At 40.8% G+C, this 144179-nt stretch overlaps 3 protein-coding genes across 53 annotated transcripts in view; all 3 read right to left on the bottom strand.

The window, feature by feature from the left end:
* Positions 1-5878: 5878 nt before the first annotated feature.
* On the bottom strand, positions 5879-29958 carry Znf25 (zinc finger protein 25). The gene is made up of 6 exons (XM_042273937.2): positions 29756-29958; positions 27687-27790; positions 11773-11899; positions 11426-11521; positions 9506-9560; positions 5879-9039 (listed from the first exon to the last, which is right to left on the bottom strand). The coding sequence occupies exons 2-6, from the start codon at positions 27699-27701 to the stop codon at positions 7977-7979; spliced, it is 1356 nt and encodes a 451-aa protein (XP_042129871.1). The 5' UTR covers positions 27702-27790; positions 29756-29958; the 3' UTR covers positions 5879-7976.
* Positions 29959-40697: 10739 nt separating this feature from the next.
* Positions 40698-112985, bottom strand: Ankrd30a (ankyrin repeat domain 30A). Of its 7 annotated transcripts, none has more exons than XM_076567718.1 (34): positions 112519-112985; positions 107323-107437; positions 106992-107165; positions 104061-104167; positions 102211-102272; positions 100324-100357; positions 98178-98250; positions 95459-95519; positions 95212-95363; positions 94531-94732; positions 94200-94261; positions 92142-92235; positions 84311-84409; positions 83716-83744; positions 83522-83594; positions 81487-81557; positions 79082-79236; positions 76054-76203; positions 72989-73022; positions 72565-72706; positions 70306-70519; positions 64657-64840; positions 63662-63799; positions 61525-62481; positions 58645-58797; positions 55948-56018; positions 55172-55265; positions 53322-53434; positions 51942-52071; positions 48150-48440; positions 47345-47559; positions 46009-46237; positions 45290-45335; positions 40698-42309 (listed from the first exon to the last, which is right to left on the bottom strand). In XM_076567718.1, exons 1-34 carry the CDS (start codon positions 112761-112763, stop codon positions 42176-42178), a joined length of 5103 nt encoding a protein of 1700 aa, XP_076423833.1. In that variant the 5' UTR covers positions 112764-112985; the 3' UTR covers positions 40698-42175. The 7 variants fall into 7 exon arrangements, with proteins under 7 accessions (XP_076423833.1, XP_076423832.1, XP_076423831.1 ...); XM_076567717.1 differs by having other exon boundaries at positions 76054-76221; XM_076567716.1 differs by having other exon boundaries at positions 76054-76227.
* Positions 112986-143651: 30666 nt separating this feature from the next.
* The window catches only part of Cacna1c (calcium voltage-gated channel subunit alpha1 C), a 658960-nt gene continuing 658432 nt past the window's right edge, over positions 143652-144179 (bottom strand). For all 45 annotated transcript variants that reach the window (XM_076567723.1, XM_076567725.1, XM_076567727.1 and 42 more), the window contains one exon: positions 143652-144179. This exon is cut by the window's right edge and continues 6212 nt beyond it. The gene's annotated coding sequence lies outside the window, so the exon portion shown is untranslated.

Genomic DNA, 144179 nt, shown 5'->3' on the forward strand with positions numbered 1-144179 from the left:
TTCTCAGTTACAATTATTGTTCTACTTCTCTCCTTACCCTCCCTCCCTTTAGGCTGGTTTGTTCTATGCGCTGTAATTGTACCTTTCCCAGAATCCCAAATAAATGCAGTTAGGTACCTTCTGAATTTGGCTTCTATTACATAGCAAAATTCAATTTTAAAGTAGCTTCTAAGTTTGGCTTCTTTTATATACCAAAGTTGATTTTGGATCCATTCTTGTTGTTATTTGGTGTTTTAGGTCAGGGCTTTTCCCTCTTACACTTTTTATTTTGTAATATGATCCAACAATAGTATGTTATTCTGACTCTCAGTATTTGAATGTTGGACATTGGGAGCTCTTAGATTCTTTAAATATATCCCTATCACTTTTAAAAAGCATCTCCTTACTTTCTGATACCACAATATGTACAGACTCAACCTGAATTTTCGCTACAGAAACCAAGAACCAGCCATTTCTCAAAGACCTATTATTAGAGTCTTTGAGATCTTAGCTCTCTAATTGTGCTCAGTGCTGTGGGGTATAAGTATATTTAAACATCTCAGCAGATAGAGGTAAGAAATATGTGTTTACTAACCCAAGTTAGAAATCTGTGTGTGGGTTACAACCCAGTACTGGGGTTTCATGAGATATTTGGCAGCAGCAAAATGTTTATTGATGTGCAATGACCAAAAGTTCATTCAAGGTCCTCTAGAAACACTTGCCAATCCTCTGTCAATAAAACCTCACCGGTGCCCTTGGTGGTTGGTTGCAACCACCATCGCCAGCAGAGTAGTGATCCATGGGATTGGCAAGAAAGCAGCTCAGTTCAACATGACTAAGTAGTAGGTGTTGGTTCAAACTGTCTTGGTGGGATGAGCTTAATTTTGACTAGCACACATACTTACATCATTTCACTGTTCATGGTTTATCCAGAGAGGAGCCCCTCTTTTTTTTTAGGGGACACTCTCTGAACCATTGTGGAAATTCCCTTCCTAGTCTCTCAGTTGTACCCTTCTACACACATTGGCCCCTGGCAGCAACAAAGCTACTCAGGGAGAGTTGGTTAGAGGTCTGCTCTCTGGTAGCCTCTGTGTGATTAGCATGGTTGCTGACAGATCTTACTAATCTCTCTCTCTCTCTCTCTCTCTCTCTCTCTCTCTCTCTCTCTCTCTCTCTCTCTCTCTCTCAAGAACTTAATAGAATACCATGAAGTAGAACCATGATTATGGGTGGGCTTTGTAGAACATCTACATTGCCTGGTCCAAGAAGTATTAAAGGAATTGGAGCTTTCGATGGTTGAAAGAATTGCACAGCGGTGGTAGTGGCGCACACCTTTAATCCCAGCACCTGGGAGGCAGAGCCAGGCAGATCTCTGTAAGTTTGAGGCCAGTCTGGTCTACAGACCGAGTTCCAGGATAGGCTCCAAAGCTACACAGAGAAACCCTGTCTTTAAAAAAAAGAAAATAAAACAACAACAACAAAGAATTGCAGAGCATCATCTTTGTTGGAACTGTTGAACACTACAAGAAGTAAACTTGACATGTAGGTTAAAAATGCAGGAACCAGTGGAAGAAGCAGATGGATGAGTATAGTTCCTGAGGAAAGTAACCAGGCAAGATGACCCGCTATTTGCTTCAAATTCCATGAACTAAATCCTCTTTTGTTTCTTATTCTCAAAAAAATCACTGGCATGTTTGATGTTTTAGAGATTTTGTTGTATTTTTGAAGACTTGTTAGTATAAGACAACATGTTTTTCCTTTATCATACCTCCCACTTAAGCAGTGGTCAATAAACCTAGACTATAACTATTGCATGCCAATTTTATGTTCCTTTATTATAAAAAGTCTGTGAGTTGGTGTAGTTAGTTATGAGTTTTATGGATAGTTTCTGGGCAGTGAAAATAGAATTCATGAAATCCTCTTATTACTCTTATACCTATGATGAGAGCAAGGCCTGGAACCTAACAATTTACTTTGGACCAGAGAGATATATTATGGCAGTGGAATGCACTTCTCATTAAATGTGACTTTTGGAAGGGTATATAATTCTGATCAGTTGATTGGGAGACAAAGATAGGCTTGCCAGGGTTATATAAGAAAAATATGTATGGTCATTAGGATCCAAGTGGTCAGTAAAGGAAAGAGTGAACTTTGGAATGGTTCCAATAGTGCACATACAAAATGGAGGTTGTGGATGCACTTGCTAGTAGGATAAGGCACCCTGGTACAAAAGGAGGATATAGGCAAGGACAGGGGTGAGAGATGAGGTTCTGGGGTGGTCTTTTGGGATGAGGAAGAGGGATCATGTAGAGGAGAGGTTGAGTGAGAGAAAGAAGGCAATGGTGGGAAGACTGAATGGTCAGGAGTATGAGGCAGGGAAGGCAGAGTTAAGAGATATGGTTCAGAGGGGTGCTTTGAAGCCAAGGATGAGCTATTAGGTGGGCTAAAAGAAGAGGGTGTGTAGGCAGAGTTTTCTTGTTCAACAGCCACTCTCAAATAATCACTCAGAGGCTTAATATTGATTACAAATGCTTGGTCGATAGCCCAGGCTTGTTACTAGCTAGCTCTTTTACTTTAAATTAGCCCATATTTCTTATCTATGCTTTGCCACATGGCTCATGGCTTGTTAACTCATTTTCTACATTTCCTGCTTCCTCAGGGGCTGGCTGGTGTCTCCTGACTCTACCCTTCTTCCTCCCATCATTCTCAGTTTGGCTTTCCTGCCTAACTTTATCCTGTTCAGTCAGCTTGTTTATTAAACCAATTACAGTGACATATATTTACACAGTGTACAGAAGGATTATTCTACAGTATTTTCCCCTTTTGTCTAAAAGGAGGTCTTAACTTTAACATAGTAAACTTATATACAACAAAAACAGCTATCAAGGAAAAATTATAGTTACAAATACAAATTATAGTTACAAATACAAATATCCAGTCTATTTGTATTTGGAAAAATTAGAGAAAATATTGTCTAATCTTATCTTGGAAGGCTAAAGTTTTATACCTAATTTGCTTCTATCATAACTAATGAAAACTATAAGTTTAATTATTTAGTCTTTAACTCCATCAAAGACCCCAGAAAGATGCAATGTTACCTAATGACAGGGATATCAGGTGGCCTGGGCAGTCGCTCACAGTTCCTCTGTAATATTGGGGCATTCAACTCTGGCCTACAGGCCTAGCATATCAAAGACTTTCCTGTGGAGCACAGAATTTTGAGGACTGTCCTACCTTGGCTTGGCAAAGTTTGGCAGTTGCCTTTCTTACATCTTGCTGGTCCAGTTTGAACAGTATATTGTCAGCAATTGAGGCAAGGGCAGTTTCTTTGCTCACTTAGCTAGCTTTTGACATAAAGAAAACAAACTTCATATGGAGTTCCTTTGATGCCCATCATCTTCTCTGAAGTAGATTGGTGCTGCCAGGAGCAGATATGTCTCACTGTCAGGGAAAGCCTTAGATTATAAAATATATTAAATGCCATATTCTATAGGTCTTTGAAGTATTTGAAGACCACTTATCTATCTAAATATATCTGTGTATGACCTTGAAAACATACCTAACATGACTACAAGTTTGACTATTATAGATGACTATTAATCTATTAATCTGTATTTCTTTTTTAAAGATTTATTTATTTATTATGTACACAGAAGAGGACACTAGATCTCATTATAGATGGTTGTGAGCCACCATGTGGGTGCTGGGAATTGAACTCAGGACCTCTGGAAGAGCAGTCAGTACTCTTAACCTCAGAGACATCTCTCTAGCCCCTAATCTGTATACATTTATACATTTTTAAATGAGCTGCATAAACACTAACTTAAACAAGAGTAGAAATATACAGTATAACAAAATTAACTTAACTTTAAATTTGTCCCAATAAGCTAAAATCCATAACAGTGTAAAATATTTAAGATTAATAGTTGTTTTTTGGATTAAAGTATATTCAATAATTCACCCCTTTATCCTATCATTTCTATATCCCCATTTTTCTTTTTAAAACAAGATCCCTGAATCTAATCTCCTTTGTTCAGCTTTTTTCCTGACAATTACCAATAACAACTTGTAACCAACCCTCCTTAAATGAAAATAAATATTTACAACCCATCTTTTGGGAATGTGAGTGTAGTTCTCTAGACTGCTTCCTGTTTTTTGTGGGCACTGTTATCTCTGGGGGATGCTGAGAAAATTTAGGATTATGGTCAAGTCCTAACTGGAGTATCCTGTGAGTCTGTATCATCTCAGCCAGTAGCCTTGAAGCTGTTTTGGGTGCTGAATTTTGAGGAGACTGTAACACGGGCATTTTGAAATGTTGGATCACCTGGGTCATTCATTTTCATTGATGTTTGGTTCCATCACTCTGAAAATACATAAACTTTAAAAAATAACATACATATCTGCATTAATATAAGTGTAGACTGTTCATTGTACACAGTCTGCCAAAGATTGTAGTGGGTAGCTGTTCTGGGTGGGTAAAAGGCCACAGATGACCTACCCATGCCCCACATTGTGCGCCAGATAACGTGAGAAATCCATGGAGTCTATTTAATAAGTAAAGGAATTTATTTGGGAGTTAACTCACTACCATGGGAGATTTATCCTAGGGTCTGAGGAAGCTGAGCTATGTCTCACACTGATTTGTCTGGTCCAAGATCTCAGCATCCAAGGAGGTGAAAAGAGAGCATATGTTCACCCCAGGTCTTAAGGGTCCAGAGCCAATGGTCTTAAACACTGAGCCATCTCTCCAGCCCCTTGCTTGAAAGTTTTTTAGGAGGCAAGTGGTCTTAGTTTTCTATTACTGTGACAAGACACTATGACCATGGCTTTTTCATTTCTTTATAGAAAAAAAGTGTTTAATTAGGTATACAGTTTCAGAGTGTTGAGTCCATAATGGTAGAGCAAAGGCATGGTGGCAGGAACAGCTGATCCACAGACAGGAGGCAGAGAGACACAATCGGAATGGTCCTAGTCTTTGGAAACCTCAAAGCCCACCTCCATTGACACACCTGCCTCCAGCAAGATCTTGCCAATTGTTGAATCTTTTAGATAAAATCTACCCCCAGGTATTATTTTTAATTAAAATTGTTTGAAATTTTGATCCATATATACAACATACCTTTATTATATATACCCCCACTCCCTTCCTCCAACTCGCCCTGCTGCCTCCTAATATGTCTCCCTCCAAACTTTTTTATTATTTTAGACAATAATCTGTTGAATCTAATAAATGCTGTCCATGTGCAGATGGGTGTAGGGACATCCCCTGGGACATGGACAAACTACCAGTGGCTACCCCCTCAAAAGAAAAGTGACTTTTACTTTTAAATTCTGGACATTTTGGGGGTTTATTTTTGCTATATAACTTCAAGACCTAGATATAGGCAGGATGATAATATAACTTGAACAATACTGCTTTTCACTCATGAGGTTACACTTGAGGAAGCTCTTCTTATAAATCAGAATCAACAGTCAGCATAGATGCTAATAAACTCCTGAGTGCCAGATACCCCAGACCATCCCTGTGAAGCAAGAGACTAGTCATCCAACAAAAACATGATTCACAGCTTCCTTCATGTTTCAGTTCTACATACTCAAAACTTAATGGGTTAAATTAATATTTTATTTCCTTGTGCATAAACCGAATAAACCGAGCTATTTCTTCCATGGGCCCTGGCACTGGCTAGAGTCTGTCATTCAGCTGGCTTCATCCAGCCAGTGGTGGGATGAGGAAATCTCATACACACAAATATGTACACATATGCTAATTGTAATAAATTATATAGGTGGCATGTTATCACGAGATAGTTAGAAAATTATAAATGATATAAGAAAAACTTGTCATTGACTTGGAAGAAAATAGATGAATATCATGGGAAATGATCAATTGAAAATTCAATTCAATTTAATTGAGGCAATGTTTATTTCATATATTTATTACACTCCAAGAAATTTGTTTTAATGTAACAATTCAGTAAGTAAAAAAAACACATTTCTTTGGGAAAAATAATTCTAAGCCTAGGCTTTTTCCACATATAAATACAATACACAAAATAAATATACTGCACAGAAATCACCCACCCATATACTGCTGCATCATGTTTGGTAAACAGAACATTTATAAGACTGGGCTCAGGACCAGCTGCAGTGTATGCAGCTCTGAGTAACGGAGACCTATGTGGTAAAGTGCTGGGTCATCAATGTCTTAGGCTCTCTTAGCCATGTGGTCTGCCTCTATTACTTAGCTCTGCTAGCACAATGTGAGAGCTGCCACAGGCACAATATAAGCAAATGGGTTTGGATTAGTGTTCTCAAAGTGCTTTATGTATAGACACTGGAATTTGGTTTCATACAACCTCCATGTGTCACAAAATACTTAATTTTTGCAATAATTGAGTAATATAAAACTAATCTCACCTAACAGGCTACAAAAATGGGCTGTGAATCCGGCAGATGGACTGTGGTTCACCAGCCTCTGGCCTTGCCTACTCAGGATCTGCTCCTGAGCCACCATGGGTAGATACACAACCAAATCAAATCAAGGCACTAACAGCAATAAGGTGGGAGCTAAGTAGTGGCTTGCCAACCTTTTTACTGTGTGATTTAGGAAATACGAATTAATGAGAATAATATCTAATGTTGAGTTTTTATGTTTTACAGACACTGTTCTAAGTGCTTTAAAATATTAACCTATTTTGACCTCAAGGCAATTCTAGGATGCTGCTATCATTGCTCTCACAGTAAGGGAAGCTGAGGCACAGTGAAGCTGCATGGCATGCCCATGCTGGGTCTGGGGCAAGGTAGCAGGAGCCTAGAATCTCACTTTTAGTCACTGGCCATGGTGCCTCTGCTACCCAGAAAAGGGAGGAAAAATCATGAGGTATTTTTCATACAAAATACAAACACAGATACCACTGCTACACAACATCTACAGTAAGATAAGTAAATACTGCTGCTTTAGAGGCTGTTCAGATTGCTACAAATGCATCTCCAACCCAAAGTTCAGCTGATTAGAATATAGCTGAACAAATTACAAAATGATTTAAGTTTCTTCTGAAGGGTTCATTTAGTAACAATGTCTGAACCCATTTGTAAGTGCCAGGAAGTAGATGAAAAGATACACTATGCTTTTAAAGTATACACCAACATATGTTATAGTAACAACACTGTCAATGAAAATCACTGTTGATGTGCAAGTGTCCTCGCACATTACAGCTATTGAGTTTAGGCACAATGACAGATGAGTCCCGCGTGCAAATCACATTCTTACAAATATTTTGTAGATACCCATGTACATACCTACATCCTACACATCAAAAACACTTCTTTGTTTAATGGTGTTTCCTGATTATTTTTGCTCTTTAAATAGCTTGATATATGTGATATTTGATGGTTTCTGGTTTTGTTGTTTGTTTATTTAGGAAGTAAAATCAATCTTGGGACTGGCAACATGACTTAAAGTGTGACTGTTGCCTTCAGTATAAATTCTTATAATTTTTGTTAAAAATATTTCAAATATTGATAATGCTTCCATAGGCATGATTAATGTACTAATATAGCCAACTTTCGGTGATGGATGTGTTCTTGATAAACTTCCATATCTGTTGCAGTCTGTGTACTAAGTCCCCTCAATCTTTTTAAGATGAGTGCCTCTGTGTGAAGAGACTTGTGAGTGCTGGGATACCCACGGGAGGTCCTCACTGTGTCCTCTGGATGAAAGTGCTAGATGCTACTACAGAAACTTCTGGACATTCACTTACTGGATTTCTGCCCCATTTTATCTTTCATGTTTTACAGTTTCTGCCACCTGATATTTATAAAAGTTAGCCATATTGTAAAGTTCTTCCTAATAACATCATATAATTTCCTTCTGTGTATGTGCTGATAATCCTATAAGAAAAAAATAGCTGACAATTTTTTTCTCGATGCTTAGAAGTTTCTCCTTCTGTGTGTATTACATCAGAAGGATGAATTATGGCAGGGATTCTGAAATCATGCTATTTGCTAGTTTTCCCCTTTTTGGCATGTGCCTTCTGATGTGTGGTGAGTTGTGACTTCTGGATGAAATTTACCCCACACTCCTTGCACTCATAGGGTTTCTCCCCTGTATGCTTTCTCTGATGTATGACAAAATGTGACTTCTGAGAGAAGGATTTCCCACATATCTCACAGTCATAGGGCTTCTCCCCTGTGTGAGTCCTTTCATGTAATCTGAGGACTGAGTTCACAGAGAAAGATTTGCCACACTCTGTACATTCATAGGGCTTCTCCCCTGTATGTTTTCTCTCATGTTTGGTGAGGTCTGATTTATAGTAAAAGTTTTTTCCACACTTACTACATTCAAAAGGTTTCTCCCCAGTATGAGTTCGCTGGTGCACAGTGAGGGCTGACTTCTGGTAGAAGCAGTTTCCACATTCCTTACATTTATAGGGTTTCTCTCCTGTGTGAGTTCTCTGGTGTGTTTTGAGGTGTGAATTCCTAGAGAAGAGTTTCCCACATTCCTTACATTTATAGGGTTTCTCCCCTGTGTGTGTTCTCTGATGGACGGTGAGGTGTGACTTTTGAGAAAAGAATTTCCCACATTCCTTACACTCAAAAGGTTTCTCCCCTGTGTGTGTCTTCTGATGCACCAGGAGGTATGCCTTCACATAGAAGAACTTCCCACACTCCTTACACTCAAAAGGTTTCTCCCCTGTGTGTGTTTTCTGATGTTCTGTGAGGTGTGGCTTCTGGTAGAATGATTTCTCACACTGGCTACATTCATAGGGTTTCTCCCCTGCGTGGATTCTCAGATGTCTAGTGAGGGATGACAGGTGGTAGAAAATTTTGTTGCATTCTTTACATGGGTAGGTTTTATCTCTGGTATGAACTTTCTGATGGATTGTGAGGTCTTCATTTTTATAGAAAGATTGCCCGCATTTGTCACATTTGTAGGACTTCTTGGTATGTGTTTCCTGGTGCACGATGAGGGAAGACTTCTGGCAGAAGGACTTTCCACACTCACTACAGTCGTAGCTTTCATGTTGGGTAGTTTTCCGACGTCTGCTGAGCTCTCCTTTCCTAGAGAGAAAGTTCCGAATTCATTAATAGGACTTACAAAGATTTTTGGTGCTGTACATTCTCTGAATAACTTTGATGATGATTTTGATCATCCTGTTTGTCAGGTTCATAGGGCTTTCTCCACTGTGAGCACTGAGCTACACTGTGACTTAATACTGTACCGAATGAGGCTTCTCCTGAAGTCTCAGGGTTTCTTAGTGGCCAGACTGTACTTTTAGTAATGAAGCCTTCCTTACTGCATAGTTCAGAAGAAGGAAAAGATAACTACAAAGTTTGACTCTCTTGATCCTAAATCATGTCCCTCAGGAAGGCATATTTGTTTGGGTCACATTCTTTGGGATTCACTCCAGTGCTAGTTTAACCACATTTCATATTAATTAACAATTTCTCTCCCACTTCCAGCATTTCAAACAAGACTATTCTTCCTCACAGAGCTTCTATCCTACACATTAATTCTTGAACTTGCCTTGCATTTCCAGCCTGGTGTTTGGCTCTGGGGTCAGGAACATTCCGTCTTCTGTCTACAAAGGAATCAGGATTTTAACACCATTATGGTCAAAGGCTGATCTTAGTCTCCAGGCAAGTCTGTCAAGATGAAAGCACTCTCAAGTGAAATTTTCCTCTATACCATTAGTGACAGTTTTCATTGTTATTCTAGAGGGTTTTGAGGGGGGAATCATCTAGATCTGTGGGCATGCGTTGATTATATTAATTGATGTGGGAAGAAGCAGTGTAAAAGTGAGAGACACTGCCTGCTGGGTTCAGGTCTTGAACTGTGTAAGAATAGAGAAATCCAGAAGAGCGAGCCATAGACATGCACACTGCATCCGCTCTCTCCCAACACCGATATTTCCTGGCTATAGTTGCCCACCATTACTTCTTATTCAACTTACTGTTCACTGTCTTTAATAAGATAACAGATTCTTTGATTCTTTGATTCCATGTTCCTAATCAGCAACATATTTTTTTCTGATCCATATTCTTTCTTTTTTGTTTTCATGTTCACCTCCAGGTTTTTAGAGTTAGGCTGTCAGAACGTCAGAGGTGTTTGGGCTTATAATCAGGTTCCTCCAGCACCTGCTGAGTGAGTTTCAGTCTTTATTAGACTTTTTTTTTTTTTAAGATTTACTTATTTTGTGTCCACTGGTGTTTTGCCTGCATGTGTGTCTGTACAAGGGTGTCAGATCTTCTGAAACTGGAGCCCACAGGCAGTTGTGAGCTGCCATGTGGGGCCTGAGAATTGAACTTGGGTCCTTTGGAAGAGCAGCCAGTGCTCTTAACCACTGAGCCATCTCTCCAGCCCCTAGACTTCTGTTTTTGACATAAGAATGTCCTAGTTTCACTTCTGCTTCAGTCGTAAAGTGACACGGCAGAGGCACTTGCAGGGGGACAGGGTTTATTCCATTTACAGTTCAGGGTTGGAGTCCATCACCACAGGGAAGTCAAGGCAGAAACCTGAAGCAGCTAGTGATATCCATAGTCAAAGCAGAGAGTAATTGAATGGAGAAACTAATGGACTCACATACAGATCTTCACACCTACAAACATGGATTACTGTTTAATAGTATTCCTAGCAGATGTCTGAAACCACAGGTAGTCTTCCACTATACATCCTATGGCTTTCCCCTAATTTCCTACAATATACTTTCTTCCTCACTAGTAAAAAGAAGTACTTTAAGGTTTCATTTTGGCATAGCTGAATTTCCAGGATTGCTGCTCTTGTGCTTTGCAACTGTTAATCAGTAAAATAAGAATCATTTGAGCATAAGCAGTATGGTCCTTCCATAATTGATCTGAAACCAAGATGGCTACCAAGTGACTAATGCAAGCAACACACAGTGTGGCTACAGTGGAGAAAAAGATTTTTCATGTTAGTGATGAAGAGCAAGGCTACCCAAGAATTCACCAGGCTGCTCAGAATGGCATGTGGTTTAAGTTTTATGAACTATTGATTTCTGGAATTTTCATGTAATATCTTCAGACTGCAGTTGACCATGAATAACAGAACCACAAATGAAATTGCAAGTGGACTAGCATTATTGTAGCTAGTAGACCACAAACTTGTATTATACTTCATTTGTCTAGAGCAATCTGGATATCAACAATAAAGTGAATTTCTCAGAGTATCAATCTCCTTGTGTTTTGAGGAATATCCCTGTTGCTTAGGCATTTGCTTTCCATATATTGTCTTAATTTTCACCTGAACAAGAGGACCTAGAATTTCCATGGAGAGAAGAGAAATTGGTATGACTTAGGATTCAAACATATGTAGACAGTATCTTTAGTCATTTCTAGAGCTATAGCAAACTTTAGAGAGACTATCGCAAAGGGCATTCTTGACAAGTATTTCAAAGGGTCACATGCAACATGATTTTTTCAAACGCACCAGCACGGTTCCGATTTGGAAGTTCTTTTTCTAATATCCATGGCTCTTTTCCTTGCTTCAACTTGGAGATCACACTGCGCTTAACCACACGATAACCTATTAAAGATAAAGGATATGGCATCGATTCCTTGGAAGTGAGATACAGTTTCAGGAAAACACCTGTGCTTCACAGATTCATTCTTTAAATGAAGAGGTAGGATACACATATTTTTTCAGGAATTCCCAAACCAATTAACTTTGAATCATGAAACAAAGTATCACCTGACTTTACAGAGACCTTACATGTTCCAGCAGACTGGAGAAGAAATGGAACAGACTGGAGATTCAGATGAGGAAAACTGTCTTACCCACAGCAACCAGGTGTCTGTAGTTCTCCAGCATCACATTCTTGTAAAGGGCCTTCTGTGCAGGGGTCAGTAACTTCCATTCTGCCTTGGTGAACTCCACAGTGACATCCCTTAATGTCACGGGTCCCTGAAACAACAATTCCAGTTCAGCCTGAAGTGACCCCAGGAGGAAGGCACAAAGGTGTATAGCAACAGCAGCATGCTTGCTTAGCATTCCTAAGGTCCTGAGTTCAACCCCAGGACAAAAGAGAAAAGAAGAAAAGTCTAGGACATTAAACGGGCTCTGAGTGGTCTGTTATAGTCACTCTGGATAGCTACGATAAAGCAATTACACAATTTTGTCAAGGAATTTCTCTCTTGACAAAAGGCAAAGATATAGATCCTTAATGTCCTTATGTGCAGCAGACACTATGGCAGCAGTATGTTCAAGACACAAGGTGTTCAGATGGTGACAACTATTAGCACTGTGTAATAGCTGTTAGATTTTATAAGGTGATCTAGAAATAAAGAGTTCATAACAATGATACAGAAGTATGAGGAACAACAACTTTAGGGAAATGTAAATGACATAGAATGAGAATGCTGTGGAACTGGGTTAATTAACTTATGAAGAGAACACAAAGAATGTTTGGTGCTTTTCCTTTGTCCCCCCCCCAAAAAAAAAACATATTTTGCACATACATGTAACAGACCTCATGTCATATATGTATTTACATCTATTGCATGAACTTTTCTAGGGGAGACACTAACAAATACCTCCTCACCACAGATAGGACACCAATGACAGACCAAAGTACAACTTTAACAAAGTTCAACTTGGTAAATCAAAGAGTTTACAGCTCTTTTCAAATTTAAGTTAATTTAAGAGAAAAAAATGTGAGTAGCTATTCCTCAATTTTACACCATGTGGACTGCCTTAGACATTTTGGTGATGCTCACCCACTTTGCAGATGCAAATACAGACAACAGGAGCCACTGAGTGTGGAGTGTGCCGTGGAGTTATAGGAGTAGATTAGTGAGCTATAGAGAAAACTAAAACAGACCGAGCACATGGCACACAACAGTGATAAGGGCAATACACACAGTATCGCAGACACAGTGAAACCAAGAAGTATAATACAGCTTTTGTGTTCCTGTGTTTGTGTGTAGAGGTACATGTGAATGTGTGTGCACACATGGAGGCCAGAGGCTGAAACTGTGTCTCTTGCTCTATTATCAGCCCTGTGGTAGTTTGATAAGTGCTGGCATTTGAATATGTGGTCCCCAGTTGGTGGTACTGCTTAGGGAGGACTAGGAGGTGTGGTCTTGTGGGAGAAGGTGTGTCACTGGGGTTAGGCTTCAAGGGTCATGTGCACATGTGTCCATCTTGTTTTTGTTTTACTTGGGGTTTTTGTTTTTGTGAGACAGGGTTTCTCACTTGGGCCTGAGGTTCACTGAACATGGCTCCCAGTGGGTGTTGCTGCTTGGGGAGGTTTCAGTGGTGTGGTACTCTGAAGGATGCACAGCTTCACCGACTTCCATTTCACACTCTGTTTCACACTTGGGTTTGATGATGGGAACTCTCAGCATCCTGCTCCAGCCACCATGCATGCTGCTTGCTTACATGCTTCCCCACCATCATGGACTCTTAATTCCTCTATAGTCATACACCCAAATAAACTCTTTCTTCCATAGGTTGCTTTTGGTCATAGTGCTTTATCACAGGAACAGAAAAGTTACTAATGTACCCAGCTTTTGATGTGGGTGCTGGGGATAAAATTTAACTTCTCATATATGCCTGGCAAGTGCTGTACCGACTAAACTATCTCCCTAGCTCCTAGGAATTTATTTTATTCATGATCAAATCACAATACAAGTTGATTTTATTATGATGAGGTAAGAGAATGTTGCTCAAGTGTTGGTTCAAAATTCTGTTCATCGGTTAGCAAAGTTATACATTCCTAGAAACCCTTCAGAAGGTGGCCCTGGGGTGTATAAGAAAGCCAACTGAGCAAGCCAGGAAGAACAAGGCAGGAAGCTGTGTTCTCCCGCGGCCTCTGCCGTGGTCCCTGTGCTGATGTCCTTCAATGCTGGACTGTGCATGGAAGTGTAAGCCAAACAAACCCTTTCCTCCTCAAGTTTGCTTTGGCCAGTGTCTTTACCACGGCCATAGAAAATAAGCTAAGCCATTGGCTTACAATGTTTATCCACGTGTATGCGAGTGTGAGTGCGGGTGTAGGTCTCGAAGCCAGAAAAGAGACAAAGTGAGGGAGAGAAAGTGTTTAGAAGGGGAGAGACTGGGACACACACCCTGAGAGCAGGAAGGAAGCTGTGGGGATGGGTGGAGTGGTGCATGCTGGGAGGTCATAGGGGACGGGGGAGAACGACGAGTCGTGGGATCAACTGAACAATTTTTGCTTGAAAATGACAAAATGAAACCTAATACTGCATATACTTTTCAAACATTTAAAAACAAGGAACAGAATTCAGTAGAGAAAATCCACATCAGGTTTGAGCAGGCCAAATACAGAGTCTGTAAAGCTGACCGGGTCTGAGCACAGCAACGTTGGCTCAGTACTCTAGTGTCTGTGTAATGCATTACCTGTTCCTACAGACTCAGACAGGAAAGTGACACCATCATCTCAAAAGATCCCAGCACTCGGCAGGCAGAGGTAGGAGGATCTCTGTGTGTTCGAGGCCAGTCTGGTCTACAGAGCGAGATCCAGGACAAGAACCAAAACTACACAGAGAAACCCTGCCTCAAAAAAACAAAAAGAAGAAGAGGAGGAGGAGGAAGAAGAAATAACCTCAACTCATAATTTAAAACCTTATACAAAAATCAACTCAAGATAGAGCTAAACAAAAAAAAGGTAAATCTAGGGCCTAGAGAGATGGCTCCACAGTTAAGGGCACTGGATCCTCTTCCAGAGGTTCTGGGTTCAATTCCCAGCACCCACAGGGCAGCTCACAACAATCTAAAACTTTAGTCCCATGGGATCCAATGCCATCTTCTGGTGTGCAGACATACATGTAGATAAAACACTCTTATACAATAAAATAAATAAATAAATCCTTTAAAAATGCACATCTATACTTTTTCATTTCTTGAATGTAGTTTAGTAACTTAAACATAAATTTATTTAACTAAACTTGGACAGAAATTTGTCTCAGCTAGGTGGGAGATACTCGTTGACATGATGTGGACTCCATCAAAGAGGTGGATGGACTTTCAGTTTTTTTTTAACTTAAGCTTTAATTACTGAAATTACAGGCTTGCATAAAAAGTTGTAGCAATAATTTTTAGAATTTTTGCTATGTTTTGTACATATGTACATGATTAGTATGTTAAAATTTAATTCCTAATGTGATAGCATACTAAGGTCAGGCCATTAGGAACTCATGAGCTATGAGGGCACAGCCCTCATGGGTGTGACTGCGGATCTAATTAAACAGTGAGGGGCAAGCTCTCTCTCTTCTGCTCTCCCCCATGGGAGGACCAGCTGCCAGGAAAGATACAGCATCCCCAGCAGATGTGCCGCACCTTGATTCTGAGATTCTTAGCTACCAAAACAGTGAGGAAGTCGGTTTCTGTTCTGTGTGAGTTAAGCTGTTTCAGGTCTTTTGTTCCAACATCACAAACAGACCTAAGACAATTCGTATGTATGTACCACTCAGTTTGTTTCCCCTGGCGTGATGTTTTTAAAACATGGCAAAATTCCCAAAACTAGAAACATTTAACATGAACTAAATTCCATTTTACCTTAATCCCTCCCTGCCCCCACATCAAAAAGGAGCAGGATTATGACGGCTAAGACAGTTTTGAAAGGAAAAGATTCATGCTATCTGGTTTCAAGTTTTCAGTTTGTCACATCTACCACAGTCTTTCCTTGATTTTCAGTTGTTTAACTTTTACTTAGTTTGGAGATGTTGAAGAGGAACAAGGAACCTTGCGCATGCTATGGAAGCACCGATTAGTGCCACAGCCCCTTCCTTGATGTTGATAACGATTCTGATGAGTACCAGTCAGAACTGCATTAGTTACTCTGCTGTGATTAAAATATCTGAAAAAAGAAACTCAAAGAAGGGAGAGTTTACTGTGGTTCAATGTTTAAGGGTGTGCAGTGTGGTGATATATTGTGTACCCCAATAAAGCCTGCCTGAGGATCAGAGGAGAGACCCAGCCACTAAATTAGACATAGAGGTCAGGCAGTGGTAGAACACACCTATCACTCAGGAGGCAGAGATCTGTCTGGATCTCTGTGAGTTCAAGGCCACACTGGACTACAGGAGAGAAACAGAGCCAGACATGGTGACACACACCTTTAATCCCAGGAAGTAATATGGCAGAGAAAGGTATATAAGGCCTGAGGACCAGGCACTCGCTCTCTTTAGGCTGAGGATTTCATAGAGGTAAGAACTAGTGGCTGGCTGCTCTGCCTCCCTGATCTTTCAGCTTTCACCCTGCCATCTGGCTCTGGGCTTTTTATTATAAGACCCTTTAAGACTCGTGTTACAGCACGGTCTATCATGGCAGCAAGGTCACAGCAGCAGGAGCTTGGGCAGCTGCTCCCACTGTCTGGTGCCCAGACTCAGAGCACAATGAAAGCTCATCTTCACTCTCTTGTTTGCGTGCTGCCCAAGGCCACAGCCCACGGGTGGTACCACGCACAGTTATGGTTGGTCTTCCCACTGGCATGAGCCTGATCTTAAAGTCCTTCACAGACATGAGGAGAGGCACGTTTCCATGGTAGTTATAAATCCCACCAAGTTGACAATATTAAACCTCACAATTTCACCCCCTGTGAACTTGACATTCAAACGTATCATCTTAAATGATATAAATGTATATCACCTTAGAATGCAAAATGCATCCAGTCCCAACAATATTCAAAAGTTCAAAGTCTCCCTCGAGACTCAAGCTAATCCTGTGAGACCTTCCAACACCAAAAAACGAGTACATACTTCCAACATACAGTGGTACAGGGTAAACATTCCTGTCCCAGAATGTGGGGAGGAAGGTATAGCAAGGAAAGAGATGGAAGCAAGACAGAAACCCAGCAGGAAAAACACCGAATCCTTCAGCTCCATGTCCAGGTCGCAGGAGGCATGATGAACTCCGATGGCCCCCGACGGCTTGGGTAGTCCTGCCCTTCCAGCTCTGCTGCCTGAAGCACACATAAACTCTCTCTTGAGTTGGCTCCAACACATATTTAGAGTTTTTCTCAGCAGACTTCCCACAGCCCTAGCATCTCCAGCATCCTGGGGTCTCCATTATAACCTGGGCTTCATCTTCATAGCTTCATGGGCTTAGAGATAACCCCCTCATCACATTCTCACAGCAGAGACACAGTAGCACTGGTGATGCTTACTTTACTCATCTGAGAGTGTCTGCCATTTTTTCCCTTTGTAGCTATTTTTCTTTATCATACACTGTTGCTTGAAAACAAACCAAAGTCTAGTCTAGTCTTCTCAAGAGGGGAGGAAATACGTTCCATCTTCTAGAGGGGACAGTATCCATATATATTATTTGGACTGTTTTATGAAGAAGAATGAGCTCTTCTCATCTGCTTATTCAATAATTTATATTAAAATGACCTCATACACTTATTTTACGCTTTCAATTAAAATCAAACATTATGGTATTTTTTAAATTTTTTTTTATTTCATGTGCATTGGTGTTTTGCCTGTACAGATGTCTGTGTAAGGGTGTTGGATCTTGAGTTACAGATAGTTGTGAGCTGCCATGTTTGGTGCTGGGAATTGAACCTGGGTCTATCTGGAAGAGCAGCTGGTGCTATAAACCTCTGAGCCATTTTTCCAGCCCTGCATTATAGTCTTTTTAGTGCTAAAACTGTTCCAGCTTTTCCAATGAGGAGCTGATTCAGGTTTGCCCCCATAGCCATTTGGTCCAGTTATTCGGTTACATCATTTCCATACTTTCTGACAATACAGGATCATCCAAGCTTATTTAATGTATACCTTGCCTCAGTATTAGAATCAATGAAGTCTCCAAAGAGTTTTAGTTACTTTTATGCAAAAAATGACTCAGAAGCTGGGTGTGGTGGTGGTGCATGCCTTTAATCCCAGCACTCAGGAGACAGAGGCAGGTAGATCCCGGTCTATGTTATACAATGAGACTCTGTCTTTAAAATACCAAACAAAAAACAAAAACAAAAACAAAAATCTTACACAACACAAAAACTACTCTGTATGCATTTCTATAACTATTAATTCAGAAATTTCAGAAGAAATCGACAATGATGGTTGAGGATATGGAGAACTGGATCCCATGCATTGTTAACTGGGCTGTAAAAGGATACAGCCACCATGGAAAGCTGTTGGGCAGTTCCTCAGAAAATTAATTTAGTAATAAACTCAGTTCACCAACTGGAACTTTGGTAGTATCATTACTTAAGCTGTCTTTGGTTCCTTTCCTGGGGTGAGTAGACATTTGCCTGTGTGCCCTCATGTCACACAACAAAATGATATGATTCTATACATAAAAACCCTAAAATACTACCAAAAAACTTTCACAACTGATAAATGCATTCATCAAAGTATCAGAATGCAAAATTAAGACACAAAAATCTTATATACAAATGAGCAGCATAATGAGAAAGAGATCAGGGAAACAATTTCATTCCCAATAGCCTTACAGAAAATATCTCAGAATAAATCTCAATAAGGTAGTAAAGATTTGTATAATAAAAACACTAGCACATTGAAGAAAGGACTTGAAGAAGACACCAGGAGACGGGAAGACATCCCATACTCAGGGATTGACAGGATTAATATTGGGAAAATGGCCACCCTGACAAAAATAACTGACAGATTTGATGCAATCTCAATCAAAATTCCTACACAATTATTCACAAAAAATTAAAGAATAATCCCAAATTTCACTTGGAAACAAACAAACAAAAAAATCCCAGGATGCCAAAACAACCCTGAACAGTAAAAGAACTTTTATAGGTATCATCATTCCTGATTTTAAGTTATACTACAGAGTTAGAGTCACTAAAACAGCATGGCACTGGCATAAAAACAGACATGCTGATCAGTGGAATAGAACTTGAGGACCCAAATATAAGTCCGTACACCTAGCATCACCTAATTTTTGACAAAGAAGCCAAAAATATAGAAAAAAGACAGCATCTTCAACAAATGGTGCTTGTGTAATAGGGAAGAGTGAAACAAGATTCTTATTTCTCACCCTGCACAAAACTCAACTCCAAATGGACCAAGGACCCCATTGTGAGACCTAAATCTTATTAAAGAGAAAGTATGAAATAAGATTCACTTTATAGGCACAGGAAAATATTTTCTCCACAGGACTCTGATAGCACAAACATTAATACTAACAAATGACAAATGGGGCCACGGTAAACTCAAACACTTCTTAAGGCAAAGGACATGCCATGCAAGTAAAGAGGCAGCCAGGGAGTGAGAAAAAGCCTTTACCAGCTATGCATCTGACAGGGGATTAGTGTATACAAAGAACAGCACACACACACACACAACCCCCTAAATACCAAGGAAGCAAAAAACTTGATATTAAAAACAGGGCACAGAATTAAAAAGAATTCTCAAAAGATGAAATACAAATGACTGAAAAATACTTATTTTTTTTTAATGTTCATCATTCTTAGCCATTAGGGAAATACAAATTAAAATGATTTTGAGATTTCATCTTGTCCAAGTCAGAATGGGTAAGATCAAAGAAACAAATGACAATAAATACTGCATGGATATGTGGAAAGGGGGCCACTCATTCACTGCTGGTGGGAGTAAGGACTGATATATCCATTATGGAAATCAGCATGGAGGTGCATCAAAAAGCTGGAACTAGCTCTACCATGTGCTCCAGCTATGCCATTCCTGTGCATACAACCAAAGGATTCTGTCTTACTATAGAGATACTTGCTCATTCATGCTCACTGCTGTTGTATTCACAATAGCCAGCAAATGGAAACAGCCTGGATGTCCATCATATGATGAATGGAAAATGAAAATGTGGCACATATACACAATGGAATATTATTCAGCTGCAAAAAAAGAAAGAAATTTGAAGATAAATAAATAGAGCTGGAAATAATCATTCCAAGTGAGGTAACCTACACCAAAAAGGGCAAATGTCACACACTTTTTTTCTCATAATGTGCAGGTTAGCTTTGACTCCTTAGATATGTGCTCAAATCCTGATAGAAAGCAGAAAACTAGTAAGAGGCTACGCGGTGGTGGGAGAGAAGGGGACAGAACACAAGTGGAATGAAGGAAGAAAGAGGAATAATGGAACAGGAGGAGTCAAGTTGGGGGGTGAACAGGAGGGCAGGATAGAGGACGGCATATGGAGAGAGAGAACATACACTAAATGCCTTTGAAAAGCAATATGTAACTACTACAGACACTTCCTAAAATATATACATATAAATCATATATGAAAGGAGTTTAAATGGAGTCATTCTGTATTAGGTCCAATACCTCTCCCAGATACACTGGGCTATCGAATAATAATCCTGTTACCAGGCTTTTTGTCCACTGTGGTCAGTGGAGTCCCACAGACAACCCAAATATGACAGGCTACTGCCATGACTCCTAGTTCCCCACAGAACTTGATGGCAAGACCCTATTGCTGAAGGTCTCATAATCTTGAGTCATAAGACATGGATAAATCAAGCTGGTAACAACACAGAAACTGCACCCCTACTGGCTAGCTTCCATAGAGCTGGAAGGTTCTATGTACAATGAAAAATCACCAGCCATCTTACTGAGCCCCAGTAATGACTGTCCTGAAAGATATGCCAACTGGTACAGTAGCAGCACAGATACTATGGGGGAACCAACTAGCTTCAGGGCCTGCTTCACAGTAAGAAACTACCCCTAAGTTTTTATCACTGAACCCACAGATTAAGGAATCTCTCAACCCTCATCAGAGAAGCTTCTTTTTGTAGTCCATGATGATTAACACAGACTCATAATAGGAGACTGCAGCATGCTCAGACCTAATTGGACAGGTCTTTCACATCCTTTTCTCCCAAGTCGCAGGGATCAGGGGAGAGACTGTAGTGCCAGAGGCAGTGGATAAAAATTACAATTAAAGGGTGTTTTCCAGATGCACTGGGACAACACATGAATTCACAGTAGTTATGACAGCATGCACAAGACCCGTGCAAACTCACGACAGATGAAATTCCAAAATGGGGAGGGGAGGGGAGTATGAAGCCACACTCCTAGCTGAGGCGCTACCGACAGCTGATAGCTGCTGGGAAAGGAAGAAGAGGTTCTTTTGGCACAGGTGTTTGAGACAGTTTCTTTGTGTAGCCCTGACTGTCCTGGATCTCGCTCTGTAGATCAGGCTGGCTTTGAACTCACAGAGATCCACCTGCCTCTGCTTCCCGAGTGCTGGTATTAAAGGTGTGTGCCACCACTGAAGAACATTTTTTTTTTTAAAAGATGTGGCTCCTTATAGGGAATCAGCTCCAGTGGAAGGTGACATATATCAAAGTATATTGGACTTAATTTTTTTAAATGAGGATACAAAATTGGGTGGGCAGGGAAGTGCAGGTGGATCTGGGAGGAGTTGGGGACTAGGAATGAATCTGATCAAAATATATTGCATCAAATTCTCAAGGAATCTTTAAAAATATTTTTGAAATGTTAAGATACAATAAATTGAAGGCTCTGACAAGCTCTCTGACACACTCAGACTTCTATCTGAAAGTAACTTTAACTCCATTCACCTCGTAAGGAAATCCAGAGACTCAGGGTCACTCTTCGTAACCAAATTACACAGTAACAATCAGCACCAAATGGCAGCAACATTCATGATACATACATCCTAAAAGCCTGTGTTTCTCCATTAAATGGGCATTTAAGGTGACCTATACTATAGCTAGCCAAGATTAAAAAGTATATTAAAATACCCATAGTTTGCTAATGAGTAGAAAATATTACAAAACAATTCCCACTGCAATCCCCTTCCTTTTCTGATGATAAAATAAGACAGTAAGACTTCAACCAACACATCATGAAGATACTTGTACGTCAGTGTTTACTGTAGCACTATTCATAACAGCTATGTTATAAAACTAACCCGTGTCCAACAACAGAAAATGGATAAAGAAAATGTGGCATATACTGCTGTGGCTATCGTTCTGTATAAATAAAATGCTGATTGGCCAGTAGCCAGGCAGGAAGTATAGGTGGGACAAGCAGAGAAGAAAATTCTGGGAAGTGGAAGGTGGAGGAGAGATGCTGCCAGCCGCTGCCAGGAGAAGATGTTAAGATACGGGTAAGCCACAAGCCACGTGGCAACTTAAGGATTAATAGAAATGGATTAATTTAAGATAGAAGAACTAGATAGCAAGAAGCCTGACACAGCCATACAGTGTGTAAGCAATATAAGTTTCTGTGTGTTTACTTGGTTGGGTTTGAGCAGCTGTGGAACTGGTGGGTGAGAGAGATTTGTCCTGACCGTGTGGGCCAGGCAGGACTGGAGAAAACTCCAGCTACAGTATACACACAAAGGAATTTCTGCCCTAAGGCAGAAAGAAGTCACGGTGTTTTGCAGGTAAATAGATGCAGCAGCAGATAATCACATTAACTGAGTCGAGCCATTCTCAGAGTGACAGATATAGGATGCTTTTGCTCATTTTGAGGGTCCTAAATTATATAGATACACAAAGTCACACATGTATATAAGTGACACTGATAGAGACAGAGGGGGTTAATGTAATGGGAGGGAAAAAGGATGCTGGAGATGTGAATAGAAATACGGAGTCATTCTGTAACCCGGGTTCCATTATATGCTTGTATGAAAACTTAAGACAATGCTTGCAGTGTTTCCCAATATGATTGAAGATGTTTATCATTGTTATTGGCTTTTTTTAATTAAAAATTTCCACATAGTACATTTTGATCATATTGTTTCCCCTCTTCTAACTTCTCCTCGATCCTTCTCACCTCCTATCCATCAACTTCATGTTCGCTCTCTCCTCAAATGAAAATCAAAACAAAGCAAAAACAAAACCAATATGACAGAAAAACATACCAAAACAAAAGAAAAAATCATACAAAAACCTTGGCTTGGAATCAGTTTTGTGTTGGTCATGGGGCCTGCCCTGGAGTGCGGACAGTATACCCAGCAGGTATCAAATGCACATAGCTTCTTGGTTAGGGGTGGGACTTTGAGCCCATTTCCTTTCTCTGGGCTGGCACTTTGCTTTTCTTCTTCTTGTTTGAACTAATGTAGTGCAGTCACAGTTTCTGTGAGTTCATACATCAACTCTGTCCCAGAGAGGGAGCTAGAGGTGGCATGGCCTGACTGCTAGGAGCACAGCTAATGGGTGTGTAACGTAACAAGGCCATACTGTGTTCCTGATCATTTTAAGTTTAGGTATAATGTTCCTGTTACATGTCACAAGCAAATGGTATGTGAGAAGCGGGGGCAGGGGGGGGGAGTCAGGTCCAGGTCATGGTGGTCGATTTGATCCAGCGATTGCTTTGATGACTTTACTAACTAGTTCTTTCTCCTGAAGACTGCATCCCTGCCTACTGAGTCTTATCTGTATCAGATCTTAAGAATGAGTCTCTTTGCCATCACGAGACATCAAGCAATAGTTGTCCTCTGCATACACAGAATGTGATGCTTAACCAACAAGGAGAACTATGATCTAAAGTGCCCAGAAAAAGGGCCGCACCCATGTTAAAGATTCCATTGACTGAATGATTACATCTTCTGTAGTTATGGAGTCCTAGGACATCACTAATCCAAAGCCAAATTACCTTGGCCTATCTTAAGCATTCCCAATAGCCATTCATCTCTCACTTTGTGTGTGACCTAACATTTCCCTGGTTAAAACTCCCTTTTGGGCCGGGCGGTGGTGGCGCACGCCTTTAATCCCAGCACTCGGGAGGCAGAGCCAGGCAGATCTCTGTGAGTTCAAGGCCAGCCTGGGCTACCAAGTGAGTTCCAGGAAAGGCGCAAAGCTACACAGAGAAACCCTGTCTCGAAAAACCAAGGGAAAAAAAAAAAAAAAAAACAACCTCCCTTTTGGAACATATAAACAGACCCCCAGCTTCCATCAATCAATGACCAACAATGTCATCAGGTAGCGTTTGAGGCCTACACCAGCCCTGTTTCACTGTCCTCTGCCTTCCTGAGACTTTCACTAATGTATTTTTAGGGGACTTGATTTATAACTTTCTTCTGCTATTACAAAAACTTCATTAAATTGTTACCAACTTGGAACGTGGTGTTTGAGATAACCAGAGTCTGTTCCTGAGCCACAGTCGGTCATATTTTTCTCTAAAATAAACTTTCATTCCTTCTGACTTGAGTGCTGTGGTTTTGCAATGACATTCTTGATTTCCAACTAGTTCCCTCTTATTAAACTCGGGAGTCTCCTTAATTATCACCTTTGAGAACAACATTCTTTAATAAACACATGATCTGCTTTTCACTTCTCTGCTTCCAAATTGCTTGACTACACTGCTGCACACAAATCAGAAATGCTAGTCAAATGCTGATACATTTTTGCATTTATTTTTAAAACCATATTTGTTAATATCATCAGAGACCTGGTCAGAAAATTCCTCAGGTAGTCACATTCAATTCATTAGGAAGGTCATACGTTTTCCCAAATCCTAATTCTCACATTAATTGAATTTTAAAATTAGCACAAAAAGAAACAAAAATACTAACGGTTCTTTTCCTGGAAGTGACAGACTCATTTCATAAAATAAAATAAAAAGTTTGTTTCTGGGCTTGGAGTGGCCCACACCTTTAATCCTAGTACTTCCAGGGCAGAGGCAGGAGGAGCTCTGTGAGTTCTAGTCAAGCTAAAGCCACAGAGTGAGACTCTGTTAATTCTGAATAACCAGTTTTTCTGCCAGTTCTTTCAAATATAAAAGATATTCCAAGATATTTGCGTAAAAATCACACAAGTGCTTGTCCTAGGGCACCAATGGCCACAGTTTAGGCTCAGTAGAAGGATCTTATGTGAACATCCCATTCCATCACACAATACATTACAAAGATGTGCACTTAACAGTCACAGGCTAACATAATTAATAATTTCTAGAGTAGCATTAAGGATGAATGTGGTACTCAACTATGTTCATAGCATTATTCGTAATAGCCAGAACCTGAAAACAACCTAGATGCCCCTCAACTGAAGAATGGATAAAGAAAATGTGGTACATATACATAATGGAATACTACTCAGCAGAGAAAAACAATGATATCATGAGGTTTGCAGGCAAATGGATGGAACTAGAAAATATCCTGAGTGAGGTAACCCAGACTCATAAGGACAAACATGATATTTACTCACTCATAAGTGGGTACTAGATGTAAAGCAAAGGATAACCAGACTGCTATCCACAGCTCCAGGGAGGTTAGCTAGTAAGGAAGACCCTAGAAAGAACACATGGATCACCCAGAAAAGGAGAAATAGATGAGATCTACATGAGTAAACTGGGGGTGAGGTGGGGTAATAGAGGGCAAGAGATGGGGGATGAGAACATAGGGGAACAGAGGTTCGAGCTGGAACAGGGACAGATTGGGAGAGCAAGGAAAGAGATATCATGAGAAATGAAGACATGGGAATAGGGAGAAACAGAGTGCTAGGGAGGTCTCCAGGAATCCACAGGGATGACCCCACCATAGACTACTGGCAATGGTCGAGAGGGTGCCTGAACTGTCCTACTCTGGTGATCGGATGGCTGAATACCCTAATTGTCATGATAGAGCCCTCATCCAGTGACTGATGGAAGCAGATGCAGAGATCCACAGCCAGGTCCCAGGCCGAGCTCCAGGAGTCCAGTCAATGAGAGAGAGGAGGGATTCTATGAGCAAGGGACATCGAGGCCATGATGGGAAAAAGTACAGAGACAACTAGCCAAACTAGTGGAAACACATAACTGTGGACCAATAGCTGAGGAGCCCCCATGGAACTGGACTATGGATAGGAGAGACAGTTGTTTAGCTTAAACTGTATAGGGGGCCCCCAGCCAGTGGGACCGGGATCTGTCCTTGGTGCATGAACTGGCTTTTTGGAGCCTGGGGCCTATGGTGAGACACTTTGCGCAGCCTTGGTACAGGGAGGAGGGGCCTGGACCTTCCTCAACTGAATATACCTGGCTCTGCTGACTCCCTATGGGAGACCTTGCTTTGGAGGAGGTGGGAATGGGAGGTGGGTTGAGGGTGAAGGCTGGGAGGTAGGAGGAGGGAGGACAGGGGAATCTGTGGTTGGTATGTAAAGTGAATCGAAAATCTCTTAATAAACAACAACAACAAAAGGATGAATGTGAATGCAGAGTATGACCAGGAATCAGGAAATGTGAACTACTATTACAAGTGTGTACTCATTATCTCTTAATCATAAAAAAGTAAGTTTTTGCCATTCTTTGCAAAAATCCAATGATAATAAATTTGGTGTCACTGCCACCATTTTTTTTGCAAGCTCTTCACTTTCATGCTACGTTGAAAGTTAAATATAAATCAATCAGCTTATATCTTTAAAGCAGTGGTTCTCAACCTGTGGGTTGTGACCCCTTTGGGGGTATCAAACAATCTTTCACAGGGGTCACCTAAGACCATTGGAAAATACAGATATTTACAATATGATTCACAACAGTAGCAAAATTACAGCTATAACATAGCAACAAAAATAATTTTATGGTTGGGGGTCGCCATAACATGAGGAACTGAATTAAAGGGTCACAGAGTTAGGAAGGTTGAGAACCAGTGCTTGAAAGGATTGTTCTTAGAGGGGCTGGAGAGATGGCTCAGAGATTAAGAGCATTGACTGTTCTTCAAGAGGTCCTGAGTTCAATTCCTAGCAACCACATACATGGTGGCTCACAACCATCTACAATAATATCTGATGCCCTCTTCTAGAATGAAGGCAAACATGCAGACAGAATATTGTATACCTAATAAATAAAATAAAATTAAAAAGAAGAATTGTTCTTAGTTTGGAGCAGAATGCTGACTTACTGTGACACAAATGTTTTATGAAGTGTATCTAAGATGAAATTTCAGCAAGGAAATAAAAAATAACTTCACTCCCTCATGATACATTTAATTTAATATGTATACACTGTACAATAATATGTACCAAAAATGTACAGCAATGCATTTCATATGTCAACATAACTCACAACTCTGCTACTCAACTGGTTCACTCTTTCCTCAGCTGCTCCCTATCATCATTCTCACTGTTTAAAGTCATGTAGGACAGTCATCAATCTATCACAGCTTTCACACCATCAGTACAAAGACAATTTGCTCATTAATACTATGACCTTTGACATTACCGAATCCCTTGAAAGGGTCTGAGGGCAGCTGGGACTCTGCAGACCATACTTTTTTTTTTTGTTTGTTTTGTTTTTTGAGACAGGGTTTCTCTGTGTAGCTTTGAGCCTTTCCTGGAACTCACTTGGTAGCCCAGGCTGGCCTTGAACTCACAGAGATCCGCCTGGCTCTGCCTCCCGAGTGCTGGGATTAAAGGCGTGCGCCACCACCGCCCGGCTTCCAGACCATACTTTAAGAGCAACTGTGTTATTTAACCCTGAAGGTGATTTTAAACCAGTCATACTTTCTAATTTAATACAGAGACTCTCTTTTTTTAGATTTATTTATTTTATTATTTTATGTGTATGAGTGCTTTGCCTACAGGTATGTATGTATGTGCACCAAGTAAATGTCTGGTACCAGTGGAGGTCAGAAGAGGGTATTAATCCTCCAGGACTGAAGTTACAGATGGTTTTGAGACACCACGTGGGTGCTGAGAATCAAACCTGGGTCCTCTGCAAGAGCAACAAGTGCTCTTAGCCACTGACTCAATTCTCCAACCCCAGAGATTCTCTTTCTAGAAACCTCACTGAACATAAGTGTGCACACACAGAGTTGGACAAATTAAGTTACTCACCTTGAACTTGTTCATTTTCTGTTGTGTTTTTAGAAAGGGTTTCTACCCTTTAAAGCTGGGAGAGTGAAGTCATAAGAAACCTTGTCACCACAGCTCCAGGTCTCCTGTGAGAAATTTGCATACAACATTTTAGTACTATCTATGGAGAAGCTTTTTGATCCAATCAATTACTACGATGAAGTAATACTCACCTACCTATTGATAGTTCTAACATAATCTCAATGAGACGTAGACATTTTTCTTTTACTAAATCTAAACATTTCAACTGTCTGTTTGAAAAGCATGTGTCTGCTTACCAACTAACACAAAAGTCAGTAAACACTGAATAACAGATTAATTTCAAAGGGGTATAACATACACAAACTGAGAACTTTATGTGTTTACATTGGAGATAACATTTTTTCTGTCAATACTACAACTCCCCAAAAGTTAGAAAGTCATTTCAAAGCCAGGCGGTGGTGGCACACGCCTTTAATCCCAGCACTCGGGAGAGGCAGGTGGATCTCTGTGAGTTCGAGGCCAGCCTGGTCCACAAAGCGAGTTCCAGGAAAGGTGCAAAGCTACACAGGGAAACCCTGTCACAGAAAACAAAAACAAAAACAAAACAAAAACAAACAAAAAAAACCCCAAAAAACAAAAAAGAAAAAAAAAGAAAAAGAAAAAAAAATCATTTCAAAGCTTTCAAACATGACACATATCTTCTCCCTAAATTACATTGTCTCAAAGCAAAAAGAAACTAAAACACTTTTTCAAGAACCTTACATATGATACATTTTGACTTTGGTTCTGTTGCACAGCCTGCTGCTAACACAGGGACTTGGTTTCAATGCTCTTATCTTTAAAGTGAACGGAACTAGATAACAGTGAATAACCCTTCACCACGCCTTTAGTCAAGTCTTGACAGCAACACAACAAATTGAGATCCCTGTAATTGACTGTCTTCTCAAAACAGCTAAATCTGGGGTAAAATATAATTAAGTCTTCATGAACTTTGGCATCATTCCCAAGTCTAGTTTTGAAACAAGTCTACCCCCAAAAATAGCGATTTGAAGCGAGATGTGGTGATGCACACCTTTAATGCAACACCCCTGCCCCCGCCGCAATGGAAAGGCTGAGGCAGGAGGATAGCAAGATCAAGGCCAGCTTAAGCTACACGGTGAGAACTAGACCAGCTTGTAATACATAGTGAGACTTTTTTTTAAGTTACTGATTAGTTAGACAACAGTTTTAGTACCATATTCCCTAAACATGCATATTGTGTATACAGTTAAAGAAAGCAAATGTTCGAATCCAGCCAGCAGGGTGCTTACAAAATGCCTACTACGTAAGTGTAGGGTAAAAGGCAGTAAGGCCAGATACAAATGAGCCAATCATCAGCATTAGGTAATCGCTTTCACAACAGAGAACATGTATGAACTACGGTTTTCATCTTTTAAAGAAACAAATCTGTCTCTCCTAGTAGACGTGGTGGCACACACCTGTAAACCCAGCATTCAACACCAGGCTCAACAGCTCCAAACTAGTCTGGAGCTACATGACCAGACTGTGCACCCCTCCCCCTCCCCAATTTGTCTCATTTCTATTCCCTTTGAGGATGCTTACGACATTCAGCTTCTCCGTGAAATTTAATACTGAAAGGTATTTTAAAAAGTAATACTATTCTTCCAAATAACTGCTCAACAGTCTAACAAAGGCTGGTTGAGGGAATGTAGGGAGAGCCTTAATTAATCGTTCACACTAAGGGATCCAGAGGAGGCTCAGTAATTTTTAGAAATAGAAGACTTCAGGTATGATCACGTATGCTTCACTGCTATGTTTGCTATGTTCTCAGCCGCAGCGCAGAAAGCAGACGCAGACAGGACTGCCAGGGACAGGCGGCAACCACCGAGTAGAACAATAGCGGATTAGGGCCACCCGCAGGCACTGGGTAAACCAAACAGCCCCTGGGAACGCGACTGCAGGGCCGAGATGAAAGGACCCAGCGCGGGTGATCGGGAAGCATCCGGCGCTGCAGCGTCCCGGGCACTCTGCACGACTGCCCTGCTCGGTGCGCCCAGGGCGAGCCTCACCTCGGTGACAGCGGTGTCAGGGAGTCCCGCGGCCTCCGCTGCAGACGCTCGCTCGGGGGGTGGCTGAGAAGCGGGCGGACGCCGACGTGGCGGGCCGACGAGGGAGCGGCCAGTGGGCGCCACGTCACCCGGGCGGCGGCTCAGACCAGCCTCCTCGCCGCTGCCCTCTCCTCCTCTCCCCTCCCCTCCGCGGCCCGCCCCGCCCCGCGCCCCTCCCCTCCCACCGCCGCCCCGCGGGGTCCAGCGCTCGCCCGCCCGGCCGCCGGCTAGCCCGCCTGCTCGCTCGCCCGCCCGCCCGCTCGCCGCGCCCGTTGCTCTCCGAGGCCCCCAGGCCGGGGGACGCTGCAGTGCTCGGTTACCCCCCCCCCCCAATTTCCCCTAGGCGAAGGACAAAACTTCCGCGGGTGACATGCGCCGAACAGCCTCCGCGGCGAACTACGCTTTCCAGAAGCCTCCGCGACGACTCCATTTTTGATCACGTTATGAAGTTTCGCCTCACTGATGGGTGCTGCACCGCTTCCCTGCGGGCCTGGACTTGAAGGGGATGCTTGAGCTAGCAATGGGCACCCTGGGCGGGAAGACAGAGGCTGACCGAGCTTGGGCAGTGTGTATTAGGGGAGTAGCTTAAGTCCTTGGGACCAAGTGCGATTGTACACCCAAAGATCTCACAGTTTTGTCCTAGGGTTGCTAGCTTTCAAAACTATGTAAATACGAAGCGTGAGAAACTAAAAAAAAAAAAGTTATGTGTGTGTGTGTGTGTGTGTGTGTGTGTGTGTGTGTGTAGTATATATAAATAAAAAGAGCAGACACCAAGTAAATTGCCATACATGTTAATTCCCAAAGAATTGTAAAGCCTTATCCTACTAATACAGATATCATCACCATCTCACTAAGAGTGATATACTGAATATATCAAACAACTTGTGTATGTCCCTGTCGATAACTTCAGTTTGCAATGTACTAACTTCAGAAATACGGAAATATTAAATCTTTCATAAGAAAATTACAATTGATACACATAAAATGTATACATTATATGCATGTATGGTGCCAGAGCTTTTAGGATCAAAGGCTGATCCCCAGCAGCCCTAAGAAGCTCCCCCACGGGTCCTCAAAGGGTCAACTTAAGAAACAGTGGCATTGCCAGGCAGCAGCGTGCCTTTAATCCAAGCACAGAGGCGGATCTCTGAGTATGAGGCCAGCCTGGTTTCCAGAGCAAGTTCCAGGACAGCCAGCACTACACAGAGAAATCCTGTCTCGAAAAGCAAACAAAAAGAGACAATGGTACCATGGGAACAAACAGCCTGTAAGATTCAGGGTATTGTTGACCCAGAAACACAGCTCTCACCTCAAAGGGGATAAGAAACAGTGACTTTGGAACCAAATTCAGTGATTGTGGTCCTGGAATAGAGATTTAGGCTACCCCAAGCTTCATGTTCCAACATGGAAGCAGCTTCATGGAGCTATTTTATTTTATGCATATGGGTGTTTTGCCTGCGTGTATGTTTGTGTACCATCTGTGTGCCATGTATGATGAGGCCAGAAGGGGGGCATCTCCTCCCCTGAACTGGAATTATCAGTTGTAAGCTGTAGTGTGGTGCTGAGAACAGAACCCTGGTCCTCTGGAAGAGCACCCAATATTGTTGGATTGTCTTTTACTTTAGCCCCACATTGGGCACCAAAATGTGGTTGTCTGTGTTTGCTCTTTTGGGGGGCCTGCCACCCAGCTCCAAATAAAACACACACGGAAGCTTATTACTTATGAATGCCCAGCCTTAGCTTGGCTTGTTTCTAGCCAGCTTTTCTTAACTTTAAATTATCCCCATCTATCTTTTGCTGGATTGTTATTTCTGTACACTTTTTCTTTCCTTCTCCTTCTTACTCTGTGTCTGTGTCTGGCCCCTGAAGCCCTCCTCCTTCCTTTCTCATTCCTTCTTCTTTCTCCCAGATTTCTCTTTCTATTTATTCTCTCTGCCTGCCAGCCCTGCCTAGCCTTTCTCCTGCCTTGCTATTGGCCATTCAGCTCTTTATTAAACCATCAGGTGTTTAGACAAAGTAACACAGCTTCACAGAGTTAAACAAATGCAACATAAACAAAAGTAACACATCTTAAAATAAATTTCCCCAACAACCCAGTGCTCTTTACCTCTGATCCATCTCCTAGTCACATCTCAAAGCCTTTATAGTAACAGAAGTCTAAGTCAGGACACTTAAATACGGTAGTGAAAACACTAATAGATTAAAACCGAGTGGGAAAACCTTTGCTATAAGCCTTGGGTACTATCTTGATGACACTCATAGCCTTTTTGTTGGCGGGGACCAGATGTCTGTGAACTCCAAAAGATGTTAGCTTACACACAGAAGAGGGCAATAGAATGGCTCTTAAGAGGGCTAAAGTTGCAGGGCCAAGGTAGCACGTGCCTTTAATGCCAGTTCTATGTAGCAAGTTCCAGGCCTGCCAGGGCTGCGTAGTGAGTCCCTGTTTGTCAGGGGTGTGTGTGTTCTCACTAAAGATGGTCCACAATGACTTGGCACCGGACTTGCAGCATTCCAAGCTCTCCAGAATCACTGAAGTTCTAATTAGCTCTTGTCTCTACGAGTAATAGTGACAAAGCAAAGAAAGGAACTTCATTCAGTGTGGCCACATTGGGAAGAGGCACAAAGAAGGCCAGTGTCCAGCCTTCCCAAGGCCCACCTTCAGAATACCGACATGAGGTTAGGTTTAGACAGAGTAGACGAGGTATGCAAAGCTAAGTAGTCGTGTTCCAAGTGTGGTCCTGCGTGTTGAACCCACATCATCTCTGCTCCTGGCTAGGGTTCCCAGGGGGTCATGTAAGTTGTGAGTACTGTGTGATGTTTTTCTCCTGGTTGGAATCAAGGTCCCAGCCTTTTCCTTTCCCTGGAAAAATTCCAACTCATTAAGGTTTATTCTGTGGATAGTCTGATGGCCTAAGGGAGGGGCACAATAGTCTCTTTAGAACAGCTTCATTTCTGGCAGGATAGTTACACATATACCCAGTGTAGAGTAAGAAAGCTAAAAGTAAAAACAAAAATCTCCGCATTTTAACAAGCAAACACTGACTTCCTGGAGCCTACCCCAAATATGTGGATATCCAGTATGCCAGAACCATTCTTTGAAAAGCCTATCTTGTTGTCGATGTACAATTTTGACATTTGTATTAGTTATTTTTTTGGTTGCTGGGGTAAAACCTTATAACCAAGGTAACTTATGAAAGAAAGTTTATTTTGGCTTATGGTTCCCAAGTGTTAGAGTTCAGACAGGATGAACATCAGTAGAAACATTAACTAAGACAAAGGGATTAAAATGCCATTTATTCTGGAGCCAAAGGTGGCCACCCATGTTGATTGAAAAGTTTAAAAACTTGAAAAATTGACGTCTTTTAAAATAGTCTTTTCTTTTCCTCCTAATGATCATTTTTATTTTAGCATTAAAAAGATTGGTCAATTTGAGTGCCAAGATAAAAGCTTTAGAAAAACCTTTCAGTTTCTCCATAATTCAGGTAAAATGAATTGCCTGACCTTTATGTCTAATACAGTGGCTAGCTTTTTCCTCTGATCTCCAGGCAAGCTTTATTTATTAGAGCACAAATAAAATATCACCACAGGAGGGGAACCATGGAGTGTGAGGAGCCTTTTCATCTTCTAGCATCTTCTTCAGTTTCTTTCCTCAGTACCTTAAAGTCTTTATTAGTGGTTAGGTTTAGTTCAAGTTTTTGTTTGTTTGTTTGTTTGTTATGGCAGTTATGAGGTTTCCTGATCTCCTTTTCAGCTTGTTTGTTGTTTATGTGTAGGAAGGTGTAATGGTTTGAATAGGAATGGCCTCCATAGATTCTGTGTTTGAATGCTTGGCCCATAGGGAGTGGCACTATTAGGAGGTGTATCCTTGTTTGAGGAAGTGTGTTAGTGTGGGGCAGACTTCGAGGTTTCGTATGCTCAAGCTACGCCCAATGTGGCACACAATCTCCTTCTGCTGTCTGAGGATCCAGATATAGAACTCTTAGCTCGTTCTGCAGCACCATGTCTGACCGCATGCCACCATGCTTCCCGACACAATGATAATGGACTAAACCTCTGAAACTGTAAGCCAGGCCCAATTAAATGTTTTCCTGGATAAGAGTTGCAATGGTCATGGTGTCTCTTCACAGCAGTAGAAACCCTAAGACAGAGGCTATTTGAGTTCAGTGTTAGTGTCCTGCCACTTTTTGAAAGGAAGAAAGATCAAAGAGCTAGGAGCCAGAGAAGGAGGACTCTAGGGGCTAGCCATCCAGATACACAGCAAACCCCAGAGTAAAAGTAAGATTTACAGAAGTAAGAGAACCAGAAAAGCCCAGAGGCAAACGGTAGATGGGCTAAGTTAAGTTAAAGAAAGTTGACAAGAAACTAAGCCAAGCTAAGGTCAGGTATTCACAATTAAGAATAAGCCTCCATGTGTGATTTTTTTAGAAGCTGGGTGGCAGCCCCCCCACCCCCAAAAAGAGCAAAAACACTCAACAATTTAATGGTGCCCAATGTGGGGCCCTTAAATTCCATGCAGGTCTTAAGAAAGCTAAATTTTAAAGAAAAAAGGGGATGGTGGTGGAATATGTCTCCTTTAAGAGTTTCAGCCAAACAGTTTCTGCTGGTCACTGAGCTCTTGAGCAGCCAGTACATAAACTAGGAACAAAAAACTAAGTAAGCCGGGCGGTGGTGGCACACGCCTTTAATCCCAGCACTCGGGAGGCAGAGCCAGGCGGATCTCTGTGAGTTCGAGGCCAGCCTGGGCTACCAAGTGAGTCCCAGAAAAGTCGCAAAGCTACACAGAGAAACCCTGTCTCGAAAAACAAAAAAAACAAAAAAAACAAAAACAAAAAAAACCTAAGTAAAAATGCCTGCCACAGTGCAAGCATTGCATTCTAGAGCTCTGGGAAGGTTGAATGCAGTTCCTGGTCAGACCAACCTCCGACTGGCAGCAAGCTTCCTCTTGGCTTTCACAACCTGAGAAGTGGGAGGAGCCAGCTGAGAACCCTGAGAGTGGAGAATCCAGGTGTACCTTATCAGTCTAAGGTTTACTCGCATGGTTAAAAAAGACAGGAGATTCACAATAAAGGATATTCAGACGAAAAACCTCTAAGCAGGTTACAATATGTTTAACAATGTGCGTAGGTTTACAAAAAAAAATGGGGGAGGGGTAGTCACAGAAAAAAATAATTTAAAAATAATAAAATCTTTAAAGAGAAAAATGAAAGGAATATTTAAAAAATCCATGTAAGATGGGAAATACACAGATTCTGTATGCTAATGTGTTGATTTTGAAATTTTTGATTGTTAAAAAGCAAAGGATAGCTACAAAGAGACCTGAAATTAAAAACAGACTGTTAAAATAAATCAACCTATATACTTTAAAAATGCCTTAACTTTTAAAAAGTCAAAAAATTGTTTGTTAAATGGAAATCAAAAATACTTTGGAGTTTTGTTTCCACAGGAGATGAGAGGCTATGGATTCCTTCAGGGTTAATATGGGTCAGGTTTGATCAGGTGAGACCTACTGAAACTTGACAGATGATATCTATCAGCAAAGGTTAATGCTGGTCTTTCTAGACCTTGGTCATTATCTCAAAATTTTCTCTCTGGAACCCTAAAGATACTTCATCCACAGACAACAACAACAACAACAACAAAATATAAAAAAACTACACCCACATTCCCAGAAGTTGGGGGGGGGGCTGTGGGTGGTTTTTGGTTATTTGATGGGTTATGGATATTTATTATCATTTAGGGTAATATAGAATACTAATACATCCGGGCAGTGGTGGCACATGCCTTTAATTCCAGCACTTGGGAGGCAGAGTCAGGCGGATCTCTGTGAGTTTGAGGCTGGCCTGGTCTACAAAGTGAGTTCCAGGAAAGGTGCAAAGCTACACAGAAAAACCCTGTCTCGAAAAACCAAAAAAAAAAAAAAAGAATATTAATACAACTTAAAATTATTTGTTACACTGTATATGTTTCTACTCATCTAAAGGGTTTTTGTATATTGATGCAAATTTAAAGTTATTTTTGTTACCACATATTATATATATGTTTTTACTCTTGGTTAAGGTATTGTACCTATGCAATTTATTTATTAACTTTTCATGACAACGAGACACATCTGCTCCTGGTACACTAATTCCCTTCAGAGAGATGATAGGCATCGAAGAAACTCCTTAAGAAATTTGCTTTCATTGTGGCAAGGTTAGACACTAGGCAAAGAAACTGCTCTTGCCTTTGACTGCTGACAACATGCTATGCAGACTGGACATGCAAGACACAGAAAAATGACTGTTGAACTTTGCCAAAACAAGGCAGGATAGTCTACAAAATTCCTGCTTCACAGAAGAGTCTGCCAAATATTCTACAGAACACAGAGGAAAGCGACTGATAAACATTGCCACAAGGCAGGACAGTTCAAAATTCCTGCTTCATAGAAAAGGTTGCCAGATACTCTAGGCCTATAGGCTTAAGATGGATGCCCCAACGTTGCAGAAAAACTTTGGGTGACTTTCCAGGCAGCCAAATGTCTCTGTTGTTAGACAATATTATATCCTTCTGGGTCTTTGATGGAATTAAAGACTAAATAGTTATAGTTACAATTTTTCTTAATTATGATAAAAATGTTAGATATAAAATTTTGGATTCACTAAGATAGGATAGATAATGCATTATTTTCTTTAAATATGCTAACTACAAATGGATTAAATATTGTAAATTAATTCTTACTTGATAACTGTTCTTGTTGTATGTACTTATACTATGTTAAAATTAAAACCTTTGTTTTTATTTAAACAAATGGGGAAATATAGTAGAATGTTTTAGGTGTCTTATTTTTGTTCATGTTGTATTTGTTTAAGTCTGTGAAGCTGTGTTACTGTGCCTGTCTAAAATACCTGATGGTCTAATAAAGCTCCTGCCAATAACAAGGCAGGAGAAAGGATAGGTAAGGCTGGCAGGCAGAAAGTATATATAGATGAAAAAAACTGGGAGGAAAGATCTAAGAGATAGGAGCCAGAGAAGAAGAAGGATTCTAGGGGCCAGCCACCCTGTGGCTGTGTACAGCAAGCCACAGAGTAAGAATAAAATTTACAAGAGTAAGAGAACTGGAAAAGTCCAGAGACAAAAGGTAGATGGGATAAATTAAGTTAAGGAAAGCAGACAAGAAACTAAGCCAAGCTAAGGCTGGGCATTCATAATTGAGTACAAGCCTCTGTGTGTGATTTATTTGGGAGCTGGATGGCAGGCCCCCTAAGAAAAGAGCAAAAACCTGAAACAAGCCTGGTCTTGAGAGAGAGTTCCAAAGCAGCCAGGGTTACACAGAGAAATTCTGTCCCCAAAACAACAACAAAAATACCACAAACAAACAAAAACAAAACAAAACAACACAAAAAAAACACAAAACAACAACAACAAAAAAAGAATTTGTGTGCCTGTGTACCACATGAATGCAATATCCATGGAAGCCAGAAGAGGATGTTGGATCGCTTGTAGCTAGATTTACAGGCAGCTGTAAGCTGCCTGATTAGGTGCTGAGAGTCAAACCCTTGTCCTCTGGATTTTAAATACTACAGAGCTATCACAATTAAGTTGGTATGATAACAGCATCAAATCAGTCACACTAATCAATGAAACAGAATCAAGGAGCCAAATGTAAGTGCACATACCTACAGCCATCTGATTTTTAATGAAGAGCTGTAAATACACACTGGCAAAAAGACAGCATCTTCAGTACGTGGTGCTGTCACACTGGAGAGCTACAAGTAGAAGAATGAAACTCGATCCTTACTGCTCACACTACACAAAAACCCAAGTGGATTAAGAAACTCAACATAAGCCTGGTCCTCTGAATCTGACAGAGGAGAAAGCAGAGACTATGCTTCAAGTTCCAGGCATAGGAAAGGACTTTCAAGACCGACAATCGACAAATGGGACCACAGGAAACTAAAAGTCATCTGTAAAACCAAGGACACCATCATTGGAGTGAAAAGAAAGTGTAGGGGGTGGAAAGAAGACTCTATTAGCTGTGTATCTGATAGAGGTGTCTAGAATATACAGAACAAAGAGCCCCAAATACTCCAGTGGAACTAAACAGAGAGCTCTCAAAGAAGAGAAATGGCTGGGAAATATCTATACACACATACATTTGGTTTTTCGAGACAGGGTTTCTCTGTGTAACAGCTTTGGCTGTCCTAGAACTATCTCTGTGTACCAGGCTGGCCTTAAACTCCCAGAAATCTGCCTGTCTCTGCCTCCAGAGTGCTGGGATTAAAGGTGTGTACCACCACTGCTCGGCTGAGAAATATTTTTTAAGCCATCTGGGAAATGCAAATTAAAAACTTGGAAATTTCATCTTACAGTCAGAAGGCTAAGACAGAAAAAAAGATGATAAATGCTGGTGTGTACATGGGGAAAGGAACCACGTATTCTCACTGTTGCTGGGAGTGCAAACTGCTATAACCATTATGGAGGTATCAGTAGATCTATCACATGACCCAGCTATACCACTCTTAGACATGCACCCAAAGGCCTCTGTGTCTTACTACAGAGATACTTACTCATCCTTGTTCATTGCTGCTCTATTAACAATAGCCAGGAAACGGAAGCAGCAGAGATGTCCATCAATGGACAATGAAAATGTGGTGCATTTACACAACAGAATGTTATTCAGCTGTTAAAAATGGAATTGTGAAATTTGCAAGTGAAAGGATGAAGTTAGAAACACTCATTTTGAGTGAGGTAACTCAGACAGAGAAAGACAAAATTCTGTGTTTTTTCTCATTAGTGGATGTTACCTTTGAATCTTCTAATATGTGTATCTCATTTGGAATACCCATAGAGGTTAAGAATTTTGTAAGGGGCCAGTGATGGGGAGGGACCTTCAAGGAAGAGATAGAACAGTGTTAGAAAGGGCAATAATGGAATAGGAAGTGTTAAATTAGGGTAGAGGTGTAGCTAGTTTTCCTGCCTGGCCCACAGTCAGGACAAATCTTTGTCACCCGCCAGTCCCACAGCCACTCAGACCCAACCAAGTAAACACAGAGACTTATTTTGCTTACAAACTGTATGGCCGTGGCAGGCTTCTTGCTAACTATTCTTATAGCTTAAATTAATCCATTTCTATAAATCTATACCTTGCCACGTGGCTGGTAGCTTACCGGCATTTTCACATGCTGCTGGTCATGGTGGCGGCTGGCAGTGTCTCCTTATGCCTTCCTGTTCTTTTATTTCTCCTCTCTGTTAGTCCCGCCTATACTTCCTGCCTCGCCACGGGCCAATCAGTGTTTTATTTATTGACCAATCAGAGCAACTTGACATACAGACCATTCCCCAGCACAGCCAAGTGCAGACCATCTCAGACACCTGCACTCAGGCTTGTGGTCCTAATCATCCTCTATGCGGACCTGCTGGGTAAAGCCATGAGGAACCCGAGAATGGGCTCCCACAGGACATACAGAACATCCCACAGCATAGAGGGTAGGAGAACAGGGTAGAGAATGGAATATGGAGAAGGAGAACTAACACTATGGTCTTTTGAAAAAGCCATGTGGAAGTCCACTACCATCTGAGTTACCTGAAATCATGGTAGCAAATAAAATCTCCAGTCCCAGTAAGGGTTACCTCTTTTTGAGCTGTTGGCCAATGGGTCCCATGACCCACTGGGTAAGCATTACAGGCTACTGCCAATACTCTCAGCTGTCCTCCAGAAGTTGACAGTAAGACCCTGTTGCTGAAGATGCCACATATTTGAAGCACTGGAAGTGAGGAAATCAAGTTGGTACTCATATGCAAGCTTCATCTTTGATGGTTAGAAGCTGCTACATCTTCTACCGGAGGAGAATAGTAACTATAATGACTGGCCTGACAAGACATGCCCACTGGGGCAATACTGGCACAAATGTCATGTGAGTAACATTTTGATTGGATCTAAGGCCCACTTCATGGGACAGAACCCATACCTGGCACTGTTAAAGGGGCCCAAACCCTGCAACCAGGTAAGTCATAGAGCCTAGGGGAGAACTCAATCTCTGAACTCTCACCAGAGAAGCTTCTGTTTGCTGTAGACAGCAATTAACACAGAAACCCTCAACTGGTCAGTGTGCAGATAAGTGGATGTGGAATGCTAAGCCCTAAGTGGGGCAGTAATCTTCATGGAAGACGGGGCAGAAAGACTGTAAGAGCCAGAGATGGTGGATAACACCAGAAAGTGTTTTCCCAACACAACAGGGCAGGTGAACACGTGAACTCACCACAACTGTGCCAGCATGCTACAAGACCTTTGTAAGCAGAAGCCAGACAAAAGTCCCAGCATAGAGAGGTGGGCACAAATATCCCATCTTGAATTTTCTGACTATAAAAAGTTATTGAGATAACTGTTAAAGTTGAAATAATATTCACAGATTAAATACTGAACTTCCTGACTCTGATTATTCCACTACAGGTATGTATGATAACTCCTTGTTTTTAAAAGACATGTATTTAGGAATAAATGTGTCATGTTTACAATTCACAAGGGAAAAATGCTCTTTTATACCCCTTTATTTGCATTTATTTTGAAAGAGGAAGAGAAGGGGAAGGATAAAAACAAATGTTTACATTTGGGGAATGAATGGTAATAACTAAGATTTCTTTGTATTATTCTTAAAAAAATTCTATAGTACTCCAACAAAATAGGACATTTACAAGCTCCTGAATGTACGTACAAAGGAATAATACTAAATGGACTCAATAGGGTGTGTGTGTGTGTGTGTGTGTGTGTGTGTGTGTATGTGTGTGTGTGGTGCATTTATACATGTGTATATGTACATAAAAATAACAGAGAGGCCGTGAATCTGAGAGGAACTTGGGAAGGACACAGGAGGAGCTGGAAGGAGAGAGGGAAGGGTAGAAATGATGTAAATATAGCACACATGTATGAAATTCTCAAAAATTTAATTTATTAAAATACAAAAATAATTTAAAATGTTATCAACAACTTCTAACTCATTAAGTAAAATAAAGAACCATTAATCCACATGGATACTAGTAAATGAATATATTTTAAGTTTGACAAGAAACCGGTATTTACAGTCACAAATTACCTCCTCATAAAACATTTATTACAAAAGTAAATATACAGGGGAAAAACAGAGCAGATAATTGCTCTAGTAATCAATATCAAAATCATAATTGTAGAGAAAAATCTAAATTAGAGATCACATCTTGTAATACTCTTGTCAAAAATTACATGATTTAATAATAATGCAACAGAAAATTCAATTCAAGGGCACTCTACTTGAATTCTACCCTGAAGATTTAAGGTCATGAAAATCAAGGAAAGACTGAGCAATGTTCCAAACTGAAGGAGTCTAAGGAATGTAAGTAACTGGAATCCCTGAGTCTGAATGGGACCAGTTTTTGTTAAAGGGCATTGTAGGCAAGAGTCAACTGGAAAACGACCTGAGGCTGATATCCAGGGTGCATTAGTGGTAGCCTTCCGATTACAAAGGTGACACCAGTTACTCAGGCTGTTGTTAATTACAAAAAATACTAATATAGTCCAGGACAGTGGCAGATGGCAGCTAGGCTCTCTGAGATGGTTCAAAGTGGGGAAGGGCACAATTCTTTGAACTTTTGTCTAATTTTAAGACTTCAAAAAAAAAACCAAAAACATCAAAGATGAACAAGCAAATGAATAAACAGAACAGGTGCAAAGTCTTAGGTAACTGCTTTCCTGTAGGATCAACAACTACAAATCAGCGCTTAAAAGATTAGGTTTGATGGTGATACTGTGGCTGTAACAGGTTAAATTGTTAAAAATGGCTGCAGCGGCAGCATACTGAAGTGATGTCTGGCTAAGTCTTCTGGCCCACAGACAGTGATAAAAAAAGAAAAGTATAAATACTCATGAGAAACAGGCTTTTGGGTGTTTTTGTATGTAAAACTTGGTAATAGTGGTTTAATAATACTTATAAAATGTGCTTAAAACCACCAAACCCCCCCAGGTAAACATGTTAATTTTCTAATACATATGACAAAAAAGTTTCCTTCACTTCTGTTTTCAAGTCATACATTTACTAGGAAACAATTACAATATATAAAGTCTAATAAATATATTTTAGACCATATATTAATATATATTATTGGTACAAAAATATTAGGTTTCATTATAAGCTTGTTTTTCTGCGTGGACATGTAGCCCTAGCTGTCCTTGAACCGAGGATATCTACTTGCCTCTGCTTCCCAAGGGCTGGGATTGAAGCCGTGTGCTACCATACCAGTTCACCGCGACATTTAAGACACACACAGTGCATGTCCCTTTATCTTCTCTGGGGCTCTGTTCCTTTGCTCCTCCTCCCAAACAGTCCCTCTTCTATTATCACGCCTTTTCTTCCTTTCCTTCTTTCTTTCAATTCAGCAGATCCTGTATTTTTTCTTTAAATTGTCTATATATTCTTGCGTTTCTTCTAAGATTAGATCTTGACCTGATTTAGTAGCAGATTCAAGGGGAAAAACTCTGCAGAACTCAGATTCAAGTTCAGCCGCAGCTGGAAAGAAAGGAATATACATACATTATATACATACATACATATATACATACATACATACATGCATACATATCAAAGACTTCACAGTTAACTAAGCAAATGTCAGTCGAAGAGATGCAACTGAACTGGTAATGTGTGTGTGTAACTATACTGAACTTGCTCACAGGTGTGTACTTAATTACCATTGTGAATATCAAAGTGTCTGAGTTGACTCTTTTACTCAACAATCATGGACAAAGTTACTGTAACAAGCACAGGAATGACAAGATGAGATGATATGGTCCACTCCTGACAATCATGTACAGATTACATCACAGAGCCATAGTGCTGAGAACAGCATGGCACAGCACTCAGAGAGGCATGTGGACCAGTGCAGCAGAAGGCCACTGAAACCAAGTCGTAATATTTGAGTCCAAAAATATACACTGGAGAGAAGAAAATATCTTTAACAATTGGTGCTGGGAAACTGGATGTCCACACGTAGAAAAATGAAACTAGATCATTCTCTATCACACTGCACAACTCCAAATGGGCAAAAGACTTCAATGTAAACCCTGGAAGCGCTGAAGAAAACGTATCAGTACCCTACGAGATACACACAGGCAGGAAAGGACTTCTGAACAGGATTCAGTTTGCTCAGGAACAGCTGACAAACCGGGCCTCTTCCATACAGCACCGGAAACGATGAAGTGAAGAGGAACCCACGGAACAGAGACAATCTTAGCATAGAGCTGACAGAGGATTAATATTCAAATACCGAAGAGTCAAGAAGACCAATAATCCAATTAAAAATGGGCTATGGATCTGAACAGAGTTCTCAAAAAAGGAACCAAAAATCAGGGAAGTATAAAGGGACCACATGTTGGGGTGGGGAAGGCTGAGAGGAGAACAGCAGGATACAGGTGACAGGAAGTGGGAAATGGAATATTGGGGAGGGGGCTCCAACGGGGAGGAGGAGGAAGGTTAATACAAAAGGAGAGGGACCAATACCAGGTTGTTTGACAAAGTCTTAAGGAAGCATATTACTTTATATTTACCAAAGTGTGTGTGTGTGTGTGTGTGTGTATAAAATCGTAAAGGAAGTTATGCCACTTAGGCTGACAGCGCTTCCCACAAGCACCACATATTAACAAAAACTCCAGTAACAGTTGTGAGAAACCCCCTTTGGAATGGTGGCTCAGCATAGTCATGGTGACCCCTACAACAACAGAGACCCTTGATGTGGTCCTTGGTTATCTCTCGGAGGTTGAGGCAAGCCCACATTGCCAAAGACACTGGAAACTTAGGACAGAGGAATAGATGAATCGAGCTGGATCTGACCGGAAAGCTTCCTACCTGCGGGCTTCTCCTAGTGTCAGAAGGTACTATGTAAGCTGCCAAAGGAGACAGGTGTCAGCATCCCTGCCAAAGGGGACAGCTGTCAGCATCCCTGCCAAAGGAGACAGCTGTCCGCATCCCTGCCAAAGGGGACAGCTGCCAGCATCCCTGCCAAAGGGGACAGCTGTCAGCATCCCTGCCAAAGGAGGAGACAGCTGTCAGCATCCCTGCCAAACGGGACAGCTGTCAGCATTCCTGCCTGGCTGGAAAGCTCAAGAACCACAACAGCTGCACAGGCAAGACCGCTTAACAGTGCAACAGTGGCACTTGTATGGGGAGGCAACCAACAGTGTCTGCTTGAACCTAAAGCCACTCAACTGGAGGGAATTCCTGCCTGGTACTGTGAACCTGGCCAAGAACCTGGGGCTGGACAGGTCACAGGCCTCAGAGGAGAAGCCATGACTGCCATGGTATTAAAGTGCCATAGCTTCCAAGTGCCTTGTAGACTCCTGACTCCTTATGTCCACAGACGTGTGCAGCTCTCATCTGTCACCAGAGAAGCCTCTCTTTGTAGCGCATGGAGGCTATCACAGACCCACAACTGGTCAAAATGTAGAGAATAAGGGGCTATGTGGTGCCTTACCCCCAAACGGAACATCTATATCACAACTCCGACACCTGGCGCTCAGGGAGTATCATGGAAGAGAAGGGAGTAAGGCCTGAGGTCCTGACACCTGCCCTGACATAGTGACTTCTGGACAGGATGACAATGCTGCATCCATAAACTACCAACAATATGGCTACCTCCACAATATCTGCAAAGACTCCATCAGTTGGCATGCTACCAGGATGGAGGGGAAAACCCACACAAAGATCCTGACCTTTTTTTTTCCTGGTCCAACTGACACAATTTATCTGGGAAGAAGGAACTTCAATTGAGAAAATGCCCCTATTACGTTGCCTGCAGGCAAATCTGGTAGGGGCATTTCCTTGATTAATGACCGATGTGGGAGGGCCCCACTCACTGTGGGCGATGCCACCCTTGGGCAAGTGGCTCTGAGTTGTGTAAGAAAGAAGGGTGGTCAGTCAGCAGCCTTCCTCCATGGCTTCTGCTTTGGTTTCTGACCCCAGGTTCCTGACTTGCCTCAGTGACGGAAGTGCGAGATGAAAACAACCTTTTCCTCCCCAAGTTGCTTTTGGTCATGGTCTTTTCACAGCAACAGAAACCCAAGACAGCCCAACCTGAGATGAAGAGCAGTCACTGGCTGCTCAGAGAGGGAGAACCAGTCTTTTCCAAGGATGAGACCTCATTCTAAGTGGTTAGTCCTAAAACCAGGCAAATAAGGCAGCACTAGCTGGGCCTGCAGGATGCCTACATTAGAAGAGGAGGCCATGAACCTGAGAAGTGTGGGGGGACATGGGCGGAGTGAGAGCGGGCAAAGGTGGAAATGATGCCGTGACTTATACAGGAAATTCTCAGACGTAGAAGGAATAAACATTGGCTGCACTAAACCATGAAAGAAATATCTTCACATCTTCAATTCTGTGTAAGACAATGATTAATTAAAAATCTATTCAACAAACAAGAAAAATCATGTCATTTAATATTGATAATTTATTTCAAAAATTAGTCAATCTAAACTTAATAAATTTTGGTACATACCTTCATTAAGTTTTCTATTTATACTTTTTTCCAACTCCTGATGCATCTGAAATGAGTTGAATATTTGTAATGTTTAAGAAAGTAGAACATTTTTAACAGAAATTAATCTTATTCAATGTTACACATTTATTTAATTAATAAGTAGTATCTGCATCAGATTCCTTTTAATCATAAATATCCACATACAGGAATTTGGATGGCACCCATTCTCTTGGCATTTGAATGGGAACTTAGGATGTTGTAGGAAAATTGTCATTAGGTGTGTGGTAACATGTCAAACTATACCTGTAGTCACAAGCATATTTAATTTCCAGAACCTAACTTAAGCACAACTTTATTTTTGGTTTTTTGAGACAGAGTTTCCTTATATAGCTCTGGCTGTCCTAGAACTCACTCTGTAGACCAGGCTGCCTCGAACTCACTGATACCCACCTGTCTCTGCCTCCCTAGTGCTGGGATTAAAGGCGTGCGCCACCACACCTGGCTTAAGCACAACTTTTAAAGAAATGTACTGGCTTAGCTACATTTCCTGAACCAAGTAACAGTGAGCACCTGTTGAAATGAGAACTCTGGGAACTTTAACAATTTTTCTCCTTTAGCATAAATTACTATGACATTAGTATGCACAGGCCAACAAAACATCTCAGTATCGTGTATTAAATTAAAAGTAAGAATTTTATCAGAAACTTGAACCCAAAGGAAAAAAGCTATATACTAACCTCGGTCAGGTAGATTTCCATCCTTTTATTTGATGGCTGTAGGCCTGAGGTAGGAATCACTATGTTTTCTCTTGGAATAAGAGTCCTATTGAATACCAAACTATTATGAAGGCCTCCGAGGCAAGGACACTCTACAATAGGCCGCGTACTAAGAGAGCTTAGCAATGATCTATTCTGCTGTTCCTCCAGGAGCAGTTTAGTGCTGGTCTCCTCCAGCCTCTCGTTAGTCCTGTGAAGACCACAAAAGACAAATACATAGTGTCTCAAGGTCCCAACGAGTCCCGAGTAAGGGCTGCTTAAAAAGCTGCCATGTGAATACATGGAATTTGCAACTCAACAGCGACTCAGCATGGAAAGCCTGTGAGGACTCACTACTGAGTATGACAGGCTTAAAACGACTCTAAAAAGTGCAGGTATGTTTAGAGGGCCTCTTAACTAACAAGTAATTCCAGCAAAGTGGGAGGGAGAGACGCGGTTGTTGAGATGTACTGCTTAACCAGCAACATTGTTGCCTTCTGGAAGGGCTCGGCTTCCGGCTTCCGGCTTCCTGGCTTCCCGGCTTCCTGAGGGTGTCATCAGAAACACTTGTTAAGTGCTAACTGGTAACTGGGGGGACTGGTGGACTGTTTGTCTCACTACAACAGACACGTCACTGTGTAATTAAAACATGTTTCACTCCCTGGAGAGATCTAAGTGGAAACTTCCCTCAAGAGAAGTTTTAAGCATTTGCTCCCATTATTCAGGATAAATTAAACATCTGACACCAAGGACCAATGCAGACAGAGCAAGACTAGGAATGAGGCCCTGGGCTGAGGCTTCTGTCCTACGCTAACACTTCCCAGTATCACATGTAAACTTTACACAATTAGAAATCCTGTTGATTATAATTTGTTTATGGGAACCTCTAACAGAAACACTAACGATGACTAAATACTAAAGAAAATTAAAATACCAAATGCTCAAAGCGCCCAGAGGAGGAATACCAGAGGTACCTGATCCTTGGGACTAAGTTGTCTTGTTTCCAAAACAAAACACAAGCAAGCCTGTTAACAATCCTCTTTAAAGGAATGTGGATGAGCAATTGTATAACAATATAAATGTCTTAACTATAAAGCTTCAAAAATATCTATGTGAAAGCCTGACAGACCATATAAACTAAACAAAATGACAAAAAAGAATATAAACTATCCCAGAGCCACATTTGGAGGGTCACTTACAACATTATTTCCAAACCTGTACTGTCTAGCCAGCCTCCCCAGCCTCTCGGTCTCACTGAAAATGCTGCTGTGGAGATACATCAGGATCATATTGTCTGAGACTCAATGCCGTGCCTTACTTGTTCAGTTTGCTTGACAGTGATTTTCTAATTCGGAATTCTTCTTGGTAGAGTTGCTTATATTTTTCTAGTTCTATTTTATCAAAGTCTTCTTGAGTCTTCTTTCTGGAGAGCTGGGACTCCAGGTCTTTAATCCGGAGCTCCAGCTGACTCCTCACCGAAGCGTTACTGTTCTCTCTCAGCTGCTCCAGGTTTTCCTGAGAGGCTGCCTGTGCCTACAGCAAATCCAGAGACTATACTTCAGGAGAAATTACAACCCAAGCATCAGTCACGTGTTTTCTTTTAAGTCAAATGTGTGAAAACAGATGCTGACGCTGAGATTCAAACACTTTTCAACTACTGGACTTGAAGTACAAAAAACTGAATCTTCTTCATGTTGTTTTTTATTTTGGTCCTGGAAGTCAAATCTAACTGAGCGCTTTACCACTGTGGTGCATCCCAGTTCTGAATAACTTGTATGTTAGCACACAAGAATCTGATAATTCAAAGAACAATAGAATCAGCTCCAAAGTTCAAAGATTGAACTAGACAACTTAAGAATAACTCAAGAGTTTGGTACATTTTATACATCAATTTGTTTTCCTTCTAGCAATCTTATTTTATGCAAACTAGCTTTGAAAGACAAATGACTCTCTAATGAAAGCTCAATGGAGTGAGTTATAATAACGAAGAACACTGGAACACAGGAAGACGACATGTCCTCTTCTAAAACTCTGGGAAACAAACCAGAGCTAACACACACCACGCACACAGCCAGCTCCTATCTGCGTGATGAACTGCGTGCAGCACAGAAACAGAAACTAACCTGCAGGAAGAGGTTGACCTGTTTTAACTTTTCCACCAGGTCTTGCCTCGCTCGCTCCTCCACCTCCCGCCTGTACTGCTGCAGCTCACTCTGCTCCACCAGGTTCTTTTCCATGTGACTTCGGAGGCTGACCACTTCTTGTTCCAGTTTCTTCTTAGTCTTCTCTAGTTTCACACACTTCTTCTGCACAGTTTTCATCAAAAGCAATTCCTGCTGAAGATACTGATTTTTTTTATCCAGATGTAGACATTTTGAAGATATGGATTCCAATTGTGATGTAAGATCATCAATCTGTAGGAATAAAATACTACAGTTTGTAATGAAGAAGGCTGAGAACAGAGCAGCATTAAACCAATACAAATTTTACCTGAGTTCAGTTGTAATTAAATATAACCTGCAATGATTCTTAGAATGAGGCTTCTTCTTTCTTTTTGGTCTTTTGAGACAGGGTTTCTCTGTGCAGTTTTGGCTGTCCTGGAACTCCCTCTCTAGACCAGGGTGGCCTTGAACTCACAGAGATTCATCTGCCTCTGCCTCCCAAGTGCTGGGATTAAAGGCGTGCATCACCACGCCCAGCTCATAATGAGGTTGTTAATTACTCAGAAAATAAAGTCAGAAGTAGTAGCAGTCATAAAACATATTTTTTATGTTCATTATTTTGTTACACACCCGAGCATGCATGTTAGATTTGTTTTTATGGGATTGTCTCCTATCTTTCCTTCTGAAAATGACTCTAAGTCATTTCAGAAAATTGCATGGTGGCACACTCCTTTACTCCGGCACTCACTGGGAGGCAGAGGCAGGCGATCTCTGTGAGCTCAAGGACAACTTAGGACAATCAGGGCTATGTAGAGAAACCATACCTCAAAACACAAACAAAAAAGTCTATAACCATTTCCCCCATCTTCACGAGAGAAATTTTAGGGATACACTGAGTTACAGGGACCTGCAGCTTCAGTGACTCTTGGTGAGGGGCAGTGACATCCTGAAGCATAAAATTATCGACATGGGCAATCCTCTTTTGAACAACAATCAGCAGACCTAAACAAGAATTAGGATTACAACAGAACTGATCATTTAGGGAATCCCTCTGTAGATAGTAGAGCGGACTCTCACTCCTAAAGCTCCAAAGGTCAGCTTCAGCTGGCAGCCATGAGAATGAAGTCCCTTATACTGGTCCCAGCTTCAAGTCATCCAGATGATGCCAAATGGTGGAGAAATGACCTGACTCAATGAGCCTTACCTAAACCAGACTGCAAACCAAATACATGTTGCTTTGAGATGCTAAATTTTGAAGTGGTTTATTATATATCACTGAGTGGAATTGATAATGATACTAAATTGTGGTGGTAATCTAATTGTATTAAAATATTATTTTGATTTGTATTGAAATATTAATTTGATTGTATGTTAATAAATAAAGTTGTCTGGGGGTCAGAGCTATTAGAGCCATAGCAAGAGTGTGGCGGTGGTGGCACACGCCTTTAATCCCATAGATATCTGTGTGTTCAGGGTCAGAGCTATTAGAGCCATAGCAAGAGTGTGGCGGTGGTGGCACACGCCTTTAATCCCATAAGATCTCTGTGTGTTCAGGGATACAGCCAGCATTGGAGACATATGCCTTTAAGACCTAGGGGGCTGTACATTCAGACAGTGACGAGGCAGTCATGTGTTTGGGTTTACAACCAATGAGAAGGCAGAACAACATACTTTAAAAATACGAACGGACAGGAAGTAGGTCTCTTTTCGCGAAGCTGGGACAGCAGGAGAAAGGGTGAGATTTTAGCTCTGAGCTCTGACCTCTCGGCTTTCTCTTTTACATTGTTTCTGTGTTTCTTATTTAATAAGACGGTTGGTTACATCAACACTAAATATCTTTTTAAAAACCCTTAAAGATGCAGGGCACCCTTAGATCAGATAGTAAGGAGCAGCAGGAAGGACCTAGAGAAAGAAACCCAGAGGGCTATAGGGATGGACTCTTAGGGAAGCCTGGTGTTCCTTACAGAGACTGACAAGAAGGACTTCAAGGCCTGTGAAGAAAAATGACACTGTAACCTGGACAACTACTGCTTTACAGCAAGTGATGGAGCCGACAAGAGACACACACGTATACATGGGGGACTTACAGCAAGTGATGGAGCCGACAAGAGATACACATGTATACAAGGGGGATTTAACAAAGAACTAAGATTTACTGAGTTCAAATGCCTTTTCCCAACTGTTGACTTTTCACATGTCAAACTGCCAAATGATGTTAAATTTCTGAGATAAGAAATCCTGACACACATGGTCTAAAAATGGAGCCAAGACCGTGACTATAAAACTATTTGTCAAGACTCTGGAATGATGTAGGGCAGAGCCTCAAATTCTCTTAAAGTGTACCAAGGGCACTATCTCAGAAGAGCTCATCTCAAAGTTCTGTAGAAGTGGTTCTTCTATGGAAGGACTCCTAACAGAATACACAGGAGCTTCACAGTTCTTGGGAGAAACACAGAAATACGAACAGTTTGCAAGCTTAGACAAAGACTAGGACAGTAGAACTGAAAAGCGCCTCTGGCCCTTGGATAACCTAAGAAAAGGACATGGCGGTAAACACAGGCTACTTCACGTGAAAAGAAGAAAACAAACAGCCGGGCAGGTAGAGCAGGGTCAGGACGGGGTCCTGAACAAGTGGCAGCGTGCACCAGAGCCTCCCATTCCCCTCCTCTAAACAAGAGGCTCTTCAGTAATTTAGAGGATGTTGGGTTTATGGATGGAGATATAACTTGTCTCTTTAGTTCTGAAGTCTTCACATTAGGAGGAAATTTGTTTAGTTATTCTAATAGGGGCCACCTACTTGTCACATGCTCACCCGTGCCCAATAGAAACAGTAAGATCTTACATTTCAAGCCTGAGCCTGATGCCATGTTACTGAGTCCCACATGGCACTGAGAAAGAGTAAGTGTTATTTTCAAGTGGGAAAACGAACACTGTGGCCTCAAAGCACAGCCACTGGTTTTAGAACATACCCCCCTCCAATTACAAAAAGGAAGGATCCACGCCATATCTGACTTGCTTCTAATGACCAGAGTGATACAAAAGGAAAGCCACATGCTGCCAGTGTGGGGTTAGAGAAGCTGCCTCACACTGATGCCGCTGTGCTGGGAGAACCCTAGGCCACCAGCAGCTCAGGCAGTGCTGTATAGGTGTGCCAGCTGCCTGCCCCACGTGAGGTTCTAGCCAACAACTAGATAACAATCTCATGTGTGTTCTACCATTCGATAGGGCATTACTCAGCAACAAGAAGACATTATGTTCGGATGCTTGCTACAACCCAGTGTTAAGTCAAAGGAGCCAGAACTCACACTGTGATTCCACTGACATGGAACGCCAGAACAGGGACCTATAGGGACAAAGCAGACTCGGTGGACCCTTAAGGCTGTGCTGAGAAGGGGCCACATGATAGATAAAAGGCATTATTTTAGGGTAGCAAGACATATTCTAAAGTGGTAAAGATTGTACAGTTCTATGAATATAATACGCGATATGCTAACTATATCCCAATAAAGCTGCTACCAACAAATAAGTAAACCAATAAAAGAGACTTGGGATTCATGATTTAGGATCATACAATGATGGATTGTAGCCTGGGTTCAAGATGTAAGATCAACAGTATGACTTTAATAGAAATTAACACAATTTTCATTGACATCAAGTCCATAAAATGAAACAATTAAAAAACTTCAAAGCATCCAGAGAGTTATAGTACTTAAAATTGAGCTATTTTGGGCCCCAAAACTGATTAAAAATTACCTTTTTTATAAGCTTATTAACTGGGATATCCATTTCAAATTGACTGTTTTTTATATCTTGATGGAGATTAAGTTCTCTGTTTTCCTGTTCATTTAATTCTTTTTTGGTCATTTTTAAGCGTTCCTTAAATCTGCAAAAGTGCACAGAATAAGTGAAGCCATAAAGAGTACATTCAATAGTTATTTAAACAGATACTAAATTCTATCATATGAAAGAGATAAATTTGTAAATTGTGATCCTCTCTCATTTATAAACCTAAAATCTAAGCATTCTAATGAAATTAAAATCATAGGTAAACAATATGAAGAAAAATTTATGCTATGTATGGGAGACAGAACTAATATTGTAAGTGTGTACAGAATACCTGTAATTATTTATATCCATTTTAGTACATTAATATAAAATATCTTTATGTATTAACTGTAACCCTGATATCAGTAACCAAGGAGAAGATACATGAATACACTTGTTGCCTGTTAGCCTCTTCTCCAAGGCAAAGCACACAGCAATCAGCACTGTGTAGAGAGTGAATGCTCAACATCCAGTCCCAACAAGTATCAAGGAGATTATCCAAAGCAGGAAAAGGGGAAAGGAAAAAACAGTCTTTGCAGTTTGAATGGAGGGGGAAGCAGCACTTCACAAGAAATGAAAGAGGAAAACAGCACATGAAGTCTCAGAGAGAGAAGAAGAAATCTAGAAGTCTTTGGCAGGAATAGCAACAAAATCCAAAAGACGCAAAACTACATACAAAGCACAGGGCTGCACACGTGTGTCACTCAGAGATGGAACTCTAGTGTACAGTGTATGCAAGGCCCTGGGTTCCCTCCCTAGCACCCCCATCCTTCCACACAGTCAATGCACACAGGACAGTTAAATAAGAAAAATGCATTGATTAGAATCAGAGAGAAAAATCTCAGCAACAAGCAGGAAAGCAGTCCTGCTGGGGGCTGCAAACACTGGAAAATACTCCCCTCTAACTGACTGCTGACGTGGGAATGAAGCAGTAAGTACGGGGCCTGCATGGGTCTGCAGCAGGTCCTCTGAGCAAATATCACAGCTGTCAGCGGAATTTGTTTATGGGAATCCTGAGTGGGGGAAAGACTGGGTCTCGGACTCTTGTGCCTTCTCTTGGGCTCTTGTCCACCTCGATGTGATGGTCTTTGTCTTATATTTTATTAGTATGTTTTGTTGTTATTTCTTAGAGCCTGTTCTCTAACGAGACAAGAAGGGAGTGGATCAAGATGGGAAGGGAAGGTGGGGAGGAGCTGGGAGGAGTAGAGGGCGGGAAACTGTGATCAGGAAATGAATTTGTATTGAGGCTGCAGTGAGACCACAGTTAAACCAGTAAAGAAGGCTGGGACTGAAACAGTAAAACCTTACTCGGTCAGTTCTTTTTCTAACGCACAGTTTTTCTTCTGTTCTTGGTCCAAAGCATATTCCAGAGAGTCTTTCAGCGTAGCAAGTTTCTTCAGTTTTTCTTTATCTTCTTCAGACTTTGAAAATAATTTTTAAAGAAAATAATTATTAAAAATTTTGTGTCTGCTGGGGGCTGTGTGTGTGTGTGTGTGTGTGTGTGTGTGTGTGTGTGTGTGTGTGTGTGTGTGTGTGGTGTGTGGACAGCTCTCAGGAGTTAGTTCTCTCCTTTTATCATACAGATTCCAGGGAGCAAACCAAGGTCAGACTTGGTGGCAAGAGCTTTTATTTGCCTGATCTTTCATGCCAGTGCTTAGGTTTTGTTTGTTTGATGTTGTTTTGCTTTATTTTGCTTTGTTTTAAAGTTTTTCAGAGAAATCAACTGTTAGTCCAGGCTAGCTTAAAACTGACTATGCAGCCCAAGCTGGCCTTAAACTTTTGGCAATCCTCCACCTTCAGTCTCCCAAATGCTGAGATTACATGTCTCTCCCTCCATCAATAATAATAATAATAATAATAATAATAATAATAATAATAATAATAATAATAATGAAAACATAAGATAGGCATAGTGGTGCTCACCTTTAGTCCCAGCACTTGGGAGGCAGAGGCGGGCAGATCTCTGAGTTCAAGACCAGCCTGGTCTACAGAGCGAGATCCAGGACAGCCAGAGCTACATAGTCAGGCCCTGTCTCAAAGAAAAGAAGGAAGGAAGGAAGGAAGGAAGGAAGGAAGGAAGGAAGGAAGGAAGGAAGGGAAGAAGGAAGGAAGGAAGGAAGGAAGGAAGGAAAGGGAGAGAGAAAGAAAAAGAGAGAAAAAAGGAAAGAAAAAACCAACAAAACCACATATAAATTTAAATTTAAATTTGTATTCTGAACACATTCCTTTAAGACTCCTATATAGCAGGGCACCTTTCAACAGTCTCATTTACAGAAAGTTCCTCATCAACATATTATCATGTTAGGAAATATCAAATTAGGAAATAAAATTGTACAGTTTATATGAAATCTAGATAGAAACTACTCTTTAATGTTTCTTTGGCCACAGAAAAGAATAATCAACATAAGATATTTTAGACAATCAGGTAGATGTGCCTTTGGAATGGACCACACAGTGTGGTTTTGGTGGCTGAAGTCAGTAGTGAGAACAACTATATTTGGTGTCCAATGCATCTATCTTGTGATCTTTTCTAGCATTAACTCTGTTTCTGTTTTTGTTTTGTTTTAATTCAAATTGGAAAACAGTTCAGAGGGGGGAAAACACTTGTATTATGATTTGGTATCCATTCTTTTTTTTTAATGGTATCCATTCTTGATTAATACAAATTATAAGCGATTCATTCTCCAAATCTTAGTGAAAGTCTTTGATTACTAAAAAAAATTCAGAAGTCTAGATCAAATAACTTAAATTTCTTATAATTTAAAAATTACTGTAAAGTACTAGTGGGACAATATTGTCCAATGTCCATAGTAACATTACATGTATTAACCAAAAGGCAAAGGTAATTCCCAAGTCCACCAATGGATGGATGTGTAAACAAGATGTGGTATGTATAACACAACAGACTATCACAGTCCTTTTATTAAAGTGTTTAGTACTGACATCATTAATTTACGAACTCAGCCCACTTCTCTAGAGAGAAGGACTTGTGTTGTGAGGACAAACAGTGTGACGAGAACACAACACCGAGACTTTGCACACTGGCCACCATGTTCAGAATTACTACAGAGGGCTGTCCACGGTGTCCCCATAGTACAAATGTAGGGTAGACACCCCCCCCCCCCAGCATCAAAGAATCCAGGAAAAAGACCACTTACCAAATGCACACTTGATAGGTTTTCCTGAAGTTGCTCAATTTCCTCTGATTGCTTTTTTATTGTAATTTTAAACTTGGAGTTTTCAAGTTCAAGCCTAAAATTTTATTTTAAAATAATTATATTTACAAAGCAGTTTAAAAACTATCATATAGTTTCTGAAAATCAACTGAGTCACTACATAAATTCTTAACGGTCTGAAACGCAGATGACTGGGTAACTAATTTCTCTAGCTGCGTTTTATGGGTCAGGAGTCAAAGCTAGATCTTCATGCACAGGCTGCACCCCGAACTGCATCCCTACTCAAAGGTACGCGCTTCAAGAAACTTAGAGGTGAGATTCTGCCCTGGCTTCAGAGAGACTACTATCAGGACTGACAGAGCTGCCACACTGTACTGCTTATCTGCTTTATAAATCCTGGGTCACAGAGCTGCCACACTGTACTGCTTATCTGCTTTATAAATACTGGGTCACAGAGCTGCCACACTGCATTGTTTATCTGCTTTATAAACACTGGGTCACATAGCTGCCACACTGTACTGCTTATCTGCTTTATAAATACTGGGTCACAGAGCTGCCACACTGCATTGTTTATCTGCTTTATAAACACTGGGTCACATAGCTGCCACACTGTACTGCTTATCTGCTTTACAAACACTGGGTCACAGAGCTGCCACACTGTATTGTTTATTTGCTTTATAAACACTGGGTCACAGAGCTGCCACACTGTATTGTTCATTTGCTTTATAAACACTGGGGTCATGCTGTTTAAACTGTACTTTTGTAGGTGGTCTTCCATCTTCTCAGCACGCTGTACAGCCTCTCTGTGTTGATCCTGTGCTTCCTGCAACTGGAATAAAGAATAAAACAAATCTTTACTGGTAAGCTACTCTAAGTCTGCACACCTCATTCCCTGACCTGCAGTGTTCAAGTGCACTTCTCTGCAGTGAGAGCAAATTTAACTGAGTTGCTGCAACAGGGATCTTACACTCTCAAAAACTAAAATATTACCTGGCCCTTTACAGAAAAGTTTACCGACGTCTGCTCTGCGACTGACAGTCCATTTGTAAATCATAATCTGCTGTTGCCTGGCTAGCTCAGCCAGCAAGTCTTCAACTGTACTCCACCAGATGCAAATGGACAACATGGGTAAAACCAAGAAAAGGGGATTCCTGACAGTAAGCGTTTGCACTTCTGCATTCCACCCAATTTTCTGTCAACTGCCATTTTAAAAGTTCTTATGCATATGAGTTATGTATCTATGTATTTATAAATTGCCACAGCTCTGCCAGTTATGATGAACACGGTGTTTTAATGATAGCTGGTTGTCTTATGAAATAATTTCAGTGGAGGTATATTCACACAGAAGCCAGAACATTGTTGCAGGACATGTGATCACACTGTGAACCCCAAGATTGTGTTATTTACTGGAAAACCCTTTTTCTAGTTTGTGGTATGGCTTAGCCATAGCACATACCTTTAACCCAAGAGTTTTCTGCTTGAATACTGTAAACTGTAAGTCAAGAGGCAGAGCAAGCAACAGGAAGCAGAGACAGGACTTTTAGGAAAAAACAGAGTAAGAGGGACTCAGGACAGGAGAGAGAGGCACAGGAGGATAAGGGAGGGACATTGAGTCTGAGGGGTTTTGTTGTTGTTGTCTGAGACATCAGAAGAGAAATGGGGTCTTTCTGGGGACTGTTGGCTGAGGAAGGAAGGTCACCGGGACACTTTCTCTGCCTCTCTGAGCTTTCACCCCAGCATCTGGCTCCCAAGTCTTTATTGGTAAAATTGAATGATTGAAATTTTGATAAAAACAACAGAATGCTTGGGTCCAACGCCTCTTCCCACCAGCTACTAGATGTACAGATTCTGAGCAAATGAACTTTCTGTATCTTAGTTTCTTCAACTTTGAAGTGGAAATAATCCTATTCACATTAATGGACTAATGAAAAGATTAATTAAGGAATATAAATAAAGTACTTGAACTGTACATAGCAGTGAGACTTCAGGTGTGTGCTATGGCAACAATAGAAGAGGTCCTTTATGCAAACTGTGGCTCATTCCTCATGTAACTGAATGTGGCAAGGATGAGGAAAGTGAGGCCCATACTAGATCCCTAGTAATTCCTGCAACTTCCAGAAATTTCACTAGCCACCAGTAACTTTGTCCATGTGGAATGCTTTTTTGTTTTTTGAGACAGGGTTTCTCTGTGTAGTGCTGGCTGTCCTGGAAATCACTCTGTAGACCATGCTGTCCTGGAACTCACAATAGATTCTCCTGCCTCTGCCTCCCAAGTGCTGGGATTAAAGGTGTGTGCCACCAAGTCCAGCTTGGTAGAATACTTTTTAGCTCCTTTGTACTCCATACTACTTCAGCTGGCAAGGGTCATACAGTGCAGTGCAAACAGTGTTGACAATCAGAGGCTGAAAATATGGGGCTCTATTGATAAATTGAGGTTCCTAAATTAATTCACTCCTCCAAAGTATGCTGGGTTGCTTTATCCAGTACTCTAATGGTACATAAAGGTTCTGTAGTATGGAATACCAGAAAAGCTGTAGACAGAGCTTTGCAGTTGGCCTACTTCTATAGATGTATAGATCCCAACTCTGGCTATACAATGGAAAAAGACAAATGCAGTTTTTTTTTTTTCTCATAGTGAGAAAAAAATGTTCCATAGAACATTTCTCCTCTATTATTCTATCTGCTTTCCATTTCATATGCAATTCCTTAAAATATATTTAGAGTAAGAGCTTACTATAGGGGCTAAGTATATGACTCAGTTGGTAAAGTACTTGCCTGGTATGCATGAAGCCCTGGCTCAGAGCCTTAGCAATACGTAAACCAGGCATGGCAGCATTTGTCTATAACTATAGCATTTGGGAGCTGGAAGCAGGAGGATCAAAAGTTCAAAGCCAGCCTCAGTTATGTAACAGTTTGAAGCCATGGTTTGAGACCATGTCTCAAAAAAAAAAAAAAAAAAAAAAAAAAATCATCACCTTAATGCTTCAAAAGAAGTAATTACTGGAATGGTACAAAATACTTAATTTTATTCAAATGACTACTAAGTAAAAACATCTTCAGTTTATTCAAGGATATATGCATATCAGACATCAACCCTTTGAGTTAATTTATATCCCAATAAGATCATCTCTCATACAAATAACAAAAGTAAAAGAAACCGGGCCAGGTGGTGGTGGCGCATGCCTTTAATCCCAGCACTCGGGAGGCAGAGCCAGGCGGATCACTGTTAGTTCGAGGCCAGCCTGGGCTACCAAGTGAGTTCCAGGAAAGGTGCAAAGCTACACAGGGAAACCCTGTCTCAAAAAATCAAAAAAAAAAAAAAAAAAAGAAAAAGAAATAAGTTCATCATAAAGGTAATGAAAAATATAAAAGAAAGCTATTTACTGAAATTATCCTAAACTATATTATTCAATAAGCTGAACACGGGCGGTTGAGACATTAAATTTCATACGTACTTGACTTCTGATCTGACCTAATTTCTTCTTTAAATCTCGTGTCTCATCTTCTAAATTACTGCGGTAACGTGAGGAAACTTCTAGCGAGGCCTCTGACATCGACTGCTTTTTCAGGGTATCAGCCAGTTCCTGTTGAAGCTGCCTCACAACCACCTGGGGCGATAATTGTTACTGATTTTATAACTCACATTACATATATTAGTGCCATTTAGCTCTTCCATATGCTCTGAAGAACATCACTGCATATAGTAGTGTGTTTCAGTAAGGCTGGCGGGGATGAATTCTACATTGTGGAACTTTTTTACATATTTAATTTTAATTTACTCATATTTTAAATTTTCACTTAACTGACATGTAAAAACATAAAATTGTACATATTAGCAAGGTACGACATGATATTTTGATACATGTACACATTAATGCTTAAATCAAGTTAGACACAATTATGTTTCCTAACCCCGATCATTTCTTTATGGTGAAGTCCTTTCTTTTAGCTGTTTGAAATATACAGTATATGTTCAGTAGCTCCATGTTTCCCACTCTTAACTGTAACTGAGCACCCACTGACAGACTGCTTCCCATCTCTCTTCCTCTTCTCACTCCAATCTCCGGGATCCACTATTGTCCACTGGAGCTTTTAAGACATCAGCCCTTTAAGATTCGCTATTGTAAGATCACGAGATCCTTATGTTCCTGTGCCTGGTCTTCAGTTACTGGCCTCTGGTCAAGACTACAGGATTTTGTCCAGCTTTGGGCAGAGCCAATGTGGATGGATTACCCCACTCCCCTGTAGCATCTGAGGCCACCAATGGACGGAGGCCCACACAGCTATACACTGTTGCTAATTCATATCTCAACAGTAGCCATGTGGGATAGTGTTCATGAAGCTAGATCCTTGGCTATTGGGGTTGATGCTAAGTTAGGATGTGTGTGAAACCCACAGCCACTAAGGCCCATGTCACAGGGTGACCCAGGACCAAACAGATATCCATTCCTACATACAAGTCTGTGCCTGTTGCCAGGGCAATATCCACATCCTGCCTTGCTAGGTATCAAGGTGAGACTGTAAGTCTATGTAGCTCAGAGTGGTCTCAGATTTGAAGCATCCTGCTTCTGCTTCCTGATTGTTGGATTTGCAGTTTGCATCATCATGTACATGCACACAGAGACTCAAGATCTCCAACTTTCTCATAATTCAATCTCCTTCTCAAATCCTTCTGATAGATTCCTACTTCAGAATGAAGGCAAGGCCCTAGGTAAGCTGATACCAGCATCCACAGCTCTCTCTCTCCTGCTCACTGCATCTCTACTACACATGAACCTTTACACTCTTGGTTTTTCATTAGTTTGGAAATGCAGATTCAATGTCAAATTAACAACGTACAGGTAACTATGATTATTTCTGTACTGAACAAAGCTGCATCCTTTACAATCATGATTGAGCCCTAAAATGGAAACAGGATCATGCTATTTATTAAAATGTGAAAAACTACAAGTGCTGATATGAAGTACTAACATATTTTTAACTTTGTTAAAGTTCACACATCTGTCCCAACTTAGGACTCAAAAGAAAGCAGATGCTTTTAGAGTTATGGTGCAAAGAATATATAATTTGGGACAAGTATTATCTGATTTAAATACAAGTAACATAGGACAAAATTATACCAACAAGAATATACACAAAGCTACTGAACGGGAAAAAACACTACAAAATACAGTATCTATATTTCAGTTCCTTGATGAAACCCAGAATGAACAATCAACTGCCTACTTTATGGAATCATAACTGCCAACTACTCATTTAGTCATGAAAGTTTCCACTTACCTGCTTCATCATGGTTCTAAAACTTGCCAACATAAAAACAATGAAGTTATTTCAGGGCTGGGGTGTGTAGGTCAGTGGTACAGTGTATGCTTAGCATGCTTAAGGCCTAAGGTTTAGTTTCCAGCAACAAAAATCACAATTTAAAAGGTCACATCCTCCCAATTATTATTTCAACAGCATAAAACCGTATTATTAATATCAGTATATAGCCAGCAAAACTTGTAACTTAATCTCCTACAACTCTAAAGGTGTTTACTCAAAGTAACACATCTGTCAGGTCTAATTTAAAAAAAAAAAGAATTGTCCCTTCTTTTTGGATTTCAAATTCAGTGCTATGTATGTAATTATGACTCTTTCAAAAATTTAAACATAATGGTGGTGTTAGGTAGAGTGTGATCTCAAAGCATGTATACAATGTGTAATAGTCAATTCTGAGAGTAACCAACACACCACATCAAATGAAGATCATCTTTTTTTTTTTTTTTTTTTTTTTTGGTTTTTCGAGACAGGGTTTCTCTGTGTAGCTTTGCGCCTGTCCTGGAACTCACTTGGTAGCCCAGACTGGCCTCGAACTCACAGAGATCCGCCTGGCTCTGCCTCCCGAGTGCTGGGATTAAAGGCGTGCGCCACCACTGCCCAGCAAATGAAGATCATCTTTGGGAAATAAGAGCTAAGTCATACTTGCTGACACAGGTTATGTTTTTAAGGTAATAACAAATATAATCAATAGATTTTTATATTCACCTAGATTCAACACTTAGTATTAATGAACAGTATTTTGAATTTCCCTGTGGGATGTTTTTAAAATATTTATCTTTCTTTGGTTTGGAGAGATGGCTCAGCAGTTAAGAGCTCTTCCAGAGAACTCAGAACTTGTAGCACCCACATGGCAGCCCACAACTATCTATGACTCCCATTCCAGGGGATCTGATGCCCTTACCTGGCCTGTGTGCGCACTAGGCATGCAGATGGAGCACAGACACACACGCAGGCATACACCCACACACATAAGATAGAAATGAAAGGTTAAAATCTACTTCTCTTTTGGTACTCACTTCTCTTTCTGCTTTCTCGTTTTCATACTGACACATTCTCTCTTTTAAGTGACTGCACTCACTCACTAATTCCTTGTTTCTGTCTTCCAGCATCAGCCTGTGCTTCTGGCTCTCAGCTTGGAGTCTGCTTAGCATATCATGAAACTGGTCCTGGATATTCACTATTGTCTTGTCTTTGCAATCAGCTTTGTTGGAAGCATCGTCTAACTGCTGCCGGAGCAGCATGTTCTCACTCTGGAGCTGAGACAGCCTCTCCTCTATGGACTCTTGCTTGCCCATGTATTTATTCACCTTCCCTTGCTCATCTTGATACATATGCTCAACTTCCTTCATCTGGCACTGCGTCTGGTTGAGGTCTCTTTGTACACATTTCAAAGACAAAGTCTTTTCTCTAAGTGCATCTTTTGTATGATGAAACTCAATTTCTAGGTTGTTCAATTTTCTTTCAGTTTTCGAAAGCTGTTGGGAAAGAATCTCATTGTTATCTCTTAGGTTAGACATATCAAAATTCATCTTGTCTTGCAAACGAACCCACTCATCTCTTGCTTTCTGGAAAGCAATTTCTAGGTCTCTTTTTGATGTCTGAATTTCAGCATGGTCATGCACAGCAGAAGCCAGTCTAGATCGGAATGATTCGACCTCTGTTTCCAGTCTTTCTTTATTTTGTTTTTCATTCTCCAGCTTAGAAGTCAGCATTGTGTTCTCAGTTGTAAGACTATTAATCTGTGCATTATACTGGAATACTGTTTTTGTAAATGTTTCTTCATTCAGCTTTATCATCCTTTGAAGCTTATCACTCTGTTCATGTGCAGTCTTAATATCCTCCAGGTACTTCTTCTCCTTTTCCTGGCTGTGGGTTTTTACTGTATCCAGCTCCAGTCTTAACATGGCAATTTCATCCTGCAACATTTGGTTTTTATGCAATAGATCTTTTTCTTTTTTATGACTAACAGAAACCTAAGTAAGGAAAAAACATTTAGCTAGCACAATTTCTTATGGAATTTAAGAACAACATATGAAATTTTGCAATCTAAGAACTGAAATACATATATGCAACTAAAAAAAATCTAATTTCTGAGCTTACAGAAATACAAATTGCCAAAAGTCCATAAATGTAATTGAAGACAATGACTTTATGAAATTTAGAGAGAAATGATTCTTTTTAGAAACTCAGCACTGAGACAGCCTTTCTCTGGATCACAACAGGCTTAAGGCGCAAAGCAAAGATTAGTCAGTTGGTTCACACTTCACATTAGGAGATGGCTTAATGCCAGTGAGTGGACCAGAATACGGCTCCTAGCACCCATGTCAACGCCAGGGCATGTGTAGTCTGCCTGCAGCCCCAGCACACGAGATGCAGAGATGGGAGATCCCGGGGCAAGCTGGCTAGATGTAGTCACGTAGGTCCAGAGAGAGTATCTGCATCGATACGTGACATGTAGAGTGGTCAGAAAGACACTTAACATCAACCTCTGGCCTCTACATGCATGCACATATGTGTACTCCCAAACAGATATGAAACAGAGTCACACTACACACACATTCAAACATACACACACACACACACACACACACACACACACACACACACACACACACACGCAAGAAAAAAAAATTAGGTTTACATTTTAATATCTAACATATACAAACCAGTCCAAAGTAAGAGCCTTAGTTCTTTCATTTGGACAGAAGAAATTTCCCAAAGTTCTTTTAATTTCCCTTTTTCAGAAAGTTTCTCTAACACTTTTTTTAGTCTGTTGTAGGAACTACATTTATTAATAAATGCTTAAATAAGCACCATACAAATAAGTATGCTTGGACACGAGTGAACTAGTCACCACAACTCTGAAAAGGAGATTAAAAATGCAACAAGCTGCAGAAACCCAGGTCCATCTGTCCGTCCATCCGTCCATCCGTGTTTGTCTCCCCCCCTCCTCCACTGCCAGTGCTCCTTCACCAAAGCACTAACTCCTTTACGTCAGACAGTGGGAGAAAGCTTCTGCCTTCTTCTCCCCAAATGTGTCTTATGCATACACACACGGTTCAAAATCCTCTAGACTTTCCATGGTGCATAAGGTGGTTCTGAAAGTATGTAAACATATAAATGCACACATATTTAGAAAACTGAAGAAAATACCTCACAGGTCATTTTCTTCTGTGCCATTTCTATCTCCTTTTGTTTACACAGGTGATTTGCAAGAATCCCATCCTGTAGCGCTCTGGCATTCTGTTCTTGGGAAAGTTGTCTCTGAATTTCATTTCGTTCCTCTGAAATCTAGAGATACATTTCATGAAGTTTTCAGTCTCATACGATTGTGATAGTATGACTGCTGTGGACAGAATATCTAAAAGCTTATTTAAGAGTAGAACATTAAAAACAAACTGGAAGCAGCCTATGAAAACATGAGGAACTCTATCCCACACGAAACACTCAAATTTGTACTGCATATTATAGTTAAATTTCTTACAAAGCAAAAACAGCTCTTACATGCAGAAAGAGTATTGTAAACTAGCTTGTTACAAACGTTTAACTAGTTTTAACATAATTTCAAAGTCTGCATTTTAAGAGGGCTAGACTAGCACTTAATTTTCCAGAGTAAACTTAACTTACCTTTTATTATCTCACTTAGAAAAGATGTTTGCAGTACCTAGCAGTTTCCAAGAGTCATAATAAATAGTGTCAGCTATCTATGTTAAAATTGACTCTTAGCATGAGGCACCATTGGTCAACAATGGACTGCATATTCCTGGCTGCCCGACACAATTATATGAACTGGTGATGAGGTTGATGTCTGACATGCTCACGACATTTGCACAATAACGAAACCAACAGATATTTTCATTAAGTGGTACATGGAGATATATATGTGATGTGTGTGTAGAAATATAATATGTAATTAAAGTGACTTTAAAAGTACAACAAATAAATGTAGGAATAAGAAATTTGCATCAGCCAGAAACGCCTTTAATCCAGCACTTGAGAGGCAGAGGACAGCCTGGTCTACACAGACAGCCAAGGTTATGCAGAGAAACCCTGTCTCGAAAAAACTAACCCCCTCATGCCACCCCCCACCCCAAACCAACCAACCAAAAATGTCCCCCAAAAGAAATTTTTATAAAAGATTAACTTACTTGGTTCAAATGATTTTTCACTGTCTTCAACTCCATATCCAATGTTCTGAGAGAAACTTCAAGCTGCTGCTTTCCTTCAAGCTCGTTCTGATACTGCTCATCTTTTCTCCTAAGCTGCTCCATCGTTCTCTCAGAAAGCTGATCCGCGCTTCTCCGCTTCTCTTCCTCTTGTTTCAGTGAAAATCTGAAATTAAACGTGTTTATTTTAAAATCAACCCGACTATACAAAATGAAGTTCACTTTGTGACCTGGACCTCAAGACGGTTGTTAAAGAATTGTTCCTTTTTATAACTCATGAGTTTAATTTCTCACTTCAGTCTTTTCTAAAGCCCATATGTTCTTGATGATAACAAGGATGAATAAAAACTTTGTTGAATTTCTAAAAGTCTGGTAAATATTATTGGAAAGCAATTTTGAATTTATTCAGTAAAGTTACAAGTTGAAAACTGTCTTCTGTAGGGATAGAAAGATGGCTCAGTAGTTAGAGCACTGGCTGCTCTTCCAGAGGACCAGGCTCAGTTCCCAGCATCCACATGGTGTCTCCAACCATCTATAGCAACAGTTCTAGGGGACCTGATACCCTTCTCTGGCCTCAGCAGGCATTGCACACATGTATGTCTGCATACATATGGACATACATGATACATGTGGACAAAACTACCACACACATGAAAATTAATTAAAATTTAAAAAAATGGAATGTATCTTTTTTACACAGTTATAATTACTCTCTAATCAAAATAGACTACTTAAAGTTAGCTAATTGTTTAAAAGATGCACCATTTTAAATTCACACCATGTACCGGAAGTAGAATTTTATCTTTATGAAACATTTCCGGCCTCCCTAAGTACTTGCAGCTTAGAAAGCGCCTTCCGACGTTGCCCACAGCACACACTGACACCATCACAGCCAGTGCAGGCGGAGGAAACGATCGCTGCAGCAACCTTGGAGGAATGGTTTTTCTGGAACACTTTTGAGGAATCTTGGGTTTTTGTTGTTGTTGTTTGTTTTTTGTTTTGTATTAAGATAAAACAAATTAAAAATCCCTTTAAGTAATTAAAACTTCCCTAGAATTAAATGAAACAAAACCACAGCATATCAACATCTACAGGACACAGTGAAGGTAGTCCTGAGAGGGTAGCTTATGGTGCTAAGTGATTACATAACAAACAATAAAACAACGGAAGACAAATAATACACAATGATGTGCCTTAGCAGCTTGGAAAAATAAAGACAAAAGCATCCCAGAACACTAGATGGAGAGAAATAGTCAAGATCAGGGCAGAAATGAATGAAATAGAAACAAAATCCTAATACAAAGAACCAATGAGACAAAAAGCTGGGTCTCTGAAATACTTAACAAGATTGAGAAAGCTTTAGCCAAATTAGCCAAAAGAAGACCTGAATTAATGAAACTAGAGATAAAAACAGACACAAATGAAATTCAGAGGGTTGTAAGGATATGTTTTCAAAATCTTTAACCACCGATTGGGAAAGCTAAAAGAAATGGATGAATTCCATAATGTATATGACATACTCAAGTTAAACCAAAAAGAGATTTTAAAACATAAAAAGATCTACCACAAGCAATGAAACCAAACAACAATAAAATCCAGGTCCAGATGAATCCACTGCAAAATTCCCCCAGAACTTTAAAGAACTAAAACTGATGTTCCTCGACCGATTCCATAACAGGAAAAGAAATTTCCTTCCAAATTCTCCTTATGAAGCTAGCACTACGTTGATACCTAAATCAGATAAAGAAACAAAAAAGGAAAAGGAAATGTAATCATCAATCTACCTGATGAACATAGATGCAAAACTTCTTATTAAGGTATGCAAATCAAATTCAAAAACACATCAAAGAGCTCATCCACTATGATTAAGCTGGCTTCATCCCAGAGATTTAGGGATGGTTCAACCTCAGTGTAATGTTGACCCTTCATCCCAGAGATTTAGGGATGGTTCAACCTCAGTGTAATGTTGACCCTTCATCCCAGAGATTTAGGGATGGTTCAACTTCAATGTAATCTCATCTCATGACCTGTAGAACAGGTCTCTGAAAAGGCTCTAACATCCTTTCATGATAAAAGTCCTGGAGAATCTAGGAATACAGAGGCTATATCTTAACACAGAAAGGTAATACACATCAAGCCCACAATTAACATGCAAACAGAGAGAAACCTGAAGCTTTTCCACTAAAATCAGGAAGAAGACAAAGATATCCTCTCTCTCCATACAGATTCACTGTAGTGCTGGAAGTCAGAACAACTAACTGAAGGAGGGTAATAGGATACGAATGGCCAAGGAAGAATTGACAGATAATATTCTCGACATGAAAGACTGCACCAGGAAACTCCTCCAGCTTATAAAGATGCTCATCAAAGTAGCAAGATACAAAATCAACAGACAAAACACCAGTCCCCTTCTCATACAGTGACAAACATACCAAGAAAGAAGTCAGGGGAACAGCCCCATTCACAACAGCCTACACAAACAGACTAAACCTCACAACAGAAGTGAAAGATCTGTACAATGAGCAATTGAAGACCCCGAAGAGAGAAATTCAACAAGTGGCAGACAATGGAAAGACTGACACCCCTGAACTTGAATCAGTAGGACCAATGTTGGAAAAGGACCATCCTACCAAAGGCAATCTAAAGACTCAATGCAGCCTCTCAAAATTCCAATGCAATTCACAGAAAATGAAAAAAAAAAATCTTAACATCCACATGGAAACAAGGAAGACCCTGGAGAGCCAAACAACCCTCAACACTTGCACTGTTCTCGCTTTCAAGGTACTCTACAGAGCACACAGTGAACAATGGAGTAGAAATGAGGACCAGAACAAGCCCACATTCCTACAGCTACCTGACTGTTTACAAAGATGTCACAAATACACAATGCAGAAATAACAGCATCATCCACAAATGCTGCTGGTCAAACTGGATACCTACATGCAGAAAAACCTAGATCCTTCTCTCTCACCCTACACAAAACTCAATTCCAAATCAGCCAGGAACCTCACCATGCATCTATACCTGGCACCTGAATTAGACAGAGTAGAAAACACGGAGCATGTGTCCTCTTATCTGGGGAGTAAGTGGGCATTCTGTAGTGGACTGAGGCTTCAGGAGAACTGGGGCTTAAAGGCCCATATAGTTGTGGGCTCTTGTCTAGCAGGAGGGTGTTTCAGGGAGGTGCTGAGCGAGACAGCAGAGTTATGATGGCTGGTGTAGCCAAGATGTGGCCTTGGACTGTGGGAGCTGGGAGGGTCCTAATACGTGGTGGTTTGATTCCAATAGGTCGAGCTGTGGCCTCTCATATCGGGGTGAGGGGTGATGATTAACACATGCCATGATATGACAGGCTTAAGCGAGTTATTAGGGACCTTAAGCAAGACAATGGGGAAACATCTTGTGTGGCATGAACAGATGCTCCTGGCAGGTCTTTGGGTGGTAAGATTAGAACACGAGACAATCTGGAGAAAGCAAGCACTCAGATGGCAGAGATGGGTGCTGAAGAGCAGGAGAAGCCGGGAATCTATTTGCAAGCAAGAGCCGCAAAGGGATCCTGGGATGGCCAGTTCTGAGTGCCAGAGGGCACAGCGGGCAATCTCTCTGCAGAGCAAGCAGAAGTATATGTAGATCTTCAGATGATGGAGGTGGAATGCCCAGGATGGGCGGCTGGGGATCAACCTACCAAGTAAGAGGTGAAGTCCTGCAAAGCAAGTGGCAGGAGCCCAAGAATGGTGGGTTTCTAGTGTAAAGTAAGGAGGGGGTGAAAGCTGGAAAGTAGATTAGGACTCCGTCTGCAGTGGGTGACTGGAGTCCGGGGAGGTGGGGCTGGGGTGCCCAGAGAGGTGAGTGGGCCTTACAAGGTAGGGTCAGGCACAGGTCCGGAGTGGGGGGCGGTTTAGGGGAGGGAGGGAGGTGGCCCTTACTAGCAGCATGTATGGAGGGAGTCCTGGAAGAGGGCAGGAGTTTGAGGTGGCCAAGGAATGATAAAAGGAATCTCTCTAATGGTAATGGGTCCTGGGGAGGCAGGGGGTTGGGGTACCCTGAGAATATGAAGGAAGGTCCTTTCTAGAAACATATATGGAGGGGGTTCTGGGAAGGCTGGGAGTCTGGGGTGGCTGAGGGAAGAGGATAATGAGCTAATGCGGGCACCTTGTGTGGCAGTGGGGAGACCTGGGAAGGTGGTGGGGGCTTGGAGTGGCTTTTAGACGAGGGAAGGCCCTTACTAGGAATTTGTGTAGCAGGGTCGGGGGATTCCAGGGAGAGTTATGGGGTAGTTATGGGAGAAGAAGGTGGGCTCTGAAGGCAGCACATGTGGTGTTCCTGGGAAGGCAGCAGGGCTTGGGGTAGCTGAGGGAGAAGCTCATCCCTTATCCTGATACACACTGTCAGCAAAGTAGCTATATACAACAATCAGCAGATAAAAACTAGCAAGCTGTCTATATGTCAGTAATGGACTTCCTGACAAAGAAATTGGGGGAAATCTCATTCACAATAGCTTCAAAACAAAATAAAACAGCATGACACAACTTAGGAATAGACGTAGTCAAAAGGTGAAAGACATCCACAGTGAAAACTTTACAACACTGAAGGAGATGCTAGAAAGTAGATAGACCTCCCAAGGTCATGGACTGCCAGAATTAATTTAACAGATTGAATACAATCTTCATGACATTTAACAACACATTACCCTCTCTCCCTCCCTCTCTCTGTAATTTCTATGTAAATATTACATAGAAATCATGAGGTTGTGTGATGAGCTAAAGTGTTCATATTATATACTGAAGATTTTTTAAAAAGTAAACAATTACACAGAAAACAACTTACATCAGTATTCTAACATAAAACAAAATTTTAAAGTTATTTGATCAGCTGGGCAGTGGTTAAGAACAGCCTGGGCTAGAGAGCTAGTTCTAGGACAGACAGGGCAATACAGAGAAACCCTGTCTTGAAAAAAAAAAAAAAAAAAAAAAAAGGTTATTTGATCAATAAATACTGAGGTTTTTTTTTTTTTGGTTTTTCGAGACAGGGTTTCTCTGTGTAGCTTTGGAGCCTATCCTGGATCTCGCTCTGTAGACCAGGCTGGCCTTGAACTCACAAAGATCCACCTAGCTCTGCCTCCCGTGTGCTGGGACTAAAGGTGTGCGCTACCAACGCCCGGCTAGGGTTTTTTTTTTTTTTAATTTTTATTTTATTTTTTTTAATGGCTGCTTTTATACAGCCACTAAAACTAAGATTTAGGAATCTACAGTAGAATACTTGTTTAATTCCTAGAATAATTCATAGTTAAGTTCACTATATTATTTGCAAGAATTTCACATTTGAGAAGACTAAGAAATGTTCTGTCTTGCCAACTCTATGACATGTCAAAACAGGCCAAAGTTCAAGTACATCTCTGTATCCTAGACAGTGAAAATGTTCCTTTAAAGCTGGGCTATCACAGCTGGGGACGGCTTGGTGGGGAAAGGAGCCTGCTAAGCCCGACACTGAGCCGGATCTCAGGGACCCACGACAGGAGACTGACTCCCGAGTCAGCACACGACTTCCACGCACGTCCATGAGCACACTCACCTGTAAGTAAATGTCAGAGGACATAAAAATTGATAAATAAATAAAACCAAGACAGCATACCTCAAATTGGAGAGTTCTTGTTCCCATTCTACCTTTTCATGCTCTAACTGTGACTTTACTTCTTTTGTTTCCGATACTTCCTTCTGTAATTCCTTAAGTTTATTTTCCATTCTTTTAAGTTTTCCTGTAAGTAGTTCACAGTGGCTTTTTTTAAATTCTAATAATCTTTGATATGAATAAACTGCATCCCGGATTTTCAAAAGACTAACAATATCTGAATCAGGGGGAAAATAAGAGACAAATAAAATGAGTGAGCATATTAAAATACTGCATTTTTATATTCATTCACTTATACACCGAAGAAATATACAGTAAGTGTTTACAATGTGGAACACATTACACTAAGCTCTGCAAATAACGCAGGCAAGACCCTTGGTCTTTTTCAGCTTAAAAGAAAATATGGAATCACACACCTGGGTTTTTGAATGAAACTGGGTAGACCTGGAGGTCTTCATGTTAAGCAAATTGAGCTAAACTCAGTCAAATAGTCCATGTTAGATTTCAAACAGAAAACACAAAGCATTTAGTGAGCCTCTCTTTCAGTCTGCTTTTACCCAAAATGGGGTAACAGCTATGGAGCCATGTTCCCACTGAAAACAACTCAAATGAACACAGTTAAAACCTCTCAAATAATTCTCAAGACAATGATCCTAACAGATGGAGTAAATGAACTCCACGAATGTCCCAGGTCTCTCGAGTCACAGGAAAAGGAACTCAAGTAGAGCTCCCTAGACTTGCTGAGTTGAGGTGATTAAGTTCAGAGTCTGATAAACCAAGACAGCTTGACATCACAACAGACCAGAGAGGAGAGAGCATCATGGAGAAAGAAGAGCCTGCAGGTCTACAGAGGCCCCTGGAGTACTTAGCCAAGCACTGAATAATGGATGTATAGGAAGAAACTACAGGAACAAGGATAAAACATCTGAAAAGATTAGATGAGATTTCACCCAATGTGCTCACAGGACCAAGAAGAATATCTATTCTGCTTAGTGAGGCTGGACAAACACAATTTACCAGATGATAGATACAGATCAGAAAGGAGTTCATCATAGCAAAGGAAAAGAAATACATGCAAAATGTTTAATATTTATTATTAGTATAAGGCACATTAAGACCACAATGAGATACATAGAATACACCTACAAGAATAGCTAAGATTTAAAATACTGACAAACAGTGCTTGTGAAGACAGAGCCACTGGATCTCTCTTGTCCTGTGGGCTGGAAAACAGAACAGGGACATGCTAGGAAACCACCTTTCAGCTTCTTAATAAGGAGCATGGGAGAAATGGGGAGGCTTTTGGGATGGGTTTGTTAACTATCTTGATTATGGTGGTTAAATATGTTTAATACATATGTTGAAACTAACCAAATAACGTTTATATATCAGTATGCCTTGCTGAAGCTGTAAAACAAAATACTGCAAGAGCAAACTTCTAAGACAACAAGTGGGACACAGAAAAGTCAGGAGAAAAAAACTAAAGGATTGAGAATTTAACCTCATAGCAAAGGGTTAATATGATCAGATCCGAATCTTTGCAACTACACAATTACAGTTAAAAGAGAGACCGCGTTTGCAGGAAGTGGGTAGCAGGGGAAACAGTTCTCTAGTTTATAGTATTCTAGATAGAGACCAGGTGTCTCAGGGTCACTATTGCTGTGATGAAACACCATGACCAAAGCAACTTGGGGAAGAAAGGGTTTATTTGGCTTATGCTTCCACATCATTGTTCTTCATCAAAGGCATCAGGACAGGAACACAAATAGAGTAAAAACCTGGAGGAAAGAACTGATGCAGAGTCCATGGAGGGGTGCTGCTTACTGGCTTGCTCCTCATGACTTGCTCAGCACAGGACCACCGGTCCAGGGTGGCTTTGTGCCCTCTGCCATCAATCACTAACTAAGACAATGTCCTAGAGGTGAATCTTATGGAGGCATTTTCTCAACTGAGGCTCCCTCCTCTCCGATGACTCTAGCTTGTGTCCAGTGGACATATAACTAGCTGGCACACCAGGTAACCACACCCAGTGACAGTAAGGCACAGAAGAAAAGCAAGATCAATAAAAAGCCTGAATGTGTCAGTCCCACGCAGAAAAGTCCAGTGAGAATGACTACTAAACAGCTCGCATACTACTGTAACATAAAGTACATTTCTGACAAGGCCAGCACGGCCGCACACTGGTGTTCTAGGGTCAATGCTAAGCAAGTGTGCACATGTTACCACACACAGGAAAGCTGTCCATTTCTACAGTGATCATACCTCTACACTCCGTTCTCAGATGCTCAATTTCACACAAAACGCTCTCATAATTGGGGCACTGGAGCTCGCAGTCCTCAGAGGCTGTTTCAGACGACTCACTCCAGGCATCAGGGTCGTCCACAGCAGATACTTGTTTTCTGGTCTATAAAATAAACACTATTTAAAACTGTTTCTCTAATATTTACATGATGCTTGAAATAATGTTTTATATAAGCAGAAACAGACACTTCTTAAAAGAGCTGACCATTGGCAGAAGTATGCTTTAATTAACAGCTACTACTTCTTTCTTTTTTAGGGTAAATGTCTTCCCATAACAAGGTCTTCTGTTTGTTCACTTTATCTTTCTTATCTTTTAACTTATACATCTTTACTTTTATAATGTATTTTAAAACAAATACCATTTTTTTTATTATTTTTACATTACCTTGTTATTTTTATTAGATGTTTTCTTTGTGGGCCTAAAATGAAAAACAAACCAATAAAAATCCTTTAAGACTAATATTATATGAAATACAAAGAATATCTAAGATTATTGACTTTTATACAAAACCTCTACATTTGATATTTATTTCTCTTACTAATAACATTTACAGGCTATTTAAAATAAAATATTTTTCTATAAGAGGATTTGATTATAAACACAGAAAAAAGATAAAATAATTATTAATATCAAAAGAAGGAATTAAAACATATACATATATATTTTTTATTCAGCTGAGGATGACCTTGAGCCTCCTCCCTGGGCCACCAGTGCTGGGGATTTAAGTGTGTGCCACAAATGCCCACAGTGGACTCCCAGCAATCAAATATAGGGATTTGTGTATTCTAGGCAAGCACTCTGCCAACTGAGCCACATCCCCAGGACAGAAAGAATTAAACTTAGATCAATGTTCTGATGTTCAAAGAAAAAGGAAAAACATGCTACTTGCTTTATTTGACAGAAAGAAATATATAGTAGTTGGAAGGCTTCTCCGGTTCCGCCTGGCCCCCGGGGGTACCATAACTACTTAAAAAATAATCACTCAGAGGCTTATTATTATTTACAAACTGTTTGGTCTATGGCAGGCTTCTTGCTAGCTAGCTCTTATATCTTAAATTAACCCATTTCTATTAATCTATGTCTTGCCACATGTTCTGTGGCTTACCAGTCTGCTGGCATGTTGTCCCTTTGGCAGTGGTTGGCATCTCCCCTCCCTCTGCCTTTCTTCTTCCTCTCTCTCTTTCCAGTTGGAATGTACCACCTAACCTTATCCTGCCTCACCATTGGCCAAACAGCTTTATTTATCAACCAATCAGAGCAACACATATTCATAGCATACAGAAAGACATCCCACAGCAATGTACCATTAAGAAAAGTTTTTTGTTTTTTGTTTTTTGTTTTTTTTGTTATTGTTGTTTTTCCCCCGAGACAGGGTTTCTCTGTGTAGTTTTGATGCCTATCCTGGATTTTGCTCTGTACACCAGGCTGGCTTCGAACTCACAGAGATCCACCTGGCTCTGCCTCCTGAGTGTTGGGATTAAAGGCATGCGCCACCGCCACCCAAGAAAAGTTTTTTACATTTCTTTTTAGTGTATGTGTATGTGTCCACGCTCGCGCGTGCGCGCGTGTGTATGTGTGTGTATTATAGTGCAAGTGAAGAGGTCAGAGAATAGCGTGTATAAGCTGGTTCTCTCCTTTGGCCATGTGTGTTCTGGGTTATCAAATTCAGGTCCTCGGGCTTGGTGGCAAATGCTTTCATCTTCTAAGCTATATTACTGGCTCCCATTTGTTGTTATTACTGTCATTTGCAATAAAAATAAAGTTTTGTTAGCACTACAAACTATCTGGGAAGTGCTTCTGAAGTCCTTATATAAGGAAATCTTTTTTTGTTCTGTTTTGTTTTTAAGATGAGATCTAACTCTGCAGCCTAGGTAAGTGTGGAATTCAGTATGTGGTCCAGGCTGGCCTTGAACTCATGGTGGACTTCTTGCCTCAGCTTTCCAAGTGTTGAATTACAAGCATAAACTACCAAGTATGGACTGGAAACATTCTTTTCAAAATGATGACAGGTCTTACTTTTTCTGGACCTATAATCACTAGGCATTACTATAAGCACTGTTCATGTGCTCACCTCACTGTAGTCCACAATTCTGCAAGACAGGTTAAGATGTAGCAGGCATTTTACAAAGAAATGAGGCAAAGAAAAGACAGCCAAAGTGTCCTAGAACACACAGTTGATCAGCGGCAGACCCAGCACAACCCAGGAGCATACTATACAGTCTGAAAACTAATGCTACATTTCTTCAAGTGTTTTTCAGTGATACAGCAGTAAATGAATCTGTATTATTATTCTACTTTTAGTTGTAATTATTAATAATTCCTGGATCTTATGTATGAATCAAATATTTTCTAAATAAAGACGTATCCCTCAATAATTTGGGGAAATTGCTTTGTATGAACTAATCTATTCTGAAGAATCAGGCATCATTAATCTATTCAACTGTTCAGCATTACATTCAGGAAATACTGAGCACATGATACACATAATGACACTTGCTACAAGGAATTGTTTTCATACTTTTTTTTTACTGAATTTAAAATGTCTATGATAGTTTAACTTTTAGGACATCATTTTCATGTTTAATTCATATTAGTATATTCCATTTCTCAAGCTATTTACTTTAAAAAAAAAAAAAAAGAATGAACAGTGAGAGATCTTAACACCAGAAACATTTAAATAGATGGGCTGAGAGAGTTGCTCTTGCAGAGGACTCAGGTTCAGCTCCCAGAACCAAGATGGCTGCTCACAAGCATCTATAATTCCAGTTCCAGGGGACCCAATACCTTCTTCTGGTCTCTGTGGACACTGCATGCCCATGGTACAAAGATATACGTGAAGGCAAATACCCACACATATAAAACTTTTTAAATAATTTTTTTTGAGACGGGGTTTCTCTGTGTAGCCCTGACTGTCCTGGAACTCCCTCAGGCTGGCCTCACAAAGATCCGCCTGCCTCTGCCTCCTGAGTCCTGGGATTAAAGATATATGCAAAAAAATGAATCTTAAAAAAATTTTTTAATAGACATTCTGAGGACAAGTAAGTAATAATCTTCAGGGAAATGTCAAGTTTAATACCTCACACACACACACCAAAACACACCGAGCAAGCACACACTTCTCCGCTGGATCCTGACATCATGCAAACATATTCTAAACACCTCTTTTAGAGAAGATTCTTAAAATCGCACATTTTCTCCAGTTACTGCCCACTTTTCTATTCTCATTCCCAGCATATAAACCCGAGGAGTTGTCTACACTTCTGTAATGCAGTCGGACTTCCACGGTGACCCTTTATTGAAACTGCATTTACTGAAGTCCCTTGCCCTGTCTTCCCCTTCCAGCAACACTGATACAGGTTAGTTCTTGCCTGGAACATCCTGTTGTATTTCCACAAGTAAGTAGTCACGGCTACCATTCCTTCACAGGGAGAAAGGAACTCGTATTTTACCTCGTCTCACTCTGGTCCGTGTCGCTGAGGCTGGAACCGTCCTGCATTTGCAGGGAACCCCCAGGTCGTAAGCCAGCTTTCTCCATCGTTGGCATCGGGACAGATTCTCTGGACACCCACTTTTCATTCTTCTTTTTCTTTGCTTCCTTCCTAAGGAAGACAGGACCTCTAAAACTATCCATGAAAACAGCCGGTGTTTTAAAAATAATTCTACTGACAGAAATTAAAGAAAAGTAATTTTGGTGAAATTCTGACTCTTTTCCACCTTAATGTACTAAAAACAAAACAAAACAAACAAAACCACTAGCTAAACATATGCTCAGCAAATGCATAAACATACAACGACACGTGTGATGTATCAGAGTTGATATATGAGATGTTTTGTCTGAGTACAAGGAAAGCTTTTCAGAAGAGGTCGAACTAAGCCTGTGCCCACCCTGTAAGTGTTCCCAGATAGGCCCTGCCCCTCCCAACTCCATAGGCCACCTGACTACACACCCAGCTCCCCAAGATCTTCTCCCCCAACTGCTCACTGCCCAGAGTTTACTCCAAGGAGAGCAACCACACTTGATGAGACCCACTAGAAGGCAACAGAAGAAAACTAGCAAGGGGTGATGTTGGAAAAAGTCTGGTCATGGAAATGGTAGCCTACCCTCAAACCTGCAAACCATCAATACAAGTTCCACGAAAGAGCCAAGTCTCAGCTAGCTCTCTTACAACTTAGTTCTCTCCTGAACCTCGCCCATGCTCACACTGAAGGAAGAAAGGTGAGGTGAACAGAAGGAAGGAAAGACACAAATGACCTCAGGTGTGCAAATTCCAGGACAGAAACCAACAAAACCCTCCCAGACAATGCCCCCCAAATTACTAGTTCCACAGCAATGAACACCACGGAGAACAACCCAGAAGATCACGTAGACAAAAAAATTCACAAGAATGATATAACTGTGCTGGAACAACTCAGAGGAGATGAATGCACCCCAAGAAAACAAAAGCAAAGACCTGAAGGAAACACAGATGGTAATTGAAGATATGAAAATGGAATTAATAAGGAGACAGACTTGCTGGGGAAAAGCCAGACTGAGGTGGTGCTGGAAATGAAAAACTCTGGAAGCCAAGTAAAATCCTCAGCGGAAAGACTCTGACAGAAGGGTCCTGTGGAAGGCAGTCAGGACTGGGAGACGAAGGAAAGGAACTGGATCACTCAGTAAAAGTCAGTGAGAGAAAAAAAAGAATAGAACATGAGTACACTTCGGGACACAATGAAAAAAACTAACCTTCAAAATAAGTGCATCTCAGAAGAAAGAAAATCATACCACAGTGAAGGTGTAGAAGAAAACTCCCCAAATCTAGAGACAGAGATGTCCATCCAAACACAAGAAACTTACAGAACTTGAAACAGACAGGATTAGAAAAGGAACTCCCCACGACACACTACAGTCAAAACGTTAAACACACAATAAAGAAAGCTGTGAGAAAGGTCAAGTCACATACAAGACTGGCCCATCAGAACTACCTGATTATTGATAGAACACTTGTAAATCCAGAAGGGACTAGAAAGATATATTCTAAGTTCTGGAAGACCAAACTACCAACCAGACAACTATATCTAGCAAAAAATAAAAATAAAATAAAACCTTTGCATGATAAAAAGAAATTAATATCTGACCACTAAACCAGCTCTACAGAGGATACTAGAGGGAGTAATTCTGCCTAAAGTGAAAGACAACACACCCAAGGGACCACAGTACATAACGCCAGGACAGTTCATCAAAACAAGGCTAAGAAAGCAGCACAAACCAACAATATGACAAGAGTTATCACACAAGTGTGATGCTAATCTTGACTGTCAACTTGACCACATCTGGAATTAACTGGGACCTGAGCTGCCTAGGCACTTCTGTGAGAAATTTTCTTAAAGCCATTATCTGGAGCAAGAAGACCCACCCTCCATCTGAACCACACCTTCCGTGGCAGCCTACAAGAAAGGGCATGGAAGAAGGAAACGGATTTTCCTGCTTGTCCCCACTCTCACTGGCCAATCTGTCTGTCCTGTTGCTGCAGTCAGTATTAAATCCAACTTCCTCAGGAGTCCAACACAGACTGACCATCAGCTCTCCAGGAATCCTCCCGGACTCTAGTGCCAAATTGGGACTGCAGAGACATCCAGTCTCAGGGACAGAACAATACCAGAGTCCCAACCTTTTCCTCATGAGACAGACATTGCTGGACTGGCCAGACCACGGCCCGTTAGCCAGTCTAACAAACTCCCTTAACACATGCGCTCATTCGCTCAGTTCTGCTCCTTTAAAGAACACTGACTAACACGATGTCTTCCAGTAGTAACTCTTAATTTAGTCTCAAGTCCCTGATAAAAGGAACAGACGAGCAGACCCATCTTTTTACTAACTTCGAGACCCACCATCAATGACAAACACTGTCTTAAGGAACAAGGATAGAAAAAGGTATTCCAAGTAAATGGAACTAAGAAACAAACATCATAGTTATTTTAATGTCTGACAAGATGGACCAAAACTAGTCAGCAGAGTTAAAGAGGGACACTTCATATTCACTAAAGAACAGTCCGCTAAGAGGGTAGTACAATTCTAAACATATGTGTACCAACCAGGTGTGCCCAGACAGTCTACTAGCTCTAAAACACAGTCACATGTTCTCCTAGTCCAGAGGACCTGCCCCTAGGAATGAAGCTGCAGGCCACAGAAAGAGTGCATTTCAAATTATGACACACGCTACTAAGCTAACTGCAAAAAGTATTCACCATTTTCACTTGTTAACAGTGCATGATGCCTTTACTTTTGCCAACCCTAGTTATTTTTTTTTAACAAAATATTAATTAGTGTTATTGGAAAAATATGTCCTTTTATGTTTTTCTGACAATCATGTAAGGCTGAATATATCTAATATATGCATAATATTTATTTAATAATGAATAGTAGCCCAAATTAGTATTGGTTTTATAGGACAGGAACAACTATACCTACACGGCTAAATACTGCCATAATCTTACCCATCATGCTCCTCATGCCCCTTCATAGGAAACTGTTGGTTATCAGTGTTTGCACTCTGTTGACTTGCTCCATCATCAACAGTGTCAGCAGCACCACTGTATGGACTTCCTGATACTTTTACTTCATTATTTTTATACTTTCTTGTTTCTTCAACCTTTAATGAAAAGTTGACAGTATAGATAACTTGTTTTTTTTTTGGGGGGGGGGTGCTGAAGAAATGTCTCCATGGCTAAGAGCACTGACTTGGTTCCCAGCACTCACATGGCTGCTCACACCCATCTGTAACTCTTGCTCCCGGGGATTCAATGTACTCTTCTGACCTCTGCCTGCACCAAGCATGCATGTAGTGCACATGTATACATGCAGGCCAGACATACCCACACATAAAATAAAAATACACCTTAAGAAAATAAAAGCCATTATTCAATGGAAAAGGAACTCTTCTTTTTAAAAGTCCTTAGTTTTCACCACTTGACAGTTTAACCATGACTTAGCTTTAACATGTGAGTCCTGAGTTTTGTATACTGAGAAAGAGGAATGATATGCAGAATTTTATTCCCAGGAGTACTTCTTTAAGGCTGCAGATTTTTTTTTAAAAAAGTTTATTTTTAAATACTAAGAGTATACACAAAGAAAAATTAGAAAACAATTTAAATTTTCACCAGTAAAAATAATGTTTTAGATATTTCTAAATCACTAGACTGTAATTAAGAAGTAAAAACTAATTCATCTCGTTCTAAAATAGGATATTATGAACGAGTAGACTGAATGTGTCTATTGTCTGTCTGCACTATACTTAATTATGTGCTACACTTACTGAAAACAAGTTAGGGTTTTTGTTTTAGTATTACAAGGTTACCTCATCATACATTAAAGATACACTGGCCCTTTTTCTAAAGATCACTGAGTGGAGAGGAGGCACACTGTTAAGTGCCAAAGTCAATAAATACCAATTAGAAAGAAGAGCAACATCAATTCCAACTATAAACTCTGGTGGTGTGTTCATCTCCATTAAGTCCAGGTACTACCGCCTCTACTCGTTCAACACCGTGGCTGAAACCATGTAGAGTAGCTACCAGATTCTGACAGGGAAATAAAGTTAGAAAGTTACTGCATTTACCCCAATACTACAGGCCTCACTCCAGAGCGATGATTCTCTTAACAGGCAATTGAGCTTATTTTATGTGCTGGCTCAGAGAATGGCTTAAAGTTATTTTGAGTGGACTGAGGGTGAGTGAATGATGCATGTACACGAATGCACCTGTGTTTACATGAGTGTGTATGTGTGTGTGGGTCCAGAGGCCAGAGGAGAATGCTGGTGTCTTCTCCAACACTCGGCCTCATTCCACTGACACACGTCTTTCACTGAAGCTGAAACTCTTTATTTCGGTGCTGGCTATGGAGCCCCCAGAATCAGCTGTCTCTGCCCCAGTGCTGGGGTTACCGACACACATGTCCACGTTAGGCTGTTTTTACATGACTATTGGGATCTGAACTCAGGTCTATAGATTCTTATACAGGAAGCACTCTTACCCAAGGAGGAATCTCCCTAGTCCTATATGGTGATATTTTATTTGTACTGAAATGTGATTTTATTTGTATGTTAATAACTAAAGTTGCCCAGGGGTCAGAGCTAATAGCAAGCCATAGCAGAAGCCAGGCAGTGGTGGCGCATGCCTTTAATCCCGATCACATGACAGGCAGATCTCTGTGTGTTCAAGGATACAGCCAGCATGGAGACACACGCCTTTAATCTTAATACCAACCATAGAAGACCTGGAGGTTTGTATAGACAGGCAGTGATGAGGAGGTCATGTGGTTGGGTTTACAACCAATGAGAAGGCAGAACAGAAAGTCAATAAAAAGACAGATACACAGGAAGTAGGTCTCTTTTTGAAGGGAAGGATGACAGCAGCAGCGAAGGGTAAGAAAGGTTTTTAGTATCAGCTCTTAGCTACTGCTCTGACTTCTTGGGTGTCTTATCTCTGCATTTGGCTCTGTGTTTCTTATTTAATAAGACTGTTACATCTACAGTCCTATTTTAAATTCTAGAACTAGTTAAAATGTTTCCAAAATGAAGTATTAGAGGCTGGAGAGATGGTTCAGTGGTTAAGAGTACATTCTCTTACAGAAGACCTGAGTTTGGTTCTCAGGACACTACTGAGCTAGTATCTGCGTGTAACCAGCTCCAAGGGATCCCGTACCTCTTCCACCATCTGCAGGCACCTGCACACAGATGCACTCCCCCCCCCCCCATATACATAATAATAAAAAAAAACTTTTTAAAAATTAAATCTTAAACTATAATATACTGGTCCTAAAGGCCAGTCTGAACAATACTCATCCAACATGCTACATTACTGGAGTGGGCAGCACGTCAGACGGGGACCAAGCTTTCACGTACCTTCCGCTGGCTGTCTTCACTGCTGATGAGACGTTTCCGCTCTTCTCCCGATACCACTTCTAAGTCTGGCTCTGCAGACAAATGCACACAGTCAGTTAGAATAAAGTTAGCTTTATGAACACAGAAAAATAATAATTTGTTTTTTCATCTAAGAGTTTAGGTTAAGTTTAATCATTAACTACAAAGCTAAATATTTACAGCCTTAGGAAATACTTTCAATTATCCAAAACTTCAACAAATCATTCAGAAACACTATCTAGAACTAAATTCATGACATATAAAAATCTTAAGGATTCATGCACAAATTCAACATAATCCATGCTGGGGAGGGGTACTAAAAATAGCAGAGAAACAAATGCACAGCACACACAACTCCATCTCCTAATAGTGACTTTGACTTCTAAAATTACTGTTAGTTACATCTTACACCTCTGTCACTGAACACTACTACATGTGCAATGTTTCCACCCACTATTCTGGTGGACTTCTTTTATTTCAGGACTCGAGTCCACTCTGCAAAGCTCTGAGTGTTGTTCTTTCTCTCAACTAACCCTAGGTACTGCTGCTTCTAACGAGCTAGTTCCACAATTTGTTAATCCAAACATCTGACTGGTTTAAGGTCATCAGAATACTAATACTGATGATTTAAAGGGCAAACATTATTGATGCTAATAAACAAAGCTTTATTCTCAGCAAGTACCAGCATTCTAGTAAGCATATTATTCAGAAGACAGGAACTTGCTAGGCTGTGGAGGGAGTCCCAACCTCCAGAGTTCAAGTGAACCTCGCCACAGCTTCCTAAGTGGCTAGGCCCACAGGTATGCAGCACTGTCCAACTCTCCAACAGGCATTTTCAAAGTTGGGGAGGCTAAAAAAGAAAAAAATCTTACAATCTCATGATTAACCTTTATGAATCCCTAGAAAGTATCAGGATTCGGAACTGTAAACAAGTTTCTGAAACATTGCAGTGGGGACATCTGAGTTGAAGCTTGTATTTATTCTTGTAAGTACACTTAAAAACTAGACAGTGACAATTATGGGGACATGAGAAAAGGAAGGAGCCACCACTGCAGCATCTGGTTCTGCCGCATGTCAGCTGAGAAGCAAGGAGTCAAGTGCAATTACTACCTGCTTCAGAGCAGTGGTTCTCAAGCTGCCGGCTGCGACCTTGGTTTGGAGGCCGCATATTAGATATCTTGCATTATCAGATATTTTCATTAAGATTCTTAACAGTAGCATCGAAATAATTCTATGGTTAAGGGCCACCACAGCATGAGGAACTATATTAAAGCATTAGGGAGGTTGAGGACCACTGTAATAGAGACTTCTCTTTTCTCAGCAGTAAACCTACAGTTTTCTAGGGATCTCACCAGAAACCCATTTACACTAAAAGATAGAACCCCCTTGCACACCCATGGTTTAACCAGATTATAATCCCATTCAAGGGACCTCTGGAGACACCTTATAATCTCATTAAAACGAGAGACAAACGGAAGACAAAAAGGTTTCTAAACAACCCTTTGCGATGTAACATGAGAGCCACCATATGGCTAACAATTAGACACCACGGTCCTCTGAGAAGCCCACACCCACATTTGTGAATGTCATCTCTCCTTGAGTGTCTGCCTCTCTTTTATCTCCTCTGCTTAGGAACTTCGTTAAAAAGGTCTTTACATGCATACCCATGCTTAGGTGTGCTTTATCCATTCCTGAAGGTCTTTCTCTCTACTTTTGGTAAAAACCTCAATCCTGCTTTATCATGGCTGGTGCTGAAATGCTTTTTTTGTGTGTCAAAGTCACAAACAGAATTTGACTGAGTTGAAGTCTCTAAGCGATTATGGGAACTCCTCTGGCCTCCAAGGGTGACAGTGTAGAACTGTTCCTGTTCCCTCACCACTGATGGATACCAATAATACTGTCCCATTCTTTATTTCCAATCTTTCAGCACAACTGGGAGTAAACAATGTTTAGGAATCAGAAGACTGAGCAAGTCCAATATTTAATGTACCTTCCCCTAGAGCATTACACAATTTACCTGATTTGAATGTCTGTACATCCTTCATTCCTACTGTTTTGTTGAGAAGAGTATCTGTCTTTTTGATAGTAGGCTGGATGGGTTTGGAAACAGTTAAATTGTTAAAAATAATTTGTTAAATTGTTAAATATACATTTAACTAATGTCTATTTTATAATATGTAGTTAAAATTCATGATAAAAATATTACTATACCTCCATGACTGGATATTTCCTGAGGGCCTCTGAAAAGCAAAAGACAAATTGTATGTAATTAAAAATATGGCAAACCAACCATCTATTTATGCAGTTACCATGGAAATGAACCTCATGCTACATTTGAAAATGATCAGCTCTGCTACCCTCCTCTGGTTAGGCCAGCAACATATCAGAAATATGTTTGATAAAGAACAAGAGGTTAAGTTTGACAAAACATGCAGTTAGGACTCAAAGTGAGGTGTTTCCAATGACTGTAACTAAAATAGAAGCGTGTATTTGCCAATGTAAACATGCTGATGAACAGACAGAAACGTGACTGTTAGTTAGAGGAACAAGTTACGACTGTGAAGGTAAATTTTAGAGACGATGATAAAAGCATGTCTTTAATGCAGCACATCAGAATGGTTTATCACATTATTCTACAAGCATTTATCATGGTCTTCAATATGTCCTATAATTTAGAAAGTACAAAGAAGGATGAAGAGTTCAGGTGAATGGACAATTCACTTCTCACCAGAGAAGCTTTGTTAATGACTAGGATGGACACACACTTGTAGAATAACAGTTAATGAGAACACCAGGTTTTCCATACCCTTGTGGGCTACTGGGATGCCTACATTTCTTGACTCCTCTAGTTTAGTCACCTTAGAGTTTCTTGATCCACTCATGCAAGATGGTATATAAGTCACATCTGAGAAATAATGTGCATGTTTTCAATATTAAATGATTATCAAAAGGAAAAAGGAAAATTGAGTTGTCAGATACTAGAATCATGAATATTAATAAACCTTTATTTCAAAATTGGTTTAATATTTAAAATAACAATTAAGAAATGAACCACATATCTGTAACATGAATCTTAAAAGGTCTTATTAATAGTGGAAACCAGGAGCTAGATATTAGGGTGAAAGCTGAAAGATCAGAGAAACAGAACAAGCCAGCCACATTCTTACTTCTGCGAAATCCTCAGCTTCAAGAATGAGTGTTCCCGTTTACTCATGCCTTATATCCCTTTCTGTGCCATGCTGTCTTCCTTCCTAGTGCTGGGATTAAAGGCGTGTACCACCACGCCTAGCTGTTTCCAGTGTGGCCTTGAACTCACAGAGATCCAGATCTGCCTCCCAGGTGATAGGATTAAGGATGTGTGCCTCCACTGTCTGACCTCTATGTCTAATTTAGTGGCTAGCTTTGTCTGCTGATCCCCAGATAAGCTTATTAGAGTATATAATATATCACCACGTATAGCCAGGTGGTGGTGGCACACACCTTTAATCCCAGCATTCAGGAGGCAGAAGCAAGCAGGGCTCTGTAGTTCAAGGCCAGCCTGGTCTACAGAGCGAATTCCCTAACATCCCTTCTTCATCAACTCCAAAAGAGCCTAGATTCTGCTCCTCCAGTTCCAGAGATCCAACACTCTTACATACACATACGTGCAGGCAAAATACCAGTGCACATAAAATATTCCTAAGGTCAAACTTCAGTATGTTGATATTAACAATATGTTATTCTTAAAATAATTATCTATTCTTAGTAACATTTATAGAAAACTGGCCTACATTTACTGACTGAGTCATTTAGGGCTCAGAGATTCAATTTGATCCAAATGCTAAATCTAGATGTTTTCTCACTGGATAAAGCCTTCAGATGCTGGACAGTGACCAACATAAAAGTAGTAAAATTTCTATTAAGAATTAGCCCCCATTCTATGGGCTACCTGCTTGCTCTGTGAATAGATTCTTCTGCTGTGCAGGAACGACTTCATGCAGCCCCTCTGTTGGTATTTGGGGCTTTTCCCTGTGCTATTGAAGCCCTACTCAGAAACTTGTTACTCGATGTCTTGAAAAGTATTCCCCGTGCTTTGTTTCTTTGCTTGGATAGGTTTTGTTTCTGGTTTTTCTTTTTTTTTTTTGGTTTTTCGAGACAGGGTTTCTCTGTGTAGCTTTGCGCCTTTTCCTGGAACTCACTTGGTAGCCCAGGCTGGCCTCGAACTCACAGAGATCCGCCTGTCTCTGCCTCCCGAGTGCTGGGATTAAAGGCGTGCGCCACCACCGCCCGGCTGTTTCTGGTTTTTCAAGAGGGTCTCACTGTGTAGCCCTGTTCTGGAACTCACCATGTAGACCAGGCTGGCCTTGAACTCTCAGAGATCTGCCTGCCTCTGCCTCTGAGCACTGAGACTAAAGGTACTGGCCACCATGTCTGGCTTCCTTTGCATTTCCTTCTCTCACTTCACGGTTTATTGTAAGGTCTTTGATACTCATTTCAAACTGACTTTTGCTCAAGGAGAGGCATGGATCTAATTTCACTCTTCCACAGGTACACAGTCAGTAGTTTTGTCAACACCATTTGTTAAACAGCTTTCTTTCCACTGCATGTTTTAGCCTTTGTCAAACATTAGGTGGCCACAGTCTTTGGGGCTGGTCTATTTCTGGGTCTTCTCTTCTGCGCCCTGGTCACTGGTTTGTTTTTATTCCAGAAGGTCTGCCTTGAGCATCCTAGCTCTATAGTATAATTTGAGGTCAGATATTGTGATACCTCCAGCTGCATTCTAATTCCTTAGGGTGGTTTTGGCTATGTGTGGTCTTTTATGATTTCTTGAGAATTCTTAGACTTTTTTTCTATGTTAGTGAAATATGACATGGGGATTTTGATGAGTACTGCATTAAATCTGAAGGTTAATTTTGGCCATAGTGCCATTTTCACAATATTAATACTGCCAATCCAGGAGCATGGATTTCCATCATCTAGCATCTTCTTGGATTTCTTTTTTCAAAGTCTTGACATTCTCACTGGAAAGGTCTATCACATCTTTGGTTAGGTATGTTCCATGTATACTTAATTCTTCTAAGCTATTATAAATGGGATACTTTTCTTAATTTCTTTCTCAGAGAGTATACTGCTGGTATATATGAAGGCTACTTTACCAACTATATTTCAAACAGAGGACTGATAATTGTGAGAATTTACAAAGAACTGCACATTAAATACCAAAAAAAGAAAACTACCAACCAACAAATGGGCTAATGAAATGGACAGCTTTCAAAAGAAACACAAAAGGCCAATAAGTATTTTTAAAGTCTTGAATATCCCTAGTCATCAGGGAAATGCAAATTAGAACTACTCTGAGATTCCACTTGACCCCAGTCAGAATGGCTGCCACCAAGAAATCTGAGAGAGGATGGGTGCATTGCTGAACCCTCACCAGAGAAGCATCTCTGTGCAGAAGATGGGAATTAGCAGAGACCAAGGGGCTTTGGAGCACTCGGCCCTAAATGGAATGTCTGTCAAATCCTTATTCTCAAGACTCAGAGATCCATGCAGAAGAGGAGGCTAGAGGTGGTAGATGACTCCAAGGAAATAGCGTCTTCCAGACACAAAGGGCCGACAGACACAGGAACTCACAGACTTTGAAAACAGGCATAGGACATGCACATGTGCAAGTCAGACAAAGTCCCAGAACAAAGACGGGGAAGTGGACACAAAGTCCCACCCCTAACCAACAAGCTGTTCGCAACTGACACCTGCTGGGGAAGGGAAGCCAGGCCAGTTTTCTCCAATGGAGTGACACCAGGGAGATCAACCACACTCCAGGACAGGTCCCTGCTCAGGAGTAGTTGGCCAACACAAAACAGACTCCATGATTTCTGTACTTTTGCTTTGTTACTTTTTGGTCTTTCTGCTTGTTGGTTGGCTTTTGTTTAATTTTGTTTTTCTTTCTTTTTTTTTTAAGAACATGAAGTTGAGTGGGTAGAAAAGGAAGGAAAGGATATGACCAAAAAATATAGTATATGAAAAAAATTTCAGCCAATAAAAAAGATAAACATTCTTAAATTACACTAGGAGATACCATATGCATACAAGAAGAAATTCTCCAAGAATTAAAAAGTATTTAAAAATAAAAATGAAAGAGATAGACACAATTATAAGAGACTTTTACACATGGTAATTAAAACCCCAGAATTGATTAGCATCTTTCCAAAGTGAGTTTCCAGGGGAGAAAAAATTGGTAGAACAAGAGCTAAAATGAAGCGACTACATCGACTGAGAAAGGCAGGAAAGAGGGTGACACTCACCTTCAACTACACTGGCTACATCTACCTCAAGTAACTGGACTCAAAACTCTTGTTGCAAAAATTCTCTCACTTTATATGTTTCTTAAATAATTTAATATTTAGGTATTAATCTTTTCATTGATATATTCCTAAATGACAAAAATGCTAATTTCGGCTTTAGTAAAGCCACCAATGAAGACATTGTGTCCTTCCATCAAGCATGGTTGTTATGACTGTCTACTTACTCAGACACCCTAAATTACTTAGTCTTACATCTGTAAACATGTAAACTATCTTCTAACAAGAACTCTTGCATTATTTACTATAATTTATAGTTTTTAAATTAAATACTATTCCTATTCCACCAACGAGGAAAGTGGACATTACAAAGTGACTCCTGCTAATGTAGCATTTATTTCTCTTCCTACTTATAAAATATGAAGTAAGATTTGGCTATACCTATAAAACCTATGAGATCCTGATGTATGAATTCTTCTAACTGTCACACTAATTAGACAATTCTGTTTGAAGGAAATTAAAAGTCAAACTATACTGTTATTTGCTTTCTTTGTAATGTACCTTTCCACTTGATTACTCAAACTAAAATGTAGTATAATACCATGATAATCAGAAAGATGAAATAATTATCCCCAAATAACTGTATGAGGCAGGAGAGATGACTTAGCAGTTAAGAGCATTTACTCCTCTTCCAAAGGACCCTGTTTTGGTTTTCAACACCCACATGGCAGCTCATAACCACCTGGTACTACAGGTCCAGGGGATCCAATGCCCTCTCTGGCCTCCATGCGAACTCCAATGCAGTGCACATAAATTCTCACAGGCAAACATACACACAGAAGTTAAATAAATCTTTAAAGAAAGAATTATAGTAATCAGATTTAGACCAATCTTTTCTAAAATCAGAACTAGCCAATCGACATGAGGTTAGGTCTCTGGATTCAAACTGGCCAGAAGAAAAGACAGAATAATAAGTCGTTCAAATACTATGCACTTCAAACAAAACAGTTTACAGAGTACAAATGACTATGGGCACAAGAGGGAGATACAGTGAAGCTGGTCAGAGGGTGATTTCTTTATCAGTTAAGAAGGCCTGTGTCCTTTACCTCCGGATTTACTTTTTTAGGCCATAGTACATTTTTATTTATTTATTTATTTATTTATTTATTTATTTATTTATTTATTTATTTATTTATTTAAACTTCAGGGATAATATCCCTACTATACTCATAGGTCACATGGGCGTATTTTGTAAGATATAGAAGGAAAAATGAATAACTAGAACTCAGATCATAATGGCTTAGTCCTGATATGATTCAGGATATCATCTTCTACAGCTCCACTCACTCTTCTCCTGGAGATGCTATTCTGCTGCTCATCCTAGTCTTTATCAGATTCTAGAAGGGAGTTTTTCCAGGACCACAGGACATCAAAGCATAATTGACTTTTACATGCAGAAAATGAGATGCTTGGCCAACTGGGAGAACTGTTAACTAATGTTCTGAGGGGGAAAAAATGCCACATTTGTGTTCAAGACTCCAGAGGCTGACAGTCACAGCTTCTGTGAGCACGGAGTATTAGAACATCACAGGTCCAGAACCACACTATCTCCAATTAGCTTCAGAACATCACAGGTCCAGAACCACACGATTTCCAATTACCTTCAGAACATCACAGGTCCAGAACCACACTATCTCCAATTACCTTCAGAACATCACACAGGTCCAGAACCACACTATCTCCAATTACCTTCAGAACATCACACAGGTCCAGAACCACACTATCTCCAATTACCTTCAGAACATCACACAGGTCCAGAACCATGTTATCTCAGGTTACCTTCAGAACATCACAGGTCCAGAACCACACTATCTCAGGTTACCTTCAGAACATCACAGATCCAGAACCACACTATCTCAGGTTACCTTCAGAATATCACAGGTCCAAAATCATGTTATCTCAGGTCCAAAATCATGTTATCTTTAGCACTCTTACTCGCCATTCAAATCTCACCTCGGGATGTGACCTGAGTCTTTGGTCAGCATAGGAGAGTATGAATTGAAGTTACTGAAAAAAAAAAAGCTACGCCTGTGTTAAACATTCCACAAGGCTGACTAAAATGTCAATAATTATAGAGAATTAGAATGATGCGGGGCCAGAGCCAAGTCATTCTGAGCTACCTTTAGCCACAAACAGCCAGCTGTTTATTGTCCATCTCTGTATTTGGCCCATCATCCTTGTGACTAACGAGGATAATCCTTTTGGGAATCTACAGACTCTGTAGATTCCACCAACTCAAAAGGCTGAGAACATTATCAGATATCATCTGATGCCCAGAGCAGAGACTTTCTGTAACCCATTCTCCTAATGTCTCTACCATTTATTACGGCGGGTGGATGTGTGTGTGTGTGTGTGTGTGTGTGTGTGTGTGTGTGTGTGTGTGTGTGTGTGTGTGTGTATGTGTATGTGTATGTGGAGGGGTGTGGGTGGGTGGGTGGTGTAGAGGGAAGGAAGAGAGGACTGGGTACATGTGCCTGCAGGCACACGTAGAGGCCATGGCTGTCCAGGCCCTGTTTACTGCCTGGAGTGTTTTGTTTTGGGTTTTTTGGCGGTGGTTCTTGGTGTTTTTGAGACAGACTCTCTCATTGGCTTGGTACCTGCTGAGCAGGCTAGGCTGGCTAGTCAGCAAACCCTGGTGACAAGGCTGTCTTTGCCTTCCCAGTCCTGAATTACAAGCCCATGCTGCCTGTTTTGAGTTTTTTTTTTTTGGGGGGGGGGGTATTCATGTGTGTTGTGGGGAATTAAATGCAGGTGCTCAAATTTGCACAGCAAACACAGAAACAGAGCCAACATCCCTCATGTATTTTTACAGCATGTTGACTTATGATTATGTTTTGTTCTATTGGTATTAAAATTCCATGCAACTGTTGTCACATTGGAACATAAATGTGGTGATGTTTTGTTTGTCCTCTAACAAATAAAGCTTGCATGAAGAACAGAAGGTGGAGCTAGCCATTAGCTAACCATAGAGGTCTGGAGGTCTGTATAGACAACGGACAGGAAGTGTTATGTCTGGGCGGAGACAGGAGCTCAGCCCCTCTTCGGGCTGAGGATTCCGTACAGGTAAGAAGTCTCTCTAGTGCTTGGCTTTACTTCTTTGATCTTTCAGCATTCACCCTGATATCTGACTCCGGGTTTTTACTATTAAGACCAATCAGAATTCGCACTACACATGAATAAGTTATCAACAACCCTGTTTGGCTCCAGAACAATTTCCTATTTCTCTAGAAGTGAGGGCTATATTTTTATGTCAACACCAGCAATTGATTCATTAAAGTCAGAGAAACTGCTGCTCTGTGATGAGTCTAATTCCAAATCCTATCATTCTATGTAGTTCGGGAAATGAACCTCAAGTTCCTATCATTCCCCAGAGAGGGCAGAGTTCGATCTTCTCGGGGACTTTTGTCAGGACATGGCTTTCCTGAGCTCTTCAAAACCAATTTCACTATTTTATTCTTTCTATTGTTTCGGTGTTTAGAAAATTTTTCTGTGAAGTAGCAACATTTTAGAGGACAACAAATTATACATGTACATGGGCGAGAGTGTGAGACGGTCCTCACAAGCTCCTGTGTCGCACTTGGTCCCCAGCTGGTGGTGCTATTCCTAAAGGTGGAGCTTTGCTAGAGGCAGAGAGAGGGTCCCGAGTGGGTCCTGAGTGGGTTTTAATGCCTAGCCTCCCGCTTCCTGCCCGTTCTCTCCTTCCTAACCTCAGACACTAGGTGACCAGCTAGCTGCACTCTCCCACCATGCCACCCTGATGGAAGACTGGACCCCTTGGTAAGCTGTAAACCCAACCACCCTAAGCGGTTTCATGCCAGTCCTTTGGTCAGGTGACAAGCAGAGCGGGTGATACCCAGGTGCATGTGTGTACAGGAAACAGCAATAGCTCTGCATGGTCAGGCACTCTGACCCCAGGGCTTCTCACAGCCAGAGAGCAGGAGTGGAGCTGACTCTACTCCTCCCGCACTTGGGAATGAAGCTTCCTTCACATCTCCCCTATCTCTAATGCGGTGCACTTTCCCACCCATCACGAGACGCACCCGCTTCTCGCCATCATCTGTCCCCGTGCTCTCTGTCGTCCTTATCTTTAGTGCCCTTTCCCTCCAGCTTCTGAACAGCTTCCCATGAACAAGCAGTGCAGTGCAGCTGCTAATAACACTCCGCCTACTCTGTTGCTGAACCCTGGGAATTCATACACAACTTACCACTGCTTACTTCTACAAACTCAGCTGACAACTCATTATATTCTAAATAGACATCTGTCAAACGACTTTTTAAACATAAAACAGTTCTTACCTTCTATGTGTCCATGCACTCTAGTCTCTCCTGTCCGATCCGCAGTCCCAGATAAAACACCTACACCCTTTAGTGAAACACTGGCAGAGATACTCTGTTGAAACAGACATCAAAATGAGTTACATACGGATTTCTTAATCATTTTCTAAGATATTTCAATTTCCTGTTTAAACACTGTTAGAAAAATAGGACAAGCATGCACTGAAAAGAAACATGTCAATAAAGGAACCTATATGTGCTCTCGATCAAACCTATCTTAGCTCTGCTCTGGTTACCAACTGTGACAGAGAGCAGGGAAGATCAGAAGAACATATTCCTTAAAAGATTAACTGATTCTCATGTTTCAGCAAGCTGCTAAGCTAAGAACACGTAACATTATTTCATCATGCAATGTAAGAGGACAATTAAGAAAACAGACATCTTAAGAAATTCTTGTAAGTTCACTTACTTAAATATAGCACGAAACATTTAAAATATGTCCAATGACAGAAATTTAAAGTCAGAGTAAGAAACCTGGCAAGTATAGTAAGGAACCTTTTCTGTTTTTATAAATAAAAGCGCACAAAAATCAAATGTAGAATGTGACCCCTTCCCAATCAAAAAAGAAATTCCAAAATATGCAGTAAGCTTTGATAAGAAAGGACATAAATGTATTTCAGTGTTTAAAATGTGCTATGGAATTATTTTGTACACAGCATATTATACATCTATGAATGAATATTCAACTTGGTGCTTCTGAATCATCTCGGGACATTTACATCAAAATGAACAAATGTGATTCATTGGAACGTTCTTGACTCTCATGGAGCTGGCTGCTGCTTTCATCCTCTAGTTGGGAGTTTACATGTCATTCTCAGAGAGCACGCTAACGCCTCCTCCACTTTCTTTATATAAAGCAGTTAGACTGACTTACAACAAGTTGTTTGGTCTTCTGTGCTATGATTACCCTAACCTTCAGCCCTCATTTGAATATTCAGCATCTCACTGCCTCACACATAATGGTAACTCAGTCACAGAAATTTACTCAGGGGCAAAGCATTTAAGATCTCACTAGAAAGACCTTATACACTGAATCACTATATTCTTCTAGGTTATTTAATCAATGGTTTCTTGAGACTCACCACTTCCAAACTGGAAATGTGTTTGCCACGTCTACCTTCCTATTCTTTTCGTGGCACTACTTTTCTACTGCCCTCAAGTGTGAAACTGGTCCTCAGTGTTCATTTCATTCTGAAGAGCAGGAGGATCTTGCTGCCGCCACATATTTGCAGACATGTTATCCTCACAAAATGTTTTTATCTCCTCGTCACACTTGTGCATCACTTGTCTTTATGGCATAACAAAGTCACTGATGTTCAGATAGGTTCATTTCCCCCCAAATTCTATGAATATTAAATGCCAGAACTAAGTATGGACATGTCTTCTGGCTGTGGGGGTTTCACTATGCACAGTGACTACACTTCCAAGCTGTCCCCTTCTCTTTCTACGGTGGTGTCATTACAACTGGTCATCATTATTGATATTGATGTTACTTCAAGCACGGATCCTACAAAGGATCCTACACAGGTAGTCAACATACTTCACTTCTGATTAAAGGAATTAAAATCTATTAAAGAAGAAATTAAATGAAGACAAATTTAAACAAGATTGCTGTAACCCCACAAGGTTACATTCACTCTTTTCTTTCTCCTGACGTTTCCTCACAGATTTATACTTTACAATCCAGGCAGAACGACACTCTCAAGGCTCATTTGCTATCTTTTCAGGTTTCCGAGGAGAAACTATAGATCCTGATTTCCCTCTGATCCCATAGGACCCGCACACACCCATATTCATCACAGGATCTTTCAGGTCATAGGTTGAAAATTTTTTTTTAATTTTTACTTAATCCAAAGTGGTTCCTTCTGATTTCTACCTCATTAAATGAATCACACAACTTAGCAGCACTTGGTAGAGAACTATTATCTATAGGCTGGAAATGTGAGGACACAGTCCCTCACAGGCCTACGTAGGTGGAAAGTAAAGTAAGCACCTCCACTTTACGGTATTTGTCAGTACCTCAGAATCCCAAGGAGATTCTTCATCTTCGTCTTCTCCTAATCCTAAGGCAGACATCATTTCTGTAAAACGTGGTCACACATGCATTAATGAGAACGTTTATCATTGAATTTTAAACACATGCATGTTTATCTACATTCACAAAATTACAGTAAAGATAATGGCAAAAAGGAATTTCACTGGGTTGAAGCAGTTTCAGGAAAAACTAGTATCAGAAAAAAGGGCAAGAGAAAAATATTTATAAGAAACAGATAGTGTTTCTGGATCTAGACTTCAGCTTTTTATAACAGTATTAAAGCACGAAAATTATTTCAAGTATTCACTAACTCACCACTTTTATTACTTTTGTGCCAACCGTCGCCACAGGTTAAATTGTCATGGTGTGGTTGCTCTTGTGAAGCCCTTTCAACAGCATCAGCACCGTTTTCTTGTGAAGTCCTTTCAACAACATCAGCACCGTTTTCTTGTGAAACCCTTTCAACAGCATCAGCAACATTTTCTTCTCTTCCAATGGCAGGCTTAGTTGGTCCTTCCTGTGGGGAAAACATCCAACTTCAGTGTATTTCAGTGCAATTTACAGGGGGCCATTTACTGTTCAGTGAAAACGGGTGACAGCAGGTCACTGTGAGATAAAGGTCAGTGCCTTCAGCCTGCGATGTACCAAACGGGGTATAGAGGACCTAGAAGGCAGACCTGAGGAATGCTTTAAGAGCAGTGTATGGGGCTGGAAAGAGCTCAGCAGTTACGAGACTTGCCGTGTTTCAGAGGACATGACTGTAATTCTCAGCACCCACATGGGAGCTCAGAACCGTATGTAAGCCCAGTTCCAGGGCACCTGATGCTTCTGGCCTACAAGTATACATACATGCAGCAAAATACTCATATAAATAAATCTTTTAAAAAAAGAACATGACTCAATATTTACATGAAAGGAGAAAGGACCCCTCTCCCCGCAAAACCCCATCTAATCGAAAGCGATTCCTGAGCTTTAAAGATAAAATAATTTACAAACCATTGGATCAGGTGACTGGCAGGATGGAGAAAAGGTCTGGACTCTGGCTGGTGGTCCAGGCCCGATTTCAACTCCATCTTCATCTTCACTATTGGAATTACTATTGTCAAGCAGGATTCTACTTCCTAGGTTCTCAAAGCCACATTTTGTTTCTATTACAGAACAAAACACAACAGAAAGACCACATGAGGACATTTGCTTTGAGACCAATGGACAGCAGAAGAAGAGGCCTGTGCAAGTGACTTACGGTTTTTCTTGGACTGCTGAGCAGCTGTCCACAGCTCTGTTAAGTTAATTTTGGGGACAGTCTAGAAAAACAAGAATAATTTCAAAATTAACATATAATAAAAATAAAACAATTCTAATATTCACTCTTATTATTTGATCTAACACAAAGAATGTTTCTGAATCCTTCAGATAGATTCAAATATTAATCCTGCCATTCACTAACCACAAACCTCCACTGCGTAGATCATGGGATACGAATATCGCCAAAATTTTACTTTCCTTATACCTAATTATTACACAATTTTGTGATATCCTTTAGTGTATTACTTAAAGGAAAATAACCTACAACAACAATTAATTCACAGTTTAGAGTACTTCTGAAAACATCAACATTTAAGAAATTTAAACTACTTTGAACGCACTACCGTGACTTACATTTGCATAAATTACGTTTAGAGGAGAAACTATGAGGGCTGATTTGTCTACAGCTGTGGGAAAACAGTGTAAGTTATTCTACCTTGTGTGCCAAAAAGCAAAAAATAAACTATTATATATATGTAGCTCTTTCTAGGAGAGAAGGGAAAAAAGAATAAGTATTTTTTACTGTGGGGCAAAGACTGGCAAAGCCACACACAACTAAAGAGAGGATGTGACTAAATATGCCAACCGTGAAGAGAAAAACACCGACACTAGGCACTGAAGACATGGGACATGTATCCTGGAGGGAAAGTGTGGACATGCAAATGGCAAGGGCGGGACAGAAAGAGTGAAGGAGGGAGGAAAATACTGAATGAGTTTAAGTGAAGAAGAAAGGAGAAGACCTGTCCTGGCTAGGGTTACTACTGCTGCGATGAACACCAGGACCAAAGCAAGTTAGGGAGGAGCGAGTTTATTTGTCTTACACGTCAGCATTGCTGTTCATCATCAGAGGAAGTCAGGACAGGAACTCAAACAGGCCAGGAACCTGGAAGCAGGAGCTGATGCAGAAACCATGGAGGGGTGCTGCTTACTGGCTGGCTCCCCATGGCTTGCTCAGACTGCTTTCTTATAGAACCCAGGGCCAGCAGCCCAGGGATGGCTTTACCTACAATGGGCTGGGCCCTAGCCCCATTGATCACTAATTGAGAAAATGCCTTATACTCCGATCTTATGGAGGCATTTCCTCAATTGAGGTTTTTCCCTTTCAGATAACTCTGGCTTGTATCAAGTTGACATAAAACAATCCAGTACAACATTGAAGCCTAAGATTTGTACAGAAGTATGAGAGCCTTGATTCACAGTACATCCGTAGTAATGATTTGTGGTTATAATTTGTAGATATTACTAAAATGAAAAGTTTAATTCTGTACTATAAAATAATGCTTTATTAGTTAATCATGGTTATCTACCATCACCTGAGAGATATAACATCATTATCAGATGAAGGAAACATTGCAAAAATAATGTTTCATTAATGTCCTACCTGGAGAAGATTTGTTAATCAAAATTCTATGAGTAATATATAAAGCTTCAAAAATATAGATTATTTAATCCAATATGGGGAGGGTCTCAAGATAAGTTTAAGATATTTTAATCATCTCATTGATAATTAAAAATTCACAGTTTCAGGACAGTAGACATCTACTGGTGCCTTCTTCCTTTTCATGATCATTTTCTAATCTGCTTTTGTTTTGTTTTGTTTTTATATGACATTTGCTCAGTGTAGCTCACATGAGTTTACATCCAAACCTCAAAAGGAAATAAAAAGCAAGCATGTTTTTAGAAATTCAATAGACTTTATGTTTTTTATACATGATATTTCCTCGACACAATGCACCTGAGTTTACATTAAAAAGGAATATAAAGGTAAGCCATAGTTCTTGAAATTCGTAAGACTTTATTTGGGGTAGAACATTTACTCTTCAAGCATATAGTTAAAACTGGAGGGAATGATGTGGGAAAACCCTCTCAATATAGACTGTAATAAACAGACTTAAGTTGGAGCATTTTTACAATTTCTGGCATTATGGTAATTTATATGCAGACTAAGGATAGAAATAATAGAAAAAGCTCACCTAAAAACTATATCATACAGCTAGGCAATGTTGGTGTATGCCTTTAATCCTAGCACTTGGGAGGCAGAGGAAGGTGGATCTCTGTAAGTTCCAGGACAGCCTGGTCTACAGAGTGAGTTCCAGGACAGCTAGTGTTATACAGAGAAATCCTGTCCTGAAAAACAAACAAACAAAAAAAACAAACAAAAAACAAAACAAAAACTATATCATACTAAGAGGTGTCTAAGTCAAAAGAGAGACAGAAACTGTATGCTGTGTATTTATAACTTTGAACATAAAGGCACCATGGAGAGTCCATGATTTACTATACTAACTAGGCCCATCAGATATTAATTTGGGTATATTATAAAAGTCATATCCATATAATTTACAAGTGTTAATAAGGTATATTTATTGAAGTAATTTTTGGTTCAATCTCATATTTTCTGTATTGTAAGAAGTTTTCCTTGATGGAATTTTCCTGTCACTGTGGATTTTCTGGTTCATTTCTTTTTGTAGTTTCTACCACCCCAAGGAACAATCAGTCTTTGATATTCATCAAAATAAAAAAATTTGATTAGTCACTGTTCTACAAAGTAGTTTTCTCTGATCAATACTCCACATAAAACAGTGATAGATCACGACTAAATCTAAGAGCAAACACCAACAAAATAAAACCATTATTTTCACGAAACTTCATTTTACCTTGTTATCAAAATTGTAGTCATCTTCATCTGATGTAGGCCAGGAATCAGCAGGATCAGGTGTATTGGAAGACCTTAGGACAATAGCCAACAAACATCCTAAGCCGAGGTCTTAAAAGAAATCTAGGAACAAGCAGTTACCTCGTGGATGTCTGACATCACTTTTGTCTGCAAAACTGAAGAGAAACTGCTGACCTAACACATGGGACAAACCCTGTCAAAGATGGCAGCTTTGTACTCAGTCTGAAAATGACCTGATTAAGACCCCTCGGGCCAGGACTGATGGCACATGCCTACAATCACAAAGAGGGTCAGACTGCCACAAGTTGAAGGCCAGTCTGATTACATGAAGTGCTGAAGGCCGGGGAGGGTTATGTAGTAAGACCTAGGACCCTATAGCTTCCAGGTTCCATAAAGCAGTATAGGGAACCCTACGAAATATTTAAAGGGTTTGAAAATTATTTTAAGTACACATAAGTACAAGCTAATGTTGTTGGAAATACATTTTCTAGATATTAAAATGTTAAAAACTATAAAAATCTAATTAATTTTTCCTAAATAGGTCATGTCTTTCTTAAGTACACACAAACTACCAATCCCTTGAAAGCCATCATAGGTACTCGGACCTTGGACCTTTTACTTCCTTATGAACAGCTAAATACCTTCATCCCTATAGGTTTCCACTCCCAGGTCCCTTTTCTGCAGGCTCAATGGCAATTTTCAACCTTTAAACCTTCACCTTGTGAAGGCACGGGTCCTGAGATAAGGGTGGGATCAAATGATGACAGGAAGCAACTGTATCTTCCTGTGAGTGATGTCTCCATCCCCTGCCAGCCCCCTGGAAGCTTGTGACTGACCAGGCTTCTGGCTAACCCTACTGTGGCCTACCCATAAGGACATGAGCTGGGAAGAGGCACAGATGAGGGGACATCTGACACAGGACAGACTCATGCACCTCCAGTCTGCTGGTACTCGAGGGGCTCCTGTGAATTGGGGTGACAGCAGATGTGGAGCCACATTCTCCTGTCTGCTAAAGGACTGCCCAGGAGCTCAAACTATTTTTTTTTTTTTTTTATTTTTTTCGAGACAGGGTTTCTCTGTGTAGCTTTGCGCCTTTCCTGGGACTCACTTGGTAGCCCAGGCTGGCCTCGAACTCACAGAGATCCGCCTGCCTCTGCCTCCCGAGTGTTGGGATTAAAGGCGTGCGCCACCACCGCCCGGCTAGCTCAAACTATTTTTAACAGTTTTCAGCAGAAATTTTCTTAGTTTCCTTAAAATTCTGAAATTCTAGTGGTTTTCACTTTGTCTAAAGAGTGTCAGGAATACTTAGCTGACAAAAAGAAAATGGGAAAGAAGATTTTAGTTGAGAAAAATCAATTATGAAAATTAAATAAAGGTAAAAAGCAGTTAAAGAAACGAGAAGTGAACTGGGAGATGATGATGCAGTTAAAAGCACTCACTATGCAGGAGCAGGGCAACCTCTAGGAGTATAACTACTTCTAAGGAAGACTTAGATCAAAGTCAGCATAACTGCATTTGACTTTCTAAATTGTCCTGCCCTAAATCTTATTCAGTGCTGCACAGGCCCCCATCTATGCAGAGGGGCAGCAGACATGGTAGCTGAAGAGATGGCTGAGCAATTAAGAGCACTGGATGCTCCTCCAAAGGACCCAAGTTCGGTTTCCAGCACCCACATGGGCAGCTCACAGCCACCTGTAACTCCAGTTCCAGGGAATCTGATCGCCTCCTCTGGTCTCCATGGTACCAGGCACACACATGGGCACAGACTTCCATGCAGGCAAAACACTCATTAACATAAAATAATAATTAAAAAAAACTTAGCATGAATAAACCTTTGTTAAAATAGAAAGTCAAATCATAGATAAGGTACCAATTAACCATGGGATCATACGCTAATTACTCTTTCTGAGTGACTGCTGCTTAATGCATTGTAAGGAAAGCAGAAGGAGGGAGGTGGGTTAACAGCAGATGCTTTGCAAAGCCCTGTGGCCACTGTAAGAAATAAACGTTAATCATACCACACAATATCTAGCTCACAGCAGAACACTTAACAAATCTGTTTCTATCCCCTGCATTCTCTAATCAGTTAACATTTAATTTTAACAATGTTATATATTCCTACCCACCTGGTTAAAGATTCCTCTTCAGAACCGTTATCCACTGTTAAAGAAAAACATAAAGTACATTTAAAATTAACACTAGAATAATGTGTTATTATTATTAATGCTTCTCTTTGGTACCACACCTAGAGGCTATCCTAGAATGAATGCTAATAATACTACTGATAGGTAATTGATCCATTAAGGATGCTTGTCCCACCTTTCTTTGTGTTTATCAAATCCAAGAAAGAACAGAATGTATAAAAATCTGATCCCTAAAGGAAAACAGACAGTACTGTGACCACAGTCCTAACTGAACAGTATCAGAGCGACAGGAGATGGCATAATTGGCAGGATCCAGATCACAGGCAGGATTTTTCTGGACTAATAGCACTGGGAACAATTACAGAAGTACAATTATTTTGTTATGATACAACACAGCTTTCCCAGATTTTCAGTCAATGCTGCAGTAGAGGATAAAAACCCTGCCACAAATAAGCACAATCTTGGAGTACTGTGCAATTTCCAGGATGTAGCTGGTCTTTTTTTTTTTTTTTTTTTAATGTATAAAAATAAGACTATTAACTCAAGTTTTCAGAATGCAACAACTGTTGGCTTCCCTGGTAAAAGAAATGCAAAGTATGAATTAAACAAACTACTCAGTGTCTTGGCATTTCCCATGATGCTACTTAGGCCAAGTCTGGGGCTTTGTTCAGTGGTAGAGAACATGCCCTACAAAACAGAACAGAACAGAACGGGCCTGGCAGTGTGGTGGAAGCAAGGATACCTTAAATGACTATGTTCAGTTACCCTGGTAGTGAACTTAACGTTTCAAACACTGGGAAACACACTCACTGTATTATTCCAACTACAGGACTATGCAGGAAAAAGTAAAATTCTGAAGACAGTAAAAAGAGCAGTGGCTGCCAGGGGGTGGGGGTCCAGGAGAGAGAAATAGGTGGAGTCCAGGGAATATTTAGGACAATGGAATTATTCTGATTTGGAAACTAGAGTGGCAACTACAAGTCATACGCTGGCCTAAAGCCGAGGGCTATACAGGACTGCAAGTGAAGCACATGTAAGCTAGACACACTGGAGTAACAACGCTGTGTCAATGTAGTGAACAGTCTTAGCAGGTGCACTCGCTACTTGGGTAGAGCGTGGTGACAATGTAAGAGGCTATGTACCTTTGGGAGTCACAGGGTACATGGGAGATTCTGTTCCTTCCTGTTAATTTTGCTGTGAACCTAAGACTTCCCCCAACACTAAAGTTACTAGCATGTAAGGTCCCAGGTTCCATTCTCAGTGCGTGCACACACACGTACACACAGTAACAAGAGAAAAAAAGTTATTTATTGTTGGAAAAAATATTTAGTAAGTCTACTATGAAAAGATCAAAGGACAATATTGGTATTCTCTCCTAAACTGAAGTCTCTGAAAACACACGAACAATTTTAATTCTATACCTAGGGAAGAAATTGATAAAAATTAGTGAAAAAATAGTGTAGCTATTTTTAGTTGCTATACTTTATTAGTGACTCCAACAACTAAAATAACATTCTCTTAATAAGTGTAACCTATTTGCTATAAAATCCATTTTATGCTAAGTGCAACTTGTTGTAATGTGGATGGATGAAACAGCCACATTAAAATAACTGAAAATAATTTTCTTAATGTATTTCAGGGGCTAAAATTAAATAATTTTTTTTTCAGGAATATTCTTTTAGTCTGTAAATTTCCTTTAACTAATTTCTTAAATAATCCTCAATTCTAGACTGAGAATAAAGAAAAAGGTACAAATGTCACTTATACAGTGATTTTTGTTTTATATTGCTCTTCTGTGATCAAAACTTTCTTAACTTTCCATGTTTACCCAGGGAAGGCCACAAAGTGATTCTTCAGGAGGAATCTTACCTGGATTGCTATTTTCAGAATATTTTAGTCTCTCTCCATCATATTCAAGTAATTGTCTGTTGCTATGTTACAAAAGAATGACAAAAATTACCATTTTAATCCTGATAAGCACAACAATTACTAAATATATTAATTAACTTCATAACAGTATTACAAATGAAATCAGAGCTAATATCAGAATCATATCCCACATCATTCAAATGTACAAGCTCTCCAAGCTTTTGAGTGTGCTTCTGAGGAAAGAAAAATGCAGGTGAGATGGTCAAGAACTGAAGGCTGGCGGGCCAAGGAGAATGGCGGGCCAAGGAGAATGGCGGGCAGGGTAGAAGGTGTCTTCAGCACGGCGCTCCAGCCCTGCAGGTAATGGTTTACTCTTGGGTAGTGCATTTCTCTTAGGGTTAAACCTCGTTTCAAAAATTATGATTTTAGAACTTTCAGTTACCAAGTTCCTCTGAAGATCCACAGAGAAAATACAAATCCATGCTAAGCTATTTTGGAGTTCCAAGCAGAATCTAAATGAGTGTGTGTTCGTTCACAGGTTCTAACACTGCTGTAGTTAGTTACAAATACTGAGGTTTGCCTTCATTATTAGCCCTTCAATTCTTTGTGGTTGTTTGAACCAAATCAGCTACATAGTAATTTGAACTAAATGTATTGGCAAGCATCTTATTAAACTAGGCAACTGTCTCCTATGACTGAACTAATCAATCACACCAAGGGCGAAAACACAAAGATGAACTTGGCTTGGGCACTATTCCTTGCCTACCTACAAGCTCTGACCCTATAGTTCTCTCTTGAAACAATGCTTAACTTCTACATTTCTCTCTAATTGGCATGGAAGACAAACTGCTCTGTTATACGTGGTCGGTCATGACGAGGACCTAGGTCTTGTAGGAGCGTAATCTTCCTTGATTTAGAGATGTCTGCTGAAAGCCTTCCTTTTTATCCCTATTAAACACTTTGAAAAGCCAAGGCAGGTTCAGGAGCTTGCTGGCCAGCCTGCCTGGCCCAAAAGGTGAGCTTCTGGTTTACCACCCTCCACCCTACTCCTTTAAAACAGGCTCTTTCACCAAACCAGAAGTGCTTTTGGCTGGTTAGCCAAAACCTTTCAGGCTAGGCAGGCTGGCCAGGAAGCCCCAGGACCTGCCTATCTCTGGCCCCTCGATGTTAGGATTACAGACACACCCAGCCTCGCCTGGCTATTTACACAGGGGCTGGAGATTCGAACCACGGTGCTCCTGCTTGTACGGCAAGCGCTCTCACCCACTGAGCCATCCCTCAGCCCTGGTACAACCCGAAGGATAGGTTATCCTCCTTTTCATACGAGGAAGCCGGAAGTGAAGCTTAGTACTATGGGAATCTAAAACTATCTCTTTCCCCATTATTTCCACCAATGACTTAACTTTCATTAAAGGAAAAGATTGGCCATTTCAGGCTATCCCTTCCCTTCTGCTCAAGCCAATTAAAAATGTTAGACTATTAGAAACAAGACAGGAAAAAAGGAACGGTATGTAATGATGATTAGCCACTTGACAACCTAACATCGACATTCTTCACAAGAGTAATTGAAAACAAAAAGTGGAAAGAAAGAGTAATCTGCAACTTCTACTTAAAAGGAGAAGTATATAAGCGGAGGTTTAAAAGGTTACCAAAAAATTAAGAATTCAACGTTGAGTCAAAATGCAAACTAAAGGTTTATAGAACTAATATAAAATTGGGATAGCTAATATGAGATCATAGATCAGGTTACAAATATCACTCATTAAAAGGGAATGTGAATCCAACTATAGGTTGTGTTGCTCAGTCTGAGTAACTTCTTGTCTACTTCTTGAAAGAACAAACTACTATACCTTCCAAGCTGATCAACTGCATGAATACTTGCTTTCTTCTTTACTAAAAATTCCACAATATGCTGTTTATTTTCCTTTACAGCAAGTAAGAGAGGTGTGAGGTCATCCTGTAAGACATTAAAAGCAATCTGTAATTCACAAATTGGTGGCTTCTCAACTGAAATTACATGAGTGCAATCCAGTCAACCCAACATCTCTGGAAGACAAGTAAGTCATGCTATCTTGTTTCAGTAGCTCCAAAAGAACTACAAACTTCAAGCATCATATTGAATTAATGAGCAAAATTACCATTTAATAAATCGTACAGCAGTGTGTGACATATCTAGCAGTAGTAAAGGAAATCTCCAGCTTTATTCAATCTTTGTTTGAGAATACTTTTTTTGTGGCAAAGGCTAACACTGAAGGAGTAAGTTTCGGGGAAGTGGGTTTGAAGGCTTTGTAAGTGTGGAAGTTCCCACTAGGCCAGTGGTTCTCAACCTGTGGGTCGTAACCCTCTGGGGCTGCAAATCAGATATTTACATAATAATTCGTAACAGTATCAAAATTACAGTTATGAAGTAGCAATGAAAATAATGTTATGCTAAGGAGTCACCACAGCGTGAGGAACCGTACTAAGGGTCACAGCATGAGGAAGGCTGAGAACCACTGCTCTGGCTGTGCATACTTGCTGCTTCTCATCTATTTATTGTGCCAGGATCCCAGAATCCACTGTCAGACACTCCTGCTCCAAGTGAGTCACTAAGGAAATGCCACTGAATGAAAGTCATAGACATAGGTGGACATTCACTGCTTATGAATACATGGTCTGTGGGTCTTCTCTTATAAAATGAAGGGATGCTATTTCTGTTGGAAAGCGCAGGAAGAAGAGTTCTTGCTTTTGAAGATCCTGGATACCTGTTCACATCCACTGTTTTTCATTTGTTTTTACTCTAGCATCATTTTAACTGAAACTCAGGTTTTTTGTTTTTGTTTTTACTCTTAGGCAAAATATAAATCACCAATACAAACGTAATGCTTACAAACAAAGGTCCTGAGACAACCCTAGTGGCAAGGGAAACCTGTCCAATGAAATTACAATAGCAACAAATAGTGTAAGTGTAAAAAAAGAAGGATCCTCAAACAAGAGGCACCAACGACATGACAGAGAAGACCTGCCCCATGACATGGAACAGTGAAGACGTCAAAACACGAAGAACACAAACAATATGAAAAGTTATGTGGGAAAAACACCCACGGACTCAAAAGGCAAGCATGTCAGATCTGTCATGGGTAATCTTAAGCCAGGAGAGCTGTGTGCACACAGGGAACAATTATTTCCAGCCCTGCCAGTAAGGCACTGCTAACTAGACTGCTCTACCCAGCAAGGCTATCACTTATAACTGACTGAGAAATAAGAACACCTCATGACAAGCACACACTGAGGCAATTCACAACAGTCAAGCCACCGCTACAAAAGATCCTTCCAGGAGGCCGGCAAGATGGCTCAGTGGGTAAAGGACTTGCCGTACAGGCCTCACGACCTGATCCCACAGTGGATAAAGAAAATGGACTCCCGAGTTCCACGAGAGGAACAGAGAAACAGGAGAGCTATGGTGTCCAAAGTGGCAGAACAGCAGACCCGTAAGATTAAGAGGTGACAAACGAGAGGACAAACAGCAGTCTGAAAACAGAAAAACTAACAAAATTACAACGGACATAAAAGGTCAGATTTTAATATAGTAATAGTGGGTGATTTCAGCATCCCACTCTAATCTTTAGATAGTTCATTCAAACCAAAATTCAAGAAGGAAACTTCCAAGTTAAAGTACACCACAGCTCAAATGCACTTAACTGTTCTCCACAGAGTATGTCCCACAACAGATATGGAATACACATTCTTCGAAGAAGCCTATGTAAACTTCTCTAAAACATGCCACATACTAGACCACAAATCAAGTCTAACCATAAAAAAGAACCAAAATAATGTCTTGTATGATCACAGTGAAGTAAAAGTAGAAATCAAGAGCAAAGAAACTACACAAATATCTGGTGATTGGAGAAATCGGGGTGGGGGGATTTTAAGTTCCTAGAATCAAATGAAAAAGGACAAACACCTCCCCAGAACCTCTGGGACACACTGAAGGAGACCCCTAGAGGAGTGTTACAGCTTTGAGTGCTTACATGAACAACTCAGAGTGCTCTCAAACAAACAACCTAATGATGCACTGCAGTCTCAGGAAAACAAGACGCAGGAGCAGTTCAAGACGAGAAATAAGAGGTGTTGGGTCCCTGGAATAGGAGTTACAGATGATTGTGAGCCACCGTGTGGGTGCTGGGAACAGAACTCGGTCCTTTGTAAGGCAACGAGTGCACTTAACCACTGCGCCATCTCTAGAGCCCCTAAAACATCTCATTTTTCTGAGAGGGTAAAAAGGAAACCTTTTGAAAATGCAGTTGGGTAAATGGTTGCGGGGGTGGGGGACGGGGAGGGAGATGGGTCAGCAGGTAAGGGTTCTTACTGCCAAGCCTGTCAACCCAAGTTCAACCCTGAGACCCAGACGGTGGAAGGGGAGAGGCAGCTCCGGAAAGTTGTCCTCTGACCTCCACAAGTCTGCTGTGACACACACACACACGTCCTACATCCACAAATAAATGTAATGAAAAGAAAATAAGGCAATGGTTTAATCCGTGAGTTTCCAATACTGATGTACGGATTCTTTTTATCACAATGAACGTACCTTTAAGGCGCAATTATATTCAAACTTAGATTCCACCAATGGGTTAAAACATTGATTAGATCCAGAGTCCCCGTGAAATAATCATTTCTGAAAATACCCTCACAAAAATACAGAAGTGTGTTCTCTCAATCCGATCATGGTGACAAGAACAACCATTGCAATATGTCACTGATGAATGTACTTTGGCTATTAGGAAATAAAGTCGTCATTATACCTTGTTTTTGGCTTCTATATTTGCACCGTGTGCGAGCAGTTTGGCTGCTATGGAGGTGTTCTCACCCTGGACAGCATAGTGCAGGGCAGTGTTACCACTGCTGTCCGCCACGTTCGGATCGGCACCGTGCTCCAGCAGTATTGCTGCACATTCTTCTTCCTCGCATTGCACGGCCTGTCGTTATTGCATCAAGAAACAGATAATCGGCGTAGGAGTTCAAAACAAGCACAGTTTAGATCTCATTATTACTATATTTAAATGAAATAGATTTCTTCGCCCCTAAGTAGTTAAATCAAATCCATCTCAGTTTGAACTGCTGGTCACTGTGTACCTTAATGAGAGCTGTGCTGTTCTCGCCGTCACAGGCATCAATGTCACATTTTCTCTCTACTAAGAGAGTCACCACTTCTGGATGGCCATAAGCACAGGCAAGATGGAGAGCAGTTCTGTGAAAATGAGAGCGCTTTTTAGTAAATTACAGAGCATCATCTAAAAGCGTATTTCCTGTAATGTAATGTAAACAGCAAACAGTAAGTAATGTCTCCTCTTTCTTCTGGCAGCAGTACATTCATGGACCACCTACTGGGTACTGCAATGAAGGCCTGAGACTCAAGCTAAATAAACCACTAGTTCCTAGCCCAGCAGCCAATTTGCAAAGAAGTACAGCCCCTGGATTTAGCTTGACTTGGACAGCAACACTCTTTTAGGTCTGCTACTCATAAGCCACCACTTAGCCTTTCCCTGCCTCATTTTCTCATCCGTGAAATGGACAAAGGTATTTTCCGCAAGAGCTTGATGACCTGAGTACACTCCCTAAATCCCATGTTAAAAGGAGAACTGACTCCTGAAACTTGTCATCTGACTTCCACATGCACAGCATGGCATGCATGCATGTGTGTACACACACATGTGCACGGGCAGGCGCGACACACACACGCACACGCACACCCCTTAAAAAACAGAATGACAGTCTAGCCAAAGTGCAAGCCTACAGTTCACGTATGCTTCCAATTTGTGTGGGAGTGGGGAGAGGGGTACAACAGTGACGACTCCAGGGTGACAGGTCAGCACTGAAGGAAAAAAAAAGTATTTTGTTGCTTCCCATTTCCTCAAGTGATACGGCCAGGTTCCATCCTGAGTGTGGGCTGATTATTTGAGACTGGGCTACTCTACTTATCATGAAGCCACAGGGTCTGGGTAGCAGACATGGAGACAGGCATGAAGTTAGAGAAGTTTCCACATGAACACACTGACAAGCGAAGGCAGCAGTCAGCAAGGGCTGTGAAGGACACAGAAGCTGGTGACCCTGCCTTCTTCTGAGCACAGCATACTAAAACTAACAACTGACCAGACCCAGCTTCAGCTCAATACAACACCAGCTAAAAGAGGGTTGCTGCTATTCTGGTGACTGGTGGTGGTGGTTGCTTGTAGCCTTACTGAGCAGTAATTGGGACTGAGTACTCAAGAGAAAGCTGCTCAGCAAGACTCCCAACTCCAACCAGAAGAGGCATGTATGCCAACAGATGCACAATTGCAACTGAAAAACACGGGCAATATGAAGAGAAAAGACAATGATTCCTCCAACAAGTTCACCAAACCAAGAAGCTTGAGCGGCTGAATGCCAGCTAAGGAACTCAAAAGTCCAGCTTGTAAAACAATGAGTGGTTTCATGATGTTCAAACGAGCAGATAAATGAAATAATTCAATTCAGGAGGTGAAAAAAAAAAACCCAACAATATGGATAATAAATCACGCAAAGATGTTGAAACAAATTAAATAAGTAAAATCCACAGTGGAAAATATCATCAGACGACAACAAACAAAAGAATGTCAGAGACTGACCCGAGGTCAAGGACACCACTTTATTGGTACTTACCAATAAAAGAAAAAGAAAAACCATGATCATGACTTTCATTAACTGTGTCATAATTAAGAAATTAAATAGAATTTAATTTAAGGAGCTAAAATACAAACTAAAAGTGTAAAACAAAAAACAAAGGTCAGCCGGGCGGTGGTGGCACACGCCTTTAATCCTAGCACTCGGGAGGCAGAGCCAGGCGGATCTCTGTGAGTTCGAGGCCAGCCTGGACTACCAAGTGAGTTCCAGGAAAGGCGCAAAGCTACACAGAGAAACCCTGTCTTGAGAAGGCAGGAATAAGGAACATCTAAGACAAGCACAAAGTAAAGGAATTCAGGACCATCAGGACATCAGGCCAGTAGGACGGATGTTACTCACAAGGAGGAAGGACAACCGTAACACATGGTTCAGGACAGGAGCAGATAAACAAATGAGAATTAGGAGGTGGAGGAGGACTAAAAGCACACCACCAAACCTCTACACCATGAATACAAAAGAACAAACCATATCTGAACCAGTGGGATGGGGTGGGGGAGATCACAGAAACCAGCAAACCCCACAATAACACTACATACAGTCTTATTGGCTGGAGTAAAAAGCAACTGTGTTCTAAAGGAAACACATCTCACTGACAAAGCCACACAAACTAAAGGATGGAAGCAGACATACCAAGAAAGTAGAAGCTTCCCACCCCAACCCCCACACACAGAAAAAAAAAAAAAGATCAGGATACAAATCAACATAAAAAACAGTAACGTTTGGTTGCCCCCAGAGGCAGAATGTTGAGTTCCTACTGCTGAAAACACCATGCACTTCAGACATAGGGCCCAGAGACCACTGAGCTGGAACTGACCCGAATATCTCCTCCCTGAGGACCACCTTTTATGGTCCCAGAAGGAGCCATACAAGCTTCCAAAGGAGGGACGCACCCAACAGTCCTACCCATCTACGGTGCCTGTGGACCACAACAACAACAGCGTGGGACTACGACCCTAACAGTTCAGTAGCGGCACGAATACCTGCATGGTAACCAACAGCACCCTAACTGGACTTAAGGCCATTCAACAAGAATGAAAGCATGTCTGGTAGTGAACATCTAGACAACTACCCAGGACTAGTGAAGTCATGGATCTTGGGGAAGACCCTACAACCACCACTTAACTAAACCAGCACAATCCCTAACTACATCCTGACTATTTGTCCTTACACCACAGGTCCTCACCCCGCATCAAGGAGACTTCTCGTTGCAACTGACCATCATAGAAAACCACAACCAGCCAAACTGCAGAGCTGTGGAGTCCAGCCCCAGCGGATACATCTACAAAACAACTGTTTCACCTAAGGCTCGGGATCATAGCAGAAGATGGGTAAAAAGATTTTAAGAGTCAAGGACAGGGAGCTTACTGTGAGATTGTGTCTCCTAGAAATGTCAGAAGTTATACCCATAAAGTCTCACCGACATGACTGGCCAATGTGAGCTGAACAAGGACAACACCAATGGATGTGTCCAAGTGGATGGGAAAAGCCAGTGAGGTTTCAACTCTACACAAAGAACTATAAGCAAATGAGGAAAGTGCAGAGTGGGAGAGGGGGTCTTCCCAAGGAGGAGTACACAGATTGGTTATCCATTATCAAATGGTCATCCCTGAAAACATACACATGAGTAACATTACACAGACTGAGCAGGCTGTACTTAGAAGTACATATGTATATACATATACAAATATGCACATAACAATAATTCATGAAAAAGAAGGTCATGAATTTGAAGTAGAGCAAGGAGGCTATATGGTAGCATTTGGAGGGAGGAAAGGGAAGGGGGAAATGATGTAATTATATTATAATCTAAAAAAAAATCAGTAACTTTTCTTTTTTCTTTATTTTATCACATTTTAAATATATTATGGCTAAGAGAGATCATACTTTGTGTATATGTATAATCATAACCACGTATGTGTATGACCTCTCCTTACTTGATATATCATCTTTCCACGTGAATCCATATCTACATTTATACTACCTTCAGTGGTCATATATTCCATCTTATGGATGGACCGCAATTTATTTATAAAATACATTTCCCAGCTTCTTCTTAATACACTGCTATTTTAAGCAGTGCCAAGAAAGAGAAATGGCCTCATTGTTTCCTAAATATATTTTAGAGACAGAAACATGTTTAAGTGTGGTAGAATACTTACTACCAGCTTGTCTGTTTGAAAAGTCTTAAGCAAAGTGAGCATCTGAAGTCCCACTGCTCACCATCCTCATAGAGGGAGGCCCTGGAAAGTGCCATTTCTTTTCTCTCTCAACTTACGTTCCTGCTCTTACCATAGACACAAAGCACTGTTCTACTGTCCATAGATTATTATGAATCTACAAAAAAAAAAAACCTTTACGCAAATTAAATTAAGAGTTCAGGGGCTAGGGATCCAGTTCAGTTCCAGAGAACTTGCCTGGTATTTCCAAGGCCATGTGTTTGATCTCTAGCAACAATACACAAATGAGTAAATATAACAATATTAATAATAATAATAGTTTAGATTTGAGGTTTTCTGCATTAACTTAAAAATTCTCTGTAAAATGATGATGGTTATGTGATATTCATATATATGTAATGTGAATACTGTGCAAGTATACAGTTGCTTTATCCTTGGTTTTGCTTAGTCAGGTCTTGAGAATGGTTCATTTTAGGCTTTTAAAAAGCTCAATGGTAGAATGTATCCTGAGCATACACCACGACCTGCATTCAGTCCCCAACACACAGACACACATACATGACAGAGTGTTTTTGTAGTCATTCTTAGTCTTATTTGTTTTGATAATTTTTTCTGATGTTTAAATGACAATCTATCAGGAATTTAGTTTAGTGACATAAACCTGTAGCTAGTTTTCTCCAAACAAATTAACAAGCTTATGAAAGTCATGTTTCCTACTGACAGGGGTGTTACCAGAATCAGTATCTAAATTCTTACCTATATTTGATTGGGTACTTCTGGGTTTTCATTTCTGCTCTGCTCACTGATGTGTCTCTTTGCTGCTGATAAATGACTGATTGTGAAAACTCATGTTTTGATACTTTAGAAAGGTTTTTCCCAGTATCATTACAAAATCAAAAGCAGCATGAGAAACTCAAAATTGTTAAAACATGGTATTCTTACTCAGTTTATGTAAAAGTGGTAAGGATACATTGTTCACATTCTGGGAATTATCAGTCTTCTACTCAAGAACATGGAACTATTTTCCTACTTCAAAATGCAGCAGAAAACACATTCACACAGGTGTACGTTAATATATTATTGGATATTACTGGAAAAAATTTTAACCTTGAACAGAAATATTTCTCCCATTATGTATTTTTACAGTGGAAAACGTTTTTTAAATGTGTGCAAAATAATTAAATTGTTTAGTTAACTCGCTTTACATAGCCAATAAAGGGAACTGTAAGTGAATCTTACTCCAACTAGAGTGTTTTCCTGTTGCTGTCTTTGCTACTCATACAGGGGCGCGCTCTAGACCCCACCAAGGCTTAGGCATCCAAGTGCAAGGTTTCCCTTCCGTCAAGCTTCCTTAGTGAAAGCCAGCCTCTGGCCCTGCCTTCCAGCCCGGAAGCCAGACAAGGTGCATGCTCCCCCGCCGGCCACGTCCCGCCCCGCTAGCCCTATTTATTACCTGTCCTTCTTATCTCTATCGTTCACGCCACTTTTCCCAAGGATAAGGATGTGCTGCACTTTGGCTACATCACCCACGCTTGCAGCCTTGTGGATCTTGCCCATATCCTTGTCGTGAATGTGGTACCTGGGCATGTGGGAGCCACCAGCACTCACACGTCCAAAGCCCACGGAGCTGTTCCGCGGGCGGGCGGAGGGGCCCAACGGCGATGGGCCCTTGCTCCTGAAGCCAAAAATCTTCTTCATGGCAAGAGGGTACGCCCCTCACAGGCACCTTCTCCCCCGCGTGGCGTCAGCTGCCACCACAACGCAGCCCTAGCGCCTACTGAAAAGCCAGCCTAGTTTCACGGAGTTCCAACGGCAAAGTCGCTGCATGGCTCAGCAGGGTTTTAAGCACAATAATCACCAAGCAAAGCTGCAAACTAGCAACCCGCGCCTTCTAGTCCCCGCGCATGCGCACACAGGCCCGGCAGGAAGCGCATGCGCAGGGTCAAGGCTCCGACCTCTCTCTGTTCCCGGAGGTCAAGTAGCTGCAAGGCAGCGTCACTACCCCTGGACTTTCGCCCGAGGTCTCCTCCCTGGCGGTGCAAGTCTCCCCTCTGCTAGTGTGGGGTGCGGGCCAGCCTTGGCTTCGGGGCGATCACCGCAGGGCTCCAGCGGGGACGGGAGCGCTCGGCCCGGTGGAGCGAGGACCCAGCACTCCAGGACCGTCTGCTTTTCCGGTGCCTGCAGAGGAGCCCAGAACCTTCCAGAGCAGCAAGGAGGCCTGCTTCCCTGCTTAGCTTTGGCCTTGGATTTCGGTGGCAGCTATAAGGTCCTCGGGGAGCAAACCTATTGGCCTCTAGTCAGGCGACTCCTCTGACTGGACCATGGACCAAACTAGAGGCAGCGTGGATGGGGGTGTGGCGTGGGAGATGAAGGGAAGAGATTTGTGTCAAACCAGTCCGTTGAGTAGTTTGGGAATTAGTGACTAAATGGTTGTGTTTCATAGCCTAAAGACAGTGTATGAGTTATACAAGTTGATGGAAGGTAAAAATGTCTGCATTTGGGGCCTGAATGAAGCAATGTGACCTTAAGTTTTTGGTTTGGGACTTGGAAAAGGTAATTTGTAGTGAATAATTTTCCCAGTGAAAATTTAAATTCTTAATCATTTTGTCAGTCTAGAAACACAGTTCACCTCGGAGGGTGTGCTGGCTCTTCTAGGACAACTTGACACACAAGCTAGAGTTATCGTAAGGGAGAGAACCTCAGTGGAGAAAATGCCTCCATAATATGAGGCGTTTTCTTAATTCGTGATTGATGGAGGAGGGCTCAGCCCAGTGTGGGTGGTGCCATCCCTGCACTGGTGGCCCTGGGTTCTATAAGAAAGCAGGCTGAGCAAGCCAGTAAGTAAGCAGCACTCCTCCATGGCCTCTGCATCAGTTCCTGCCTCTGGGTTCCTGACCTGTTTGACTTCCTCAATGATGAACAGCAATGTGGAAGCATAAGCCAGATAAACCCTTTTCTCCCCAACTTGCTTTTTGGTCATGATGTTTCATTGCAGCAACAGAAACATTAAGACAAAGGAAATAAAATACCATTTATTCTGGAGCCAAATATGGCCACACAGGTTCACCTTATCCCAAATTCCATTCCATGTTCCAATTTTAAGAAGTTGTATAGAAACAGAACAACAAATCTACATACTTTTCAAATACATTGGTGGGCACATCAGATTGGTAGGATTTTTAGCAACACTGGAGGTGATGGTGACTTTGTTATACTCTTCAGGTGCCTTTTGATGGATTTCTTAACTCTTGATTGCTGGAAACTAGGAGTGTGAACTTTGAACATCCCAAAGATTCTACATAATGGTAACAAAGAGGTTAGGTCACATGCACAGGAGAATAACATGCCTCAATATAATTTGGCTCCAGATTTGCAACATTCAAAACTCCACTGCTGTAGTTCTGATCAGTCAGTCTTGTGGTCACTGCTTCTTTCTGGGAATTTTACTATGGATCTGTTTTACATGCTGTACTCTGTTCATAATGATTTGACTATTGTGGATTTATTATTTTTTGTAATAAAAATTGAAATAAGTTCTGAAACATTTAATTAATCTTTATCAATAAAAAAAAATCACAGGCCAAATATTGGGGTAAGAACCTGAAAGATGAGAGAACCGGGAGCAGCTGCCAGTTGCTTTCTACCTCTCCTGTTTCTCCATCCAAAAGGGCTGAGATAGTCTCAACCCTGCCTTATCATTTCCTGTCTCTTCTCTGTCTACAGTCTTTGAAACCCCTAAGGTCAGCTAGTGGCTAACTCCACCCTCTGACGCCAAGCAAGCTTTAGTTGTCAGAACACAGTCAAAGTATCACACAACATTTCCCCCATTTTGCCTAAATAAAAAGCAAAGGTTTTTAAGCTAACATAGTAAAACTATATATAATAAGTACAATAACTATATACAAATATATATAGGCAATAAATACATTAACAATGTCTAGTCCATTTTCATTTGGCAAATTCAGAGAAAATGCTCCATTATCTATCCTATCTTGGTGAGTCCAAAAGGTTGTACCTAATTCACTTTTTATTCTAACGTGAATTACCAACCCAAAACTATCTTTTTATGTCTCTCAACCTTACACAGTTTACACCTGTTTTGTGAATTTCTTTTAAGAATTTGGTAACAAAAAAAACTATAACTGCCCAGTCTTCAACTCCATCAGAGACCTGAGAAGGATATAATATTACCTAAGTAAACAAGAACTGCAGAGCAAATAACTTCCAAAACTAAGAAATAACAGAAACAGTTGGCTGCCTGGACAGTCACCCAAGGTTCCTCTGTAAAGCTGGGACATCCTTCTTTGGCCTACAGGCTTACAATATCTGACAGACCTTTCTGTGAAGCAGAATTTTTGAAGGACTGTTCTGCCTTATCTTGGCAAAGTTCCACAGTCAATTACTTTTGTGTCCTAATTGTCCAATTTGGACAGCATACTGTCAGCAGTTGAGGCAAGGGCATTTCTTGCCCAGTGGCTGGCTTTTGTCACAAAGAAAATAAACTGAATATGGAGTTTTTTCAATGCCCATCATCTTTTCTGAAGTAGATTGGTGCTGCCAGGAGCAGATATGTCTTAATGTCATAAAAAAAAAAAGGATTTTATGTTATTAAAACATCTTTTAAAAAAAGATTTATTTATTTTATGTATATGAGTGCTCTATTTTCGTGTACAACTGCACACTAGAAGAGGGCATCAGATCCCACTATTGACAGTTGTGAGCCACCATGTGGTTGCTGGGAATTGAAGTCAGAACCTCTGTAAGAGCATCCAGTGCTCTTAACTGCTGAGCCATCTCTCCAGACCCCATTAAAACATCTTAAATGCCTTAATCTGCAGATCTCTGAGGTGTTTGAAGACCACTTGTCTATCTAAAATATATCTGTGTTTGACCTTGAAAACATACCTAACATGACTACAAGTGTGATTGTAATAGGTGACTACCTACTAACATGCATTTCTTTATTATCCTAAATCATTTATAATAATAGCTTTCAAGGACTAGAAATATTACATTGTTAAATGAGCTGTATAGGTACAATACCTTGAACAAGAGTAGAAATGTATATATGGTATGTTCTTACAAAAATAATCTCAAATTTGTATCCATATACAAAAATCCATAACAATATAAAATATTTAAGACTAGTACTTGCTTTTTTGGTTTAAAAGTAGATTTAATAATCTACCCTTTTATCCTTTCATTTCTATATCCCTATTTCTTTTCTAAACAAGATCCCTGAAGCTAATCTCCTTTGTTCAAGTTTTTTCCTATTACCAGTGACAACTTGTAACCTACCCCCCAAAACAATGACAAATATTCATAGCCCACCAAAAAACCAACCAAACAAACAAACAAAAACTACCCACCCAACCTCTTGGTGTCATGTACTTAAAATTACTTCCTGCTGTCTGAGGATGATGGCATCTTTAGGAGACCCGGAAAAAAACTTGGGATAATTGTAAAGTCCTGGGAGAGCTAGCTGCATCATTTGTTGTCTAGTCTCTATGTAATTTGGAAAATGCAGAGTTTGTCTCAAGTCCTTGCTAGGGTAGTCTGTGAGGCTGGACCATCTCAGCTAGCCACCTTGAAATTGTCCTGAACAGTTTGTAGTCCAAAGCTGATTTTATGGTGGTGTTTGTCAGCTTAGTACCACAGTTCTGGTGGAATCATTGTAGGGCCCCATCCTTCTTTTGGAGACTTCAAAGGTTGCTGTTAGTCATGGTCATGATTCACTGCAGAAAACTTAAACATTTTAAATGTCATATGCAGCAGGTCTCGAAGAGGTTAAAGGACCATAATTTGTTATGTACACCCAGAGTACAAAAACTTAATTCCTAATTACCTGGTAGAGACTCAAACCTGAAATCAGGTACAGGAAATTAGGTGAGGCCTTTTTCTAGAATTAGTTGGTACTCTATATAACCATTAATATCATGACAAAAAGTTATATATATATATATATATATATATATATATATATATATATATATATATATATATATATATATATCTCTTAGGAATTTGGAGATAATATTTAGAGCTTAAGAAAAGTTTTAAAGAGTCAAAATAGCAATAGAATAGTCACTTGAGAGCTGGGCAGTGGTGGCGCAGACCTTTAATCCCAGCACTTGGGAGGCAGAACCAGGTGGATCTCTGTGAGTTCGAGGCCAGCCTGGGCTACAGAGTGAGTTCCAAAAAAGGCACAAAAGCTACACAGAGAAACCCTGTCTCAAAGAAAAAAAAGAATAGTCACTTAATTTTGGATCTTCTGAAACAAGACAGAGATTTTGGATTTTCCTATAACAAGCATGCTTGGGTTTAGAGAAGGAGAGAACCACGCTCCAACTCCAAAGCCAGCTTTAAATTTTGATTGAACTGAGACTATAAAAAGATTATTTGTATTATATGTCTGTAGAGAACAGCAGAAACAAACATTTGGGAGGATTTATGAAATTTTATCCTGTTGGAAATGTGATATGTCAATAGGCCAATTGACTCTTTTTCTTGGGACATTTTCTCTGGATAATCTGCCCTTTTTCTTCAGATGTTTCATTTGTCCAGTGGTCTTCAGAGTCCTTTGCTGGATGCCTTCATTCTCCTGGAAAGACAAAAAGAAAACCCTGTCCCAACCCTAACTTTGGAAAGTTTCCCTTTTGGCAAGTTATATCTAATCAAATGAAAAGCATTTTTTAGTCTTCTTAAGTTAGTTTAGATTGAATGGTTGCATTGTTTGATGAACTATTTTTTTTTGTTTGATGAACTATTACCTCTTCTAATCAAGAGGTCTCTCTTCTTCATGTCTAATCTTTATTAATTTTGATGGTATTCATAGTTTTTCTTCTCCTATGGAAACAAAAGTAAAACCTCTTCCCCAACGTAACACATATCCTGGTTTCCATTGTGAGGTCAACACATCTTTAAAGTATAGAGGCTGATTTATTTCTGTAGTTTTTTTCTATTATCCAATGTCTCTCCACAGCTGTCCTTCCTTCCTCATTAGTATTTAGAAAATTTAAAGTTAATAAAGCATTGTGCTCTCTATGTCTGGGGAGTCTTTACTATCTCTTTTGGTTTATTAAGACTATATTTTAGAGTCCAATTAGATCTTTCTATAACTTCTTGCCCTGTAGGATTGTGTGGTATAGCAGTAATATGCTTTATGTTGTAATAAGCAAAAAAAACTGTCCCATTTTACTAGAGACATATGCTGGAGCATTGTCAGTCCTAATTTCTACAGGTATTCCTATGATGGCCATAAATTCTAACAAATGAGTAATTATAAAATCAGACTTTTCAGAACTCAAACTTTTCAGAATTCAAAATCCTGAATACGTATCTGTGGTATGGTGTGCATATTTTAATTTTCCAAATTCTGCACAATAAAATATATCCATTTGCCAAATTTTATTTCTTTGAGCACCCTTTGGGTTACTTCCTGCAGGTAGTAGAGTTTGGTTATACAAAGAACAAGTAGGACATTTCCTTATAATTTCCTTGGCTCGTTGCCAAGTGATGGAAAAATCTGTTTTCAAACCCTTGTTATTGACATGGGGTTCCTTATGAAATTCTGAGGCTTCTGGCCTACAAATAATGGATCAGTTTCATCATTACCATGTGCTAGAGGGCCTGGTAGAGCCATATGGGATCTAATATGTGTTATATATGGTATAATTTCTATTTCTGATTATTTCTTGTAACTGAATAAATAAAAAAGTCAATTCTGAATCATCTAGAATAAATTCAGTAGTTTTGATATGTAAAAACAATTCTTTGTGTGCATATTGAGAGTAAGTAACTATATTAAGAGGTTCTGGAAAATCTAATAATACCATGAAAATAGCATGTAATTCTGACTTTTGAACAGAATTATAAGGGCTTTGAGCCATTTTACTTAAATTTCCTGACTTATAACCTGCCTTTCCTGCTTTATGTGCATTAGTATAGAATGTAGGGGCTCTAGAAATTGGTGTTCCCCATATAATGTGATGAAGGATCCAATTAGTTCTCTTTATAAACTGAATTTTCTTACTTTTGGGATACTTGTTAATCTCTCCCAAAAAATTACTGCAAGCTCTTTGCCAATGTTCATTTTCTGCCCCTAAAGAGGAAATTTTAGCATTACTAAAAGGTACTACAGTTTCTGTGAGTCTATTTTCATCTAATTCATCTAATTGATGAATCCTCAATTTCCTTGTAGAATCAACTCAAAAACCTTTTCTACACAGGCCTTTAATTTCTTACTCTGTTTGTGTGGTAAAATTCTAAGATACTTAAGATACTACCTTTTCTCTGTATTAAAATTCTTGTAGGGAAATGTGTAGAAAGTAAAATAACCAGAATACAATCAAGCTGTAGATCCAAATGTTCTACATGTGCATCCTGTAATTTCTTTTCCACCAGAGCCAATTTTCTCTCATCCTCAACTTACCATTTTCTTGGACGATTTAAGTCCTTATCACCTTGTAAGGTTTGAAATAAATTACTTATTTCTTGAGTTGTCAATCCAGTTGTGAGCCATAGCAAGTTAATATCTCTCAGCAAAATTTGAAAATCACTAAGAGTTTGTAATTGATCTCTCTTGATTTGTACCTTCTGTGGTTGAATTTTTTGTAAACCTATCTTATATCCTAGGTAATTAATAGAATCTCATCTTTATATTTTTTTCAGGAACAATTTGTAATCCCCAACAAGGCAAAGTTTTCTTTACTTCTTCAAACATTTTTTTCCTAAGGTATCTACATTTGAATCAGCTAGTAAGATATCATCCATATAATGGTAAATGATAGATTGAAGAAACTGTTTACAAATCATTTCCAACAACTGTTGTACAAAATATTCTCACAGGGTGGGGCTGTTGAACATCCCTTGTGGGAGAACTTTCCACTGCTATCTTTTAATGAGCTGAGAATTACTATAAGTAGGCACTGTGAAGACAAATTTTTCTCTATCCTATTCTTGTAAAAGTATAGTGAAGAAACCGTCTTTTTAATCAATCACTATAATAAACCATCCTTTAGGTAACAGAGAAGACAAGGGAATCCCTTGCTGTCAAGAGTCCATTGGTCGAATCATCTTATTAATAGCTCTTAGATCTGTTACCATTCTCCAGATTTCTTTTTAATAACAAATACAGGAGAATCCCAAGGACTGATCAATTCTTCAATATGTTGAGCATAAATATATTTAACTGCTCCTGTACCAGCTTTTTTAAGACCTGTAATCTTTCTGATATCAAAGGCCATTGTTCCACCCAGACAGGTTTGTCAGTTAACCATTTTAAAGGTAGGGCTGTTGGTACATTTGAAAGATCAGCAGCTGTTGTGCCCTGTTTTTGTTCAACCTGAATGGAGGGCATTTGGAGCTCAGGTGCATGTGGAGTTTAGGGCTTGTGGAGATTGCTGTAGAGAGCCCACAACAGGAAAATCCCAGACTTGCTCACAGGGCTTAGGGAAGAAAAGGAAAAGCCAGTCAGCATGGATGTGACTCTGGCGGGTGCTTGTGACTGCAAAGCCACAAGCAAGCAGCTATTTCATGAATTTATGCCCCAAAATTTGGATGCCAGATGAAGCATTAATTTAATTCATCTTTATCAATAAAAAATTGGGAGTCAAATATTCAGGTAAGAACCTGAAAGATCAGAGAACTGGGAGCAGCTGCCAGTTGCTTCCTATCTCTTCCGTTCCTCCATCCAAAAGGGCCAAGTTCCTCTCTCAGCCCACCTTACCACTTCCTATCTTCTCTCTGTCTGCAGTCCTCTGAATCTCTATAGTCAGATAGTGGCTAGCTCCACCCTCTGACTCCAAGAAAGCTTTATTTGCCAGAATGCAATCAAAATATCACACAACAAAGTTTTATTATTACTTATCTTTTGCAGTAGTTGTGTGTTGGGGTGGGGGTGGGGGAAGGAGTGTCTCACCCCAGCCTGAGCTGTCCTTGAACCTACAGGGATTCTCCTGCCTTTGCCCTGGAGTGTTGGTAGTATGGGTGTAAACCACTGCTCCTGCCTTCTATTACACTTCTCTGGGCTTTGCTCTGAATCTTTAACTATCTGCTACTTGTTCTCTGCTTTTTGACCAGTTGTGGATCTCTGTAATATCCTCCATGTGCTGCACTAAGAAGCCTCTCTGAGGAGAAGTGAGAGCTACACTCATCTATGAGTATAAGGGTAAGTATTTGGAATTCAGGTAGAGGGGGCTAGAGATATATGGCTCAGCCAATAAGAGCACTGACTGATCTTCCAGAGGTCCTACATTCAGTTCTCAGCACCCACACAACGATGGCTAGCAATGATCTGTAATACCATTTCCAGGGACCTTGTGCCCTCTTCTGTCTTCCATGGGCACTGCACAGACATACATGAGAACAAAACATTCATACACACAAAAAAAACATAAATTTCAAATATGAAATTAAATTTAAGTTAGAAATAATACTAGTTAAGGAAAGTGAAATAATACTAGTTAAGAAAAGTGGCAATAGAAGACCATAGGGTACCCAACCCCCAACTGATACATCGACAACAAAACTCCTACACCTAAGTCTCAGAGAACGGCTTGGAAGAGGGACTAGAATGATTGTTAGAACAAGGAGACCAGCACACCTACTGCTAATGTCCTCTGTATATGAGAGGGAAGCTTCACCCCTAAAATCTCATCAAGGTAGTTGTGGTGGTCTTTTGTTTGTGATCTAACAAATAAGACTTGCCTGAAGATCAGAGTGCAGAGCTAAGCTATTAGTTAGCCATAGCAGCCAGGCAGTGGTAGCACACACCTTTAATCCCAGCACTAGGGAGGTGGAGACAGGAAGTGATATGGCTGGGCAGAGAGAGGAATATAAGGCAGGGGAGGAGACAGGAGCTCAGGTCTCTTTCAGGCTTAGGATTCAGTAGAGGTAAGAAGTCTCTCTAGTGGCTGGCTGCTCTGTTTTTCTGATCTTTCAGCTTTCACCCTGGTATCTGACTATGGGTTTTTATTAAGACCAATTAAGATCCCTGCTACAGGTAGTCTAGACAAGAACTGCATAATGACACCACTGATTGATATGCCAATGGGGAAGGCTAAATCCCACAAGGCCCCACTCCTAGGTGAACAGCGATAGGCAATTAACGGCTGTTGAGGCCGGAAGAATCAGTCTCTTCCAGGAACCAGCCCTGATAGCTTATCTAATCTCAAGGGGTTAGCCCTAAATACAAGCAGCAGCAAATGAACTCAACAGGACATATATATGCATATACATGCATGTGTGTGTATGTAACAATCATTAATAATTAAAGTAGATAAGGTCATGAATTTGGAACAGTGAGGGGGACATGGGAGGAATTGGAGGGAGGAGGGAGGAGGTAAAAATGATGTAATACAGTACAATATGAAATTCTCAAAAATGATTTAAAATAACAGACTAGTTTGCTAGTTACTAATTTTGTATTGAAGTACAATTATCACTTCCTTTGTTGTTGTTGTTGTTGTTGTTAGGTAGTCTCCTACCCCAGGCTGGCCATTTAACTAGCTATATAACTGAGAAAGACCCTGAACTTGTGATCCTCCTGCCTGTACCTTCCCAGTGCTAGGATTATAGGCACAAATTACAATGTCCAGCTTATGTTATGTTGGAGGTGGAACCCAGGGCAAGCACCCTACCAACTCAGCTACATCCACAGTCCCCAAAATGTATATATATTTTTTCAAGCCATTAAGTCTTATTCTCCAAGAACATTTTCTATTTGTTGAGACCTTGATTTGTGTTTTTATACTTTTATTTCTTCTAGATGCTGTTTTTTTTTTTTTACCATTGTTAAAGAAGCTCCCCATTTTTATCAAATTTATTTCTTTACTTTGTGAGCTCAGATCATCAGGCTTAGCAGCAAGTGCCTTCACCCATTTATTGAGTTATCTCACCAGCCCTTGATTGCCTTTTCTAAGAAATTTTACTAATGTGAATGAAGCTATTAATTTTATCTTTTACCTATATCCCATTGTAAGTTAAGAATTTTGTGATAATTTTTATAGTAGTCTTGGGTTTTCTAGGTGAATAATTGCATAATTAAGAATAGTAGTTTTTGCCAGGTGGTGGTGGCACACACCTTTAATCCCAGCACTTGGGAGGCAGAAGTAGGTGGATCTCTGTGAATTTGAGGTCAGCCTGGTCTACAGAGCAAATTCCAGGATAGGCACCAAAACTACACAGAGAAACCCTGCCTCGAAAAAAAAAAAAAAAAAAGTAGTTTTACAAAATCTTCAACTGTATATGCTATTAATGTCCTTACTTAATAACCTTAAATACTATTTAAACAAATTAAAATTATTTATATTTACCTAATTTTGTATATTAATTAGAATAATTGTCAACTTTTCTTTCCTGATTTTAAATGAAATATTATTTGTGTTTTGCCATTTAAAAGCGATGTCTATTTTTTTTAGATATGTTATTTGTTACGTTTGTGTCTTAGGTTTCTACTGCTATCATGAAACACTATGACCAAATGCAACTTGAGAGGAAAGGGTTTATTCAGCCTTCAGGTTGGAGTCCATTATCTAGGGAAGCCACAGTTGGAACTCAAGGCAGGAACCTGGAGGCAGGAGCTGAAGCAGAAACCATGGAGGAGGATGCTTACTGGCTTGATCCTCATGACTTGCTCAGCCTGCTTTCTTATAGAACCCAGGACCATTTGCCCATGGGTGACACCACTTGCATTGGGCTGTACCCTCCCACATAAACCAACAAGCAAGAAAATGTCCCCACAGATATGCCCAAAGTCCAGTCTGATGGAGGTAATGCCTCAAATGAGATTTCTTCTGCCCTTGTATTTCTGGGTTTGTGTCAAATTGGCAAAAACTATGACATCTACTCCTTTGTCAACTTTGATATGAACATATCACGTGAAGCCAATTCCTTTTCATTTATTGTTGCTGAGATCTAATGTTAACATTACAATATAAGACACACTCCAACTTTTAAAAGCCCCACAGTCTTTAAGAATGTCAACACTTAAATGTCCTAAAGAAAAAGAAAAAGAAGGTTACATACTTCCTTATTCTGAGAAGGAAGAACCAGGACACAGTTAAAATCAAATTGTCACAGAAACAGAAAGCTAACTAGAGTATGAGTATGAAAGCATGCCCTGTAGCTATGTTTTAAATACAATTTGTCTACTCAAATTTGACACGAGTCATTTTAATTTGATTAAATTTCATTGAAATACAGTCCTTTCTCTTAGTATTTAAATCAATTGCCACATTCTCTTATAATTGTTTTCATTAAATCTCTTCCCTATTTGTAGTTATTTTTGTTTCTTCTTGTTAATATTATAATTTCGCTTGGCACCTTTTCCTTTATTAATATTCATAGCAGTTTATTTATTTTATTTTCAATCAGTTTTTCATATCTTTCTCACAGATTTTCCTATGTAATTTTTCAGTGTTAATGGTTTATGTTAATTGTATTAGTGTTAATTGCATGTGTATGGATGTTTTGCCTGCCTGTATGTCTGCACCGTGTGTGTGCTTGATGTCCGTGGAAGCCAGAAGAGGATGTTGGATTCCCCTGGAATTGGAGTTACAGTGTGAGGTACCATGTGGGTGCTGGGAATCAAACCCTGGCCTCTGGAAAAGCAACCAGTGTTCTTAACCACCATGCCATCTCTCCAGCCCCCTCAAGGATATTTTTAAGACTGGGGTGTTTCTTAACTTTTTGCTTACTTCTTGAATACTGTGATCTGTTATTATGGTCCTGTAATGGAGTAGCATTCCTCTGCGTCTCTTCTGCGTTGACACGAAGTGTTAGAATTTAAAGTTTGGTGTTCTGCACAGTTAGGTATTCGGGGGGGATGACTCACTAAATTTCCTGGGGCTGCATCTTCAGACTTACGTTTATAACTTTCCAGTTAAGAGCCGTCTCATTTTTCAGAAGCTCGGAGTCTCTTGCTGCTCCCAGCACTGCATGGCTCCCAGCACTGCATGGCTCCCAGCACTGCATGGCTCCCAGTACTCAAGGAGAGGAAAGACACGTTTTTGTCCCTGATCTATGTGCTCTCATGAGGGTTTCTGGAGATGAAAAACTGAAGATGTATCTTGTTTTCTTTAAAAACCACAACTTTCTCTTTATCAAATTTTACATATCAAAGCTCTGAAAATAAGGTAAGAAGTTTTATTTATGAGAGAGGAAATAGACCATGATGGCAAATTTAGAAAGAATTTCTTTTAAGTCATAGTCAAACTGCTTCTATCCAATTTGTAAGAATGAATAATATAGAAGACTTTAAAATTAGCTATGTACATGCATATCACAAATTTCTTTATTTGTTTATGTGCATTGATGATGCACACACACACACACATATGTGTGTGTGGGTGTTAGGTCCTCTGGAACTGGAGTCACAGATAGTTGTGAGTTACCATCATATCATAAAATTCTTGTGTTAATCTCACTGATTGAGAATAAGACCACTACCACAGTTTAAAGCCAAATTTGAAGCATGCTTTAATTAAATACTGGCCAGGTGGTTGGGCTCTGGCCAGGTCCATACCCAGGTGTAAACAGAGGATGTTTTCTGTCCTGCCTGGTCCCATAGCTGTTTTCAAATAATTATTCAGAGGCTTATATTACTTATAAATGTTTGGCAGTGGCTCAGGCTATTACTAGTTAGCTCTTATATTTAAATTAACCCATTTCTAACAATCTAATTATTACCATGTGGTCATGGCATTACCAGTCTGCTGGCATGTTGCTCCTTGGGGGCTGGATGGCGTCTCCTGACTCCACCCTTTTTCTCCTGTATTTCTGCTTGCATTTCCCACCTGGCTCTATCCTTCCTTGCCATGCAGCTTTATTTATCAACCAATGAGAGCAACACATATTCACAGCATACAGAAGGACATCCCACATCACCCAGGTTCCTGGGAAATGACCCAGAATCAAGTATGGCAAGGACTTAAGAAAGAAAACCATAATTCACTGAATTTCCCATCAGGTCCAGTCAGGGGCAAGTATACATCCTGACATATTTCCGGCCTACAAACCTCCTACCCACATGTGACCAAGCACATCTGGTGCATATGGGTCAAACAAACTTGTTTAGGGAAGTGAAAATATGTAACTTGTTATCTCCCATGAACAATGCCTCCAGCGTTTCAGCAACTATCTGTCCTTGGGCAAGGGGCTTGCAGATCAGAGGCATTTTTGTTTCATGGATTTCTTAGGCATAGTAATTAAAACTTAAAATGGAACTTTGGCTCTCACACTTGCTCCAGTATTTTTTAATCTGTTGATCAGCAGTCATCAGCATCTATTTCTGATAAGAAAAGGAAAAACATTACATGCTCAGTGAGCTTAACCCCAGCAGTAGGCAGAGTCTGCACCAGAGTTCAATTTTAATCTGCCAGACTCTTCTTTTCCCCACTTTGTATTTTCACAAGTATTTATACTAAGAAAACAGCCACAGACTCCTAACAGCTGTGGGTGTTCCTTTCTCTGTGTGCCTTTCAATACCTTAGTGAAGAGAGAGCCTGCTAGGCCTTCCTGGTAATGTGGCCTGGGCGCCATGTTCCTTTCTTTCTAAACATCTGGAGTCCTTTCTCCATGTGCCTTGGAAACCCTGGCATCTTATCCCCACTGAATAAAAGGCTATTGAATCCAAGTGTCAGGCAGGCACACCCAGCTACATATTTTAGACCTAGAATCCCTAGTTAGCACTCCATATAAATGAGCTTGCCATGATATAGTGTGATTTCCCACTCTCCTGGGTCTCACTCCTTAAGAATCATACCCACATTCCTTATGTTTCTGCCAATACATATTTTAAAACGTCGTGCAATAATTGTACTGATTAAAATGTGCCCTCCTGGCCCGACTGTGCATCTGAGGTTTTGAAGTACACTGAGGTTTGATTAAAGCTGCAGGTTAGTTAGGGCAAGAGAAAGTAATTATGGACACCTCTTTCCCTAGGCTTCTGATCCAGACATTATCAGAGCACTTTCCAGGAAATGAAGGCCAGGTTTCCCAATCCCAAATATCAGAGTCTCATTTGTTTCCCAATCAAGACCCTGTCTTGCTTCTGCATGAAAAACTTGCAGAGGTCCTGAAGTCAACTGCTGCCTCATCCAGCCGATTGCATAGTTGATTTTGTGTTTTATTTTCAACAACAGTGGCCTTGTGGTTACCAGAAGTGAAATTCTATTAGGGCTGCCATGGTACCCTCTCATTCTCGTACTGTAAACCGAATGTTTCTTTTTATTTCTTGAAGCGCTACACTGCACTCAGCACATTCAATTACATGCTGCAGGCTTGTTGCAGCACTGTTACCATGGCAACCAAGCAGCCCTTGGGCTCCCCAGGGAATTGCTTCAGTTAGCACTTTATCAAAACCAGGTACAGGTGGTAATTTAACCACTTGGAGTGGAATGTATGTAATGCTAACATGTAGTTCCACTGGCAACAACCTTAGCAATGCCCTCAAGCCTGAACACATAACTGAGCACTACTAAATCCAATTGATGAGAGTCCATCTCCAGAGACCACGCCTACTGCAAATTCTGTATCAAGGACTAATCTGGAAACAACAACAAAAACATGCTAGAAATTTGAACAGGAATTTTTTTTTTTAATGTAAAGAATTATAACATGAGAAGGTCTTAACTATCAAATCAGAAATAGTGAATGCAAAATTCAGCTCTTGTCTCTGGGGCAGAATGACTTCAGATGGAAACTGGAGTTGTGAAGGATCCTTCATGCAGTCTGCCAGGGGGAAAGAATCCTGCCTGGGAGCATGGCCCAGCGCTAGGTGGAAGGGGGATGCTGCAGACACTACAGGCTGGAACTCATCAATTGGAGCAACTGAGTTGGGCATGACTGGGACCCTGACATGTGGTGATCCAGAGCAACCCAAGGCTTTCCTACAGACCCTGATGAAAGGACAAAGGCTGTGGTTATCAGCTCTTAGGCAGCTGTGGCTAGGTATCCTGTGTTCTCTCTGTCAACATTGTTTGACTTAGCTCTTTGCTGACCTTGGCCGTTTTCCTCCTGAAAATAGTACACATGATGCTGTACTTCTTAATAACTTGCTTGGCATAAGTCATCAGCTTATGCGAGATCTCCTGGTCCCAGCTATTGATTTTTGTCTTCTTTATTTCTTCTCTCTCGTCTTCTCACTTGACACCTTGTCATTCCGGACCCTTACTTCTGCTGATTCAGATCATGGCACCCAGACCCTCCCACGTTGGAAGGGAAGTCACAATATTCAGAAACAGCCCTACAGTGTCCTTTTATTGACTTCTATTGACAGTACTGCTACTAACAGACAACCAGCTGGCTGACAGAGAAGAAGTAATTATGACCTGAATGAAAAACCACAGAATGAAGCCTGGGGAAGATGGAGTGAGTGTGGCTTCACTAGCATTTGGCAGTTAGAAACCTCCCTTGACTCTATGCAAAAGTGTCAGTTGATCTGGGGCCACCAAGGGGCTATGTATTTTTTTTCAAGATAGGTTTTCTCTGTGTAGCTTTGGAGCCTATTCTGGAACTCACTCTATAGACCAGGCTGGGCTCAAACTCACAGAGATCCACCTGCCTCTGCCTCCTGCATGCTGGGATTAAAGGCATGCATCACAGGCCCACATTTTCAGAACTTGTTTCAAAAGAAAGGAAGAAAGAAAAGAAGGAAAAAGTTCAACCTTAACTTAACCCATTATATGGCCACCCTAGGTGTAGCATGCACTCTGCATATAGTATGACCTCTTTTTCTTGAAACTTCAAGAGTACTACTAGGTAGAATGCCTGCAAGTGACACCGTGTCCTAGCATGTCATAGTCATGTTTGAATAATGTTGAAGTACAAGGAATATATTGGGATCTTTTCTGATCCCCTAATATCTGCAAATCTTTCCTTCTACTTCATATTGTCAAGTCCCTACACATTAGTGTAATTCCTGTAGTGGAGATGAGACTCCTTTGGCATAGATGTAGGGAAAAGGGGCCAGGGAAGAACACCCTGCCCCTGACTTGACCACAAGCCCAAGACTAGGGCCAAGGGAAAACACCCTGCCCCTGGGATGACCCAGAGCTCCTGAGACTTGGAAATCCCCCCATCCCCCACCATTCAGCATTAACAGCCAAACAACACTTCCTGCTGTACTGTGCTTGGCCATTAGCACACTGTGCATGCTCTGAAAGACCTATAAAAGCCCTCCCCTCGGCCCAACCCTTTGCTGTCTCTGTTCCAGGTCAGAAGCAGATGCCATTCTCTCTCTTCCCAACAAATCTCTCATGTGAGGTTTGTTGCATGGTGTGACTTTGTGGTATTCTTTGAATCCTGACTACCAAGATGCCCTTGCACCAGAAAAACCCTTACAGTAGGTGCCCTGGACAAGATAGGAGTCACATTGACAACTGTACCATTCCGAAGACCATGAAGCTCTTCAAGGAGTTCCTTCATGTTCCCAGTAAGAAGCTTAAGATTGCAGCTGTTGGAAAACCACACCCCTAAGCCTACTTTTAGCAACCTATGGACAGTAGAGCACATCATCACCAGTTGCCAAAATCTGACATATTTCCCTTGTAGCCATGAATCTTGAATTCTTCCTATGTGCATGTGCTATCCCTTACAAAAAGCCAGTGCCTTCTCTTTCCAGCCTCTTTCCCCATCTACCCTCACTCAGAGGCAGCCTCTGCATACCCTCCTCCCCCAACAAACCTCTCATGTGAGATATGCTGCGCGACGTGACTGTGTGGGGTTCCTTGGCTCGAATCCACTAAGGTATCTTCCGCTGCTTAAACCCTAACAGCAGCCACATGCAGAAGGTCACACCATCCATCTCTGATTTCTTTGAGACTAGAGGCCAGATCACCTGTGTTTGATGACTTATTTCCTTGATTCCATAGCCGAATGAAAACTTCTAGATAGGTGAAACACAAGCTTGTCCCATAATGCCTGTGGCCATCTTCCCCAGCCACTACCCAATCCCCTGCACCCTTTGTCACACTTGTCTTCCTTTATCAGTCTCTCTTCCAGGTGTTGACAACTTTTGTCTCACTGTCCACTGAGATTTTCCCTCAAATTTTTGTTTTTGTTATACCCTCAGATCCTCTATTATTTGATGGAGTGACAGAAACATTGTTTTCTGTCCTATTGACTTCTGCATTTTATCAGGAATCAAAGTCCAATGCTAGTGTTTCCCAACATTTTCTATAGAAGAACTGCCCAGGAACTTGTCTAAAGTGTATATTCATGGGAATCAACTAAGAAGTAGATTCAGTAGAGCTGGGTACCCAAGTATAGAGGAAGCAGGAGTGGTATGGGTTTGTTGTTGTCTTGTTTTTTTAATAGGATCTCACTCTGTAGCCCAGGTTGTCATTAAACTTATGGGGCAATTCTGTATCAGTTTCCTGAGTGCTAGAATTTCAGGCATCCACCCCCATACTGGGTCCCTGTGGTGTAGCTGTTTACTAGTAGATTGATCGGTCCATCTTGCAGGGAAGCTCGATAAAACAGGAAGCAAACAACTCAAAAGTTCCTGAAACTGGCAAAACTCACTAGCCCTTCCCTCCCCAAGTGCATACAGACAGAAAAGACTGCTCGGACTCACTCTCACATGAACCAAGCTGAAAAGAAGCCTCAGCTCAGCCAAGCAGTGAAGGGTCTCAGAAAGCCCAGCTACCTGGAAGAAGCAGAGATCAGCTGAACTGCCTAGAACAAAGAACAGCCTGCTGCCTGGAAGAGGCACTGAGCAGCGGAGGTACCCAGAACTTTCTAACCCCTTTGAGTAGCCTGCAGGCTGTGCAGTGTGATCCAGGTCCCTAGCTTTTGTGAGCTGTCCCCCACGCTAGGTGGGCTTTGGTGATACAGTTGTCTTAGAGTCACGTCTGCTCCTGTATGTAGCTCCTAACTCATAATCCTGTAAGGAACTCCAAAGAACTCATTGGTTCACCATGGAGGACTTTGATGGCATCCATGGGCACCCCAGGTGGAACGAGTAGGTGTGTGTGCTTTGTCTCCTCAGGAAACATCTGTCACACATCAATTTAGAATCACAGGTTGTTTTGCTAGGTGCTTCAGGAGCCGGGTTTTGAGAATAACACCTTATGTTAAATGAAGAAGACATACGTGCTGCAATTCTATGTGTCAGCTGTAGGAGGAGATGCTGTATTGAGTATCCAGAACCTTGCCACACAGATAATCACACCTGACTATGTTAACAACGTGTTCTGACTCCAGCATCCCATTACAGCGTGTGTCAGTGAGTGTCGCCGAAGCAGTCACCATAGCTGATGGGACTATGTAGGATATTGATACATTGAAGCTTCTCAGAAAAGTCAAGTCTTGCCTTCCTTCCCTTCCTGTGGGATTCCATGGGAAATTATATGCATGCGATTATGGCCAACTATAAATATAAATATCATTTTATTATGAGATATATCCCAATAATATACAACATAGGATTTTGTAAAGGCTGGATGGTTGATGGTCTTCTCCTTGCCACTTTTTAAAAAGTATTTATTTATTTTGTTTTTTTCTAGGTAGGGTTTCTCTCTGTAGCCCTGGATATCCTAGAACTCACTCTGTGGACCAGGCTGGCCTTGAACTCACAGAGATCCGCCTGCCTCTGCCTCCCAAGTGCTGGGATTAAAGGTGTGCACCACCACCACTGCCTGGCTTACTTTGCCACTTTTTAGAGCATCAGTTCTTGGGCACATATGCCTACGAAGAGGAAGGCATGGAGACATTGCTGAGCTTAGTCACCACAGGGCAATGATATGGAATTCATATGATAATAATAGGAGGGAAGAAATGCAGGATAGGAATACATATGTGGAGAGAATGTTTCTTTCAGCTTACTAAATGGAGAGAGAAGCAGTATGGAAGAATTTCATATGCCATATACATACACTGACTGTTTGCTACATGGCAATCCTGCCCACTAGTAAATGTGGCCTAACTAGTAGTGAATACTCTTATCAGTCAGATCAGTAACCACTGGGGGATATGGGGAGAACTGGGCAGAAGCAGAGGTCATACTGGAGCAGGTGGCTGTCCATACATGTCTAACACCCATGGACATCTGATTTTCTAAGATCTATCGGTTGAAAACAATGACCTTTCATACAATGAATGGTCTTCAGTCCTCCTCAAAGGTGACTTACCATGTGTATGAAGGATTATTTCTGGGATCTCTATTACTACCTTATTGGTCCATGTCTTAGTTAGAATTTCTGTTGCTGTGATGAAACCATGACTAAAAAGCAAGTTGGGGAGGAAAGGGTTATAACAAGAAATCCATGGAGCCTGTTTAATGGGTAAAGGAATTTATTAGGGGAAAAACTCATTGTATATAACAAAATAGTCACAGCTTCTAGAATGCTGTTCCAAACACCTGACTCATTTCTGTCTCCAAACCACCAGTGAGAGAAGATAACTACCTACATCCATCTCAGGTCTTAAGAATCCATGAGGCCACGCCCCAGGGGCATGTACTTCAAGTTCATAGGCAGGTGGAGCAGTTAGTTACCTGCTGCATCTCTAGGGGTGGTGCTTCAAGGCCATAGACAGAACAGGTATCCATTACATCTCCCCCGTTTGTTTAAATAAGAAGGTTCTAACCTAATACGAAACTAGATACAAATAGGAACGATTATCAAGTATTGTTCAGGAGAGGGGAAAAAGTAATAACCTAAACAAAAATAGAATTATAACCAGCAAGAACAACATCAAACAAGAGACACATACTAAAATTTAAAAATGTCTAGAACATAGGTAAATAGCGTGTTACAGAGATCATTCCAAAAGCTGTCCTATCCTGAAGTATCTGAATCTAGTACTTAATATATTCTAGCTAAGATATGAGAAGATTGTAACTGTAACTATCTATTCTTCAACTCCATCAAAGACTTGAGAAGGAATATAATAATACCTGAGAAAACAGCAAATGTAAGCAAGCAATTTCCAAAATTCTGGCAAGAATAGACAGAGACAGCTGGCAACCTAGACAGCCACCTAAAGTTTCTCAGCATTGTTGGAGTATCCAATTTGGCTACAGGCCTAGAATATCTGACAGACCATTTTCAGAAGCAGGAATTTTGAAAGACCATCTTACCTTGTCTTGGCAAGGTCCAGTAGTCACCTTTCCTTGTGTCCTGCTAGTCCAGAAAGGTCAGTGTGCATAATGTCAGAAGTCGAGGCAAGGGTAGTTCTTTGCCCAGTAGGCCATTTTGTGCCAAGTAGAAGACAAACTTCCAAATGGAGTGTCATAGAAGATTCTCTTGGGAGTAGATAGGTGTTACCAGGAGCAATCATGTCTTATGTCAATAGCAATCTAAGTTAATAATACATTTAAATACCATATTCTCTAGGTCTATGAAGTGTTTAAAGATTACCTATCCATCTGATATGTATTTCTGTATATCTAGAAAACCTAGCTAATGTGACTATAAAGATGACAAGTATGGGTGACTATTAACCTGTAATTCTTATCATCCTAAATAATTCCAAGACTAAGGCTTCACATTATAGAAACAGTCTATAAACAGATGTACAATAATGGGACAATGGCATTGAACTTGTGACAATATACAAAAATATCTTAATCAGAGTTAGAAATGTATATACTGCAATATGCAGTATGACAACAATATCCTTAATATGTATCAGTATACAAAATATCATAAACAGAAGTAGAACATATAGTATGACAAATATTATTTTACATTTGTATCAATATACAAAATATTTCAAACAGGAGTGGAAACATATGTACAATACAAAAAATAGTTTTGTATTTGTAAAGGTAAGATACAAATTATCTTAAATGGGAATATAAAAATGGTTTACATTTGTATCAATATACAAGAATCCATAACAGTGCAAATTATCTAAGGCTGATACTTTACTAAATTAGTTTACTAGTATACACAATAATCTACCTTAATATACTATGCCTATCCATCCCCCTTTTTTTTCCTTAAAGAGAATATTGAGTCTAAATTTTATTGTTCCATCCCCAACCCTATAACAATCTTGCTGTGGATATCACTCTATATAAATAAAACTCTGATGGCCAGTGACCAGGCAGGAAGTATAGGCGGGACAAAGAGAGAGGAGAACTGGGGAAACAGGAAGAAGGAGGAGAGACACTGCAGCCACCGCCAGGAGAAGCAGCATGTGAAGACGCTGGGAAGCCACCAGCCACGTGGCAAGGTATAGATTTATAAAAATGGGTTAATTTAAGATAAAAGAACAGTTAGCAAGAAGCCTGCCACGGCCATACAGTTTATAAGTGATATAAGCGTCTGAGTGATTATTTTATATGTGGATTGTGGGACTGCGGGGCTTGGGGAACCTGGAGAGAAGCCCTCCGGCAACACCATCTATCTATAATAGTGAGAAAAATGAAAACTTTGGGGGTGGGGGCGTCATTTTTTTAGAACTGCTTTCTGCTGTTTAGGGGATAATGGTATCTCTGTGGGGTCCTGTAAGAAAGCTTAGATAGTTAGTTCTCAATAGGGCTAGCGGTAGAGTCTGCGGCCAGTCTCAGAGTAATGGGTAAGGTTGTCTAAGATTCTGGCTTGAAGTGTACTATGATGGACCATCTCATCTTAGAACTGTCCTGGAGAATTTTCAGTCCAAATCTGATCACTGAGTAATGTTTTTAGGAATAATGGCATCATTCTGGACTGGGTAGAGTTGTTGTTGTGGGTGCCCCATCTTCCTTCTGGAAACTTCAGAGATTGCTATTGGAAAGAATCCTTTTTCATTGTAGAAAACTTGAACATTATCAGTATCAAAATGGAAAGTTTGGATTTATGATGAATCGAGAAAGGATTCCCAAAAAGCAAGGACTAGTGTGGAAAGAAATAGAATCTTGACAACAATGATCCCTAGATTATTGGTTTTCTTTTGTCTCACATCAGTTGGCTCTTCCAATATGAGATAGAATCTTCTATTTTTTCTTTTAGCAATAGGCTTGGGTTTAGAGAAGGAGATAGCCATATTCCAACTCCAAAGACAGATTGATTTATAATTGAATCAGGACCATAACTAATCTAGAGTTAGAGAGATATTGGTGTTAGACAATGAGATATTACACTGTAGAGTATATTGATACCAATAGATCCTCCTTTCCTGTTGTGGACATCTAGGTGTCTGCTGGGAGGTGTCTTTCTGTATGCTGTGAAAATATGTTATTCCCATTGGTCAATAAATAAGCTGCTTTGGCCTATGTCAAGGTAGCTTAGAAGCAGGTAGGAAATCCAAGGAGAGAGACAGGAAAGAGAAAGGCCAAGCCATCTCTGGGGAGAGATGCCAGCCTGTCACCCAAGGAACAACATGCTAGCAGACCAGTAAGCCCTGAAACACATGGCAAAACATAGATTAATAGAAAAGGGTTAATTTAAGATATAAGAACTAGCTAGCAAGAGGCCTGCCATAGCCCATGCAGTTTGTAAATAATATTAAGCTTCTGAATGATTATCTTATAAGCAGTTGTGGAACCACAGGGCTGGGCAGAACCAGAGAAACCTTCCAACTACAGATGCCCAAGCCTTATGATTTCTTGAAGATGAGTATTTTTATTATCCTGGAAAGATGAAAAAACAGAACCCTGCCCTGCCTTGATCTTTGTTGAGTTTTTCTTGTAGAATTTTTTTATAGAGTTGTCACATCAGTGGGTGAGCTATTACTTCTCCTCAAGGGGTTTCTTCTGTTCAAATCAATTTTTTTAAATTAATTTTGTTGGTATCCATAGCTTTTCTTCTGTAGAAACAAAAACAAAACCCCTTCCTGTAGTGGGTAGCCATTCCAGCTTTGACCTGTAGTGGGTACCCATTGAGGCTTCGGTAACTGTCACGCCTACAAGGCAGAGCCAAGAGAGGACCCCTGAAGACCCAAGATCCGGATAGGCCGGCTCTCTTGGTTCCTGGATCCTAGACGCTGGAGGTAGACTGAGCAGAGTTCTCCAGAGAACACTGCTGGACTGCGTTTCACCTTTCCCAGACCCTGGTACCTATTCCTTCACTTGTAAGTTACCCCACAAAATAAACCTCCCTTTTAACTACGAGGAGTTGCCTTAATATTTAAACCAATACCTTCCCCAATGTAGGCTGTATCCTGGTTTCCATTCCGAGGTCAACACATCTTTGAAGTAAACCGGTTGGTTTAGTTCAGGAGTTTTTTTGTTGTTCAATGTCTCTCCACAGCTGTTGTCCCTTTCTCATCAGCATTGAGAAAATTCAAGGTTAATTAAGCATTATGTAGCCTATTATAATGAGAACTCCACAGAGTCTGTTTAATGGGTAAAGGAGTTTATTAGGGGAAAAATTCACTGTATATAACAGAAAAGTTGCAAGTTCTAGAACACTGTTCTGGCCACCTGCCTCAGTCCTCTCCAAAACCACCAGTGAGAGAAGAGAGCTGCCTATATGCATTTCAGGTCTTAAGGGTTCATTAGGCCACGCCCCAGGGGCATGTACTTCAAGGTCATAGGCAGGTGGAGCAGTCACCTGCTGCATCTCTAGGGGTGGTGCTTCAAGGTCATAGACAGAACAGCTACCCACCATAAAGGGTTTATTTGGCTTACACTTCAGCATTGCTGTTCATCACTGAAGGAAGTCAGGACAGGAACTCAAGCAGGGCTGGAGCACGGAGGCAGGAGCTGATACAGAGGCCATGGAGAGATGCTGTTTACTGGCTTGCTTCCCATCACTTGCTCAGGCCACCTTCTTATAGAATCTAGGACCGGCAGCCCAGGGATGGCTCCACCCCAGTGAGCTGGGCCCTCCCGCACTGATCACTAATTGAGAAAATGCCTTACACTGGATCTCATGGAGATATTTCCTCAACTGAGGCTCCTTCCTCTGATGACTCCAGCTTGTGTCAGGTTGACACACAGAACCAGCCAGTGCCGTCCTTATGTCTGCGTTTAACCTAGTATTCTACAAACTTACCGTTTTCTAGGTTTTGAAACAAGAGAGCATAAGGTTCCAGCTTTGCTCTTATTTTTCAGGATTGTGTTGAATACTTGGATTCCTTTGTAGTTTCCTATGAATTTTAGAGTGGATTTTCTATTTTGGCAGAAAGCATGATTGAGATTTTGATAGGAACTGTACAGAGTTTTATGACTGCTTTGAGTAGTTTTGACAACTCATCTGTGAATATGAAATGTGTTTCTTCTTATTATGCCTTTTCATTTGGAAATACTTGGTAGTTTCTCTTGTATAAGTTTATTTTTTAACCCCCTGGGTTAAATTAATTCCTAAGTATTTCATTCTTTTTGATACTATCATAGTTGGAACTGCTTCCGTAATTTCATTTCCATATTGTTCATTGTTAGTGTGTAGAAATGTACCTAATGCAGGGATGTAGTTCTGCGGTCCAGAACTAGCCTGGTATGTATAGAGCTGTGGATTTCTATTCCCAACACCAAGGAAACAAGGAAATGCAACTGAGTTTTGTGTTTTGTATTTTCTGCTCTTTTGCTAAACTCGTTTATCAGTCTAGCTTTCTTTGTGTGTGGAATCTTTAAGTGTTCCTACATATCCCATGAGTGGAAAGAGATGATTTTATTTCATGCTTTGCTACTTGATGCTTCCCCGCCACCCTCCCCCCACCAGAACTTACAGTACTGTTTTGAATAGACATGGCAGAAGTGGGCATCCTTGCCTTGCTCCTGATCTCAGAGGAAAGCATTGATCTTTTGCCATTGAGTATGTGATGCTCACTATGGGCTTTTTGTGCAAGGCTTTTTATTATATCAAGGTAGTTTGTTTTAATAATACAGTATTTTTAATAATTCTTTGAGAATTTCATATATTCACATAATGCATTTTGATCAAATTCACCCCCATTCCTCCCCATAACTCTTTCCAATTGGTGTAGTTAAAAGTTTTTAAATTTCGCCGGGTGGTGGTGGCACACGCTTTTAATCCCAGCACTCGGGAGGCAGAGGCAGGCAGATCTCTGTGAGTTCGAGGCCAGCCTGAGCTACCAAGTGAGTTCCAGGAAAGGCGCAAAGCTACACAGAGAAACCCTGTCTCGAAAAACAAAAAAAACAAAAAAACAAAAAAAAAAAGTTTTTAAATTTCACTGATGTCCTCAGAGTAACATAGTTTGGCTTCATTTATCATCTTCTCTTTTTTTTCTTTCTTTCTTTCCTTTTTTTTTTTTTTTTTTGAGACAGGGTCTCACTATGTAGCTCTGGTTGTCCTGGAACTCACTATGTAGACCAGGCTGGCCTCAAACTCAGAGAGATATATGTGCTTTTGCCTTCTAAGTGCTAGGAGTAAAGGTGTACACCGCCATGCCCAGCTAAAAATTTTAAAATCAGTACACACAATTGTAGGCTTCATTTGTTTCTCTCTCTCTCTCTCTCTCTCTCTCTCTCTCTCTCTCTCTCTCTCTCTCTCTCTCTCTCTCTCTCTCTCTCTCTCTCTCTCTCTCTCTCTCTCGTTTTTTTGAGACAAGGTTTCTCTGTGCAACTTTGCGCCTTTCCTGGATCTCGCTCTGTAGACCAGGATGGCCTCGAACTCACAAAGATCCGCCTGGCTCTGCCTCCCGAGTGCTGGGATTAAAGGCGTGCGCCGCCGCCGCCGCCGCCGCCGCCGCCGCCGCCGCCGCCGCCGCCGCCGCCGCCGCCACCACCACCACCTGGCACTTCATTTGTGTTGATTCTCCCTTCCCATAGTCTTCCCCATCCCTTTTCTCTTCCCTCATCACACAGCCCCAGCAGCCTCCTCTCTGCTTTGCGGTCACATATTTCCTGTAGCACACTCTCAGCAAGACCTCTCTTTTCTCCTGTGTATTTTCCTTACTAGTTTCATAACCTATACCTGCAGTCACCCCTCACCCCCTTACACATGTCTAATAGACATTATAGGCTAGGACAGTGTTTCTCAACCTGGGGTTGAATGACCCTTTCCCAGGGGTCACCTAAAACCATCAGAAAACACAGATAATTACATTACAATTCATAACAGCAGCAATTTGCAGTTATGAAGTAGCAATGAAAATAATCTTATGGTTGAGGGGGTCACCACAACATGAAGAACTGTTTTAAAGGGTTGCAGCAGTAGGATGTTGAGAACCACTGGTCTAGGACCTGCACAGACAGAACACGTTGGGGGTGGTGGTGGTGGTTATTGTTGTTGTCTTTTTGAGTAGTTAATATAAGACTTTCCAGAACCAGCCCATGAACTGTGGACTGGTGGCTGTGGAGCTCCCATAGGACTGGACTAGGCCCTCCGGATAGGGAAGACGGTTGTTTGGCTCGAACTGTTTGGGGGGCACCTAGTCAGGGGGATTGGGATCTGTCCCTGGTGCATGGACAGGCTTCTGGGAATCCAGTGCCTGCGGTGTGGCACGTTGCACAGCCTTGGTGCAGTGGGAAGGGCCTTGGACCTGCCTAGGCTAGTGTGCCGGGCTCTGCTGACTCCCCATGGGAGACCTTGATTTGGGGGATGTGGGGATGCAGGGTGGCTTGGAAGAGAGGGCTGGGGGGTGGGAGGAGGGAGGAGGGTAGATCTGTGGATGGTATGTGGAGTAGAAAATTTCTTAATAAAGAAAATTGAAAAGAAAATACTTTACAGATCCATCCATTTCATTGAAATTTTTATAATTTTATTTTTTTACAGTTGAATAAAATTCCATTGTGTGTATATGTAGCACATTTTCATTATCTACTCATCTGTAGATGGGCATTCAGGCTGATCTCATTTCCTCTTTTACTGTGAATAGTGTAACAATAAACAGGGATGTGCAAGTATCTGTACAGAAGGACAGACTCATTTCAGTACAGGTCCAGGAGTGATAAAGCTGGATCAGATGGAAGTCTGTCTTTAATTTTTTGAGAAAGTTCCATGTTGGGAGGCCTTGTTGGTCAGATGTTGCAGTCTGTGGCCTGGCAGCTCTCTCCAAGCTTGGTAACATGAAGCGCTCCCTCCCCAGCAAGGCGTCCTGCTCTCTAACTGCCTTTATTTGGAGGATATCTCTAGGCTGGGATGTCTGACTTACCTCAAGGATGACCCCTGACGTAATTCCCTGCACACACTCTTCTCCTGATGCCCACATGATAATTAAGTTAATGTTCTAGCCATTTTGATAGGGCCATGCTTCCACTAATGATAGAAGCTATATAATAGGAGCATGCCACTTAATGCAAATTAGGGTTTGTCCCCAGGCTTCCCAATTCTATATACTTCCTAAACTCCGGAATGAAGTTCAGTTTTCTCACTAAATTTTCTCCTGGAGGGCTATCTCGGTCATATCCACAGCCATCCAAACCCTATCCCCCACTTCAGCTCCCTCCACCCTCCTGGACCAGTGGCCAATAATCCCGAGGAAGAAGGAGAACCACACCTCCATAGTGACTGTATTAGTTTACACTCCCACCAGCAGAGATTAAGTGGTCATCTTTCCCTACCTTCAAATCAACATTTTTTTTTTCTTGTTGGGGTTGGGAATGGAATCCCCAAATAGTTTAATTTGCATTTCCTAGATGACTAATGATGTTGTACACTTTAAAAATACCTATCTGTGGAGCTGGAGTGACGGCTCAGTGGTTAACAGAACTGACTGTTCTTCCAGAGGACCCAGGTTCAGTTCCCAGCACCCATACATAGGGCAGCTCTCAACTGTCTGTAACTCCAGTTCCAGGGGACCCAATACCCAGGGCATAACACCAATGCACATAAAAAATTATCTGCAGTAGGTGTGGTGACTTACACCTTTACTCCCAGTAGTTGGTACAAGAGGCAGAGGCAGACTGATTCTTGTAAGTTCCATGCCAGCCAGGGCTATATAGATCTGGTCTCACAACCAAAAAACGAGAACAAAATAAAACACCAGCCAAAATCTTTTTTTTTTTTCAAGCAACATCTTATTTGCCATTTGTGTTTCTGCATTAGAGAACTGTCTGTTCATTTCACCAGTATATTTATTGATCAGCAGCTTTGGTGTTTTCTGGGGGAGTGTTAATTTTTGAAATTCTTTGTATATTCTAAATATTAATCCTCTGTCTGAAAAAGATTTTCTCTCACTCCATGGACTATCTATTCAGTCTGCTAATAGTTTCCTTTGCTATATAGAAACTTTTTATTTCATGTGATTCCAATTGTCAGTTCTTGGTGCTATTTCCTATGCAAAATCTTGTTCAGAAACTTCCTGCTTGTATCTATTTTTGGAGTGTATTATCCATTTTCCTTTAGCAGTTTCAGATTTTAAATTATTTTTGTGAAGGGATCCAACTTGATTTTTCTGTAAATGGATACCAGTTTTGCAGCACCATTTCTTGAATGGCTTTATTTATTTATTTATTTATTTATTTATTTATTTATTTATTTATTTATGAGACAGAGTCTCTCTATGGAGTCCTGGCTGTCCTGGATCTCACTCTGTAGACCACGCTAGCCTCGAACTCACAGAGATCCACCTGCCTCTGCCTCCTGAGTGCTGGGATTAAAGGCGTGCGCCACCGCCGCCGCCACCCCCACCCCCACCCCAAATTATTGTGTTCTTTCTTCTAAGGATTGCTTTGACTATTTGTGGTATTTTGTGTTTTCATATGAAATTTTAGATTATTTTTCCACGTTCTATGAAGAACATTATTGTAGTTTTGATGGCAACTTCACTGAATCTACAGATTGCTTTTGGTAATATAGCCATTTTTACGGTATAAAGTCTGCCAATTGGGGAGCACATGTGGTTTCTTTTCAATATGTGGTATCTTCTTCAGTTTCTCTTTTTAGTGTCTTCAGGTTTTCATTTTAAATGGATCTACCTGTCAGCCTCAAGGATTACTCCTTGGTACTTTATTTTGCAGGGGGCTATTGTGAATGGAATGGTGTGTGTGTGTGTGTGTGTGTGTGTGTGTGTGTGTGTCTCACTGACCCTGGAACTGAGTTAGGCTAGCTGACCAGCAAGCTCCTGGAGCCCTCTTGTCTCTCCCAGTTCCTACACTAGGATCACAAACTTATCGTCCTATTTGTATACCATTTCCTTGACTTCCTCTACGTTTTTCTTTAGTTTGGAGATCATCAAGAAAGTTGGAGCCCTGGAAGGAGGGAACTGGTTTCTGAAAGTTGTCCTCTGACCTCCACATGTGTGCCATGGCACTGTATACCCTGCTTCCCCAGACAAACAAATGTCATTATAAAAGAGAGTAACCTTTGTTCAGTAGTTTTTCCAGATCTTACTCAGAGATGGTCTGTTGATTTTTTTCTTTTTAATGAGTAATAATTGCCTATTTCTTTGTGTGTTTTGTGATTTCTTGTTGCAAAATGAACAGTTGAATCTAAAAATGTGGTAACTCTGGAAATCAGCTGTCCCCTCTTATGGTTGCTCTTTCTTTGTGGGGCTTGGTTTGCTTGGTGGCTTTCTTTCCTCCTGTGGTTTGCTTTTGTTTTTGTTTTTAGGCAAGGTCTCTCTGTACCATAGGCTGGGCTGGAACTCATGATATAGGCCAGGCTAGCCTCAAACTGATAGTTAACCTACTGCTTTAGTCTTCCTGAGTGCTGGGATTATGAGCCTCTAAGGAAGAAGGGTAAACTCCATATCCAGGATGTTTTGATGAGTATAATGTACGAGCTTTCTTGCATATTTTCTGAGCCAAGCTTTCCCTGGATAATGCTCAATCACTTTCTAATGTTCTTCATCTAAATATTTGCTTTTGGATGTATTAGCTTTAATGTCTAGTTTCCAAAAGGAGAAAAGAGGGAAAGAGGGATATAAGAGGGTACTGGCCCTTTAAATCCAGGAAGTCACTTCAGATGGATGGGGAAACAACTTTCAGTGATGGGGGTACAATAATGACTTCCTGCTTCTGTGTTTGCACCTCTGTGATTAGAAGCAGCAATCTCCGCTGAGTACAGATCTTTGATGTTCAGGACGATTTGCTTTTCCATCTGCTGTGGTCCCCATACGCTCCATGCCAGCTGCTCTGGATGAAGGTTCAGATGCTGCGCCAGGCTGGGTAGGGCATGTGGCTGCCGCTGGGCTAAAAGCTGAACTTGCCAAAGTTAAGTTGGCTGTTCTGGCATTCCTCTTCCAGGATTCCAAGGTATCAACAGACTCCAAGCTCCAGCGGAGTTACAAGAAGCCAGAGTCCAGCAGAGCAGTCTTTCTCTAGGCAGGAGACAGGTTCTCGAGCTGCTTCCCCTGCCTCCTGGAATCCCTGCAACAATTCCGTTTTGCCTGGGGATTATTCTGGAAGCTTTGTGTGAGCCAGTTTACATCATCATGGTACCCACAGAACCTTGCATTTGATGGTTGCAACGCACTGCACATCCTGCTTTCTCTCCTCTTCCCTAGTATACCCCCCCTCCCCACTTCATCTGAACTCAATTATTTAGGGGACGGTACTTCGATTTTCTGAGCTAACCATTTCATTTCTCTTCTTCTGCCTTTGGCCATTGGTTGACCCTTTCATAGACAGAAGAACATCTATGTGAGATCCACTGTGGTCACCAAGTTAGGGATATGCTGGAGTCACACCCCCTCTGCTCCCCCAATTTGAAGGATCCAATGCAAGTGGGGGTTAAATCTATTTCTGTGAACTGTAGGAACAGGAGAAAAGGAGAGGTGTGGAACAGGGGAGATATTGATTAAACCAAGATCGACATTGTTAAGAAATTTATTTGCAATTCTTTTTTGCGTTTTTGTTTGTTTTTTAAATAACATCATTCCTTAGATAAAAATGCAATCTTACAGGAATATACAGTAGCGTCTCACACAGAGATGGACCCTGAAGCTCTCCTTGAAGGTTTTCCCTTCTAGATTCCCTGGCCTTACTCGAGGGGGAGAAGGCGCAGCAGGCAGGGCCGTTGACAGCAGTATTATTTGATGATTACAAACTGTACAACAATATTTACAACAGTCAGACTGTGGTGTCGTGGAGCCTGGAGGGGCAGGTGTCGGATGTGCAGGTGTATATGAGTGACACAGAAGCCTGATCATCTTTCCATGCCTCTCTGGGAACAGGCATGGCACATGACACAGGCTTTCTCGGGGACATAAAAGTGGACTGAGTAGACACATGGAGAGTTGGGGGTAGGAGCGGCTTCATGTGGACCCTTTACATGGAGGGAAGTTTTCCTTAGCAACACTGGCAGATTAAAGTAGAATTGCAGTATTATGAGAGAGGCA

This window comes from Peromyscus maniculatus, chromosome 3 (assembly GCF_049852395.1).
Source record: "Peromyscus maniculatus bairdii isolate BWxNUB_F1_BW_parent chromosome 3, HU_Pman_BW_mat_3.1, whole genome shotgun sequence".
Taxonomy (NCBI): Eukaryota; Metazoa; Chordata; class Mammalia; order Rodentia; family Cricetidae; genus Peromyscus; species Peromyscus maniculatus.

Excerpts from the sequence above, each read along its gene's own strand:
- Znf25 (XM_042273937.2), bottom strand. Across the intron at positions 11,522-11,772 it reads CAGACACCTGGTTGCTGTGG|GTTATCGTGTGGTTAAGCGC; the intron begins GTAAGACAGTTT and ends TATCTTTAATAG. Across the intron at positions 9,561-11,425 it reads TCCAAATCGGAACCGTGCTG|ACAGAAGACGGAATGTTCCT; the intron begins GTGCGTTTGAAA and ends ATTCCTTTGTAG.
- Ankrd30a (XM_076567714.1), bottom strand. The coding sequence starts at position 112,763 with ATGAAGAAGATTTTTGGCTTCAGGAGCAAGGGCCCATCGCCGTTGGGC. Across the intron at positions 94,733-95,211 it reads GCCAGTCACCTGATCCAATG|GAAGGACCAACTAAGCCTGC; the intron begins GTTTGTAAATTA and ends TTTTCCCCACAG. Across the intron at positions 52,072-53,321 it reads TTAGAAAAAGAACTGACCGA|ATTTAAGGAACGCTTAAAAA; the intron begins GTAAGGTTTTAC and ends GCACTTTTGCAG.